This window comes from Mesocricetus auratus, unplaced genomic scaffold (genome assembly GCF_017639785.1).
Source record: "Mesocricetus auratus isolate SY011 unplaced genomic scaffold, BCM_Maur_2.0 Super-Scaffold_100029, whole genome shotgun sequence".
NCBI classification, from domain to species: domain Eukaryota; kingdom Metazoa; phylum Chordata; class Mammalia; order Rodentia; family Cricetidae; genus Mesocricetus; species Mesocricetus auratus.
Genome location: NW_024429210.1, coordinates 17,015,247 through 17,159,425, shown reverse-complemented (window position 1 = coordinate 17,159,425; position 144,179 = coordinate 17,015,247). Strand labels below are relative to the sequence as shown.

General features: G+C 37.2%; 1 protein-coding gene and 2 long non-coding RNA genes across 3 annotated transcripts; 2 read left to right on the top strand and 1 right to left on the bottom strand.

Moving 5' to 3' along the window:
• The first annotated feature begins 7,094 nt into the window (after nt 1–7,094).
• Nucleotides 7,095–8,335, top strand: LOC101826090 (RNA exonuclease 4-like). Its single transcript, XM_040733232.1, is given in 2 exon segments — nt 7,095–7,953; nt 7,956–8,335. Coding segments are annotated over 2 exon segments (1,230 nt in total). The 5' UTR covers nt 7,095–7,103.
• A 49,473-nt stretch (nt 8,336–57,808) lies between these two features.
• Nucleotides 57,809–84,411, top strand: LOC121134654. The gene is made up of 3 exons (XR_005871765.1): nt 57,809–57,945; nt 59,538–59,693; nt 84,328–84,411. It is a non-coding gene; the product is annotated as an uncharacterized LOC121134654 (long non-coding RNA).
• A 2,062-nt stretch (nt 84,412–86,473) lies between these two features.
• LOC121134651 lies at nt 86,474–100,653 on the bottom strand. The gene is made up of 3 exons (XR_005871762.1): nt 100,540–100,653; nt 99,412–99,503; nt 86,474–86,833 (listed from the first exon to the last, which is right to left on the bottom strand). It is a non-coding gene; the product is annotated as an uncharacterized LOC121134651 (long non-coding RNA).
• Nucleotides 100,654–144,179: the final 43,526 nt, after the last annotated feature.

Sequence of the window (144,179 nt, the reverse complement as noted above, 5' to 3'; positions counted from 1 at the left end):
GTCTGCTCAGAGGATAAAATGACACATCCAGTGTCTCCTGTCAGTGCAAACTCACATGCCAGTTCAAAACCTCCTCAAAGTGGGTTCTGTCTTCTGGACTCAGAGAGTTGTGGAAATATTAAAAGATGCTTTTCCAGGTAAAGAGACTAAGATTGATTCAAGGTAATGGAGAAGCCAATCTGTTCAGAAGATCTTGCCTTATTCCTCTTCTCTGGGGTACCATGCATATCTCTTAGGTTCTTTCCTGTTTCCCAGACTCTCTGTCAGTGGAAGTGCAGACTTGCAGTATCCTAATACATGTCTAAAATCCATATATGAGTGAGTACATACCATGTTTGTCTTTTTGTGACTGGGTTACCTCACTCAGGATGGTCTTTTCTAGTGCCATCCATTTACCTGTGAATTTCAAGATTCCATTGTTTTTTTCTGCTGAGTAATACTCCATTGTGTAAATGTACCACATTTTCTCTATCCACTCTTCAGTTGAAGGGCATCTAGGTTGCTTCCAGGTTCTGGCTATTACAAATAATGCTGCTATGAACATAGTGGCAAGATCTTCTGAACAGATGGGGAACACGACAAGGGGTGGGGGGAGAGTGGGAGCTGGGAAGAAGAGAGGGGGAGAAGAAGGAGAGAGAGTAGGTCATGGGGGAACAGGAAGGGTGAGTGGAGGGTAGAATAGAGGGAAGAGGGAATCATAGGTTCGAAGACAGATCAGGCACCCATGTGACCTCTAGTGATCTAATGGGATGACACCAACTGGCAAGCTAAACAATAGTGGAGAGACCACCTCGAATGCCCATGCCTGATAATGAACTTGATGTCTATAACCATCCTGGAGCCTTCATCCAGTGACTGATGGAAGCAGAGGCAAACACCCACAGTTAAACACTGAACTTAACCCAAGGAACCCAGCGACAGAGAGAGAGGAGCAAAGAGCAAATTGGCAAAGAATGGGCTGGAAAAACCAGCAGAGACAGCTGATGCAAACAGGGGAGAGATCTTGGACCACAGACCGACAGCTGGGAGGCCAGCATGGGACTGATCCAGGTCCCCCTGAATGTGAGAGTCAGTGAGAAGGCCTGAGCAAACTACGGGGCCCTTAGCAGTGGATCAGTGTTTATCCCTCGAATACAAACAGACAATGTGTGTCCATAACACAAAGAGGGATGCTCTCTCAGCCTGGACTCTTAGGGGAGTGCCTGGACCCTGCCCTGAGTGAAATGTCAGACTCTAGACATCCCCTATGTGGAAGGAAATGGCGATAGGGTGGGATGTGGAAGGAAATGGCGATAGGGTGGGAGGCTGGGGGGGATGGTGGGGGGGTGCAGGAGGAGGGGAGGGAGAGGGAACTGGGATTGACATGTAAAATAAGCTATTTAAAACTAAAATAATAAAAAAGAAGCCAAACTTTTATGTGCTAAAGTAAAAATAATATATATATATATGTGTGTGTGTGTGTGTGTGTGTCGATGTGTGTGTGTTTCTGTGTGTGTGTGTGTGTCTGTGTGTGTAAGATGAACAGATAGACAGATAGAGAGATAGGTGATAGATATATGATAGTTGATAAATAACCAGCTAGCTAGCTAGACAGGTAGATAGATGGTATAGATGGGCAAAAATATACACCTCAAAATAACTACACAATTTGCAAATGCAAAATAAGTACCTTACTTAACAAAATGTTAAAATTGATGGAATTAAAATTCCAAACTTTACCACCCTCCTGTTGAAATGTCTCAGGATTGATATGGATTTTATTTTTTCTCTTTATCTTTTATCTCCTTGGAATTGCACTGAATACTCTACCAATTTCATTGGAGATTTACGCTCTCCCTGAACACTGTACAAATGCCCACCGGAAGAGAATGTATGAGCAGGTACAATTCCTGGGCTCATACAGATGCTCTGCTCTCACAAGGCATTTCATTTGTAAAATTCATGTTAGACAAAATACTTTGGAATTCCAAGATAATGGCAACAGATAAATATCAATCATTCCCACTTCAGGGCGCTACACTGTTCGTGTATTCAAGAAGTGGGCTCTGCAGCAATGTAAGCTGGAAAACTAGTGTGGTGCGATGCCCACCCTGCCCTTACCTGTAGCGCTAACCACACCCACTTGGACATGGTCACAAGTGAGGACTTGATGGGGAGTGAGTTTAGGTCTGAGGTTTGGACAAGTGGCACTCTCTTGCATCTTAGAGTGGGAACCTTCAGCGGCCATATGCTTCTTGTGTTAATGACTTCTCCCAGAAATAAATTATTTTTAGCCTATATTTAAACCTTGTCCCATGAATCATTATCAGTGCCTCCGCATCTGGTGCCCACCCCTGAACCTGAAAACGGGCAGGGTCACTTGACTAGCCCAGCAAAGTAATGAATATTAGCAAAGGACTTGAAGTAAATTTTTGGGAACAATTAACAATTATCCCCAAAATAAGAGAATTAAATTAAAAAAGAAAACGATTTGGATCTTTCCATGCATTCTAAGAAAAACAATCTCTGGAGTCCCTACATTCTACACTGATGCAAGCAAATCAGGTAAGGCAGAATATAAATCAGGAAATATAAATAAAGTATTCCAAAGCCCTTAAAACTTTTGTATGAAAGGCAGCATTGTATGCAATTTTCATGGTACTTAAGGATTTTACAAAACTTATCAATATAATTATGGACTCTAAATATGCAGAGAGAGTTATCTTACACATTGAGATGGCTGAATTTATTCCTAATGGTACAAAATTAACTTCATTATTTATACATTTACAATAAACAATCAGAAATAGAACTAATCCTATATGTATAGCACACATCAGATCATATACAGGCCTGCCAGGTCCTCTAGCACAAGGTATTGATGAAATTGATTATTAATAGGAAGTGTGCTGGAGGCTTCAGAATTTCATAAAAAAACACCATGTGAACAACAAAGGTTTAAAAAGGATTTTTCTATCACTTGGCAACAATCTATGGAAACAGTGAAGAAATGTACTACTTATTTATTCTAAAACCAAACTCCTTACCAGCAGGTAATAACCTTAAAGGTATACATGGAAATGAAATTTGATGAATGGATGTGTTTCACTTTTGCAGAATTTGGAAAATTAATGTATGTGCACCATACAATAGACACATTTTTAGCGTTTCAATGGGCCACTGTTCTGAGCTCTGAAAAGGCTGATTCTGTTATTGCACAGCTATTAGAGGTAATGGCTATTATGGGTATACCTACAAAAATAAAAACTCACAATGCTCCAGCATATGTCTCCACCAAATTGAAACAGTTTTTTTAATGTTCTGGCATAAAGCATATAACTGGAATACCATATAATCCTACAGGACAAGCAATGGTTGAGAGATCTAATTGCACTTTAAACAGGCAGGGGGAACAAAGACCCCCAAACACAGATTACATAATGTCTTACTAACATTACACTTTCTTAATGCTAATGAGAAAGAAAAATCAGCCCCAGAAAGACACTGAACAACAAAAAAATTCTTCTGGGGTAAATTAGACGGTGTACTTCAAGGATGGATTGACCTCAGTATGGAAACCAAGATATGTGGTAATTTGCCTTTGTTTCTACAGGAGAAGAAAAACTTTGGATACCATCAAAGCTGATTAAGATCCAGTTTAAACAAGAGAAACCTCTGGATGAGGAGAAATAATAGGTCATCCACCAAGGTATACCCCATGAGTTATAAAGATACCTCACAAAGATAGGGGGAGTGCTTTGTTCTTGTCTTTACAGGAAATTACATCTCCAAAAAACAAAAAGACATGAATGTGTAGATGCCTAAAGAAGAGAGGATACCTATCCAGAAAGAACCATCATACAAAAAGAATATGACATATGGTAAAATATTTATACTAAACTCCTGTCTTCTATTTCTCTGCTTCCCAGCCCTATCATAGTCTCTATTCACATAGAAATCTAACATGGCTTTGGAGGTGGACTTGACCCTGCTTCTCCAAATTCAAACATGTTATTTAAATAAAATTCAGAGTTTCTGTATCTTATCAAAAGGCCATTGGTGTAAGACAGAAGAAAACAGAATCTAGGACAACTATTGTCTTAACTTTGTATTCTGTAAAATACTAATTTTCCTCTTTCTTAATTTTATCCTTATTGTTACCTTTCCCTGTGTGTTTACCTGTGGAAGCTAAACTTTCTGTGCTGATATTAATGTTTAAGCTCTCCACAGTGGGGGAAAAACAGTTTCTAACAGCAACCTTTGAACTCTCCGAAAAGAAGATGGGGCCCCACTTCATTGATTTCACTTGATTGAACTTGATGCCTCTGTACTAACAAGCACCATCCTAAAACCAGTTTGGGACTATAAGGCTTGAGACAACTCCAGACTAACTAGGTAAAATGGTGCACTTTCTTATCTGGCCAGAACTTCAGAGAAGAACTTCAGTTAAGCATTTCTTGCCACAGAGACTAGCTAGTCCTCTCAAGACTTTTGTTGCTCTAATTTTTTTCATTACAGGATCCCACTGAGTTATCATCATCCCATTTCAGTAGGAAGTAATCCAAAAAAACAATGCCCCTTTTCCTTACTGTTGGATTTAAGGGAGAGTATTCACCTGTATAGGGTTGGTTTTAGGTGATTAGGGTTGGGTATGGAAGGTGATGCTCAGACTCAGGTATCTCTTTTAGATAAGTTTAAGCGTATGGATGGGAATGATAGACTGGATATAGGTAGATTAACATATTTTCTAGTGAACGAACTTTAGCAGCTGTTAGCTATAGATAACTTACATTGATAGATTATTTTATGTTGACTCTTTAGGGTCTTCTTTCCCTTTACAATGTTACACACAAATATGAAACTATCTTGATGTATATACATTTTGTATATTGGTACAAATTAAATATTTTATCATATTGCACTTCACAATTCCATCTCTAGTCAAGATATTTCAGTTCTATCTCTGTGTTGAGAATTATATATGTGCACATAGTTACATTTTTTGAACTGTCTTCCTGGTTAAATTATTTTGGGAATCTTCAGCCATTGTGAAACAATGTTTCTGAGAAATACAGACTATTACCACACATGTTTCTTATTTATCAGATTATTAAGACATAGATATTTGATATTGAAATACTTCATAGACCTGCAGAATATGGCATTTAAATGTTTTAATATTATCACTCCATTGACATGAGACATAAATGCTCCTGAAAGCACCAAGTGGTTCCTGAGAAAATGTTGGGCAACAATGTCACTCTTTCTGCAATCCATTCTCTCCTCGGCTAATGGCCTCTTGGGCAAAGAATTGCCCAAATCTTGACCACTCACTTTGGAATATTGTCCTACTATGCTTGCAGGAAATAAACTTAGATGGCCATTGTAACTTGACAACTCAGGGTTAGACAGCCTTTTTACCTGCCTACTTCTGTATTGGTCAGTCATATATTCCAGGCCAAAGCTGGTTTCCCTTACACTGCTCTGAGACTTTGGGTGACTGGTCAGGTAGCCTGCTGTTTCTGTCTTCTCTGCATCTTTTGAAGTTGCTCGTCTGCACTTCCTGCCTCCCCTAATATTGTTATCCTCCTTCTCAGGTCTTTGATGAGGTTGAAGATTAGACTCACAATTATTGTTCTCTCTCCCTAGATAGAAATATTAGGTACAAGACTTAAACTTTTCAGCTTAGGACAACTCTATAGTAATCTCTGTTATGCCTTTACCCTAGGACTGAATATGTAGTTCTTGTCTTTTGCTCTAGTTGCTTCAGTAGAATAGGTCTTAATGTGTTTATTTTTACTTTTCCTTCTCCTAGAGCATACTTGATATTTGCTATCTTTGTATATAGTTTTGTATCAAGCCTAAATTTGTTTCTTTATACTAAAAGGGGAATTTCAGTGAGATAGCCACCCCTACCACACCTGTAGTGTCGATTATGCCTGTTTGGGCATGGTCACAGGTGAGGACTTGATGGGGAGTGAGTTTAGGTCTGGGGTCTGCGCAGGTGGCTCTTTTGCATCCAATCAGGTCACTGGGAGCAGCCACATCCTTAGAGCAGGAACCTGTAGCAGCCATCTGCTTCTTGTGTAAGTGACTTCTCCCTGAAATAAATTATACATAACCTATATTTTAACCTAGTCCTGTGAATTATTATCAGTGCCTTTGCAAACTAGTTATTGCTGAATCAAAATATCAGGATAGTGGGAAAATTGGCTAGGGATTAAAATATCTATACAGGATTTGTGGGAAAACTTGGAAAAGAAGAAAATTAACTATAATTTAACACCTTCACACTATCTTTTCTCAAGCAGTCTCCACTTTCCATTCATTAGTGAATTAAAGTTGAATTAGATCTGGAAACTGATACTAGATAATCCTTTTCCTTTGTTGTAGTAATGGAAATATGATTGCAATAGTGTCACCTGCTCTGCTTTTATTTCTTCATGCTTATATCTATGGAGCAGACACAGACTTGGCACATTACAAACCCATTTCAGGATCTGCCACAGATGCTGGTGTGGTAAGCCATCACAAGCCCAAATATAGGTAACATGCTTTCTAGTGGTTATAGACAACTTACCTCTTTGCCATTTCAATATTACATAAAACCATGGATTATGGGGACCACTTTCCTTGTAGCATGTTCAAAATTTGGCCTTAGTCTCCAGACAGTAACTACTCCACTAGATTCCTCAGAATTTTAGCCTCAGCCCACACAAAACCACAACTACCTGCTTGTTTCATAACATGCCCCGTGTAACTTCCAAATAGTTAATTCAGACTTTTTTGTTTAAGCTCAGTAAAACTAGTTATTTTATTACTACTTTCACAAATTGTCTTATTGTCTCGCTCCATTTCAAAGATATTCTCTAACCTCTACTTTTTTACTACTGACTACCTGTTATGAGATATTATTCAAAGGGAGTTGGAATCAAACATAGATTCATTCCAGATAGGAACTGACAATAGACCAAATTAGGGATTCTACTGTCCCACTTGGTAGACCAATAAGTTGTGTTGGGGTTACTTAGAAGAATATGGGTAGGCTTCTGGGGGCGTGCTTCCGCGGTCGCTACTGAGTTCCAGTCGTTTCCCTTCAGGGTCGGGCTGCTGAGAGCGACAGGATGAAGGCGAAGGCCACCGTGCCGGTGTTCCAACCTGAGCCTGCCAAGAAGCTCGCTCAGAAGAAAGCCAGGAAGAGGTCCAAGAAGAGCAAAGCACAGGGAGGAAGTGTGGCCCCGGGAAGCCTCCTGGACGCTGTCTCAGGCCGACTGCCAAAGGCCCCAGAGAACTTTTCTCAAAACTGGAAGACGCTCCTAGAGCTGCTGAAACAGAAGTCACAAGCCCCAGAAAAACTATTTGTCTCTCAGATGGATGGCAACAGGCATCCCCAAATAATCCAGCAGAACAAAAAAGAGACCTCAGATAAATCAAAGGGAGATGGGAAGAGGACAGAAAAAGACCAGACCATCCGGGGTTCTGTTATGGCTCTGCCTAAGAAGGACAGGAAGAGACCTGGACCTCCCACAAATTCCTCTGGAACAGAACAGAAGAATGGTGCCAAGAAGAGGACATACAGTGACATCTCTTCTCATCAGGGGGACATCAAGCATAAGTGGAAAGCTAAGGAGGCAGCTGTTGTCTTGAATCAGTCCTCACCTACTGAGGAAGACATTTGGTTTGATGATGTGGATCCAGATGATATTGAGGCTGCCATAGGCCCAGAGGCAGCCATGCTGGTACGGAAGCGGCAAGGTCAGAAGAGCAAGAAAGCCATCTCCCTGGAGAAGGAACAGGCCTTTAGCGGCCTGACAAAAGCCTTGGCCCTGGATTGTGAGATGGTAGGCGTGGGTCCCAATGGGGAAGAGAGCATCTCAGCCTGTGTGTCCATCGTGAACCAGTATGGGAAATGTATTTATGACAAGTACATCAAGCCAACTGAGCCGGTGACAGACTACAGGACAGCAGTCAGTGGGATGAGAACCTGAAGCAGGGAGAAGAATTTGAAGTGGTGAAGAAGGAAGTGGCAGAAATGTTGAAGGGCAGAATCCTGGTTGGACATGCGCTGCACAATGATTTAAAGGTTCTGTTCCTTGATCATCCAAAGAAGAAAATCAGGGACACCCAGAAATTCAAACCTTTCAGGAGTCAAGTAAGGAGTGGAAGGCCATCTCTGAAACAACTTTCTGAGAAAATTCTGGGGATCAGGGTCCAGCAGGCAGAGCATTGTTCGGTCCAGGATGCCCAGGCAGTGATGAGGCTTTACATCATGGCAAAACCGGAGTGGGAGAGCATTACTGCAGACCAGCGCCCCCAAGCCGCCGCCACCCCAAACTGCTGCAGCCAGTACGCTTAGCTTCAACCTACTGCTGTCACCACCCTTCCATCCTTTAGTGACTCCTCAATCCAGCAGCAGTTGGGATGGCACCACAGAGGCCCATCAGGTCTCTGCACAGCAGGGACTCACTCTGGTGAGCATTTTCAGAGCCATGGCTGCAAGGGTGTGTCATGTGAGCTGCTGGAACTTCTTCCTCCTGAACTCTGCTCCCAGGACCTGGTCCTGCAGCTGTGTGTCGAGGTAAACTAGTCAGATACCAGGACAGAAGTCAGGGGTGTGATGCAGGTTCAGAGGAAGGAGAACATTGGAATGAATGAGTGTGCTGCAGTGTCTGTTTGCTGACCTCCTGTACTTAACAATGAACAATGAACATAGCTGGATTCAGCCAGGGCACTCAGTGTGGGTAAGGGATAAGCACTGCTGCACCTAAGGGTCCAGGCTAAGGGCCTTACATCTGCTGCAAGCCAATCTGTCCAGTACAGCAGCTGCCAATGAGGACTTTCTTAAAGCTGCTGCACTAGGGCTACTTTCTCACTCCTATGACGGTTGGTTGGCCCAGAGTCATCTAAAATGCCAAACATCCAGTACAGTGTTCTCCACACAGTCCTTGGAGTGAGACTTGGGACACAGATACACCTGGAGGTATAAGATCCTATTGCCTGGGGCACTGTGAACAAAAAGGCAGTCTGCCTTCTGTCTGCTAGCAACAAGTGCGGAGTGACCAGTTAACTTCATGGACCTACCTGACAACTCTTATGGAGCTGGGTGTGACTCAGCACTCGTCCATTATGTGTAAGACCCTGGGTCCCATTCCCAGCACTTGTCAAAAATAAATGGATGGATAAATGAAAAAAAAAGAATATGGGTAACAGGTTGCTTACAGATGCAAAAATTACTCAAAGGCAGCCACATAAGCAAAATCCTTCCAAGCCTGAATGATACTTCTAGAAGCTAGAAACACAAAGCACACTATACAACTTGTTGATAACTCAACAAATTGGAGAGTGTGGTTTCTCCTTCAGTCAGTTGGTCTGAACCTCTTAGTTTAGTTTGTCTGAGCTCTGTTTCTTCCATGCACCTGGGCTTCTCTGAGAGTGATTCTCAACAACCCTTACTACTTATTTATGATCAAGGAAGGAGTACCTAGTGAATCTGGTCAGTTTTGGGGGCCTCCTGAAACCTTTGAGTTGTCTACCCCCTGGGCTAATTGAGTTTCCCTGTAGGATGGACTGTTCCACCTCCCCTTATAACATCTAGCCATAAAACATCTTACTTCCTATCACCTTTAATATCCTGTGTCATGAAGACTTCCTTCCAAAATGGATGGTAAAAGGAAAAGTATCTACTCAGAACTCCTGTCCTAAAGGGAAATCATAACACAACAGAACAAGGTCTGAAATTCTTATAAAGTAAAGCCTCCAATGTCAATTGTTTCCTCACTACAGGATTATATGACTTCTTTCACTGCTTTAAGCCATCAACATGAGTAAACCTGGTTATGGTAGGCATACATTTTATGAACCTGCAATCCATTGGAAGGTAGATAATTTCCTTTTCCACAGAAACTTATTACTCTCTATGTCCTTATTTGGCACCACTTGTAGGCATTAAGAACTAAAGGATGTGTCCAGATGAGAACATCATGAAGTAAAGGCATCTACTGTAATGAAATCATTACCTCATTTCCAAGCAACAGGAAGTTGTCAAGACAAATGGAGATGTGTAAGACTCTAAGGTGAGTTTTCCAGCCAGGCAGGTCCCACTACACGTTTCAGTCCTAAAGAAACACACGGGCGCTCTATTAGTTATAAAATGTTGGCCAGTGACTAGTCTTTCTTATTGTCTAGCTCTGTCTTAGTTGTGAGGCCATCTCTATTAATCTAAGTATTTCTAAATGGCCTTATCTTACCAGAGGAAGAGTCCAGACCTGTTACTCCTTTCAGATCCTACATGATGATTGACTCTCTGCCTATACTTCCCATAATCCTTCTTGTCTCCTATTTCCACCTATCATGCTGTCATAGTGACCACAGTGTTTTATTCATCAATCAATAAGATAAACATATACAGAAGACAATTCCCCATCAAATGCTTGACAGGATGAGCATTCTCAATATTTTCCATTCAAACATGCTCATTCTCACATTTAGAAAACTCCACAGTTTTACTTAGAGATCCACCAAAGATGTGTACTTGTGTTCTTGGTAATAATGCCACCTTTCCCTTTATCTTACCAGTGTTTTTCAGAGCAATCTTATGAGAACTTCCAGGAGTTCTAGATATTCTAAAGTATGCTAAGAGGATTGTGCCCTAGAACTCCTCTTTTTGCAAGTCCTTATGCCTGAAATTAGTACACAAGAAAGTAGTTCATCAAAGAATCAACTAGAGCAGCTGCTTAAGGAGTGAGAGTAGACAAGGTTCAACAATCAGACTATTTTTATTCTCTCTTGACTATATAAAATGGCAACTGTAAAGTATTTTTTCCTTCAGGTGTGAATACTATTGATTCTAAAATTCCCTTGATTATTTTTTTTGATCCTTGTAATTAGTGATGGCTAGTTCCTGCATTTTGTGGTCTCTCCTTTGCTCATATTTTATCAGATTTATTGGTGGGCATACCATGTAACTGAACTCCTCAGTTCAGTGGGCATACTTCTCTAAGGAAGCCCTGTACTCATTTGTACTCAGAGTTAAGGTGAGTTTCCTCATAGCCAAAATTGAAGTTTGTGTGTAAGTAATTATTTACATTGTTTTTATTAACTCCATCCAAAGTGTTCCCATATTGCAACTATCTCTGCACAAACATAATCTTCAGTTGTTTTTTAATATTTACAATTTGGCTAGAAAAGTCTAATTATTTTCTAACTATAGGACATTTTATTTGTTTTAACTATTATAAATAACTTCCTTGCACACACTTTAATTCAAAGTGCTTTAGTTTAAAGGAACTTATCCATGTTAGATGTAAATTGCCAAAGCAGAGACAGCTAAACACTTTAAAGCTTTTGATTGTCAAATTGTTATTCAAAACTCTTTGTGATTATTAATCTCCTAACCCTGGAGTAAAGTACCCATTTCAGCTGCCTCTAACTCACAGCTATTAATGCATGGGTGGGAGAGGGCATGCCCATGTCATGGACTTCTGAATTAGATTCTGTTGCTCTGATGTTTTTTTTTTAATCTAATAGTATTGAATAGTCTCCACATAGGAAATCCCTTATATATTCCTTTACTAAATAATTCTTGTAAAATGCTTATCTCAGTGTACTTTTGTTTATCTTGTGTTAACCTGTTGTTTTCTCACATCTTGTGGAAAGATTAAACAAAATAAGTTTAACAATTTAAAACCTTGGAACTTCTGGATATATGTAATGAGATATTCAGATCTTTGTTTTAATGTTTCTGATTCATATCACATTTAGTTCTATATAGGTCAGAGATTATGTGTTTAAACAAAATACCTGTTGATGAAATGTGGAATAATTTTTGGAAAAATTATTTATTTTTGACTATAATTGCACCATTGCCCCTTCCTTTTAATCCCTTCCAGTTTCCCATACAACCCTGCTTGCTCTCAAATTCAAGACCTCTTTTGTCATTAAGTCTTTTCATATACATATAGACACACACACACACAAACACACACGTTCCAAAACACAACCTACTCTGCTGGTATAAGGCTACCTGTTTGTTTGCAGAACTGATTATTTGGTGTTGCATAAAAAATTGGTGTGATCTTCCCTGGGAAAGGATATTTATCTCATTCTGAGAATTCTTTAGTTACCTGTAGTTCTTTGAATAGGGTTGAGCCTTGTGGTATTTTGGGACAGGTTTATTTTCCCCCTCAATGAAATACGTTACAACACAAACAAAGCATTTGGCTCAATTTTATGATAAATATACTCAAGGGTTTTACCTGATATATTTTCTTAGTCTGTCAATGTGATGTTCTACAATTAGCATTGTATGTTGTACTAATCAGCTTATGTGCAAAGAATTACTTGGCTTATATGCAAGGAAAGGAAATTATAAAAAAACCTTTTTATTTTTGTTCCCATTCTGAAAGTTTTCAATAGAGGAGTCTAAAATGGCTGAGAGGCACTTGAGAAAGTGCTCAACATCCTTAGCCATCCAGGAAATCCAAATCAAAACAACTCTGAGATACCATCTCACTCCTGTCAGAATGGCTAAAATCAAAAGCACCAATGACAATTTATGCTGGAGAGGATGTGGTGAAAGGGGGACACTCCTCCATTGCTGGTGGGAGTGCCAACTGGTTCAGCCACTTTGGAAATCAGTATGGAGATTCCTCAGAAAAATGGGAATAAACCTACCACAAGACCCAGCAACTCCACTCTTAGGCATATATCCAAAAGATGCCCATTCATACAACAAAGAAGTCTGTTCCACTATGTTCATAGCAGCTTTATTTGTAATAGCCAGAACTTGGAAGCAACCTAGATGTCCCTCACCCGAAGAGTGGATAGAGAAAATGTGGTACATCTACACAATGGAGTACTATTCAGCAGAAAAAAATAACGGAATCATGAGATTCGCAGGCAAATGGATGACACTCGAAGAAACCACCTGAGTGAGGTAACCCAGTCACAAAAAGAGAAACATGGCATGTACTCTCTCATATATGGATTTTAGACATAGATCTGGGGAGTGCCAGCCTACAATCCTATGGCCAGAGAGTCTGGGAAACAGAAACTTCATTTAGTGGCTGATCGAATAAGAGGCAGACTCCCTTGGTTAAGTACTGAGCTGAACTCAAGAAAGCCAGTAACAGAGAGGGAGGACTGATGATCAAAGGGATTAAGACTGGGCTGGTTTAACCCCCCAGAAACAGCTGACCAGACAAAGGTTAACTCTTGAATCCTAGGCATCAGCCTGGGAATCCAGCATGGGACTGATCAAGACCTCCTGAATCTGGGTGTCAGTGAGGAGGCCTAGGGAATCTATTGAGCCTTGGGCAGCAGATCAGTACCCATCCCAAGTATACACACGGACTTTGGACTCCCATAGAACAATGTGAGGTGCACTCTCACCCTGAACTCTTGGGGAAGGGTCTAGGCCCTGCCCTATATGAAATGACAGACTATGGACACCCCCGTGGAGGGCCTCACCCTCCCTGGGGGAATGAGGAGTTAATAGAGGGGGGAGTTGGGGGGAGGGCACGGGAGGAGGGGAGGGAATGGGAGAGGGACCTGGAACTGACTTTTGAAGCAACCTTGTTTCTTATCGAAATTTAAACTGGAAAATAAAATATTAAAAAAAAAGCAAGCTGAGGAGGAAAGAATTTATTTGACTTACACTTCCTTAACAGTGTCAAAGGAAGTCAGGACAAAAACTCACACAGGGCAGGAATTTGAAGCAGGAGCTGATGCAGAGGCTGTGGGAAAGTGTTGCTTATTCATATGCTTCTCATGGCTTGCTTAGTCTGCTTTCTTTTATTTCAGGAGAATTATTCTTTTTATTTTAAAAATTATTTTTCATTTTACATACCAACCTGAATCCGAGTTCCTCCTCCCCCATTATCCTGCCTCCACCTCCTCCACCCTTGCCACTCCCAATTCACTTCTCTGGGTGGGTAAGGCCTTCCTTGGGAGACCAAGTTGGGGAAGGGCTGAAGGGATTGGGAGAGCAATGAAAGAGATGTCTTCTATGAATTTGAAAATTGTGATATTTATTCTTATGATTTATCCCATCTAGAATTTGTTTTCATTTATGGAGTCAGATGCAGAAAAATTAAAATTGTCAGTGCCTGCATTAAAAAAAAATTTAGTTAAGTGTATAAAGGGCCTGGGCAAGTGAGTACATGTGCTCTCAGAGAATAGAGGCTTAAAATTCCCTTAGAGCTGGAATTCCAAGCGGCTGTGTTGTGAATCAACCAGCATTGGTGCTGGAAGAGAAATAGAGTCCTTTGTGAAAGTAGTGAGAGCTCTTAACTGAGGCACCTCTCTGTCCCCTTTTAGAGGTATTTTTCTTATTCGTAGCCATAGTCCCTAAGGTATGGAGCCACATCCCTAGACAAATTCCTTCCTATCACATTTTATAATTCAAGGTCCATACACCATGCTCTATTCTGCTCAGCCTTTCACACTCAAACCGCACCATACACGCTTTGCTGCTTGAGATTTCCTCCAACAGAGCAGCTGTTCTTCACTCTTAAGTTTGGCCTCCCATAGAGACCAGCAAATAGACAAACTGGAGCAAATTGATTTTACCATTGGTTGGAAAAAGTCCTCTATTCTAATTCCCAATGGAAGTTTCATTTCCACCAGAAAACTCATCATTCGGGTCGTAATACCCCATATTCATTTCTCTAAGCATTCTAGTCTCCTAAGTCCATACTAGAACTGAAAGTTATTTTGGGATTGGGGACTTGGCTCAGTGGATAAAGTGCTTGCCATGCAATTGTTATGTCTAGATTTACGTAACCCCAGAACATAGAAAACTAGGCAGGTGTCATGTCTGGCAGGAATCACAACCCTAAGGAGGCATAGACAGGGGATTCCTGAAGCCAATTAGCTAAACTAGTTGTAATATACATACTTCAGGCTCAGTGAGAGACTATGCCTCAATAAATAAAATGAAAACTTACTGAGGGAAACACTAAGGCCAATTTTGGGCCTCCACATACATTCAGACACATGGGCTTGTGTACTCACAAATGTACACGGCTCCCCACACTATAACATTCATACACACACACATATATCACACACAAACACATTTATAAACTCTGGATGTTTTAGATCAGCTGACTCCATAATGACATGTGTTTCTGGCTAGGGTGACACTTTATGTCAACTGCATGGTAGAATTAACACATTACATCATGAGCCAAGGATTCTGTTACACAATCCTCTTTGAGGACACCTCTACTCTGACCTAAGAACCTCCTATAAGGCTCCATCTCCTGAATGTTTTATTGTCTATCAACAAGGTAACCCTGTAATTTGAGCCCTTAAAGTATGACCTTGGAGGAAATATTCATCTAAACCAGTTTGTCCTTATAAGTAACCCTTATGTATGCATTATACATAAATCTTCTATTATGTACACCAAATCACAGCAATATAACATATTTATAGTGATAATATCTATATAATGCTCAATAAATAGTTTTAATAGCTTGTGAAAACACTAATGTATTAGCAAAAGTATCAAATACTATTCATGTATCAACACTGTGTATATGCAAACCTGTGAATCAATTATATGCATACATAAACATATTGTCTATGTATCTATCTAATAAAGGCATTTATATTTCTATGTGTCACATTTATTTGTGTATGTTTATCAAAGCTTTCAATGTAAAACTACAAATTGCATCTTGTCTCCGAATTTTACAGAATTTCATTCAAAATTGGATTTTGGTTGTTGAATTGCATGGTTGATCATGTTGAAAAGTACAATAAATAGTGCTGAAGTATATTATCAACATTTCATCTTTTGAGGAGTTCCACTGTTGTTGAAGTGGATCATCAGAAGCTCAATTGGGCTCATGGTTTCATAAGGAGAGTCCACAATGGCATCGGAGGATGGCAGCAAGTGGTCATAGAACAAAGCTTAGATTCAACTATTCACACAAAGCAGCAAAAAACAACCAAAAGTGAAGCCATGCTGTAAGTGATTAAAGATCATCCCAACTTGGTTTTTTCTTCATCAAAGATTTACATTCTAAAAGTTCTATAATCTTCTCAATAACAAAACCAGCTGGGAACCAAATGAGTATATCCTTCGGGGATGTACTCATTCAAGCAACTACAAGTTATAACGGTAATATTAGTATGATTGTCTTCTATGAAGTAAATAAAAACTAACTACATTGCATAATTATAAAAGAAATTGAGTTAAAAAACAGAGTCACAGCTTTTAAGATAGGTTTATGGGAAGCTTAGAAAATTTCAATAATAGCAGATATTGTTGAATCCAAAATACAATTTTACATGTGCTTTAATAATGAGATTACAATTTGGTCAAGTATCCCGCTGAGCAGACAAACTGATATTTCCTTTCTAGACAACAGTTTGTGGTAACCATATGAAATGTTTCCAGATTCTATAATATAGGAGCTACTCAAATCTGTCTTCCTTTCTATTTGTGACTTGGGCTGACAAACCCTATCAACCATCATATAAGTAATTTAATAGGTCCTTGTTTGATATTAACACTCAAGCTATGAATGCTACAGCAGAGGCCTCGGACATTGTGAAGCAAACATAATTTCATCTTCAATTCTCTGTGTGAATTCTTGAACATCAAAAACTTACATCACAAAGCTTTAATGTTCTGAAAGTTATCACTGGTAACAAGTCACTGAATATAAAAATTAATGAATAGAATTAATATATATCATATAAAATAAATAAATAATATGCAAATATTTTAAATATTATTATAAAATGTTTACAAGGAATCTTTATCTAGATTAAAGTCCACCTAAGGGTTTCGAATTAATACAAAAGACTTTGGCAATGTACTTATATTTGGCTGAAACTATGTGGTATTATCTAAACTTAAGTTATTGTCTCAAAATGTGTTTTACATAGTTGGTGAAAATGCTGTTTAATAACTCTTACTACATAATTTAATAGTGACATATATGAAAATTAATTTCCCTTTAATTTTCCAGTGATGACAATATAGTATTTCTTACAATTTCACTTGTTTGGTTACAGTTATCCCAAAATATTTTATGTTGTTTGTGGCTATTGTGAAGAGTGGTGCTTCTCTGATTTCTTCCTCAGCCTATTTATTGTCTATAGATAGGAGGGCCACTGATTTTTTGAGTTAATCTTATATTCTGACACTTTGATTAATCTGTTTAACAGTTCTACGAGTACCCTGGTAGAATTTTTCGATCACTTATGCTGATTTTTTTCCTCATTAACAGAAGCTCTGGCCTGGGATATGATATTTGAAACCTATTTACTTCATTAGTAATTCACATTAATAACATATGAATTCCTTCTTAAGAATTCTTTTTTTTTTTTTTTTTGGTTTTTCGAGACAGGGTTTCTCTGTATTGTTTTGGAGGCTGTCCTGGAACTCACTCTGTAGACCAGGCTGGCCTCCAACTCACAGAGATCCGTCTGCCTCTGCCTCCTGAGTGCTGGAATTAAAGGCATGCGTCACCAAAGCCCGGCTTAAGAATTCTTGTAAAACAATAAGTTACATGATGTCTCATGGTTAGAATAAAGAAAAGAAAAATGTTTGAATTTCTAATGTGTAAATTAGAATTAAAAAAAAAAACAGTGGTCATAGAAACAATTTCTGACATTCTTATGTCTTTAGGCTGTAACTGAAGGGGAAACTATTGCTTCCTGTTCTAAAAGTTACACCAGTTCATTGGGGATTCCATAACCCTATTGTTAGACACTTTCTAAGTTTTGTGTCACCAATCAATGGTAGGGCAGAGGATGCAGGTTAAACAGTGTAGTGATTTGACTAGGGTGCTCAAAACCTGGTTAAACTCCTAAAGCCTAAAGCAAAACACCAAAGACAAAGAAACAAGCAATCCCTGGCCATATTCAAGTAAGCCATATATTTGAAAAGTGCGTTCCCTATGTTTTCATCTACTTAAACACATCATTTAAAGACTAAGTAGAAAATATGCAGAACTACACATATATTTAAGACTTAATAAAACTAAGAAATACTCTATTTGCATTGTTGGAAAATTGCAAGGGAAGTTAATTTTTATATGATATATCACTGGCTTGTTTTCTTCAACAAACACATGCATGACTTTTTAAGTAAATTGTTCTATTTTTGTTTTCTACCAAACCTTATGCAGAAGAAGTCTAATAGTCTGCTGTTAAAATATGGTGCTAAGTAAAGTTGTTTTCTCAGTTCTCTTACAGCTATGCACATTAAGGATTGAATCAAGCTCATACTGTTTCTTAAGTTGAAAATGAATGAGAAACCTTGAACAAAAGAAAATTTAAGGGTAATGGATTTTAGTAGTATTCATGTTTTAATAATAAGTGAAAAATGTATCTATGGTTCACATATTATTTGTCCATATTTAAATAAAATTTAGCACATGAAAACATTTCCACACATATCATTTAAAATAAATGTTCATAATACATATTTTCACATTGTTTTCAAATAATTTATATGTACAAGACAGTTAATAAGCTAAATAAATGACAGGACACTAAATTTCGTCCTTGAGTCTCATTAGTATCTGTATTTCAAGTTATCTGTAGTATAAAATTTAGTTTAGTCCTTTGTCATAGATGTGATTGACTATAATCATAAGGAAGTAGTGAATATTCTTAGAACAGTTCCTGAAAAATTAAAGGGAATTCTAGTAAAAGTATTTTGAATCTTCTAATTATTATAGAAAATAAATATGCAATCAGTTTATCTATGAGAAAAAAGGAGGGGTTTAACAAATATTACATTTATTTTTCCATTGAACTTATGACACTGTTGTTATTTGCAATTGGTAGGAACTTTATTTTAATATTTACTTTTAAAATGAGCCAGTGTGTTGTGTAAAATAATATACATGCTTTAAAGATCTTCAGTTTGACAGATATATGAGACTAAGATGACATGACTAAGTAGTTTATCCATGTTCTTTCTCCCTGCTGATAGACTCAATGCTCAAGCCTCTTATTTCAGAGTTGTGCATTCTCTTATGGGTCTTGAAGTAAATAAAACAGTATATGTCATGTTAATAAAGTTAGAGAAATTATCATACTTGTTCCCTGTAATTTTATTCATTTTTACCTTGCTTTGTCCACTGTTTTGCTAGTCACTGGTGTACTTTATATTTTAATTTTCTCCAGTGGCAAAAGAGAAATTAGAAATTAGACATTAAGTACTCTATATACCTTACCACATGTGCATCAGTCTTATAAATGTACCCTTTCAATACTCGTTTTAATTAAAGATATAACCTGTGTGTGATGAATTAGAATTTTATAAATATTCTAGATCATGTGATAGGCTGATTAAAGTGAATTACACCTAGCAAAAAACACAACACCCATGAGGAAAATATGCCCCCACTATAACAGCAGGTCTTAACATTCCAATATAGTTGAAGCACAAGAAAAAGTACTTAAAATAGTCTTCATGAATGTGATAGAGGTCCTTAATGAAGAAATTAATAAATCCCTTAAAGAAATCAATGAAAACACAAAGAAAACTGGAAAGAAATGAATAAAAACATCCAAGACTTGAAAATGGAAATAAAAGCAATAAAGAAAACTACAAGTGAGAAAAATTTGGAAATGAAACACTTAGAAACTAGAATAGGAACCACATAGGAAAGCTTCAACAACTGTATAAGTACAACATCTTAAGAATAAAAAGATATACACAGTATAACAAACAAAATCTTAAATTTGTATCAATATACAAAAATTCATATCTATACAAAATATTTAAGACTGAAAATGGTTGTTTAAAAGTAGACTCATCATTTCTATACTATAATCTCCCTTTTTTCCATTCAACATTTTTCCTGACCATGACAAATAACAACTTGTAACCAATACCCCCAAATAAGGACAACATCCATAGGCCATCAAGTGACCAAAAATCATCCTCCACTACTCTTGGGAAAGTATATGCCATGTTCTGTAGACTGCTTCAGGTTGTCTTGGGTGATGACATCTTTGGAGAACCCTGAGGAAAATACTATAATGGTCAAGCCTTATAAAAATGAGTCATAATATTTGTTGTTAAGTTTCTGCACAATGGGAAAGTAAAAGGCGTATTTGCAGTCCTTGATAAATAGTCTGAGTGGTGGTCCATCTCAGCCAGCAGCCTTGAAGTTGTTCTAGGTGCAGAACTCTGAGGAAGCTACAACTGAGGCACTATGAGAACCTGGACTCCCTGTTACAACCATTTTCATTGATTTCTGATCCCATTTCTCTGAAAACTCACAGACTTTCAAAGGTAACATACATATCTGCAGTAACAAAAGTATGATTTTTTGTTTTACATTTGAGCAGATAAAATATACATTACCTGTTTTGTTATTACTATATGTTTGATTCAGGGGGATCTCCCTGAATCAAACCTGATAGTCTTTAGCCTTGAACAAATCCATAGCCTTTCATTTTCTGTGGAAACAAAAGCATAACTTCTCCCCCAATGCAAAACATTTTTCATCCTGAAATTTTATTCTGAAGCCAAGACACTTCTAAAGTATAGAGGATTGTTTAATTCAGTAGTCCCTTCCACAAACCAGTCTTAGCAGCTTTTGTTCTCTGCTTATTAGTATTTAAAAATTTCAAATTAACCGACCAGCACATAATGTTCAAACTTCCTGTGTTACAGTGTTTTCTATCCTTACATGGCTTTGTTTTTATATTACTTTATTGTTTTATTAAAGGGTTTATTATTTTAAAATTATTTTTATGACTGTCCACATTTTTTGTCTTGACCTTGCTTTATTAGGTGCCTAAAACATTCTCTGATAGCATGAGTTAATCCTTAAACCCACCTTGCTGCTTAGCTCATGGTGCTCTGGTGGCTCAAGCCTGTAGGTAGTGGCCAGGAGATCAGTCTCTGCACAACACAGCCCACTTGAGAAGTCCCATCTAGCTCTGTGTTCATGTTTTTAGAACTTTTCTTTTTAAACTTTCTCATGTCTTATGTGGAAACAAGTGCCCTGCATTGGGCACCATATATAGGAAGGTTTTCTTTGGGCCTAGCTATTGGCTAGCATTTAGCTTTTAGTTAACTCAGTCATAGTGACACATCGTCACACAGTATAAATAAATATTCCCCAATAGAATATTACTCAACCATGAAAACAATGTCATGTTACCAAAAGAGAAACAATACCAACCCAGCCACAAACCTTTTCATCTACAGTGTTGTCCTGCTTGCATGGTATGCTGCAATTGTGACACAAAGTTTGTGGAAATAATCAGTATCTGATTCTACTTAAGGATCTCCCTGTGAGATGAAATTTATTTCTGACTTGTCTTGTGTGACCACGAACCAGAGAGCACATTGCCCAAAAAAGCTAGAGTAAAACCAAAATCTATTGCTATAAAAAGTGTAATCATAAAATGACTCCAAATGGTATTCTGTTAGACTCATAGATCAGCACTTTGTTCCTCCATCATCAGAGATTACTTTTTCCACAGATGGGAATAAATACAGAGACTCACATCTGGGCATTATATGGAGAATGAGATACCTTGGATCTCTCAGCTCTAAATGGGATGTCTACATCGAATGCCTCCCTTCAGAGTACGAGGAAAACTACAAAGTAATAAATGGTAAGAAGGTAAAACCCTGAAGGGATGGAGGATACCAAAAAGTAGCAAGGCCTGGTAAGCAGCATGAACAAAGTTCGAATGAACTCAGAGACTGAAGCTGCATGCACAGTGCCTACGTGGATCTACACATATATGTTATTGTTTTTACTTTACTGGTTTCTTTTGGATTCCTGAGTGTGGGAAAGAGTGGGTCTCTGATTATTCTCCCTTCTCTTGGACCCATTTTTTTCTGTTGGTTTGTCTTTTTCAAATTTTTGTGATAGTTTTTGTTTTATTTTATGTTTTAATTTGTCATAATCTCCTAGAAGCATGTTCTTTTTAATAAGAGAAAGAAAGGAAGTATATCTGGATATAAGGTGAGGTGAGAAAGAGATAGGATGAGTAAAATGGGAAGGAACTGTAATCAGGATATGTTAGGTTAGAAAGGAATCTATTTTCAAAAAGAAAGAAGAAACAATCTTGTATAAATTTTCAAATGACCAGGAAGAATATTCACTTTACAAATTCCCTTTACTAAAATATACCTTGTTCGGAATTACAGAATCAAATGAAACATTCCCACATTTCCATTGAATGTAAAGTTCTAATTTCATAAAATAGCTTAAACAATTAGGGAAAAATGTTCAATCTTTATAAGTATGGTATGGTACATAAATTACTAATTGAGACTAACAAGAATAATTAAAACAAATAAGAAGAGAAAAAAAACAAACTCAAGTTAATAATACTCCCTGATTTCAAAGCCGAATCAAATCTATTAAAATTAATTACTACATAATGAGCTAAAAGATAAACAAACAGATCAGGCAAAATAGATTAGAGACCTCATTTAAAATTCATTAGCATTAAACATTTTGTGTTAGTGTTTCTATTGCTGTGAAGAGACAGCATGATCATGGCAACTCTTATAAAGGAAACACTGTTTATAGTTCAGAAATTCAAGTCCATTATCTCTGCAATGGGGAGCATGGAGGCATGTGGGTAGACATGGTGCTGGCTACTTCTTGATCAGAAGAAAACAGGAAGTGAATTGTGGCACTGGGAGTAGCTTAAGCATAGGAAACCTCAAAGACCTTCCCTACAGTGACACACTCCTACAAAGAAACCCATACCTCCTCGAACAAAGCAATACTTCCTTATAATGCCAGTCCCTTGGGGGGGTATTTTCTTTCAAACCACCAGATTCCATTCTGTTGTCCCCAAAGGCTTGCAGGCTTATCATAATGCAGAAATGAATTCAGTTCAATTTCAAAAGTGCCCATAATCTATAATAGTCGCAGATTTGGTGAAAATTCCAAAGTCTCTTATGTGAATTCCTGTAAAATTAAAATAAATACATCACATCACATACTTCTGACATATTATGGTACGTGATGTACATTACCCTTCAAAAAAATGGATGAAAGGGAGCATAGTTTGGAAATACTGGACCAAAGAAATAACAAAAACAGCTGGGCAAACTCCAAGCTGGGGATCTCCATGTCTGATGACAAAACGCTCTTCAGATCTCTAACTCTGTCATACTTTGTTGACAGCGGCACATTTCTTTGTCTTGGGCTGGTTCCTCTTCCTGTCAAAAGTTCTGCTCATCAGGTATCCCATGACTCTGACATCTCTAACATCTTGGTTTCTCCACGGCAATCAGTCTTCAACTTCACAGCTTCACACAATGGTCTTTCTAGGCCTCCATTCACATTCTGACACATCCATGGCTTCAGTTGTTTTCCTTAGTATCAGGGGCAAATTACATAATCACTCGCTTTGAGGGCTTTTTTCTTTCAAAAGACCAAAAGTTTTTTAATCACAATAAGAATATTGATCTTTCAGAAAAAAATATTGCATAGGGGGCAATATAGTGACCAACGTCAGTATAAAGATTCAGAAGTATAAACAATAACAATTTGTAAATTACCTATTTGGCAACTAGCAGAATTGAGCTGAGAAAAGTGTGATCATGTGCAGAACTTGGAAAGTTAAAATATGCACACCATACAATAGACACATTTTCTTGGCAGAGTTTCAGATAAGAACTTGAGACAAGCATCACCTGCTACTCAGAGACCAGCTACAAATGTTATAGCTAGTTCTCTTATTTCTCTTGAGATTTAACCATTGCTTTAGTTTTTTAGTTTTTGTTTGTTTGTTTTTATTTAGTTTTTGGTACAGGATTCTATAGAGTCACCTTTGCCCCGATGACAGTTGGAAGTATACCCCCTTTATCTACTGTTGGCTTAGATGGTGTCTTTGATTTTTCCCAAAGGATGTAGATAATTGTTACCTGCTTAGGATTGGTTTTAAGGTGTGTATGGTTGGAAATTGAATATGATGTTCCAACTCAGGAATATCTTTTAGAAAAGTATAAAGAAGATGGATACAACTAGATTAGTATATCTTCTTGTGAAATAGGTTAACAACTATTAGCTATAGACAACTTAGATTGTTATAGGTTCTTGTATATTAATACTTTTGTAAAATTAGTTTTGTGTTCTTATCTTGGATAATTTGTATATTGTTTCAAACTTGAAACTATATTTGTCATACAGTATAGGCTCTTCTTTCTGTTTATAATGTTTTGCTCACAAATGTAAAATTATCTTTATCATATAGTATGTATGTATGTTACTACATATGCTTAAGATATTTCGTATATTGATACAATTTAGGATATTTCTATCATTTTGCACTGTACAGTTCTACATTTGAGCAAGATATTTCAGTTCTACATCTGATTTAGAGATTTACATACATACACAAACACACACATGTCAAACCTCCCGCCAGTTCCCCACCCAATTCCCACTCCACTCTCAAAGGAGGGTGAGGCCTCTCATGGGGGATCTCCAAAGTCTGTCATATCATCCAGGGCAGGACCTAGGCCCTTCCCCATGTGTCCAGACTGAGACAGCATCCCTCAATGTGGAATGGGCTCCCAAAGTCCATCTGGATGCCAGAGATAAATGCAGATCTATTCCCTAAGGCCCCAAAGAATGCTGAGGCCTCCTCACTGACACCCACATTCAGGGGGTCTAGAGCAGCACCATGCTGGCCTCTCAACTATCAGTCTTGCGTCCATGAGCTCCCCCTTGTTCAGGTTTCTGTGGGTTTCACCTGCCAAGTCTTAACTTCTTCACTCATCACTTCTTCCTCTCTGCAACTGGACTCCAGGAGTTCAATTCAGCATTTAGCTGTAGGGGTCTGCCTTTGCTTCCTTCAGCCACTGGATGAATGCTCTAGGACGGCACACAAGGAAGTTGTCAATCACATTATCAGGAAAGGGCATTTAAGGTGGCTTCTCCACTATTTGTTAGATTGCTAGTTAGTGTCCTTGTAGGCCTCTGGACACTAGTGCCAGATCTCTCTTCAAACCTATAATGGCTCCTTCTATTATGGTATCTCTCCTCCTGCCCTACCCTATTCTTTCCCCAACTCGACCTTCTTGCTCTCCCATGTCCTCTTCTCCCCTTGTCTTGCACAAATATTTCCTTTTCTAAGATATGCCTTGGCCATGGTATCTTTTCACAGCAATAGCACAGTAATTATAACAGATGGTCTAACCAGGGAGCACTGTGTTGATGTGACTGGCCTCATCATGCTGTTTCTTGGAGGCTTATTGATGAATCTGGTACTTTGGATCAGAAAAGCAGATAAATGTTTTACGAGGAGATTAAGGAGTCATCCTAGTAGGAGCATGAAAGACAGTGTTAGGTGTGATATGGAATATTCATGCTCAGCTCAAAAGATTTCAGGGGAGACCATTTTTATATTTTGGAAAAGCATGTGGTTGATTTTTGCCCTTGGCTTAAAACCTTTCCAGAAGTTAAATTAAAGAGTTTTGGATTAACGGTCTTGGCAGAGATTTCAAGAGAACTTAGTATTAAGTGTGTCTCATGATTATTTGTGATCACTCTTATGCATATCATCAATAAAACAGAAAGCATGGAAAAATAAATATAAAATGCATAGCACAGTTTGAGGAGAAAAAAGAGAGCCAGGAAATGTGATAGTGGAGCCAAGTCTCATGCTCGCAGAGATAAAAAGTTTAAAATACTGGTTTGAAATGAAACAAAGGGAGTGGCAAGTTTTGTACAAGACCTTACACAGCTAATACTGCAGCCGGAGAAAGGAATGACCTGAAGCTTCTCAGCCTGGAAGCCATGAAATCACAGCTTACAAAAGTGTACTTCGTCCAAGTAATCAGGTTTCAGCCTAAGGAAAAGGCAGAAATTGGCACCTTCACCAAAGTGTATCTGGATACAGAATTTAAAAGGAAGCAGGAAAAGAGTTATGGAATCTTCCTCTATAATTAAGGAAAGCTGCAAAGGCCAGTAGTTTACCAGTTCAGTCCCCATGTGGAGGCCAGTAGAGGCCTTGCAAAAAGCCTAGGTTGTGTTGGAGATCTCAAGATGTTCAAGATGCCAGGGCCATTAGATACCTGCCAAGAAGAGCTGCCGTCCAGATGTGGAACCAGCCTGAGAGGAAGTGGGTTAAAGTCTCAATCCAGTCCCTTGACTATAGGACCCTGATAAAAACAATCATGGCATCAGAAATAAGCAGCAGAAGATACTTTCATCTTACACCAGAGATATACATGTAGAGAGACTGGGTGAGAAATTCAAAAGGACTGATGACCAGTGTGACCTATTTCTTCTGATGGTTCCATCTCCTAAAGGTTGGAGAGCCACCAGAAGGTAAGAGCCAAATGCCCAATAAATAAGTCTGTGGGAGATATTTTGTAATCAAAACAACTTAGAGACATGATTCAATGGTTTCTGAACTCTACTGTCCCTCTCTCTTACCCCCACACAAATGTAAATAATGTATACATACAGATATAATTTGTAAAATCCCCAAATATATTTGACAAACCATGCCTTCAGCCAGAATTTCTTATCTTCTAACACTTTGATCCTCTGCCATGTGTGTTTTCAGGTCTCATAATGAAAGACAGTTAGAAACAGAAATATATGTTCCATTATAATTAACCAATGAACTCCATATATTCCTTAACTAGACTTTCTGAGGTGAGATATTAGGTTCAGAGATGTAAGTCCATTAGAGGGGAAAGTGCTGATTGAAATTCTAATACTGAAACTTCAAACTCAATATTGTGAAACTGAATCATGATACTTCACTAAAAGACAAGGAGAGAGTTTCTCATTAATGAGACATAGTCTTGATATTACTTTTTCTATTTGAGCTGAAAATTATTTCTAGATCATAATGAAATCAATTCTGTGATTTTTTCATGTCACAAAACTATTTGAATACCAAAATCTAAGTTTAACAAAGTCTCATTTAAAAATATGATTTTCTGAGAACCTATAATTTCTGGCATTTAGATTCAAGGTTCATTATGGTTAAATAAAGATATGTAATTTATATCTAACTACAAAATGTATTTATGAAAATAACAAAGAGTAATTTACTTTTCTAATAGCTTTTAGTTTTTCTTCAGATTTATTTTTTGAGTTCTTATATTAGATTTATATTTTACAAGGTAACCAAAGTGCCAAAAATGGATAATATTTTATACATTTCATGGAAACCTGTATGGTTTTAAATTAGTCTAGCCCAGATTTTAATCCTTTCATAAGTAATGCATTACATCTTCACATACTTCTTCGATTTATGTTCTAGTTTCTGTTTAATTAGTAGCCCCTTATTAGAAGGCTTGTTTTTGAACAGTAAATTTCAATTGTACCTGATGCCAAAACTGTCTAAATTTCTCAAAATTATTAGTGATAAAAATAATAAAAATGCTTTCATGTGGATTCCTGCTCAACTATAAAATAACCGAAAATCTTAAGCAAGTGACTTCTTCGACATAGCTTTCTGCTTGTGGAGGCTCCTTTCCTACTTTAGCCTTTCAGAGATTTGGCTGAGTGAGTGTTTGATTGTGGGTCACCTGTGTGGCTGCATGCAATGACTTAATGTCCTTTTTGCTTTGATGTGATGTTCACCTAATCTATATTTTCTGCATGCTCTGTTCAGAATATCTTTGTTCTCTTTGAATTTTATTATCCATTATTACAATGTTTACAGGTATAAAAGAGGTGGAGCATACACTTTATAGTTAAAAATACGCTAGCCTCTTCTTTTAGATAATTTCGAATAGGCAATTGATGGCAATACAATACACTCATTGACTTTTTCCAACTTCATTGGCACTACAGGGTTTCAGACTCTAATTCAGAACATAGAGGTGTGACACAGATAATTCATCTACAGGTGAGCACTCCTAGTCATTTCTTCTTAACGTTTACCATATAGCAGTCTCTGAATTAACGATATATTGCTTCGTCTCCCAGAAATGTGATTATGGATTTAGAATAATTATCTCTGCAATGTTCACCTCCCTGATTAGTAGCTTAGTATGACATTATATTTTATTAGTAGTAAATTTAATAATCTGTACACAGAAATATATAGTTTTTTATAATTTTATCAGGATGTTTCGTTCGTATTCTAGTTCTAGTGCTGTTTTTATAAAAGAAAAGAGAACCACAAAATTCTTTTGAAACACTTTCAAAATTCTTTTTGAACTACAGAGGAAAAAATATCGTCATAATGTGTTAGTATTCTAATCAAATGTGTTAGTAATCTAACCACAAAGCCATTTATGTTACTACTAGCATTACAAATTATAGCATTTTCTATCTTACCTCATATATTTTACCGTGTTCATTAATCATATTGCCCTTGAATATAGAAAGATTTCCTATACCAGTGGGTAGTAGTTGGCTTTACTTCCTTAGGAAGAGAGAGAGGCAGATTATAAGTCTGTCATACTCATGGAGACACCAATGTTTTCATAAAACAAGGGAAGAAATCTATAGTGATAAATATAGATGATGAACAGAGTGTTTGAAAGGAGAAATCTCACAGCACCACAACTGGATTACCTTAAGTGCAACTCTTAAGTTACTCTAGACCTAAATCCAGTCTTCTTTAGCTTAACATCAGGAAGGTGTAATTCAGTGAAGCCTCATTATAGCATCCACCATAACCTTCCTTCTGCAGTGAAAAGCACAGTTTAAAGAGGAAAAATGAACCTTTGTCTCCCAGGGAAAAAGTCCATCTCATTTCTGAATGCATTTAGAAATATAAAACTGTGTGGTATAGTCTTTCTCTGTTACTTCAAAAATGAATATATATATATTGTCTCCTCTCAGCATTATGACTCAGAAATATCTTTGTTAAGAACCCAGAAGTAATTTTTGAAATATAATGATGCAGAAACATAGCATCCCTGGATCTACAATTTATTGATCAGGGAGAACCTCTTCAATGGGTTTCAAGTTGCAAACCATGGAAACAGGAAATTATCAAACAAGTCACTATCATAATTATCAGTTGTATTAAGAATGCTGTAAAGTGCAATCTTCCTGCCAGCCTGGATGGTCCCAGAATCATGTCAGTCCCAAATGAACATGCAAAACGCTATATTAATTATAATGCTGTTGGTTGTGTGCTATGATTGCTCATTGGCTAGCTCTGACTTAATTATTAACCCATAACTGCTAATCTGAGTATTTCCACATAGTCTTCTCTTACCAGATAAGGGGTCCAGATCTCTTAAATCTTCCGTGTCCTACATGGTGACTGATTTTGCCTCCCTTTCCCAAAATCCTCCACCTCTCCTAGTCATAAATATCTTGCTTCCCTATTGGTCAACAGTGCTTTATTTATCATCCAATAAGACAAACATATACATAGAAGAACTTCCCCCATCAGGATGCAGCACAAATGATGTTACCAAGCCCTGTTCCTGAGGAATTGTGATTGTTTATATATAGGAATATGGCTTTCTAGTGCTTGGCTATTCTAGTGAGTAAGATTTCATTGTGCCTCTGAGATCTTCTGAGTGGATTACCTGTGCAGAGCATCACAATTTTGTTTGCTGCTCAGTCAAACTACAGACTGTTTATTTTTCCCTTTATGGCTTTTTCAGAAATTTATGCTATATTACAATGAGTTTTTTAATACTTCTGTTTCTCTAACTAAATCTTACTCTTTCTCTACTGCTCACATCATAACAGTCAATGTTTAACCTACAGAACTATGGTTTGTATGTGTATATTATACACATACAATCACAGAGAGTAACACTATATAAACATTTTCTGTATTTTACAAAGAGATTGAGTTTCAGGAGGTGGAACTCCTGAGATATGGTGAAGAATTCAACATATAAATATAATTATTAATTCTATGCGTAATTTAGGATTTCACAGAAAAAAAGGAAATAGTTAATTTCCATACTCTACTTTTGAAAGTTTTACCAAAAATTATAAACTTTTGAAAATTTACATAGACATTTTAATTAATCTGTAAATGGCATAATTTGTATTGAAATAAATGTATTTGTTTGCCTATATGTCTTATGAATTCTTTAAATGAAACTTAACAGAATCATATAAAATCCATTTTCTTTCTCATGACATTTATACAAAAGCTGTTAAAAATTATACAATAGTAATATTACTTCCCAGAATACAGTAGAAATCTTTATTCTTTGAGATACTTTTAAGAATGATGAAACTTGGTTTGCCAGAGGGATGGTATTAGAAAGGAACTCCAAGGTCATACCCACCCATGACCTCATTCAACAGAAACCAGGAGGTGATAAGAATCTTAAAATCCTAAAATCTTGCACTTTAATAGGAACTTAGAAATCATCTCTTTTAGAGCAGTGGGAAGTATCTCAGTGATTTAGCATTTGGCTTTGGCAGATGAAAAATCATCTCTTTTTGACCAAGAAGCCTGGATCTGAGCATGGTTAAATGTGGGATTAAATCATTGTCTTAAATTGGTTGCAACGTTTTGTGGTCTCATTTTTCCTTTTTCTCTGCACTGTCTTTCAAAAATTTCAAACTTGTAAAATTGAATGATGGTATCTTTATATTAAAGAATATAATTTTGTCTTCGAATGGATAAAAGTCACATAGCAAAGTACCAGTGAAACTGAACTCAGAAAAGTTATATTCATGTTCTTTTCCTGAAAGTTTCTCTGTATAACAGTCCTGGCTGTTCTGGAACTCATTCTGTAGACCAGTCTAGCCTCAAACACAGAGATAATCCTGCCTGTACTTCCCAAGAACAGGGATTAAAATAGTGCACAACCACTGTCAGGCCATCTCCATGTTCTTGCAATGCCAAGAATCATTGTGGCTCTGTACAGGGAAGTCTGCATCACCTGACTTCATTACTTCACATGAAAGCAGAAGCATTGCATCCGTGCTTTCCCCATGTGCTTTTAAAGAATGCCTATGGTGTTACTTTGAATTGATAAAAGATAAAAGAGTGGAGATAACAACTCAACTATATAGAAAAGTAAGCAAAACCTGTAACATGGTGACTGTTTGTTCAAGTACCATTCCTAGCTAATCAGAGGAAGCAGATTTTCTTTACATCTGTTTTTTTTTTGCTTGCTATTCCCACCGATATGAAAGAAGAAAGTAATCACAAAAGTCTCTTTGAAAATGTTACTTTCACATATTTGATCTCATGTTTCTTTGTTTCCTAAAGAGAATGTCACAGAGTTTATAAATTTAGCATGAGTCCATGGGCATTTTCCATTTTCAGTGACCTTTTCATGGTGATTCATTAGAGTCCATTGTCTGTGGCATTCTAAGAGCACAGGAGAGGTATAGTCCACAAATTTCAGAAAAGTTATAGATGTGATTGCCACTTATGCAATAGAGATTTTTACCCTCCTTTGAATTTGCTGCACTAAACTTGATGCTACTAGAAATTTGGTCAATGGGATCATTTAAACAGATTAGATTATTAAAAACACATTATTTAACATTAGAAGTCAACATAATATTAAAATCACTTTGAAAAATTGTATTTCACATCATGTATAATTTCATTAAGGGAAGACATGACTTGGATACCAAAAACTTTAAACTAGTCAACTATACTCTAAGTCAATCTAATATTTTACAATTTTGTCTGCCATGATCCCCAGGCAACAACCAGATTGTACTTTTTCTCGTTGGATTAGTTGCATATCATTTTAAAGACTCAGGATCAAAGAAATATTATCCATGTATTATCTTCCAAGGACTAACGTAGAACACAGATATCAAATATGTAATATCACACATATATGTCTATCCATCTACTCCATGACACAAGTATATTTTAGATGTCAATTTAAAAGCCTCTATACTAGATATAAGATACCTACTCTTGATCTGGTGATCAGAATCATGCCATGAGGTACCCCATCTTATTCCTGTCAGAATGGCTAAAATCAAAAACACCAATGACAGTTTCTGCTGGAGAGGATGTGGAGAAAAGTGAACACTCCTCCACTGCTGGTGGGAGTGCCAACTCATACAACCTCTTTGGAAATCAGTATGGAGATTCCTCCGGAAAATGAGAATTAGTCTACCACAATACCCAGAAATTCCACTCTTAAGCATATACCCAAAAGATACACATTCACACAACAAGGATGTCTGTTCCACTGTATTCATAGAAACATTATTTTTGTAATAGCCAGAACCTGGAAACAACCTAGATGCCCCTCAACTGAAGAGTGGATAGAGAAAATGTGGTACATTTACACAATGGAGTACTACTCAGTGGAAAAAAAAACAATGGGATCTTGAAATTTGCCGGCAAATGGACAGCACTAAAAGAAACCATTCTGAGTGAGGTAACCCAGTCACAAAAAAGACACACATGGTATGTACTCACTCATATATGGATTTTAAACATAGATCAGGGGAGTGCCAGCCTACAATACCACTGTCAGTGAGTCTGGGAAACAGGGAGAACCCTAAGAAAGATGGGAAAAGAGGCAAGATCTCCTGAGCATGATTTACATGTAAATTATGATTTCACAGGCAGGTGTTCCCAGTAACATTTCTTATTCTGTAGAATACGAAATTTCTTGTTAGAAATGTCTTGAAAGAAATTTATTGTCATCTCATTTTGAGTACTTATTAATATTTCCCCTGTGGCTTAATATTGCTGTTAATTTCCATAAACTGTCACAGAAATCACATATGTTTTGGTCAAATTTCATTGCATAAACTCAAAATAGAACTGTTTCTTACTTTGTAAGCATTGATGGAAGTTGACAGATGCCTTTTCAGTTTTCTCTCTGATAAACATGGTGTTACATACACAATAAGTGTGAAAAATCCTGCATATTCTCCATTTATTCCATATATAATTTTACCCATGCATCAAGTAGGAGAGTAAAGGGTACTGTTGTGGGATATTTGATGACACTATGTAAACATGTCTCTGTTTTGCCTCACCTGCCTAAGGAATCTTCTGAGTGGTTTAATAAAGTGCCAAATGGTCAATAGCTAGGCAGGAGAGGATAGATGAACTTCTAGGGTGGAAGAGAAACTCTGGGAAGAATCTAAGAGTTAGGGATTCACCATGGAGACTTGGAGAAAGTTGGAGATAGGGTACTGAAGAGAGGTAACAGGCCACATGGCAGAAGATAGATTAATATGAATGGGTTAATTTAAGTTATAAGAGCAAGTTGGGAACAAGCCTAAGTTAAGGTCAAGTTTTCATAATTAATAAAAAGTCTCCATGTCATTATTCAGGAGCTGGTGGTCCAAAGAAAGACCCATTACATTACACAATCTGCTGTCCATAAAAACTAATCAGAATGTTATTAACAAGTAAGAAAGTAAACATCAAGTTGAATTAGAACAAGCACTTGAGTGCTCAGTAGATTTAGAGTGGCAGAGGAGAGTGGAGAGCCTCTCCCACAAAGAAAGGATGGATGGTGTCCTATTTACACTGTAAATGTGGAGAATGAGTATGAAACATACATCTGATCTATCTTCAGTAGCAACTGGAAAATTTTAGGAAAAAATTATGAAACAGACCAGGAAAATATGGTCTTTTATAGTTGGTAAGTAGCTCTACAGAAAGCAAGTTATATAATTTACTGCGCAACCTCTTTTACCGTTCAGAAGGACCCAAACTCGTTTAAAAAAATGTTAACCTAGTAAGAAGCTAACTGGACACTCAGGTCTCTTTTGAGAAGGCTTGGTATTCAAGACTTCTCCACAGAGCACGAGGAAAAGGGAGTAGAGCTTGTCAGGAAGGAATAAGCAATCTTAGAGAGAAGTCATGTATACATGTACAGAAACCTTACCCTCAAAATTGCTAGTCCTTTCTGTTGTAGATTTCTATCTGCAGTGAATACTGCATACTGCATGTTAGAAAGCTCTAACATACAAACATAATTTTTCCTATTTTATGAACCTAGATTGAGCTTTTTCTTACTGAAGATAAGATAAAATGATCCATGCAAAACATCTCTGAATATGTGTGTGAATGAATTATATTTTAATGACCCCTCTTGACAATGAATATTTAATTCGGGCTCTTGAATGTGCTAGGGAAGTACCCTACTTCTGTGCTATATCTGCAGCAATTTCAATGAAAAAAATTGCAGACAAATTATTAGAGATTTTTTATAGAGCTATTTGAAGAAAAATTAAAAGAGTCACAAATAGAAAGGCACTTTGTTCTCATGGATTGCACAAAGCAATATTGTCAAATGTACATAGATTTACTACATCTTCAAATTCTTCATTTGCTGGCATAATATTGGTAGCATTTTTTAAAACAAACAAACAAGAAAAACAGTATCAAAATCTAAATAGAAGTACAAAGTCCCAGAATAATCCCATCCATCTAGTGAAACATTGCATCTCTGGCCCTGAAATAGAAAAGTATAGAAGGTAGCACAGAATTCACTGGATCTAAAGATGTAAAGACAATGGGAGAAGGATTGAGAGCCTGGGAAATTAACAGACCTACACAGGCCATAGCCTTTTGTAAAGGGTGCCAAAAATAATCAATAAGGAAAGAAATCTCTTCAAGATTGTGGTGTTGGGAAAACTGGGTATCTGTGTAACAATGAAACTGGATCCTTTTTAACACAATGCTCCAAAAGTAATGGAACTACCAAAAATTTAAATATAAGATTTAAAGCTAAAACTCTTAGGTAAATGCCTTGTGGCAGTGCTCTGAGAAAAGTTGATATCCTGTATTCCCACAACAGTGGAGAAATGAGCATGGCTACAAGGCACAATTGGAAACCAACATGCAATTATGATCTCCTAGTAAAATATCATCATAAATGCACACTATACTCTATTAAATAGTATATGTAGACAATTATTTATGATACTTTTAAATATGAAATACTAGAAAAGTATGCCAATTCATAGAAGATTGGGTATAAGAATTATTACTGGTTTAACCTAATAATTATTCAGATACATAAATATATAGAAACATCTGTATGACCTAATATTGGATTATGTCCAGGATTTAGGTTTAAGAAATTAAATGTTATTTTAAAATCTCTAGTGAGTCTCTACATTTGCTTTCAGTGTTTGATGTTGAGCTTTTATTCTCAATTTGATTGGATTAAGAAGGGCCTAGGAAGGTAATAAACTATATCCTGTGTCCTAGATCTGTCATCAGTGTGGATTTTGCAATATATAACCAATGGCAGAGGGGTCATAACTGGGACACCGATACTGTTTTCCAGCCACCATGGTGTGATCTGCGCTGCCCAATATGGTCTCCTTTCCAGAATGGACAGAAATTTCTGAAAGTTCAAGCCAACACTAATGGCCTCCCTGTGATATTATCCCACAGAAAAAAATATATCTAACACATATCAAGACTATTATTAATTTTGAATCAATTTATGTGAAATTTAATACTTGTACTAAAAAGAATATTAAGATACTAAGAAATCCTTAGATATATTTCCTCTCATATGACCCATCCTCCCATATTATATTGAATAAAAAGAGAAATGTAAGAATTTATCTACTCAGTATGACAGCTCCAAAATGACTAAGAACATCCTTAAATGAGACAAGCAATTTTTTTCTTTAATACTGTTTTCCCTTGTGGTCTTTGCTCCTCTACTTAGGCAGTCTATGTCTACCTTGTCAAGTGCCACCATTTGAATGAATTTGAGCTTCCGGTTAGTGAACTGGTCCACACATCTTTCTCTTTCCAGAGAGTGTGTAACTGAGATGCATGAGGAAACAAATAGTTTCCTGAAAAAGAAGTTACCTTTCGGTAACTTTCAAAGGTAAAATATAAAAATGTGTCCTGTGACTACATTAAAGGGTATCACCTTTTCCTGGTTGTTTTGGAAATGCTGTTTGCTATCTTTAAATGCTTGTGGCAGTGACTACTTACACTGACACAGGTCTCCGACCTACAGGTTGGGGGCAAGGGTCAGACGAAAGAAGTGATTATAAGGACTTATATGTCATTTGTCCTGACCTTTCATTGTCTAATGAGACATTAATGAGCCAGTTCTGCGGTCAGTTCATATCTCTAGGCTAAAAAGCGATTTGTCTTCTATTGCATGCAGTTTGCAAGGAGACACCAAACAGACAGCTCCTGAGGGAACTGGTGCTTCTGGGTGACTGTGCCTTCAGTCAAGGTCATATTTAGGACAGACTTTTCAGTGAATTTAATGTAATTTTCACTCCAATAATTTCATTCTGTGTTTCTTTTATAGCATTTGTATTTATTAAAAGTCATCTGGAGAAAATATGAAGTTATAAATCTGTAGAATAAATTCAGCAAAGTGATGACCCCAGAAGCCAGTGTCTCATGGACATTCTGTCCTCTGCTGTTTACAACTCTAGGCATCCCTAGGAGTTGTGAATTTTGCTTTTCTTGCAGCATGAGTCTGCTAACATAGTCCAAATGCTCTCCAGGGAAACCAAAGACTAGTGTAAGTCAGATCTCAACCCTGGAACTAGTAATGGGAACAGATATGGCTTTCTTGAGACAGCAATATTTTCATGAGTATATGTCATACATGCAGCTTTATATGCATCTTCTTGAAAAGAAGATGACATAACTAGGTACTGAGTAAGAGTGGAGCTATGGGGGTGTGGTAACAGAACAAGACACTGCCATGAAATCAGAAAAGTATTTTGATTCCAGAGCTCAACAATTCCACAGAATCCAAAAAACAACAATGGTTCTCTCTCCAAAACTTCCAGAAAGAAAGATCCTTGCTGATATCAACAGCTCCATGGGAAACAGGTTGCGGGAGGGAACTGGTCAGAAGGACAATGGACTTCTGATGTGCTGAGCAATGAGGAACATGTGAGTTAAGGGAAATCACACACATAGCTTGCTTCACTTTCTTCTTTGTGAGATTTGGGAAGATTGAGGTTATCTCTTTTGCTACATAATCCTCTCTCAGTCGACTGTTATCTCTTGCTAAGGTAAGTTCACTGATAGATACAGCAGTTTTGTTCTGCTCTTTACATTATGGCAAGCAGTTTTTCACTTGTTAAATAAAAGCAGTAGTTGCAAGACACAGATTGTAAACATCAGTATTTCCAGGTACACTGTGAGCAAGAACATGGACACTAGAGAATTAATATATTGTGGCCAGCAGCTATTGGCATATGTGGGCTGTATGTGGAATGACTTTCAAAACAGTAAGTCCTGAATCAGCACCACAATATATGTTGTTCTCTAAGCCTTCTGAAATACACAGCAAATGCAATGATGCCAATATTCTCTTAGCTGAAAAACATGAGTATAGGGAATTTTTCATTTATTTGGAATAACAAAAAAAAATGTCATCAGTCAGAGGCAAAGTATTTAAGAGGTCTTTATGAGAACGCTTTACAAAATGGGAAAGCATTGTTGGCCTGCATCCAACCCTTGCTGAAACAGTGCTTCTAGTAGATATATATGCAAATAAAGTATAAGAAGGGACCCATTTTCTTCAAGGACTCTGAAGTCATGCTCTGATAGGTTGAGGTAAAAATAGATGAACCAATTTTTTTATATCATGGGAACAGTAACACGGCTTGCTAACAAAATGACAAAATAAAGGAAAAGAAATATTAAATGGTCCAAGCCCAAGCAAATAAAGTGTTCTTAAAACTAGAAGAGAAAAAAATGACATAATATTAATGGGGACTTCTAGAGTGACTGATTGCAGCTTCCCTTATGGAAATAAACTGAAAATGAAGCAAAATTTTTTAAATTAAAAAAATGCACAGGGCTTGGACCCAGAGGTAGGATACCCCAGAAACCTAGGATAGAATCAAACGGGACTAGATAAAAAAGTCAATGTAATGATTCCTAATGTTATTCTGCTATTCTTATGGATTGGTACCCAGCCTAAATGTCATGCAGAGTCAATCATTATGTCAAGTTCAGGGAATCTTTCTAAAGAAAAGGAAGAAAGATTGTAGGAGCCAGAAGGGTCAAGGACATTACAAGAAAACCCACAGAACCAATTAACCTAGATTCATGGGGCTCATAAAAACTGAATCAACAGTGAAGAAGCCTGTATGGGACTGACTTAGGCCCTCTGAGTATATGTTACACTTTTATATCTTGGTCTTCTTGTGAGACTACTAGCAGTGGGAGTAGGGGCTGTCTCTGACTATGATGCCTGCTTTTGGGACACATTCCTCCTACCAGTTTGCCTTGGTCAGCATTAATAGAAGAGGAGGATCCCAGCAATTTGATATACCTTTCCTGGTTGATATCCATGGGATGACTGCCTATATCTGAAGAGAATCAGAGGAGGAGGAGTGCGTGTGGGTGAGGATGGGAGGGTTAAGAAACGGGAAGAGGGGAGGGAGTGGAAGCTTTTATTGGAATATAAAAACAAAAAATTAAATTGAACAAAAAAAACAGACAACATAAACCTAAGCAACACAATTCAACAATCTTTCTCTTAAGCATTTGTTAATCTTTTACAATCTTATGAAGGCAAAATATAAGAAAATCTGTCAGAAGAGCGATAACTACAGTAAATATTGAAATAATTTTTAAGTAGAAAATAGTAATAGCAGATAGAACTTAATATTGTACAAATAGAACACAGATTTCACAAATGGTAAACACAAAAAAAAGACTAAAACTTAAAGATCACTTCCTGCATCTGCAAACCCACACACTTTGCTCCAGGCTATGTCCAGCAACCTGTTTTGTAAACTGTCTGTGCCATGTAAGTTGCTTCTTCAACTCTCATCCTCCCTTCACCCCTATTCTGCCTTCAGTCATCTCCAAATTCTCAGGCCTACATCCAGATTGCTGACCTTTGAACCTGTTTTGCTCATTAGTCACCTCTGACTGCTGAGATGTTCATTACTCTGCCATTGGACCCTCCATCCTTTGATGCCTCTATACCCCAAAACCCATCTCCATACCTGTTGTTTAGAAGCCATCTTTGCCTGGTCTCATTAAATGACTCATCCACCAGGTTTACCTCACATTAGTCAAGTCATACTTCTCTTGCCCTGTACAAACATAAACAAAAAGAGGGAGGGAGGGAGAGAGAGAGAGAGAGAGAGAGAGAGAGAGAGAGAGAGAGAGAGAGAGAGAGAGAGAGAGAGAGAGAGAGAGTCAAGTAAAGGAAGGACTCCCAAGTGCCTAGGTCAAAAGCATATCAAAATCAACATGAATGGCTAAGATCATTCCTTACCCATCAAACATGGCAGTGCTGTAAAAGTGTAAAAGTTTTCTCCAGTAAGAACTAACTGGATGAATTCCAAGACATAGACGTTAAAGGGATGATTATAAATCTTATCAAGAAATTCAAATAATTTAAAAGGCATAAACAAACATTGAATATCAAGAGTGCTTGGGTAATATCCAAGGAAATACAAACACATGTCTGAATGAAATGAAGATAATTTGGGATATAAAAACTGAATTCAATAAAGAGAAACATTTAAGAAAACAAACACTGAAATAAAGATGGAATTTAAAAATCTAATATCTCAATTAGAAATTTTAAGGGATACTTACAACTAGAATGAATCAAATGGAAGACAGACTATCAGCACTCAAATATAAAATCCATATCCCTTTTCTACAAGAAATTCACCTTAACTTCAAAGATAGACACAACTTTAAAGTGAAAGGATGAAAAAGAACGATGGTGTGGAAGTTTTTAAGAGAATGGCCCCTATAATCTCATATATTCAAAATTTTAGTCATCAGAGGGAGAAGAAGGAGAAGGAGAAGAAGTATTAGGTGGAAAAGGAGGAGGGAGGAGGAGGAGAAAGAGAACAAGAGCATTCTAAGAAATTCTGCAAGTGAAATATAAAACCATAAGGGACAGTATAAATTGTGGTAAATTAAATGCTACTGAAACATAAGATGATAAAACCTGTGGAATGAGCCAGAAGGAATGGATGAGTTTAGTTAAATAGCACACAATAGGACTGGTAAATATAGGAGCTCACAGAAATTGTGGAAGCATGTGCAGGACACAAATCAGATTCTAGCGAAATGGAGTCTCAGCACTTAGAGGGGAAAGTGACATGTGCTCCTACTCCTAACCAAGTAGATATCTGCAACTGACATCAGCTTGTAAAGAAAAAATTCATTTTCTATAGTAGAATTTCAGGGAGTATGTTAACCATACTTCCGGGTAGGCTCAATATCCAGTAGTAAATGGCAAATACAGAACAAGCTCAGTAGTATTCTTGTAGATTTTTGACAATTTTTGTCATTTCTCTATACAGTACGGTTTCTGAATTTGTGTCTTAATATGTGGGTGGGTATGTATGTGTTTCTTGTGTTTTTTTGTTTGTTTTTTTGCTCTGTTTGTTTGGGGTTTTGGTTTGTCTATTTGTTCTTTGCCTCATTTCTTGCTTTCTAAAAATAGATGCAGAGTTGAGTGGTTGGAGAAGTGGAAAGAATCTGGAAGGAGTCAGGGGAGGGGAAATTATAATCATAATATATGAATAAACTTTTTTCCAATTCAAAAATAAATAAATAAATTACATTAAATGGAAAAAACTTTTGGAAAGAAATTAATACATTGCTTGGAAGGAAATTTACCACATAAAATATTTATATTAATAACTAATGTAAAAATATAGTAAGCAAAACAAATAAACTCAAAGCTTTTATTGAAGATGACATTGATAATCATCTTTAAAAAAACAATAAAAATATATTTATTATTATTATTAAATTAAAGTTGGCACATCATTATAAATTACAAAGGTAGGAAATAATAGAGGGCATGACAGTAATCAACAATTGTAAATCATAAAAATATTTTAGTAAATATCCAATGAAACAAATTGTGGAAGCCAAATATATGTAAACAGAACTCTTATGCAAAGGGAAATAATGTCAGGATAGGATGTTTATACACAACATACCATGGGTTTTATTCCATGAATGTGTGTAATTCATGACACCCTGACAAAATAGAAATTGGAAAATATTTTAAATTCATTTATTACTAAAATATATTCTAGAATATTATAAGTATATAGCCTATAAATATAACAAAGATATTAGTCCACAATTACAACCTTGGCATACAGTCAATCTCAAAACTAGTTCACTTTACCAGGAAAACACTGAACCTTGAAAAATGAACCAATATTATCCATAGAAGAGAAAATATTATCCATAGAATAGAAAAATGTCAGAGAAGAGAAAAAAGTACATTCCCCCTACTTGTTTTACTAGGCTAGAAATTTCCTCATATCAAAATAAGGCAAAAACATAAGAAAAGAAAATTATAAAACAACTTTCTCATGAACACAGATTCAAATATACTAAAAAATTACAGCAAATTGAATCTAATAAAGTGGAATTTATTCTAGCAATGAAAGGTCAGCTTGACAGCAGAAAACCAAATCAATTTAAAATGCTACATTAGCAGAAAACAGCAAAGATGCCTATGATGATTTCAAATGACACAGATGAAACATTTGCCAAAATTATAAACCAATTTTTGTTACAAAATCAAAGAGCTGTAGGAAAAATGGAAAGTGTCTATCATGAAGAACAGCCTACACTCACTAATGACAGAGAAAAGTGTCTTACCCAGAGCACAGCCTTCCATAGCAATTGTGCTACATATTCATTCTAAAACAAAATAATTAATCTTTGGTGTGTACATCTATCTGTATAGTGTGTGTGTGTGTATGTGTGTGTGTGTGTGCGTGCGCATGCTTCTGTACACATGTGTAAATATTCCTGTGTGTGGCATGCATGTGCCATGGCTCATGAGTTGAAGCAACAGATTAGCCTTGGTATCAGTCCTCACCTCCCTCTGAGGCAGAGTCTCCATTTGTCATGGCTGTGTACACTGGGCTGTCTGACTTGTCATCGTCATGGATTCCCCTTTCTGCTTTAATTAGCTCTGAAGAATCTGGTTTAGACCTTCACAAATGTGCAGCAAGCTTCTTAGCCACTGGACCATCACATCAGACTACAAAACTGATATTTAGTTTATGCCAAACTCCCTCCTTTACTTTTCCAGCAACTAAGTTAATAAATTCTGTTAAAATTGAAGCATTGCATCTATAGGCCCTGTACAAAAGCATTCATATAATTTAGACAAATTGATGAGTCAAACATCCACAAAACACAAACCATCATAAGAAAAATATTCAGCATAATACTAAAATCTAAATACTATTGCTTGAATGTCACTATCATGAAAATGTCATGTGTAGCCAATTGTTTTTATAGTAATTAAAAAGAATCATTAGGAAGTTAAAATATGGGGCTACACAATGGCTCAGTTGATAAAAGTATTTCTTATTTATTATGAGAAGCCACATAGTAGCTCATAAGTCTCCATAATTCTGGCCCCAGGGATTTCAATAAACTCTGCTGGCCTCTGTGGTCACTGCATTCACATGGTACACACAACATAGGTAAAACACTCAAACACATAAAATAAAATATCATTAAAACAGATTGAAAGACAAAAATTTATAGTACATATTTTACTGAATGGATGTTACTAAAAATACACAATTTTCTTATATCAAAAGCATGAAAACAACCCTCCCATTAAAATTGTACAGAAACGGCCTCCTGCGATCTGCTTCAGGTGACTGTGGGCTCTTTGAGCTCCAATCCCGCCTTCAGCCCCTCCTTGGATCTTTCTGGGCCTGTTCCTCGAATAGAGTGAACCTTCCCCGACAGAAAAGATTTGAGTCCTGCCACACCCCACTCTTGGCTCCCCCTCTGACCACCAAACTCTGCTTGAGTGAGAATACCAGTAGAAGCCAGACCATCTAGAGTTGCAAACACTGAAGTCTTGGTCCACATATGCCACCAGACCTGAGGAGATGAAGAGACCCTACCTGCACCCACTTGAAGAAGGAGTGGGAACACAAAAGTATAAGAACGCACTCAGCAATACAAAGACCAATATGACACAACCAGAATCTAGAGACCAGCAACACCTGAAAAACCCAATGCACATGAAACAGAAGACATGGAACGTAAAAATTATTTTATGAATATGATAGAGACCATTAAAGAGGAAACAAGAAAATCCCTTAAAGAAATAAACAAGAAAAACAAACAAACATGCATGAAATGGAGGAAAAGACAAACCAAAAAATTCAAGAAAAAAACACATCTCTTAAAGCACCTAAAGAGAGTCAAGGAAAAACAACCAAGCAAGTGAAGGAAACAACTCAAAGCTTGAAAACTGAAATAGAAAAAATAAAGAAATCACAGAATGAGGGGATGCTGTTAGAAAACCTGGGTAAACTACAGGAATTACAGATATAAGTATAGCCAATAGAATACAAGAGATGGCAGAGAGAATCTCAGGTGTTGAAGACTCACTAGAGTATATACAGTCATTGACTAAAGAATATCTCAAGTCTAATGAATCTCTAACACAAAATATCCTGGAAATGCGGGACACCATGAAACCACCAAACCTAAAAACAATAGGTATAGAAGAAGGTAAAGAAATACAACTCAAAGGTATAGAAAACATATTGAAAAAGTCAAAGAATAAGACTTCCCCAATCTAAAAAGAAGGATGTGCCTATGAAAACGCAAGAAGCTTACAGAACATCAAATACACTGGACCACAAAAAGAAGTCTCTTCACAACATAATAATCAAAACACCAAACCTACAGAATAAAAGAATATTCAGATCAGCGAAGGAAAAATGCCGAATAACATATAAAGGCACCTGTAAGTATCACACGTGACTTCTCAATGGAAATTATGAAAGCAAGAAGGTCCTGGAGAGATGTTCTACAAATTCTAAGGGAACATGGATGCCATCACAGACTACTGCACCCAGCAAATCTTTCAATTGGTATAGATGAAGAAAAAAATGATATTTCATGACAAAACTGATTTACGCTATACATATCCACAAATTCAGCCCTACAGAAAATACTGGAAGGAAAACTCCATCCCAACTAAAATAACTATACTCACAAAAACATAGACAATAAATAATCTCACTTTACAAAACAGCAAAAGAAAAAAGGGGGAGAAATGCACACACAATAACACCACCACTAACAAATCCAAAACAAACAAGAATCAACAATTTATGGTCATTAATATCCCTCAATGTCAATGGTCTCAACCTGCCTATTAAAAGACACAGGATAACATAATGGATGTGAAGACAAAATCCATCCTTCTGCTGAATACAAGAAACACAACTCAGTGTCAAAGACAGACATTACCTCAGAGTAAAGGGTTGGGAAAATATTTTCCAATCAAAAGGACCCTAGAAACAAGCTGGTATAGAAAGTCCTAATATCTAACAAATAAGACTTCAAACTAAAATCAATCAATAAAGATGAAGACAGGCATTTCATGTTCATCACAGGAAAATTTCATCAAGATAGTCTCAATTCTGAACATCTATAGCCCAAATACGAAAACACCCATGTTCATAAAAGAAACATTACTAAAAGTCAAACCACATATAAAACCTCACACTCTTATAGTAGGACACATCAACACTCCACATCATTAGACAGAAATTTAACAAAGAAAGGAAAGAACTAACAGAAGTTATGACCCAATTTGGATTAACAGACATTCATAGAACATTTCATCCAAACACAAATCTTCTTCTCAGCTCCACATGGAACCTTCTCTAAAATCAACTACATTCCTGGGTGAACCTCCACAGATACAAAAGTATTGGAATAACCCCCTATATCTTAACAGATCACCATGCTTTAAAGTTAGAAATCAACAACAACACAAATTACAAAAACCAAACAAACTCATGGCAATTGAGCAATGCTCAATTGCAAAATACCTATATCAAGGAAGAAATAAAAAAAGGAATTAAAGACTTCCTTGACTATAATGAGAATGAAGACACAACATGGCCAAACTTATGGAACAAATTGAAAGCATTGCTAAGAGGAAAGTTCATAGCATTAAGTGCCTACATCAAGAAACCAGAGAATAGTCACACTAGAGAATTCACAACACAACTGCAACCTCTAGAACAAAAAGAAGCAAATTCACCTTAGAGGGGTAGATGCCAGGAATCAATCAAATTGAGAGCTGAAATCAATAAAGTAGAAACTAGGAAAAGATTACAAAGAATCAATGAAACAAAGAGTGGGTTCTTTGAAAAAATCAACAAGATAGACAAACCTTTATCCAAACTGACCAAAAGGCAGAGAGAGAGAGAGAGAGCAACATGCTAAGTAACAAAATCAGAAATGAACAGTGGGACATAACAGTGGACACTGAGGAAATCCAGAGTATCTGCAGGTCATACTTTGAAAACCTGTATTCCTCAAAAGTTGAAAATCTAAAGGAAATGGACAGTTTTCTCAATAGATATTACTTACCAAAATTAAATCAAGAACAGATAAGCAATTTAAATAGACCTATAACTCCTAATGAAATAGGAGCATTCATCAAAAGTCTCCCAACCAAAAATAAAGCCCAGGGCCAGATAGTTTCAGTGCAGATTTCTGCCAGAAATTCAAAGAGGAATTAATACCTGTACTCCTCAAATTATTCCACACAATAGAAGCTAAAATTGTACAATGGAAAAAGAAAGCATCTTCAACAAATGGTGCTGGCATGACTGGATGCCAACATGTAGAATATTGCAGATAGATTCATATATATTGCCATGTACAAAACTTAAATCCTAGTGAATCAAAGACATCAACATAAGTCCAGCCACATTGCAACTCTTAGAGAGAAAGTGGGAGTTACCCTTGAACAAATTGCTACAGGCTATAGCTTCCTGAACATAACACAAGTAGCACAAGCTTTGAGATAACAATTAAGAAATGGAATCTCCTAAAACTGAGAAGCTTCTGTAACTTAAAGGACACAGTCAGCAAGAGAAAAAGACATCCCACAGAATGGAAAATATATTCACCAAATGCACGTGACAGAGGGCTGATTTCCAAAATATACCATGAACTCAAGAAACTATCCATCAAAACACCAAAAAACTCCAAATAAAACTTGGGGTACAGAATTAAATAGAGAATTCTCAGTAGAGGAATCTAAAGTGGTTGAAAGACATTTAAGAAAGTGCTCAACATCCTTAGCCATCAGGGAAATACCACTCAAAACATCTCTGAGATACCATCTTATACTGGCCAAAATGGCTAAAATCAAAAACATCAATGACAGTCTACGCTGAAAAGGTTGTGGAGAAAGAGGAACACTACTCCATTGCTGGTGAGCATGCAAACTTGTATGACTGCTTTAGAAATCAGTATGGCAGTTTCTCTGAAAAATGGGAATGAGTCTACCTCAAGATTCAGTACTTTCTCTCCTGGGCATATATCCAAAAAATGTACACTCATACGACAAGGACATATGTTCAACTTTGCTCAAATCAGCATTGTTTGTAATAGCCAAAACCTTGAAGCAACCTAGATGTCCTTCAACTGAAGAATGGATAGAGAAAATGTACATTTACACAATGGATTACTACTCAGCAGGAAAAAAAAACTATGGGATCTTGAAATTCGTATGCAAATGGATGGCACTAGAAGAACCCATCCTGAATGAGATAATCCAGACACAAAAAGACAAACATGGCATGTACTCACTCATATAAGGTTTTCAAACATAGAGCAAAGGATTACCAACCTATAATCCTCACCATCAGGGGAGCTAAGAAACAAGGAGGATCCCTAGAGAAGAATGCATGTTCCTTTGAGAGAGGGGAGGGAGACAAGATCCCATGAGCAAATTGAGACCACAGGGAGATAGAAGAGGGAGATGGAAAGGTGAGAGGGGGAGAAGGGAGGGAGAGAAGGGAGGAGGACAGAGACAAGGGAGGAATAGAGGAAGTCAAAAAAAGAAGATGCCTTGATAAAGGGAACAAGTACAGGTTTGGAGAGAGGTCTGGTACAGAGGAAATGGTAGGGGATCCACAGGGATAACTCCAACTAAGAATACAGTCAGTAGTGGAGAGGCTGCCTTTGATGATCATCCCCTAAATGAGAATAATGACTAACTTGGTTAACATTCCTAGAGATTTGTCCCAGAAGAAACAGGCACCCACAGCTAAACACTGAGCCATACTCCAGGAATCCATGTTTATGCTACCGAAAAGCTAGAATGTGGGTGCCAGCTAAGAGGCCAAGGCAGTCTACGGAACCTCTAACAGTGAAGCCAGTGTTTATTCCTAGATCACAATGAATGTGGGGAACCCATTCCCTATGGAGGGATACTACTGCCGTCCAGATATGGAAAGGAGGGCCTGGTTCCTCCCCCAAATGATGTGATGAATTTTGATGATCCCCCATGGAGGGCTTCACTATCCCTGGGGAGTGGGTGAGAGTTGGGTTGGGGTGTTGGTGGGAAGCATGGGAGAATGGGAGGGTGAGTGAATGGGGGGATGGATATGTATATAAGAGTAAAATAAAAAAAATTATACAGAAACAGTCAAGTTCAACCTCTGCATACCACAAGGTCTATTTTTCAATGTGACTCCTATTCTGTACCCTGACTGTGATATTAGTTGTGAAATTACATGCCTTTTTCAAAACCCCATGCCAAATGGAATAAATTTTTTATATAAAAATATGAGAATCAATAAAAATATTTGAATAGGGTTTCCTTTCAAAAGATATGTATGCCAGTAAGTGTTGAAATAACTCTGTCATTAGGAAGATGGAAATTAAGACAATTACAAAATTATGAACACTAAAAATATGGAGAGTCAAGTTGAATTTTATGGAGAAACAATTTTTATTCACGTTGCATAATGAGTTTCACAAAGCATTGCATATATGATTGATGGAGTAAATCCTTCTGTGTATATGTTTCACTTATTGGTTGATAAATAAAATACTGTTTGGTCAATGAGGCAGGAAGATAGGTGGAACTAAGAGATGAGGAGAACTCTAGAAATGGTAGGTAAAAGCTGGCCAGAGTTGCAATGCTGCCAAAGGAGTAACAACTTACTGGGGTATTACCAGGTGAGCCACAGCCTCATGGAAATACTTAGATTAATATAAATGGGTTAATAATTAAGGCAGAGCTAGCCAACAAGAAGCCCAAGCCACAAGTCAACAGTTTTCTAATTAATGTAGCATCTGTGTGTTTATTTGGGGCTCAAGGGTTAAGGGAGCAGCAAGGACAATAGAAAAAGAACCTCTCGTAACATATGAGTTTCAAATGATAAATTACTTCAACAGTTGGATATTTAGTCAAAAGCAATAGAAATCATTATATGTAGAAATTACTTAATCATATCTATGCTTGAATCCTCCTATAGTAGGTACAATTCAATGTTCAAACTCTGGAATTTCTAACACAATTGCACACATGTACAGAATTGCATCTTTCATCTGCTAAAAATTCATGACAAAAGATGGAAGACAGATACAAGAATCTACATTTGAAAAATGTATTTCTACACCAGACTACAAGTAACCAAGCTAAGAATCTGCCAAGAGGTTAGTGCTTGTGCTAACTAGCCCTATTACAAAAACTGTAATGGTAAAAAGTAGAGTAAACAGGAAGACACCTGGAGGTGAGAGATGTATTTACAGAACTGATCATGTAGTACTTTTACTGGTATAATATTCAGGTTATAAAGTGGTGTGCATTGGATTGTGCACATAATTTAGCATGGAAATCATATCTTCTCGGTGGTTCTGGAAGCACACAGAAGGAAGGAAAATAGGTTTCTGATCACTAGAAAACTGGAGATGGGAAAACTGGGTGTGGAGATTCCCTTGGATGCTGCTTGTTACAAAGTAACATGGGAAGATGCACTCTGGTGATTCCCAGAACAAAATTCTACATTTGATCATAGTTTCATTCAGTTATATATTTAAAATGAACACACATGTGTATCATGCTATTGATAATATTGGTGAATATTTCAGTTTGATTATTTAAAATTAATCAGTATTACTAAGATGTGCAATATAGTCCTCTATATTTAATGGCAGTGACTACTTCTGGGAATGTTCATATATATACACATCACAATGAAATCTGAGGCATTCGTTTCTTTATGTATTGCTTAGTCTCTTCTCTTTTCTTGTCAGTTGAAATTAAAGTGATATTTAGAACAAAGTTTGTTCTCCAGTCATTACAGCAAAAAAGATACCCCATAATAAAGACTGATACAGTATGAGTACCCACAATCTCACTCTGGATATTCTGTCCTGAGAAAGGTTATGTGTGCTGGATAAAATGTGACTTGGTAATGTACTATTTGCCAATACTATTTTCTTGCAAGATCACACAAAAGACTCTAAAGTCGCTAGACAGTATTGATTATGGATAGCCTCCTTTTGAGAAACACATTCTGTCCTCAGTTAATCTGCCGTGGTTAACATGTTCTGTTCCCACTAAGCAGAATCCGCATTGGATCCAGGTATGATACAGAACCTTTGTATAATTTGAAAGAATGAAGACAAAAAAGACTTACCAGTGGAACAGGTATTGGCATTCAGATATTCATGTCAGAGGAGTATTTGAAAAGAAATCTTATAAGATTTTAACTTTATCTAACATCAGTGCCTGTGTGAAAACTGTGGGAAATTACTATTTTTCCCTTTAGAAAAATGTTCAAATATTTGATTAAACATATTTTAGGTTTAATGATTTTAGGGGTAAGAGAGAAATCTGTGCAATTGCTTAACCAAGACAAGAGATGTTCTAAGGGCAAATACATGTGCCCATCCCTAAATGGGCCATCATACTATTGAAAAAATTTGAAACTTTAAAGGAATTCTATATTAGATACTGGGGCAAGGGAAAAGATCAAGCCCTGGTGTTGTAAAAAGTAGAAACTTGACTCAGGAAGAGATTTCACACAGTTCTGACAATGCTCATATTACATTATTAGAGAACCAAGACACCAGACCAAAACTTGTATAGCAATGAATTGAACTACATCTTGACATGATTAGGTACTAATGCATACCTGTTGACATCTATCTAAACTGACACCTTAGTTCATTACCTCCAAAGACATGCTTGGGTCCACTGGACCCCTTTTATTCCTCTTACTTGTGTTCTTATTCTTTCTTTGCTTCTCACTATAACTTGTTTCTTTAATTGCTGCATTTAAAAGAGTTGACCAATTACAGCTTATTAATGCTTCCATGGCCTAGTCTTTCACTCTAAAAGATTATATATTCTGAATAGAACTATCTAGAAGGAAATTTTTGTTTCAAGATTTCTTTTTATAAATATATTTTTTATAATTTCATACAATGTATTTTAGTTGTATTCATCTTCAATTTCTCTGTAGTAACTCCTCCCAGATCTACCCCCATCTTTTTATCTCCCAACCTTAATACTTTTTTATATAACACACTGAGTCTAACTTGTACTGTTCAGGTACTCCTGGATATGAGGCCATTATCCAATGAAGCATTAAGGTCAACTTACCAGGGACCACAATCTTATCAAAAATGGTGCCTTTCTCCTTCATAGATCCTTGTAGCTACTGAGGTTGTAAGTATAATATAAGCCAGTTGTGGGAGTTTGAATTTAGTAGCCCCCATAAACTCATAAGGAGTGGCACCATAAGGAGGTGTGGAGTAGGTATGGCCTTGTTAGAAGAAATCAGTCACTGTGGGGGTGGATTTTGAGGTTCCATATGCTCAGGATACTGCTTAGTGTTTCTGTCTACTTTCTGTTGCTTACAAGATGTAGGAATCTCAGCTAATTCTCACACACCATGTCTACCTGCATGCTGCCATAACCCTAACCATGATAATGAACTGAATATCTAAAACTGTAAGTGAGGCATCTCAATTAAATGTTTTCCTTTATAAGTGTCAGGAAGTCTCTTCACCAAAATAGAAACCCTAATGAAGACACCAGTCAATATTCTAACATAGAGAAGGAAAGGATTTATGAGCTATGAGGTCATGGATACAGTGGTCCTGTCACGCCTAGAAAACATTGTTTTGCCCCAAGACTCTTTTATTTTGAGACTTGGTTTTTCTGAGTAGACCTGCCTGTCTTGGAACTTACTGTGTAGACCAGAAGGGCTGCAAACTCAGATATCTGCCTATATCTGCCTACTAAGTGAAAGGATTAACGGTGTGCATCATTGCTGCTCAGCTGCTCCAGAACAGTTGATAGCTGAGTATTACAATGTTTCTGCCTCGTTTTTCTGAGGGGAGTTCTACCTTATCCTTTGTTGAGAGGTGATGATATAGGCGTCTTAATTTTGGCTGAACACGCTACAGATACTTATTCTCTTCACTTTGACCACTATCAATTACACAAATAAACTTCTCTGATTACATCAGAGAGCTGCATAGTATTTAGACATAAAGATATTTAGAAGGCAGTTTGATATTATGTCTATTCATTAGAATAATACAAGTAGATTCATTCCTGGTGCCTGTGAACTCCATAATCATGGGTTTGTGATCTGATTTGCAATGGCAGGTTGTCTTCTTCTGTGAAGCAGGTCTTAAATCCAAACAGAAAGCAGCTAGTTATCATCATAGCATTCATGCCTCTATTGCACTCATGAGCAGATCTTGCCTCACTGGTCTTAATTGTGGTTCACAGGGTTCACAGCTGTGTAACATTGTTGATGACTTTATTCTACCAGCAGCCTACATAGCACCTCCCAGTAATATAAAATGCACTCAGTACTATGAAAGCAGGGAGTAGCTTCCTAGTCACTACCATCATGTGCTATCACCAATATGTGTGGTATCTTCAGAAACAGGATCATTAAATAAGTTATGGTGAGAAATCAAGGAGTCATACTGATTTGGGGAGAGATCTTTTGTACACCTCTTGACAAACAACTTGAGCAATGTTGGATTGTTTCTGTAGAATGGGATGAACATACAATCTTACGATTTATGGAAAATACTCCAAAATACAAGGCAGCCTCCTGATAAAAATAGAGGCTATTTTGAACCAAATATTTAGATTTGAAGGAACAATAACCCTAGATGTACAACAGTTTACATAATGGCAAAAGTTGCCATGAATTAATTGAATTAAAGAGTATTGGTGGGTCATAGGAGGCTAGAGCACTGCATTTTCACAAACAGGATGAGAATACCACCTGAAAGTAGGTACTGGTGAACTTTTATCCAACATGAAATTCCCCAGAATAGTTGCTGTCTTGTCAGGAAATTAGCTGAGTGGTAGCTTTGAAGTTGTGTTTCCCTAGGATTATCAATATGACTTCATGGTTGACATTCTAAGGATGACAAATGAGTACCAAACCATAGAACTGCCTTTCTTTGAACAGGCAGTGGCTTTGATGTTGACCTCTGAGACTTTGTGCATCGTATCCATAAGATAATCCCTTGGCTCTCAGTGGCAGGGAAGCAGATAAAATCAAGGTGTGCTGTTAAAAGAACAGGGTGCATCTTCTGCTAGTAAACTGAAAAAAAATCACCCCAAAAGAAAAAAATACTTTTTTCATTATTAAAGTTCTCTGGCATGTAAGCAGACATACCAAGTTGAAAGTCAGGATTTCAAGTATTTAAACTGATTCAGCAAGCCACTCAGAAGCACAAAATACAGATTCATGAAAAGTACAAGAACAGGAATTCAATGTTTTGGCTCTGTTTTAATTATACCTGATTTTACCATCATTATAAACATCAAATATTATTCAAGAAAAAACTATTTAAAATATCTTTATTGAATTACCATAATGTATAGATAATCAGGAAAAATATTAACAAACCTGACTAAAAGCATTTTACAATTTCAAAACATCTGGCTTGTGATGCAAATAGTCTATGTTCCAAGAAGCTGTGAGATCAAACCAGGAATAAGAAGAATACACCTTTCAAGTTAATAGGAGACAAAAACAGGAAAAATAAATATTGTAAGTTAAGGATTCTGTTTGCAGATAAGACTGATAAAACTAAGTTCCTGCTTGTCCTATGCTTGTTTGACCCATCTGAACTACATGTGCTTGATCACATGAGCAGAAGGTCTGTGAGCAAGAAATATGTCAGGATGCACACTTGCCCTAATTGGATATAACTGGGTGGGACACAGACAGGGAGTAAATACATCAGGATATATGCTTGTCCTTGATTGACCCTGATGGGGAATGTGTGGCCCTGTGGGTTTACACTTTTTAAGCCTCTTCAAAACATGAGTTGAGGCCATTTCTTGGGAACCAGGAATAACCTGGCCAGAGTTTATTATCCTGGCCAGTATTTAATTAAACTTGCTTCAAATTTGGCTTAAAATTGTAGAACGAGTCTGTCTCTTGCAAATCTCAGGACTAATATTCTAAGTTCCTATCTTCTATTTTCTTAGAAAATTCGCTCACTCATTTCTGAGATCTGAATCTTTGCTCTATCTCTTGTGAGGCTTAGAATCTGAGAATGTGTATCCTCAAGATGTATGCCTGTGCTTTGAATGCAGTCATCAGAGGAAAATGCTCTTTAATATTTCCCAGTGTCTCTAAGGGTGAGATCCAAACACTGGTAAACCCTAGTTAGAAAAGCTGATATTGGGCCCCTCCATTTAACTTATGATCACTAAGAAGCACAAAAAGAAAAGATGTAGGATATTATCCTTCAACATCTGACTTACAGACTTAATCTGTTGAGTATGAGTATCTCCAATTGCATTGTTTTCCCGACAAATCACAATTCCATTCTTTATGACTAAATACTACTCTATTTTAATCTAAAGAATTTTGACTATCTACCTATCTATTGAAATATAGCTTTAATAATGTCAAAACTTGGCTGTTGAAAACAATGCTAAAATAAAAATAAATTTCAGACATCTTTGTGATATTGTTGCCTTAGAGTCCCTTGGGTACAAACCCATTTACTTATATGGAAGCCCTACATTTGGAACAGATTTTCATAGTGGTTAGACCATCCTGTCAGTGATTAATGAGCATTTCCTCTGCCATACAATCTTCCCAGTATTTACTGCTTCTCTTATTCATGATGGTTATTCTAGCTAGAGAGAAAAATTAAATCTTAATATAGTTCTAATATGTTTTCCTGTTGAATATTTTTTTCATATATTCATTGGTCATCTGTGTTTCATCTTTTAAGAAATGTCTTTTTATTTCATTAGCCCATTTATTAATTGAGCTGTCTGGTTTTATGTTAAATTTAAAAATTTCTTTATATGTTGTGAATTTTAATTATATCAAATGTACATCTAACCAAAGTTCTCTACTCTTCTACGTGATGCCTTTTACTCAGACCCTTGATTCCCTTGCTCCTTACCATTTTTTAAATTTTATCTAATTCCATTTGTCAGTTCTTGGTAATATTTCCGAAGCAACTAGAACATTTGTTTGGAAAAATCTTTACATGTTTCCGTTGTGAGTGTTGGGCTATGAGCTGCACATGACACAAACACACACACCTGCAACAGCCTCTTTCTTTCTTTACCCTTATAGCTGACTCTATAGTTTCCACTGCTTTAGTCCCTTACCAAAACAGTTTTCCTGTAATTCTACAATCCTCTCTTCCACAAAGAAAGTTTACTGAGAACCTGTGGCTACACACTAACAAAAAGATCTTCCTTTATCACCTAGATATCAGAGGCAGGTTGATTTTTTTATTTTTTGTTTTCACGAGACAGGGTTTCTCTGTATTGTTTTGGAGGCTGTCGGTCCAGCCCGGCCTCGAACTCACAGAGATCTGCCTGCCTCTGCCTCCCGAGTGCTGGGATTAAAGGCGTGCGCCACTACCTCTTGGCTCAGAGGCAGCTTGATTACAAATGCGTACTCTGAGCTACTTATCAACTATGTGGCTTGAGACATCTCCATAGTTTTGAAACCTGTATGAGGAGATGCAAATTTACCATTCTAAGCCTGAAGTCTCTTTAGAACTCCTTCTACCTTCGATGTGCCTATAGTACAGTAAGTGACTTGCATAATACCTCTTTCATCTAAAAAATAATCTGCCTTCATATCCCATTGATCCTCAAATTCAACCTTCTCACTTGCCAGGACGTGGATGAGTGTTTCCTTGAGAGAGATTGACCTTTAAGGCCCTTTGAACTTTGCAGTGGTATTTACCCTCGACAGCAGCCTCATTTGAAGAGTTTCTCAGGCTATCAGCCTGCCTGTCATCTCCAGACCAGACAAGAGTTATCACTGAGTCAGGTATCTTACACAGGTTTGTGTTAGACCCTATTGTCCTACAGCAGTTTCAAGGTCATTAATCATGCCCAACTTATGGTTTGTGAAACTTGTTACACATCTAGAAGGAAATCAAGAGACACAAGGTCAACTGCTGCTCTTACTGCTTTCTACATGCTTGATCACCACACCTAATATTTTCACCAAGTTCTTAGGAACTTGGGCAGTTTTACACAAAGAAACACCAAGTGAGTAGAGGGCCCTAAATTAGGGCCACTTTGTATTCTGCCAAGCTTATGTTGTTTTCTAAATCCTATTATAACACAAACAATCTTATTCCTTTCAAAAGCCTCATTTCCCAGCAGCTATAAGCCTGCAGCCTTTCTCTGCATAAAATAACGCAGCCTCTTCCTAGCCAGACACCTTGCTCTGCTAAGCTCACAGCAGTCCCCATTTGCCCAGGATGGTGGCACTTGGCTTATCTTTCTCTTCTGATATGGGGTGGTTTATGGCTACTTTTCTTCCTTCTAAGAGCTTTTATATGATCTGAAGAGAAACCAGAGTATGAACTTTTCTACTAGAATGTCCACATTTCCTACTTCTTTCCCTGGGCTAACACTGGTACCTATCACATAGCAGCTCTCCATCTCTCTGTGTGCAGGCACCCATCTCCAGAGCTTTCCCTTCCCAGAATCCACATTCTCAAAGAAATATCAATAGTGTCTCCACCTGCAATTTCCACTCCTGGCTCAATCAAAGCAAGTATTAAATGTTCGCTCCCTCTGGAACAGTAACACTGATACTTTCTTACTGTTTACATATGTTCGATACTATATAGGGAAAACAATTTACCAGAGAGAGAGAGATAGAGAGAGAGTCACACAGACCAAGAGTTAGAAGCATGGCTGGCTTCCAGGAGAAAAGGGAAGCCCCCTTTTCCTTTCACTTCCTTTTATCTCTACCTTGTCCCTGCCCTGTTGGGCGGATAGCTTTGTGGGGTTCACTACTACAGCCAAAGGGAAAAAATGCCCCTAGGAGTTAGCTCAACCCCAAATGAGGTCTCCCTTTTTTCCTCCTCTCACCCTCTGATCTATTATCAAATTGCATTTTTGGGGGGGTGAGTAGTTTGAGATAGGGTTTCTCTGTATAGCCCTGATTGTCTTGTAATTTGCTTGGTAAACCAGACTGGCCTTGAACTTCCCAAGGGCTTCAATTAAAGGCATGTGCCACCACCACCACTGAAGAAAAACTGACTTTTTTAATCAAACAAGCAACTCCTATTATTTCTGTAGATACATAATGTCTCTGCCACATCTTCTCTTCTACTTGGTATTCCCAGAACTTACATACTTGAGACAGGTTTAATCCTGCCCATGTTCCACCTACAGACAGAACACTTCTCAGTCGTACCAGCAAAAGATAGCATGCCCTTTCAAACAAAGTTAAAACATAATAATGATGCAAAGAAGAAACTACCTAGGCAGTAGAAATTCCCTGTCCTGTATGGTTAAATGCCCCTACACATTCTCCTAAAGAAATTTATATAGAGCATCCAACGACTTCTTACTCTGTTATTTGCCCATCTTAATGGTTAAATGTAATCAAGTTACATATTAAATCATGTGCCAGCAAGTGTCCTGTGTTTTAATGTTTTATGTGATATGTTTATGCCCAGAAAATTAACTGATTATAAGACATGTGGCCATTTTATATTAGATGTTATATGCCTGAATTCAATAATGTATACCTATATACCAACATATATGAGTAGGCATGTCTGGATATGACTCTGTATGTATGGTTGTATAAACATTTAATATGAAAAGTGCTTTCATAAAATATATGAGGGTGCATCTTGGAATTTGCATATACAGATAATCTTAATTTGTCATTTTACCAAAAGCTATTAAAATCACTATGGTCCAGATGCAATGTGCTGAGGTACAGCTAATTAGTCTGTTTCAAACAACAGCACTTTTAAATATGTTTGCTAGATAATCCATTCAAGATTTAATAACTGGACATTCAAACACTAAATATATTTCTAACTTGCCAAAACAGTAGGAAAATGTCTATTTAAAATGAGACAATTTTGTCAACATATGATAAAATGTATTTTTCTAAACAAATGCACAAATACTTAAATCTATTTTAAAATTGGCCCATCATAAACAAATTTCAGTGTGCCTGTGATTTTCAGTCCTCTACATTGATGTGTAAACACACAACTGCCTTTAATAAATTGTCAAAATTATCTGAAGATTTAAGCCTGAGAAAATTCCATCAGTTCTTCTAAATCTAAGATTAACTTGTTTAGAAAAATGTTCATTATCTCCTTACAGGGTAAATACATGCCATCGTATGAAAATTATAGTGAAAACCACACTCTGTTAAAGAGAGATTTGCACCAGCATGAAGAACTTTGAAGATAAAAGAGTGTCTGAGAATCATCCCTGTAGAAACAGCAACATTATGGGGACAGAAATATACAGCCTCAGATGTTATACATTATGCAGAGTTGTTAAATACAGAATTGCTTGTATGGAGTCTAGAACTCTCTCTCCCTTCTCTTTCTCTCTCTCTCTCTCTCTCTCTCTCTCTCCTCTCTTTCTCTCTCTACATATGTATTATTTTTATATATGCATGTATGTATATATATACATATATATAAAGTTTGTATAGGAGAAACCTAAAATTCTTACATATTAGTGGTATTTTTATAAAGAAAAGAAATATAGTTAGAAAACAGGTTGTTTTCTTGAAAGGCATGTGACAATGTTGCTTGTTATAGTATCACAGCCTGTTCTGATGTCTGACTTCTAGATCAATTCCACTGTGATGTCACAGTTGCTCTTCAGAGAGGAGATGGCAGCAGGACCTGAGGAAAGTACTGTGTGAAAGACCAGATTCCTCTGAAAGTGGGTGAATCAAGATGTGATAATGGTCTGATTTTTCTTTTCTGTTAAGAATCAATTCTTGATGCTGAGTTTGATTGAAGAAATAACTATGGGTAAGTATTATCAGTCTTTTTTGAAGTTTTTGTTCCATCCTCCTTTAGGGAGACAGTGCCTAGGCATCCATCTGGTACTAACAGAGACTGACAATTAACTTCTACAATCACTCAACTTCAAATCAGGTCAGGTTGCTCTGTAAAAGAAAACCCCACTGAAGCTGTTTCCCTTATCCTCTTCTTTGTCTAAATCAGGACTCTGAACTTCAAAGCTGGAAATGTAGTCTTTCAGAAGCAATGCAATCAGTGCAGACTAAAGTGACAGTGACAGGCCAGCCTCTTCAAACTTTGAAACTGAGATGAAAAGAACAGTTTAAAATTGTATGGACAGTCAAATGCCCTATTAATCATAAACGTTGATCCTGTGGGAGCAACTGTCTGATGCACCTGTCTCAGGAGAAGAGGGTGAAATCCCAGTCATTAAAACAGGGCAAGTAACTGAATTTGTCTTTTAAAGCCTACATATAGTTCTAGATCCATTCAAAAGTTGCAGTACATCACCAAATTTGTGTTTTAATTGTTCAGTAAAATTTTTCTAAAATCAAGTATAAAAGAAATGTCATGTTCTCAGATGCCATTGTAGACTGCCTATCTTACAAATCAAAAAGACTGACTATTGAGAAATGTTTGGTCTAGTTTTATAGGACTATATGAGTGCTTGTCCAATGGGTCTCGAGATGAGGCAAAAGCCACAGGACAGTTCACTCAGGACTAGTGGACTTTGGGACCTTGCAGAATTGCTGGGACTGTGTGACCTTCATGCTCTCTTCTCTCTCACAATATTGATGATTCTTTTGGAGGTTTTTAGTGTCACTTTGTCAAACATGCATGGGACAGCTGTGATCATTCCTGGAAACCCTGTTTTTTTCTCCAATACTTTCCCCTAAAAGTCTTTAGGAGCTTATGTTTCTCAGGTTTCTGATCTGGAGATGTCAGCTGGCACTCCAGACCCTGGGAGCTGCCCTGATTCAGTGCTGACAGTGTCAAAAGAAGATCACCCCTATTTCTGTAAACATGCTTTGAACAGTATTGTTGTTCCTGAAAATGTGTACCTATGTTTATCCCCTCTAGTTTTGTAAAGAAAGGATGTACCTGGCTCCATATTTGGCCAAACTAGCAAAATGATGTGTTGTTTTTGGTATAAAGATGGGGAAAAATATTTGACCTATTTGTTTTTGCTGGATTTGAACATAGGAGGGTGGAAAAAAACTTGTTTGTTAATAGAGGAAAACAGATTGTTTTGATGTATGAATAAAGATAGCTATGGTGCTATTTGTGTCTGGCCACTCTTGTGAACTCATGTAGTGGTCCAACAATTCTTTTCTTGGAGCTGACACCCCATCCATTTCTCAGGATCTGAGCCAGTGCTGCAGCAGGACCAGAGCAATTGATTATATTCATTTCCATTTAATCACTAGTAAATGAAAAGACAGAAATCTGTCTTTTAACAAGTTCAGCATCTTCTTTAGAATTTTAGGAAAATATAATTTAAATGCACCTCTGTCCGTATGGTTTTTCAAGTCTAGTATGGAAGGAAAAAATCACAGACTCATAGGCCATACTGTGTATATAATAATATTTTACTCCCCTAGAATTTATGGTGCTAAAGCAAAGAAAAACCACTGACTCTTCAAGAGAATTGACTAAAGTTTTTAAGCAGAAGCCAGAACAGTATTCACACATCATGAAAGGATACAGTACATTTGTGGAGTTCCATATCAGTTAGGATCTGGAGCATCACACTGAAGGTAAGCTGTAGTGGACACTCTCAGCATGGCAGAGGCTAAGCTTTGGTCTATAGCACATTCACAAACAACAAACATTATCTCACACCATTTTTCTTTCAGTTTCTTTTTGAATTGTTATATTGGCATTGAAATGGAGACTGACCAATGCAAATATGACATAGGCTGTCCTAATGATGAATGAAACAGTTCAAGTGGCTGTTAAATAGATTGGAAGCAGTATGGCCAGCCTTCATTTATATGGTACAATCAAGAGATTATAGAGTAATAGATGGGAGAGAAATAGTTGAACTTCAAGCTTCTCACTTAGAGAAGACAGTAGTAGAGATACTCAATGTGGAGGCCACTTTAACAGAAACACATTGAGGAGGCTGTATCAGCAGATAGGTTCATGAATAAGGTGAGTGCTTCAAAAACTTCTTAACATTGTGAAAGATATAGGGTAGAAGAATCATTCGTTTTAGTGATACACATGCAGGTTTTGACTTCAAACCATAAACATTTTCGAGACTCATACTTGAAGAACTCATTCAGGAAATCTAAAATGAAATAAAAAAGAAAATCAAATGATGTTCTTGGAAGTAATAGCAATTGAGACCACATGAGAAAAGTAAATGCATAGAGCAATATTAAATGAAAAAAGGATAATGAAAACCTAATAAAATTAGAAATAGTTTCTGGGGCTCTGAAGCCAAAATTTAAGATACCAATCTGGAAAGAAGATTGCCAAAACACAATATCTTCATGTTAACCTACTTTCATGGTTTCTCATTAGGTTTTTATTTTTATTTCTTTTAAACACTCAAATGAAGAATAGGTAATAAGATACAAAAACAAATAGTGTCACATGTTTTTCTTCTTTAGTATGACATGGAGGCACAAAAAGGTAATTGCACTTTTAGCTATTTTTGTTCCTTTATGTCTTTATAATATCTCCCTGTTAGTTGGGGATTGCACTGGACTTAAAGTAATACAATACTAAAATTTCATGTTTTTCACACTAAAGGATGTCATTTCTCATTTGAAACAGAAGTTACTGTGACTGTCTTGTCTGTCATGTTAGATTTGTGCAGTTGTGGATTTAGCACCCTTATCTATCAATGACTAGCAATGTCTCACTGTGGCTTCTACTGAAGTTCGACTCATCAGAACTGATCTTACAGTTTACTATAAAGAAGAAAGGCAAGACCAGAAAAATTATGCTCTTCACATCTGATTTTGATTATTTGAGAGAGACTTCCCAGAATACATGATCAATATTTATGTTCATGAAAGTCTAATTTCATTGAGATAAGAAATACAGTTTTTAATTTCTAGTGGCAATGGGCCAAGATAAAATTTGGAGCATAGAAAACAAGTGAGGTCACACTGGTGACAACCTAGCTTCCCAACCTCCTAATATATAGAATAATTTAGGTAGCTTAAAAAAGACTAGGATTTACATTACTTTTAGTCAGATTTGAGTGGCTTGGAAAATATTAGGATTTAGACTAATTTTAACTTACTACTCACTTCTAAGGTAATTAGTAGTCGAATGGGAAAATATTGTACGTAAAAGTTGAAAATAGACTTTTTGTTTGTTTTCATTAAGAAGGTGTAAAAATATGTCTAAGAAATGTGATCTGTAATGTATTGCAGCAATTTTAGCACCGGGGCAGGGTACAAAGTGGGTGGGAAATTTTGTGAACAAATTTAAAAATTGGAATAAAGCCCAGAAACAAAGCATGGTGAGAATATTGCTCAACTCAAGAACTGTAGACAAATTTAAATCTACATTAAATATGTAAAAGTTTGAGTACAAAGAGAAAGTTGTGAACCTGGGTGCATTGAAACATCTTGGTTTGTACTATCACCTACTAAGGATTTTCAATGAAGTGAACTCTAAAATTTCAAGAAATTTTTATTTAATAAACCTGTGTTTAATTTTTATTTGTTAGTTTTCTAATACTTTTTATATGTTATAGGCAATAATTTGTTATTAGCATTGCTCCAACTAGATAGTAAAAGAACAATCGGTTTTATAAATAAATCTTCAAGAATGCAGTTTAAGCCTTTATGATTGAAAAGGGAGACTACTAAATGCGTTTTGATAATAGATCAAATTTTACACTAAATGGTGATATTAAGGTTACTCTAGAGGAACCTGAAAACTTCTGCTAAAAAATGATTTAACTAGGAAACAGTCTTCATACTAAATTCATTATGGCTTTCCTAATTGTTTTACATATACTCTTACATGCTCGCTATCATTGTTTAAGAATTTTATTAGATTACTGATTTTCTGGTGATGTTTTGTGAGTTTTATATTTGTATTATATAACATAAACAGTGTGTATATATTTACTAAGTCGCTTACCTTTTATTATTGCTTAACTTTATTATAGTGGACCTTGTAATATTAACTAAAATGCTTGCATCTCTGTATACAATAATATGCTAAATATTATTCAGCTTATCCCTTTCTTCAGTGAGCATTCAATTTCTTCATTTTCATGAATACCTTTGCTACAAAAACTGCTAACAAGACAAACAAAAAGCAACATGTGCATGATGAAGTCATGTCTAATTTCATTTTAAACTTTAGTTTTGTGAATCTAATTTCATTTAATGTTTTGAATTAAAGCTTATCTATTCAAATGGAATCATATAACTTCAGCAGTTGTCCCTGTGTCTGTGATAGAAGTTTATCCTGCACTGGTGTCCCACTTTATTGAGGTGGACAGGGACTTGGAGTCTATGCTTTGAAAGTGGCACACGCTGGGATTTGTGTCATTTCATCTGTTCTTGTGATAAACAATCATTACCAGAAGCAACTTATAGAAGAGTTTAGTTAGGCTCACGGTTCAAGGGGAAAGTACATAACGCTGGGGGAGTAGACAGCAGACAGATGGAGGAGGAAACAGAAATTCATCTTCATCTACAAACATAATGCAGCAAGAGTTAACAGAAGTAGCAGACAGCTCTCAAAGTTGCCCCTAGTGATACACTTCCTCCGGCAAGAAACAGAAAACCATTCTGACATTTTTGTAGACTCTAAAACGAAAGTGATGAAATAAAATTCCTTTTCAAGTTCTTAGTAAAATAAAATAAGTCTTCAAATATAGTAGAGGAACTATATTTCTATTATGTCTGCATGTACACTGGCAGCCACACAGACATCTCTATAATGAGACTGAATGATATTTCTAGTAGTTCATCAAATACTATACATCTTTCTTATTTTATAGTCATTTTTCTTACAAAAATTTAGTTTAAAATTTTACTTTTTTTCATTGCAAGTTGGGTTCTAGCCCTTTAGAATTACTAAATCTGCAGTTTATCAGAAGTGAAGGAACTGGCATGTAGATTATGAAGTCATCAGTGTCTATAAATCTGTGGTACTAACAAAGATGTCTTTCCAGGTATATTTAACATTTAGATATCATTAAATTTAATACTAAACACACCAGATAGGTAAGAAATATTTTACTCCATAAATACATTAGAATTGTAACCGAAGAATTTTATGAATGTGCTTCTAAAATCATGTCCCTGGATGATATCAATAATTATTTTTGGGCTTTACAATAGATTATCCTTTACTCAGAACCTTCCCAAGTACACCTAATTTTAATGACAATACCAATGAAATGGATAGTACCTGCAAAATAAGCCCCCGGTGTCCCAGGACCGGATTTTCTTATGCCTAGAGTGAACTTCTGTATTTAGTATCATGCTAAACTCTCCATGAATATCCTCTTTTATTGATACTATGATTCTCCAACAAACAGAAGTGAGCTGATTGGATACAGGTCTGAGGAATGACATCACAGAGAAAAGGTCAGGAGCCATGAAAGAATGTATTAACAAGACTTCCGCCTTTGGGGAAAGATCCTGCTTAGTGCAGGAGGTGGGGAGAATCATATCTGGAGGAAGTTAGCATTAGAAATTCAAGCTAGATGACATTCAGATAGTACCACCAACTCCTCCTTGTTTTTAATTTTCATCCAGGAGGAAATGAAGCCAATGTTCACTGTGGAATTGGCATGTTTTACTGTTTAAAAATGAGAGCAAAAGGACAGAAAAATGACAAGATCACCTAGAAATCCAAATCAAATCCAACAAGGCAGGTCTTGCACCTCCTTCTCATTCATACCCAGAGCCATCAGCTCATTTGAAATCCCCTCAGAGAGACAGTAACAGGGACTGCTTGCTATGCCTTCATTTCTCTCACCAAAATCAATCCAAAGAAACCAAATTCTGCAATAAAAGGACAATGAAACTTGATACATAGTTTACCCAAAATTCTCTTTGGTCTACCTCAAACCTCATATGCATGAGTGACAGAGACCAAAATGGAAAAGAGCACAGCTACAAGTTACAAACTCATGGCATAAACACTCATTACATACTTTAAATGCTGAAGCTATTCCTGGCCTAATCTACAGTCTTTCTTCTGTTTCACGCCACGTCTGTGCTCCTACAGTTTGTTCTCTTCTTTAACCCTCTTCAATACCTTGACATTTAATGTACAATTGCTACATGGAATAGTACATTAATGTTAATTTTATGTGTATAGGTCTTTTGTCCACATGTATGCCTGTGCTTGCCCTCAGAGATCAGAGTAGGGTTTTAGGCCCCTGGAACTGGAGCTACTCAGGGTTATGAGCTGCCAACTTAAAGAGGATTGATTGACTAATTAGTTATAAGGTTTTTGATATTTTGAGGTTTTTTTTATTTTATTGATTAATATGCCCTCTCCATCCTAATTTTTATTAAGATACAGAAAATCAAAGGAGAAAATATTCAAAAACACCATACTAAGCCGACAAGGAAATAGCACCATCTTTGCAAGTCCTCTTGGAAACCAGACACATCAAAGGTCTAGGACATAGCTCAGTGAGGTCTTGGTGTGTGTTAGAATCCCCAGAGCCTGAAAAAAGCTAGAAGCAGCATTGTCTCTATTCCTGTGCTTCTACAGTGAGAAGTGCGGAAGGGACAAAAGAATTCCCAGATACCTATATTCCAGCTAGCTTGGCAAGCATAAAGCAATGGTAAGCAGCAGCAACAAGAAAAGACTATGTCTCAAGCTAGTGTAAAGTGGAGACTAATGCCAAAGGGTGTCTTCTGACTTCAACTCATACCCCTTCCACCTCTCTCTCATCCACACCCACACCCACACCCCCTACACACACACACCATGCACACCTGGCACTTCTAATAACATTAATGTAAACTACCAAATTTCCAACATACAGAAATAATGTATTTCTGGGAAATAAGCTAACTTTGTTTAGGCAATCTAAACAGGAAGATAAAGCTATAAATGGTGTGAGAATTCAGTGTCCTCTGGTAAAGAAAAGTCAAGAGTGGGTTACACCTACAGGGCATCCCAAGCCCTTGCCCCTTACACTTTATCAGGTGGGTATGTACTGATGCTGCCAGACTTAGGTAGACAGCCCATTGATTTGTCTTACCAAAAGATATTGTTTCAACTGTAAAAAAATATTGTTTCCTTTGTGATTGCTTTAAGCAAACTTAGTTATTTAGTTTAACATTAATCCCATACTGGGATTCCCTTAAGATCCCAGCAAGCATCTGCATATTTGTATGGACCTTTACCTTATATATTTTCTTCAAATGTATCTTTCTTTGGGTGATCATGGTTGGCGGCAAGCACATTTGCCCATTAAGACATAGCAGCTCTTCTCTTGTACCAGCAAAGAATACAAATGAACAAGGATAACCATTTGTGAAGTCCCTCTGAGTTATTAACAAAATAATTAGCCTTAGTTTCATGCTAACCTCTGAAATCAGTATTACACTGTCATTATTTCTGGCCAAATCTTCTTGTCTCTGATGTGCTGTTTCAGTATGTCTTACTCAGAACAATCAATGCTGGTTATACTTTTATTGAAGAAAATCTATGCAAATAATCATATTGTAAAGGTTCCATAAAGTATTCTCTCTTACTCAGTGACCCCAAATCTTCAACCAGGAGTTAGCCATCTACATTTCCCTTTATGAAACTATAACATGTTGTGTAATATTCTTCTCTGTTATTCAAAACCAAGCAGAAATGTAGACAATATTAGACTTGTTTTCAGCCTTAGTAGACAAGGAATGTAAAGAATCAAAAAATAAGTCATAATTTTCAAAGCAGTCATTTACTTAGGAATGATTTATCTAAGTGGGAAAAGCACTATCTAATCACACAAGAATGTGCAAGGCATTATCACACGTAAAATATAAATTTTCTTGACCATAATCTTATAATTTATAATGTTTCCTTTTCTAAAAGGAAAAATCACACCTTTAATTTGAAATTAGTAAAGATATCAGAACTTTGTTGGCCAAAAATATTCCTGCTGGTCCTTATGGCCACATAGTACACTGTCTCAGCGAGCCACCAAGTTCTACTCATGGACTGGTAACAGCTATATGGCTTCAGGAAGTTCACCTTTGTTGCTACACTCTATTCAGCTGTGGAAAAATATTGCAAGGATTTCATGTGTTCTCAATCACATTATATATATTAAGTTTTCCTTCCCAAATCTTCCTAAACAGGATCTTTATGATTGTTTTTTGTTTGTTTGTTTGTTTGTTTTGGTTTTGGTGATCTTTATGATTATTAACCAAAGTATCTCTCAGGAGAGATATTGGAAAAGCTATTCTTGATACTCAGCACTTTGGAGCCTCTCAGATATTGGAACACCAAAACAGCAGCAAAACTTCAGGGAGGCAAGCTCTGAATTCACTTTTCATAAATAATGAAGAAACTTTTACATAAGTGGAAAGCTATGCGAGTTAAAGAAGAAAATAAAACTCAGACATACTCTAGACAATCAGTCTTCAAAATCAACCTTACTATTACTATCCACCACTAGTGTGCCATGACAGAAAAAACAACCCCATGGGTAATTTTGAACTCCTCAGGTGTGACAATAATTATATACATAGCTAGTTCATATTTTTTCTACAAAATGATCCAATTATTGTAATATTGATTACATTAATGGTAATTACACATTTGAATTCAACAAATATGATTGTATTATGGGTAATTATACATTTGAATTCAACAAACAGTCTTAGAGAAATGGACAAAGATACTAGTAGAGGACCAAATTCATAACACAGCTATATCAGGCCTTGGTTCTACCTTAAACTGGGAATGACATTTTCTCTTCCATCTTTAGTCACCTCCACTAATTGTTGTTTCCTCTCAGGTTGAAACTCCTGTGTCCTGTTTTCTTCATACTAATTTCACATACATGTTCTGAGGCTTATTTCTACACATATATCCTCCTTTTGTGAATCACTTAAACCTGGAAACTCCAACTCAGCTGCAAGCTGCAAAATGAGGTCACCCTTGACTGCTTAAACAGTGAGCCTTGGGAAATATCTGACTTGCTTTCATGCAGAGAATCAGAGATGTTTTCTCCTCTGCATGATGCACACAGATAGGAAAATGTATAAGAAATACACCACTAACTCTAACTCTGGGTGAAGCGACTAATGAGATCCACTTTGTCTTATCTATAAAAGATTTCAGTCCCAACTCATTGGTACAAATAATGTTATACAATCATGCTTTCTATAGATTGTCTTTATTCTGGATATTCATCGTTGCCATTTTTCATGCCATATTTAAGTTTGTGAAACAGCAAGATAGTACAGACTGGATATCACCTTAGTAAAGAACTACCTGAACCTTTAGGGATTATCCCCTTAGCCTATGTGATTTGCTGTGGTTGGGAAATTAGAGCTACTGATCCTTAGACACCCTATAAAAACTATTAAATATTTATGGTAGTTTCATGCAGTGATGAGGATGACAGGCCAGTGAATTCTGTGTAGAGACTTAAATTATCCACAAAACTGCTTATCCTCAGATGATTTTCAGGAAGCTGCAACAACAAAACAGTTAAGAAATCCCTGCACTAACTGATGAGGTGAATGAGCAGCCAGAGTCTCTTGTCATTAGCCATCAATGCACTGGCTAGGTTGTCTCAAGCTAGAAAGTAACTAGGGAGAAACTTTAATAAGATATCAACATACATGAATAAAGGTAATACCTACTCCATGTGTGAAAACAGAAGCTTGACACAGTATTAGCAGAAACTAATCTAGGCATTGGGCACTCTCGATGGTCATCAGCTAAAATGAGGGAACATTCAAACAAGAACTTCCAATTTCCCTATTTTTGAGTCATATGTTCACTGCAAACATGAAAAGTGGAATGTTCTCTCCATACCACTATGTATTATGTCTTGCTTCTAACATTATGCAGCATCATCAAGCCAAAAATGTCAGTCTGACATTTATTTAATTTACAGAAATTCGCTTTGAAAATTTTTCCTATTGCACATTTCCCCCATTCCACCTTTGAAATTCTGCCTGGTAATGTTGTTAGTGGCTAACTTCTTCATCATTACATCTCTGGGCAAAGAGCCCAAGCTTTTCTTTATCTGGTTGGTCTCATTAAAATTCACATAATATTTTCACCCTTTGAACTGGATACAATTAGTTTCTCAAATTGTCAGTATCATAAAAGAGATAAAATAAAGAAAAAACAAGAATATGATATTTAAATTGATTTTAGGAGAAATTTCTCATGTAAACAAATCTGTTATACATTGTCTATAATTATATAATTATTATTGTATATATTGTATATATAAACGTTATGTTCTGGATTCTCTTTACTAGTATGGTGAGGTTATCTAGAAGATTAGTTAAAATAAATTTTAACTTTTTTATAGCTCAGTTGTCTTTTTTTCTTTTGTCTTTATGCTTATAAATTTTGTTTGTTTTTTAGCCTAGCGGTGGTGGCACACGCCTTTAATTCCAGCACTTGGGAGGCATAGGTAGGTGAATCTCAGTGAGGTTGAGGCCAGACTGGTCTACTAAGAAAGTTTCAAGACAGCCAGGACTGTTACACAGAGAAACCCTGTCTCATAAACAAATACATAAATAAATAAAATAAAGTTTATTTATTTTAATGTATGTATGTATGTTTGTATGTATGCATGCATGCAGTTTACATCCTGACAGCAATTTCCCCTCCCTTCTTTCCTCTCGGTTCTTTCCCACAACTCCACTCTCTTCCCACCCACCCCAATATACTCCTTCTCTATTTCTGTTTAGGAAGGGGCAGTTCTCCTAATAGTATCAACAAAACATGGCCTATGAAGTCGCAGGAAGAATAATCACCGAGCCATGTGTTAAAGCTGGAAAAGGCGATACAGTATGAGGAACAGGATCCCTAAAGCCTGTAAAAGATTAGGAGATAGTCCCCATTCCCTCTGATAGGAGCTCCACGAAAGGACAAAGTTACACAACTGTAACTTGTATGCAGAGTACCTAGTTCAATCCAATACAGGCTCCTTTGTTATCAGTGCAGTCTTTGTGAGCCTCTATGAGCCCCTGTTAGTTGATTCTGTGGGTTTTCTTGTTGTGTCCTTGACTCTGTCATCTACAATTCTCTCACCTCCTCTTCTGAAATATTCCCCAAACTCGGCTAATGTTTGACTGTGGATCTGCATCTGTTTCTACCAGTTGCTTGATGAAGCCTCTATGATGACAATTGGACTAGGCACCAATATAGTCACAGGAGAAGGCCAGTTCACGCTTCTTTTCTGCTATTGTTAGGAGTCTACTCTGGTATCTTCCTTATTTTTATTTATTTATTAGATATGGTCTCACTATGTATAGTATTGGATGGCCTTGTACTTGCAGCAATCCATTTGCCTCTGCCTCTGCGTCTTCCTCTGCCTCTGCCTCTGCCTTGCAGTGCAGGTAGGAAAGGCATGCACCAATGGTAAATACATATATCTTTTTTTATACAACATGTTTTTAAGTTTGCCTGTCTCTGTATTTAAACAGTCATGTATCTGTTTAAAAAATGACAAACAAACAGGCTGAAGAGGTGGTTTAATGGTTAAGAGTGCTTGCCTGTCTTCTAGAGGACCTGAGTTGAATTCCCAACACCCATTTCAGGCAGCTCAAAACTACCTATAATTCCAGTTCAAGGGAATCTGATTCATACTTCAGTCTTCCACAGGGCAACCATTTGTATGAGTAGATATTCACAGATAGACATGTACATATTCACATAATAAAACCAAAAATAAAATCTATGGGCTTTTACTATCAAGACCTATTAGAATTTGTGTTACAGACTGGCACCAATGTAAACATGTGAATTCATGGGGAAAAAAGGCATTGAGGCCACCTACCAAGGCACAGGCCTGAGCTACCTAGGTTCCTGCCTGGAGAGCTTGATTTTCTTTTATTTTTTTCCCAAATCTTTCAGCAAATATGACAATTTTTGTTGTAGTTTTTCTTAACAGATTTCAGTTCCAACCCAAACTCAGTGACTTTGCCCTCAGGGAAGTAAATTCCACACATTTTTCTTCTTAACAATCCCATGTGTGTTTTTCAGACAACCAGCTCTCTCTCTCTCTCTCTTTCTCTCTTTCTCTCTCTCTCTCTCTCTCTCTTCTGTCTCTCTCTCTTTCTCCCTCTCTCCTCTCTCCTCTCTCCCTCTCACTCTCTCTTTCCTCTCTCCCTCTCTCTTTCCTCTCAAGCTGCTACTCTCAGCTCACAGCCATACAATACTTCACTGACATGTTGGTAGATTTTGTAAGTATATAGGGAATTCTTAAAGGAAGGAAATGGTTAAAAAAAGAAATTTACCACACTATAAATGGGAAACATTTACAATGAAGACACTTATGTCTTTGTATGATTATGCAACACAAGATTTAAAAATGGAACAATTAAATAAAGGAATAATCAAGTGGGATAAATATACTGTTAAATGTCACAGATAATTCTTGTATTATGTGCAAAAAGTTGGGTCGCATGAGTGTGAAGGTGCAGGCTTCAGAAAAACTTATTAAAACAGATTATAGAGACATTCAAACACAAAATGAGAAATTAAAGGCTAAATAAGTTCAGCAATGCATTTTCAGGTTAAAAAGGAACACTCTAAGCTCTTATGAAACCAACCTAATATATCCAGTAACTATACAAGAATTGCCAAATGATGGAGCATCTATAAGAGCACTTGGAAGCCTGTGACAATATTAGGTTTAGGGAATTTCAAGAAACTGGCAGTTTCATGTAGCATAAATTCACCTTTTGTGAAGCAGACGATAATCACACAGTCAGTTTATAATATAGTTAGCCCTATAGACTGGATAGACTTGATAAAAGTTGTACTAATGCCTGGTCCACAATCAAAATTTACTTCTTGGTTCAGAGAATAGACTAAGAACATTGAACAAAGGTCTAAAGCAAGAGGTGTGTATATTTCCCTTCTCTAAGATCAAATTCTTAGAAAAGAAAATTATCCTGCTTGAGAAAGACAATGTCTATATGATCATACCTCTTGGGTTTATGCCATGCAGCAGCTTTAAATGCTTAGAACAAAATTGGAGAAGTAGGAAATAAAATTGAGTCATTTATAAAAGTTATACAGGGCCCAAAGAAAGCCTTCACTGATTTCTTACAAAGACTGTCATCAGCAGTAAATATAATGATATCAGATTCAGAAGGTAGAAAAATAATAACTGAAACCATGGTTTTTGAAAATGCTAATGCCCAATGCGTGCCCTGACCTGTGGATCTGCAGAACACCTAGGAGAAAGATGGGGGCCAGGAGCTATGAAGAAGGACAATATTACAGAGTTCTGATCAAGCCAACAAACTTTATTTAATCCCAAAGGGATTTATAGAGGGGAAGGGAGGAGGGGAAGGAATGGGGGGGTGTACTGAAGCTGCAATTAGCCTCGCGGAGCAAGGGCCAGTGGGATGGGTTTCCTGTGATAACCTAACTGCAGATTCTAACTTTATCTTTCACATTCTGCCTTCTATGGTACAAGCCTACACCCTAGTGACTATGCAGATAAGCCGCAAGTCTGTTTTCTCAGAACTTGATTCCTATCGTAAGATGTGGTATTTCAGCAACGTGACCTGGAGTCACGTCTTCTCTGGGAGATGGGCATGATAATGCTATGGCTGAGTTATGGCGGGAGGCACCCTGACACAAAAAGATAATTAAACCTTTAAAGGCAAGGTCAGCAACTTTGGAGGACTGGATCCAAGATACAATTAATATTGAAGCTCATGACCTTGCTAATGATACAATGATAGAAGAGGTGAATTCAATAGATTTAAAATGAAACTAAAATGGCAAATGTTTTGTGAAAAACAGGGTCACTTTAAAAGGGATTGTAAGCAATGTTTATTTTTTAATATAATCTGAATGCTCCTCCCTTGCGGATTATGGAAAATGTATGGCAAAGGCAGGCATTGAACAAGGGAATGTAGGAGAGCAAAAATTATCAAGGTAATACTTTGCCATCAGAAAATTCACTGAGGTGTCTCCACAGGCCCCTATACCAAGTCCCAGTCAATCTTTCAGGTCACTGTGGAAATCCCTTTCCAGAGCAATTAAAGAGCATAATACCGATTGTAAGAAATCATACTTTCTGATAAAAGAACTATAAAATACAGAGCAAAAGGTCAGGAAAAATCACAAACAATTATATTGAAGGACTTCTATAAATGAGCAGAGACCAAAATTAATAGTATGAATAAGTGATATTATCATTGAGGGTCTGATAGATACAGATATGGATGTTATAATTATATCACAAGAATCTTGACATACAAATTGGCCTCTTCAGGAAGTAAATGTTCAACTTTTAGGGATTAGAACTTTATTTCAGGTAAAACAGACCATGAGATGTGTAGAATGTATAGGACCAGAAGGACAGAGAGAAGTATTAAAGCCATAGGTTGCTAATATTGTAAGGAATTTGTATAGATGTGATTTGTTACACCATGGAATACTCAGATAAATATTTCCCTTATCTTAGAAACAAACCATAGATTAAGATGGTTCTGGAAAATTTATAATAAAGTGTTATAAAGAACAATTGCAGACTATTCAGATTTGCAAGAACAGGACACAACACCTAATAATATTCCAAAGACACCAAAACCCCTACGTTTGAAATGGCTGGAAGACAAATCTAAATGGATTACACAATGGCCTTTAACAGTAGGGAAACTGCAGTGTTTAGAAGAGCTGGTAGAAGAGCAACTAAATGCTAAACATGTAGAGGAATCAATATGTTAAAAAGAAATCAGGAAAAAGTTGTTAATAATGTATTATGGCTAATGGGCTTTCTGCAGTTTGGAATTCCTTTGGTTTTAGTGTAAAGGATGGATTCATACAGTTATTGATTTAAAAGATATTTTATTTGGTATACCATTACAAGAATAGGACAGAGAAAAAATTTGAATTTACAGTGGCTACTTATAATAGTTCTCAGGCTTGTATGAAATGTCAATGGAAGATTCTCCAACAGAATTGTTAAATACCCCCACCATGTGCCAACATTTCATATAGCAATCATTGAAAATAATACATAATCAATTTCCTCCATCTATAGTAAACATTACATGGATGATTTTTTTATCTGACTTAAATATAGAAAAATTAGAAAAATGTTTGAAGAAGTAAATAAAATATTGCCTTGTTGGGAACAACAAATTCCTCCTGAAAAAATACAAAGAGGAGATGCTACTAAGTATTTAAGCTATAAAATATGTTTACAAAAATTAGACCCCAAAACATACAAGTTAGGGGAAATAGATTGTAGACTCTTAATGATTTTTCAAATATTGCTAGGAGACATTTCCCATCTACAGCACATTATTGTGATAAAACCTGATCAACTGATTAATTTAAACAAAACCTTAGATGGTGACAAGTACTTAAACAGTCCTAGGGAATTAACACTTGAAGCTGAAAGAGAATTGACTTTGGTGGAAGAAGAATTACAGACTATAGAAGTGGATCATGTGGATCTAAAGCTTAAGTACATTCTAGTCCTATTACTCTCTAAGCATTCCCCTACAGGAATTTTAATGCAGAGGTAAGAAACTTTCATAGAATGGATTGTTCTACCACATTAACTGAGTAAAACATTAAAAATTTATCTAGAAAGAAGTCTGAGTTGATTCTCAAAGGAAAATTGAGAATTCATCAATTAGCAGGAATAGACCCAGCAGAAATTATAATACCTTTTACTGTGATAAAATTGAGAAAGTATTTGTAGAAAATGCACCCTGGCAAAGAGCTTGTAATAAGTTTTTGGGAGATGGTAACAACAGTTATCCCAAAAGCAAGAAAATTCAACTTAGAAAGAAAACTGATTGGATCCTTACTTGCATTAAATGTGAAATACGAACAACTGGCACCCCTGCATTCTATACTGATGCAAATAAATCATGAAAGGCAAATTATAAATCTGAAAATTTAAGTACAGGGGATCTAAGTCCTTATAATTTTGTACAAAAGTCAGAATTATATGCTGTTTTCATAGTGTTAATGGATCATAAAGAACCTCTAAAAAAGTTACTCATTCACAACTCACAAAGAGATGTTTTGCACATTGACAACACTGAATTTATACCAGATGATACAGAATTTACTTCATTATTTATTCAGTTATAAGACATAATCAGGAACAGGAATCATCCCATATATATAACAGATATCTGGTCCCATATGGGTTTGTCAGGCCCTTTAGCACAAGATAATGATGAAACTGATCAACTACTCTTAGGAAATGTGCTAAAGTTTTCAGGATTTCATAGAAAATACCATGCCAATAGCAAAGATTTGAAAAATATATTTCCATCACTTGGCAACAAGCCAAGGATATTATAAGGAAATGTCCTCTTTGTTCTTTATACAACAAAATTCCACTAATTTCAGGAAGTAATCCTAAGGGTACTCAGGGGAATCAAATGTGGCACATGGATGTGTTCCAGTTGGTAGAATTTGGAAAATTATAATTTGTAAACCACACCATTGATACCTATTCAGGTTTTCAATGGTCAAATGCTTTGAATTTGGAAAAGGCTCATTCAGTAAATACATATTCACTAGAAGTCATGGCCATCATGGGCACACCTGCACAAGTAAAGAGAAACAAAACTCCAGCATATGTTTCTATGAAAATGAAACATTTTTGTGTATTATAATATAAAGCATATTATAGGTATATCGCAAATTCCTACAGGGCAGGGAATTATAGAAAGATCAACTCGAACTCTAAAGGAAATGCTAAATGAACAGAAAGGAATGATAAAGAATCCCAGAAAGAGATTGCATAGTGTTTTGTTAATTTTGAATTTTTTCAATGGTAATAAGAAAGGAACAACAGCTATGAAGAGACATGGGATAAAAACCTATAGTATTAAATCAGCTGGTGTAGGTTAAAGAAGTCTTGACCTCCAATTGTGAACCAGGAAATGTGTTACATTGGGAAAGTGCTTTTGCATTTGTTTCCACGGGTGAATATAATTTAAGGGTAACATCAAAACTGATAAAAGATTAGTAAATAAGAGAACTAAGGACCAATCTGTGTCATGAACATTAATGTGAAAATACTCAATAAAATATTAGGAAATTGAATACAAGAACACATCAGAAAATTCATCCAACATGATCAAGAAGGCTTTATCCCAGGGATACAGGTATAGTTCAACATATAAAAATTTATCAATATAGTTCACTATGTAAACAAACTGGAAAAGAAAAACCATATGATCATCTCACTAGATGCAGAAAAAGCCTTTGAAAAAATCCAACACCCCTTCATGATAAATGCCCTGAAGAGATCAGGGATAACAGGAACATATCTGAACATAATAAAAGCAATATACAGTAAACCAACAGCTAACATCAAGACAAATGGAGAGAAACTCAATGCAATTCCTCTAAAATCAGGAAGAGACAAGGCTGTCCCCTCTCTCCATGCCTCTTCAATATTGTACCTGAAATTCTAGCTGGAGCAGTAAGACAAGAAAAGGGGATACAAATTGTAAAGGAAGAAGTCAAACATTCACTATTTGCAGATGATATGGTACTTTACATAAGTGACCCAAAAGACTCTACATGGAAATTCCTACATCTGATAAACACCTTCAGCAAAATGGCAGGATACAATATTAACTCAAAAAACTCAGTAGCCCTATTATATACAGATGATAAATGGGTTGAGAAAGAAATCAGAGAACCATCTCACTTTACAATAGCCTGAAACAACATAAAATACCTGGGGATAACGTTAAGGAAACAAGTGAAAGATGTGTATAACAATAACTTTGAATCTTTAAAGAAAGAAATTAAAGATTTCAGAAAATGGAATGATCTCCCATGCACTTGGATTGGTAGGATCAACAAAGTAAAAATGGCAAAAAGCTATCTACCAGTTCAGTGTAATCCCCATCAAAATACCAGCACAAGGCCGGGCGGTGGTGGTGCATGCCTTTAATCCCAGCACTCGGGAGGCAGAGGCAGAGGCAGGTGGATTTCTGTGAGTTCGAGGCCAGGCTGGACCGACAGCCTCCAAAACAATACAGAGAAACCCTGTCTCATAAAACCAAAAAAAAAAAATACCGGCACAATTCTTCACAGACCTTGAAAGAAAAATACTTAACTTTATGGAAAAACGAAAGACCCAGGATAGTCAAAACAACCCTGTACAATAAAGGAAGTTCCAGAAGCATCACCATCCCTGACTTCAAGATCTGCTATAGAGCTATAGTCCTGAACACAGCTTGGTTTTGGCAGAAAAATAGACAGATAGACCAATGGAATCGAACTGAAATCCCTGATATTAACCCACACACCTATGAACACTTGATTCTTGACAAAGAAGCTAAAATTATACAATGGAAAAAAAGACAGCATCTTCCACAAATGGTGCTCGCATAACCGGATATTGGCATGTAGAAGACTTCAGATAGAAACATATCTATCACTATGCACAAAACTTAAGTCCAAATGGATCAAAGACCTCAACATAAATCCAGCCACAGTGAACATCTTACAAGAGAAAGTGGGAGATACTCTTGAACGAATTGGTACAGGAGACCACTTCCTGAACATAACACCAATAGCACTGATAATGACAATTAACAAATGGGACTTCCTAAAACTAAGAAGCTTCTGTAAGGCAAAGGATATAGTCAACAAGACAAAAATGCAGCCCACAGAATGGGAAAAGATATTCACTAATCCCACATCTGACAGAGGGCTGATTTCCAAATTTACAAAGAACTCAAGAAGCATGTCTCCAAAACATCAAAGGATCAAATTAAAAAGTGGGGGACTGAACTAAATAGAGAATTCTCAATAGAGGAGTCGAAAATGGCTGAGAGACACTTGAGAAAGTGCTCAACATCTTTAACCATCAGGGAAATGCAAATGAAAACAACTCTGAGATACATCTTTCTCCTGTCAGAATGACTAAAATCAAAAACACCAATGACAATTTATGTTGGAGAGGATACGAAGAGAGGTGACCAGTATGGAGATTCCTTAGGAAAAGAGGAATCAGTCTATCACAAGTTCGAGCATTTCCCCTCTTAGGTATATACCCAAAGGAGGCACAATCATACAACAAGGGCATCTATTCCACTATGTTCATAACAACATTATTTGTAATAGCCTGAACCTGAAAGCAACCTAGATGACCCTCAACTGAAGCGTGAATAGAGAAAATGTGATATATTTACACAATGAAGTAATACTCAGCAGGAAAAAAAAACAATGGAGTCTTGAAATTTGTAGCAAATGGACAGCACTACAAGAAACCATCCTGAGTAAGATATCCCAATCACAAAAAGATAAGCATGGTATGTACTCACTCATATATGGATTTTAGGCATGAAAGAGGGGAGTACCAGCCTACAATCCCACAGAAAGAGAGTCTGGGAAACAGGGAGGACCCTAAGGAAGATATGCATCGTGCCACAGAGAAGGTGAATGGGAGAGAATCTTCTGAGAGGATTGGTAGCACTGTGGGCAGAGGAAGCTGGGAGAAAGAGAGGGGATGAAAAGGAGGGGAGAGAAGGACCTGGGGGAGCAGGAAGTTTGAGTTGGGGGAACAATAGAGGAGATCAGGATGAGAGATACCTTAACAGAAGGAGCCATTATAGGTTTGAAAGGAGATCTGTCACTAGTGCGATGTCCAAAGACCTGCAAGGATGACACCAACTGGAAATCTAACCAATAGTGGAGTGGCTACTTTAAATGCCCTTCCCTGATAATGTGATTGACAACTTTCTTGTATGCCATCCTGGAGCTTTTATTCAGTGGCTGATGGAAGCGGAGGCAGACATAACTAAACACTGAACTGACCTCCTGGAACCCAGTTGCAGAGAGGGAGGAGTGATGAGCAAAGGGGTCAAGACTTGGAGGGTGAAACCCACATAAATGGCTGACCTGAACAAGGGGGAGCTCATGGACAACAGACCAGTAGTTGAGAGGCCAGAATGGGACTGATCCAGACCCCTTGAAGGTGGGTGTCAGTGAGGAGGCTTCAGCATTCTTTGGAGCCTCGGACAACATATCGGCATCCATCCCTGGCATCAAGATGAACTTTGGGAGTCCATTCCACGTGGAGGGATGTTGTCTCAGCCTGGACACATGGGGAGGGCCTATGACAGACTTTGGAGATCCCCCATGAAGTACCCTACCTTCCTTGGAGAGTGGAGTGGGGATTTGGTGGGGGGGTTGAGGGAGGGCTGAAGGGGGGGAAGGGAAGGGAGAGGGAGCTGGGATTGACATGTGAATCAAGCTTGTTTACAATTTAAATTTAAAAAAAGATTCAATTTGAACAACACACCTCTTAATTAGAAGAGATGATAGTTCATCAAAAATCATGTCTGTTTAATTTTATCTAACCAATGATTTTCATTTGATTAGATATAATTTGCCATAAGAGAACCTCATCAAAATTAGGGTTTTGGAAGAATTTTACTTTTGTCTTTTCAGGACACTAAATGTGTCCAACTAAGGAATTGGGAGACCACTGGAAAAAATAGACATCTGAAGGAAAGGAACAAATCATCCAGAAAAAAAAATTGTCCCAATGGAAGCAGTAAGTTAGCTTATTGGTATATCATATATCCAAAAGGATAAAATTTCATAAATCTTCACAAACACCTATTTCTGCTTTTCTCTACAGACATATAATGCAAATGGTATTTTTGAAGTCCTAGTCCAATTATAGGTTAAAACTTTGTTTACAAGACTCAACAAAGAAACTCACTAAAGATATGCTAAGTGTAAAAAGTTTGAAATACATTAAAAGATAATTGGATAATGCAAATTAAAATAGAAAGTAAATTAGAAATTAGACTCCCCAACATAGGATAGATAATGGAATAATTTCTTTGAATTTGCTAAATGCTAATGGATTAGTCATTGTTAGTGTTTATTGCCAGTATACATTACATATAGTTATTATACTTTTTGTATATATTTTCTTATATTAGTTATCTTTTAATTTTGTCAAAAGGGGAGTATGTAGTTACATCTTGTTTTTATAAATAAAACATGTCTAATGATCAGAGGGTGGAACTTTCCATCATCAGACAGACAGGACGGAAGACGACTGGACAGAAACAAGAAGTGGGATGACTGGCTGGAGAAAGGCTTATATGTGGGAAGAAAGAGGAACTCACTCTCTTTAAAAAGGGAAGTTGTCAATGTAAGGTGTTGCTGTGCCTTGCTCCTTCATCTCATCTTTCAGCTTTTACCCCAATATCCAACTCTGGTCTTTTATGATTAAGACCTATCAGAACTCTCATTAAATCTTAGTGTCTGCATTATTGGTGTCCTGTTCAGGAAGTTGTCTCCTGTGCCAATGTGTTCTATGCTGTTTCCCACTTTCTCTTCTGTCAGGTTCAGTGTCTCTGGATTTATGTTGAGGTCTTGAATCCACTTGGACTTGAGTTTTGTTCAGGTGATAGATATGGATCTATTTATATTATTCTATATGCCAAGATCCAAAATGAACCAACATCATTTGTTGAAGATGCTTTCTGTTTTTCATTGTAAAATTTCACCTTCTTAGTTGAAAAGCAGGTTTCATAGTTGAGTGGATTTAAGTCTTTTCCTTTGATTTCATTCCATTGTTCTACCTGTCAATTTCTTCTTTGTTTGGTTTTGGGGGATTTTTGGGGGGGTGGAGGTGACTTGTTTGTTTTGTTTCTTTGCTTTGTTTTGTTTTGCCTTTTTAAGACAAACTTATATGATTTTATTCCAGTGCCATGTGGTTTTCATTACTATAGCCCTTTAATACAGCTTGTAATCTGAGATGGTGATAACTCCAGACATTCTTTCATTGTACAGAACTGTTTTAGCTATACAGTTTTTTTATTTGTTTGTTTGTTTTCCCATAAAAAGCTAAGCATTGTTCTTTAAAGGTCTGTAAAGAATTGTCTTGGGATTTTAGGGGTGATTACATTAAATCTGTAGTTTTTGGTAAGATTGTCATTTTTCTGTGTTAATCCTATGGATCCATTAGCATGGGAGGTTTTTCAATCTTCTGATATCTTCTACAATTTCTTTTTTCAAAAACTTGAAGTTTTTATCATACAAATATTTCACTTGCTTGATAAGAGTTACAGCAAAATATTTTCTATTATTTGATGTTATTGTAAATGTTGTAAATTCCCGGATTTCTTTCTCAGCCTTTTTTACCATTTGTATCTAAGAGATTTACTGACATTTCTTTTTTCAAGTTAATCTTGGATCCAGTCATTTCACTAATGGTGTTTCTCAGCTGTATGATCTGTCTGCTAGAATTTTGGGGTTTGTTATGTACATTATCATATCATCTGTGAGTAAGATACTTTGACTTCTTCCTTTCCAATTTGTATCACCTCAATGTCCTTTCATTGCCTTATTACTCTAGCTAGAACTTAAGGTACTATATTGAATAGATAGGGAAATGGAATGGAAAGCCTTGTTTTGTTCCTGATTTTAGAAGAATTAGTTTGAGTTTCTCTCCACTTAATTTGCTATTTGCTATTGACTTGTCGACATTGCTTTTATAATTATATTTAGGTTTTTCCCTTGTATCCCTGGTATCTCCAAGACTTTTATCATTAAAAGGTGTTGGATTTTGTCAAAGGTTTGTTCAATATCTAATGAGATGACCATTTTTTCATTTTGTTTATAAACTGGATTACCCAGATGAATTTTCATATGTTGAACCATCACTGCATATCTGGGATGAAGCTCACTTTTTTGTGGTAGGTGATCCTCTTGATGTGGTGTTGGATTTGGTTTGCAAGAAACTTACTGAGTATTTTCACATCTATGTCATGAGGGAAATTCATCTTCAATTTTCTTGTTTTGTTGAGTCTTGAAGTGGTTTTGGGTACCAGGATGACTGTAGCTTCACAGAAAGAATTTGGGAATTTTCCTTCTGTTTTTATTCTGTGGGATATTGGTATTAGTTCTTCTTTCAAGATCTGGTAGATTTATGTACTAAGGCCATCTGGCCCTGGGCTTTTTGTTGTTGGGAAAGTTTTAATGACTGCTTCTATTTCCAAGGTGTTATATAGGTCTATTTAAATTGTTTATCTGATTTGGTTTAATTATGGAAAAATGTATCTGTCATGGAAATTGTCCATTTCTTTTAGATTTTCCAATTTTGTGGAGTACAGATTTTTTAATTATAATATAGCAGTCCCCTGGATTTCCTTAGCACTGGTTGTCTCTTTCCCCTTTTGTTTCTGATTTTGGTAATTTGGATATACTCTCTGTGTCTTTTAGTTAGTTTGGATAAAGGTTTATCTATCTTTTTTATTTTCTCAAAGAATCATATCTTTTCTTCGTTGATTCTTGTATTGCTCTCTCTCTTTCCATTTTATTGGTGTCAATCCTCAGTTTGATTATTTACTGCCATGTGCTTCTTTTAGGTGTGTCTGCTTCTTTTTCTTCTAAAGTGTCCCAGTGTGCTAAGTCACTGGTATGAGAATTCTCTTAATTTGTTCATACAAGCACTTAGTGCTATATATTTTCTTCTTAGCAACACTTTTATTGTGCCCCATAAGTCTGAGTAGGTTCATTTTCATTGAATTCTAAGGAGGCTTTATTTCATTATTTCTTTCTTGATCCAGTGGTAACTCATTAGAGAGTTGTTTATTTTCAATGATTTGGTTTGTTTTTATTGCTTGTTTTGTTGTTGAAATGCAGCTTTAATCTCTGGTACTCTGATAGGATACAGAGGGTTATCTCAATTTTCTTGTATCTGTTGAGATTTGCTTTGTGAGTGAGTATATCATCCATTTTGGAGAAGGTTTCATGAGTTGCAGAGAAGAAGGTATATTCTTCTGTTTAGATGAATTGTTCTATAGATATCTGTTAGGTCCTTTTGAATCATACCATCTATTAGTTCCCTTATTTCTTTGTTTAGTTTTTCTCTGGGTGACCTGTCTATTGGTGAGAGTGGGATATTGATGTCTCTCACTATTAATGTGTTGGCTTTGGTGTGTGATTTAAGTTTTAGTGTTATTTCCTTTACAAATAAGGGTGCTGTTGCATTTGGGGCAAGATGTTCAGAGTGGAGACATCATTATGGTAGGTTTTTCCTTTAATGAATATGGAATATCCTTCTCCATCTCTTTTCATTAATTTTGATTTGAAGTCTTCTCAGGTCCATTTGTTTGGAAAATCCAACCCTGCAAATTTAGGTAATATCTACATTTGATGTTTAGGTATGTTTCTTGTATGCGACAAATGGAAGGATCCTGTTTTTTTAATTAATTATGTTAACCTGTATCCTTTAATTGGGGAGTTGTTCATTGATGTTGAGGGGTATTACTGATCACTAATTGCTCCTGTTATTATGCTGGTGATGGTCATATTGTGGGTGTGTATTTTCCTATATGTTTCTCTTCTTTGGGTTTTGCTGTTGTGATATTATCTATTCCTTATATTTATTTGGGTGCAGTTAAATGCCTTGGGTTGGATTATTCCTTCAAGTACCTTCTACAGGACTGAATTTGTAGACAGATATTGGTTAAATTAGACTTTGTCATGACATATCTTGTTTTATCTTTCTATGATTGCATTTGTTCTTTCTGGGTGTGTTAGTCTGGGCTGTCATCCCTGGTACATTAGAGTCTACAAGAAATCTGTCTAGGCCATCCTGAACTTTAGAATTTCCATTGAGAAGTCAGGTGTGATTTTAACTGGTTTGCCTTTGTGTGTTACTTGGCTCTTTTCCCTTGCAACTTTTAATGTTCTTTCTTTGTTCTTTATGTTTAGTGTTTTGATTATTAGATGATTCAGGAACTTTCTTTTTTGATCCAATCTGTTTGGAGTTCTGGCAGCTTCTACATTTTTAAACATATTATTCTTCATGTTTAGGAAATTTTCCTCTATGATTTGGTTAAATATATTTTCTGGGTTTTTGAGGTGGAATTCTTCTCCTTAGTCTAATCCTTTTATTCTCAGTATTGGTGTTTTCATGATGTCTCTGATTTTGTGGATGTTTTGTGTTAGTAGTTTTTTTGTTTGTTTTGTTTTGATCTAAATTTTCCTGACAAATGAATATCTTTCTTCTATTGTATATTCAGTGCCTGAGACTTTTCTCTTTTATCTGGAATTGTGTTGGCAATGCTTGCGTCTATAGTTCCTGTCATTTATCTAGATTTTTTCCATTTCATGAATTCCCTCATTTTGTGTTTTCTTTATTGCTTTTATTTTGATTTTCATGTCTTGAATAATTTCTTTCACCTGTTTGTTTTTTCTTGGCTTTCTTGGCATTCTTTAATGGATTTGTTGATTCCTTCTAAATTTTTTGTTGTCTTTCCCTCCATTTCTTTAAAGAGCTTTTTTTTTCATCTCCTTTTTTTTCCTCAATATATGTTTTCATTTAAATTAGAAACATGAATGCTTCCCATGTCAATCCCAGCTCCCTCTCCCATCCTTCCTCCCTTGTCTCTCCGCCAGCCTCCCCCAGTCCTCCAGCCCATCCCCACATCATTCCCCAGGGAGGGTGAGGCTCCTTGGGAGGTTCTCCAAAGTCTGTCACTTCATCCAGGGCAAGACCTAGGCCCTGCCCCATGTGTCCATGCTGAGAGAGCATCCCTCTATTTGGAATGGGCTCCCAAAGATCATTCATACACTATGGTAAACACAGACCTATTACCCACGGCCCCATGATTTCTGTGGCTTCCTCACTGGTACTACATTCATTTAGTATGGATCAGTCCTCTGTCCCTGTTGGCCTCTTAGCCATCAGTCTGGGATTCAAGAGTGCACCCTTATCCAGTCAGCTGTCTTTGTGGGTTTCACCAACATGGTCTTGCCCCCTTTGCTCATCACTCCTCCATCTCTATTACTAGGTTCCAGAAGTTCAGTTCAGAGTTTAGTTGTGGGTATCTGTCTCTGTTTCCATCAGTCACTGCATGAAAGTTCTAGGATGGCATATAGGGTAGTCATCAAATTTATCATCAAGGAGGGGCTATTAATGTAGTCTCTCCACTATTGCTTAGTTTATCATAATCATAAATTTGGTTTTAGGAAAGATCATTTTCTTGTGTTTCTGCTGAGTTGGAATACTAAGGTCTCGCTGTAATGGGATGGCTGCACTCTGGTGGTAACATATTGTCATGTCTAATGTTGTTTGTCTTTTTAAACTTAAGTTTAGACAACTGGATATATTTTAAGTGACTAGAGGTCTAGGTGGCAATTTCTAAAGTTGTGTTTACTGGATGCATGTTTTCTTCCTTAGTTTCTGTTTCCTCTCTGGTTTTCTAGATCCCATGACCTGTGATTGAGTAGAAGATCAACACCCAAGATAGAAAATGGACTTTTGATAGCCTGAATGGCCTCTGGTCATATATGTGAGTACTGCAGTGTGGGGGCAGTATTACCTTGAGTTCAGGATACTTATCTGGCCTCTGGGGAATGATGAGACTTCCACCAGAAGAATATGCTAGGACATAGTGACAAGCCAGGAGGGATGATTGACGTTAGGTTAGGCAGGCATGAGTGGGGCTTGGGGGCAGCCTTGACTGAGGCTCAGGATGCTGGCCATAACTCTGTGGTGTGAGAGGTTTCTGTGGTGTATGTCACAGGGCCTAGGTTTTAGTTTATATATCTACTAATTTTTAAAAATATTTTCTTTTTAAAAGCTCTGCTTTAAAATGCAAAGTCAATAAAGTCACACTCAGGTCTTGGGGTCTTCCATACTCCAGTGGAGGACATGTATGTAATAAAAGTTAAGTGTATAGAAGGTACACTAATTAACGAGACACATAATTATGTTGTATCTGAGGTATAAAACATGTCCTAACATAGACCTAAGATGATATCAAAACAGGATTGTCACTTGAGTTTCATATTAAAAGGATAAATGGAATATCTTGATAAGGAAGCCACAGGTAATATAACAGATGACTGTATCTTATTATATACATTATAGAAGCAAGAGAAATCCAGGTATGTCAGAAAAAGACCTGTGTATGTTCATGTCAGTGAAGTTGTGGATAACACTGCAGAAAATAGGGAGTGATTAAATACATGGAATCCAAATGAGAAAACCTTCTCAGTTAATACTTTTGAATTAAAGAAAACATCAAATCATTGAAATTTTAGGATTGGGAGTGTATTTAGTGAATAATGAACCACCCATGTTTATTGTTCAAAATCTTTTTGTACCCCAATCAAAAGAGGGGTAGAAGGCAAAAGACTCAGTTACCAAGATACAAAGATAAAGCAAGCTTGATTACCTTCTCAGTACCCAAGACATCAAGAAACCATATCCTGAGTTAAGTATTCTGTTGATTAGGAAGAACATGCCATGTCCACATCCTAGCCCAAACATCCTGTTGCATTCACATCATAGGCCAGACATCCTGTTGTCAAGGTAAGATACACATAGCTACACCATAAGCCAAATATCTGTTATTTCACCTTGAAATAGCAAGGGGAGATAAAAATCTCACTCACTTTAAGTCAAAATGAAGCAGAGCCATTCTTATGGGCCCCAACAATTCCTCCTTCTTAATTTAGTTAATAACATCTGTACTTCTGCTACAGGGCAGATGACTGTGTCTACCGTAGGTTGTATTTCTCACCCTTCCAGACTTACCCTTCATGGGAGTACCCACTTAATCTTAGGTGGACTTGAGGCAAAAAGATCTTACCAACCATTGACTACCAACCTCTGTTTATAGAGAATTAAGCCAGAGTGAGTAATTTAAGGCTGTGCACCTCTGAGTTCAACTCCATCAAAAGTTCACAAGCAACTTGACATTGCCAAGCAATATCCATGCTCCTATGGCTACAATACCTTCTATTAAGATTAAATGGCCTTTTTAAATTGGTCCAGGATGTCTCTGGTAGTTTTAGCTGCAACAAGATCCAAATCTGCCTTTTTAATCACATCTAATCTAAACACTCATTTGTATTAAGCCAAACTTCTCTCCTATTGAGCTCTGACTTTTTTTCCATCTATCAATACTTTCAAATTATAGTAAAGGTTGAATAGTCACAGGTCAATACCATAATGCCAGTATGATTATTAACAGTAGATACACAATTGGCTAGATTACAATTCTCATAATTTTGATTCAATAAATGGATAATAAAAAGTTCTTGTGATGGGTGAAAGATGATTTTTCCTCTTTTTAAAGTTCAATGCATTGTGGCTTCTAACTTTGAAAGATAAGTTTGAAATGTTACAGTCATTGAGAACTGAATACCAGGCAAGCAAAGCATTTGTACTATTCATCCCTATCAATTCAAGTGGGGAGGCCCTTTAGTGTCCTCCAATTTATTTTATTGACCAGTCTAGTACTTAATTCTGGATTCTAGGAATATTGTACTGGAAAGAGGCTTTAGCTACACATCACCTCCACAGTACTGTTTGACTGTCCAAATGTGTTTCTTTCCCAGGGAAGTCTCTGAGGCACCTGTTTTCTAGGATTTTTATTTCAACAGCAAGAATGAATTTTAACTGGCAAAAATTGTGTTCTGTGTCTGAGGATATAGTGTGAATAAACTGCCAAACATTCAGTGCTTGGCCAGATCTAGAGTAGTTGAAACTCACAGAGATCTGGAATATTGGTTTATCAGGTAATCTCCTGCCTTTCTCGGACTGCAGAATGATGATATCAGAGGGTCAGGAATACAGGTTCAGCGTATCTTATTTGAAATTGTCTGTGAATGCCGCAGCAGTCATGATGTCATCAAAGCTATCATTCTTCTGTTTCTCATACCTTACCAAGCATACAAGGAGGCATCGAGCCTCATTTTCTTCCTGTAAAAATACACAAACCCCACATTAAAACAGGGCCAGGTCTTTTCCAACATCCAGTTCATATATTTTTCCATTTGATTTGAGATAAATTTGTTCGAGTTCCATCATGCCAAAATATATCCACAGCATATTGCTCACAGGCATTCACATTTAGAAAATTTAAGAGAAAGGCTGCATGATTTAATGCATTATGTGGAAACTGGACATACAACTCTTCTTTATTTTTTGAAGTTGTGTTTTCAAGGAGCCAAGGGCAAGTTGCACAATTCTCTGTTCTTGAGGATTATAAGGAATACCTGTTTTGTGTTCACTTTTCCACTGGGGAAAAAATTACTGCAATGTTTTACTAATTTACCTGGATATATTATCCATTTTTAAAATTTGAAAAAGTGCCACACAATCAAATTTCTAGGACACAGGAGACTTCAAACATTTCGTAATGATTAAATCTTGATTATAATCTGAGAACTTATGTTTACTGTAAAAAATAATTATTTCAAAAATATGTGTATATTCTAATCACTAGTACCTATGAATATGATTGATTCCTATGGCTGTTAATGAGAAGTATTAGTAGCCAGATGGGTTGATGAAATTTCAAGAGCCTTTAAATATGGAAGCAGATAAGTAAGTGTCAGAGTAATTGTTGGTTTTGGAGACAAAAGAGGGTTACAGTCAAGTATTAAGGTCCTCTAGAAGACTTATGAGACAAGATAATATGTTCTTCTCTAAAATGTGCAGAAACGAACAACCAACATCTTACACTTAATTTCTTGAGATCCACTTTGATCTTATACCTGGATGTATGAGACAATATCCATGCATTGCTTTGATGTGCTGTTTTTGGAGTAATGAGTTTTTTTCAGAGAGAGGAAACTGGTATAGCACATAATCTTCTCAACTCAGTTGTAGACATTGATAACTGACTCAGCTTTCCATTTTCTCTGTCATCATACAGACATATTATATAATTTATCACTTAAGGAATTGAAATGGTGTATATGAAGCATATTGCTGACAGAAAATAAGTCAATAAGAAATGAACATGATAAAAATAATAGTACTTGCTTAATATTGTGAAAGTCAGTTTGCTAAGTTGGCACGACCTAGAATAACCTTTGATTAGCATGTGGTCCCATCCTGGATGGGAGGCAAGATTGTCTTAATATATATGGGCATATCCAGACTACAGTGAGCGGCTCCATATTTTAGGCAAGGAACCTGAACTCTAACGATTGGAGAAATCAAGCAAAATGTAAGAAACAAGCATGTGTGACACATTCATTTTTGCTCTGCTCTTGAAGAAGGATATGACCAGCTTCCTCAGCTTCCTGCCACCTTGACTTTCCCTCATGACAGGTGTAACTTGGAGTTGTGATCTAAAAGTAAACCCTTTTTGGGGCTTAGTTTTGTCAGGATATTGCATCAAACCTGAAATGAAGCCAAAATAATCATCTTCATTTTCATTTGCAGCATTGTGAAATAAATAACATATGGTAAATACAAATCTTGAGTCAGTGTATTCATTAGAGATGGCAGCTTCTAAACAAAGATGGTAGTGTTAGGGATGGAAAAGAGAAGGTGACTTGGAAAATGTTTAAGAGAAGAGTCAGAAAAAGGTTGACTGGTAATGAAAGTAAAACATAAGGAATACATTTGCTCCTCATTTTACATGATAGAATATGTTTCACAAACATCAACTGTGTGTTGATGACCCATGTCAATTCAAACTGATGGCCATTTGAGAGAATGTCTCAAATGCACAGCCTTTCTCCACTTAAAGTGTTAAAATATTGAACATCTCTGTGCTGAGCTACAAGAGAAACAGATTCAGTATCAGACAAGCACATATACCAACTGTCCATGGCCTGTGTGATCTTCATAGCATCTTCAAATCTATGTAATAAAATTTACTGCCTCTTTCTCTCTGGTAGTATGATGTACCACATCTTTAATAAATCCTTGCCCAAAAGGGAGCCACAATGCCCCATTATTGTAGGTGTTTTACTCTGATAATTAGCTTCTGTTTTTAGCCTGTTTCAAACAGGAGAGTTTCTTTGTTGCTATGGATCCTGGACTTACTCTATTTTGTTAATTCTTGGACATAATCCTCTACTTCAACCAACAGTTGCTAAAGTATATATTTTCCTTTTCCTTATTTCATTGTAACAGACAAGCACTTACATAGTGAGAGCATATTTAGGCTGGCAACCTGCTGAAACCAGTCCTTGCACCTCTGCTGATTTTAATCCGCATAAATTATCTAGACAAAGTAAATGACTATGAACCAGTTGGAATTCCTAATCAACCAAAATTGCAGCCAAGTAAAAAAGTAGAGGAAGCAACAACCTTACATAGTTGGATTTAAATGTGCAATGTAGTTGAATGTAATGTGGCAATCAGTATACAATAGGGAGCCTTGTGAAGATCTCTACATGCTGAACATAAATGAAACAAGCAATTCAATCCAATATAAACTAATGTATTTGGGGGCATAATTTTGGATCAGTCAATCCTAAAGAGTATGAATTCTGTGAAAATTCAATTACATCAGAGAAAGGACAAGACCTACTACAATAATTCACATTTATAATATATATATATTTTTTTTCATCCTACCTGCAGTTTCCCTGTCCTCCTCTCCTCCCAGAGCATCCTCATCCGCTCTCTGTTCCCAGCACCCAATCCACTCCTCCTCCATTTCTATTTCACAAAGGACAAATCTCCCATAAATATCATGGGAACATGAGCCATCAGGATGGCGGATCTTAATGGTAGAGCACTGAGACTACTGGAAAGGGGAACATTTTGGGTCAAATAAAAATCTGTCACAAGGAAGTCTCCCAGGAATCTACAAGGATGACCCCAGCTAAAACTCTTAGAAATAGGGGATACATAGCCTGAATCGGGTATCTGTTGTGACCAGATTGGTACTTTTCCCAGTTGTCATCAGAGACAGTTCATCCAGTAACTAATGATTCACTTTTAAGCAAGTTTGCATTTTAATTTATTTTAAATTATAAAAAAGGCACTGACAAAGGAATAGAAATAAGACATCAAGACCGGGTTACAAAAACCCATAAAATAAAGTAGTTTGTTTGGTGTTATTTATGTATATGTATCTAAATTGTGTGGAGATTTATAAAATTTGTTAAACTTTAATCGTATACATACCTATATAATTACCATCTAAGTTAGGTAGAATACCTACTTCCATTAATCAATTAATTGTGCATTAACCACTTGAAAGCAAGCCTCACTGGCAACTATAGTGTTCATCTCTGGTGCCACAGAGAAATATGGCAGGTACTAGAATTTCACACATGTAAACCAGCATTGTATGCATTCTGTGTCACCTCTAAGTAGCGCTGGAAGAGGTACACACATATCTCAGTGTGTTCATCCATTATTCCACTTATGGACGTTTAGGTTGCTTCTAATTTGCCGTACTTACAAAGTTTCACTGAGCTGTCTTACATGTGTCTTTGTTTTTAGAAACAAGCTTTAATGTGTTTTAGGCATTACTGAAAGACTAGGTATATCTTCGATACTATGGAAGATGGTCGAATAGTTTGTCATTACAGGCATTGATATTCCCACCAGCGAACACTGTGATGGCACTATCTTGTCATACCCTTGCCAGATCTTTATGTTTAAATGTACTATTCTGCGTGAAATGGGAAACAGGAAAGAACCTAAAAGATATGCATAGTACCCAAGAGAAGAGAAATGAGGCAAGATCCTCTGAACAGATGGGGAACACGGCAAGGGGTGGGGGGAGTGAGAGCTGGGAAGAAGAAAGGGGGAGAAGAGGAAGAGAGAGTAGGTCATGGGGGAACAGGAAGGTTGAGTGGGGGGGGGGTAGGATAGGGGAAAGAGGGAATCATAGGTTAGAAGACAGATCAGGCACCAGTGTGACCTCTAGTGATCTAAAGGGATAACACCAATTGGCAAGCTAAGCAAGAGTGTAGAGACCACCTCGAATGCCCATTCCTGATAATGAACTTGATGTCTATAACCATCCGGGAGCCTTCATCCAGTGACTGATGGAAGCAGAGGCAAACACACACAGTTAAACACTGAACTGAACCCAAGGAACCCAGTGACAGAGAGAGAGAAGCAATGAGGAAATTGGCAAAGAATGGGCTGGCAAAACCAGCAGAGACAGCTGTTCTGAACAGGGGAGAGCTCTTGGACCCCAGACTGACAGCAGGGAGGCCAGCATGGAACTGATCCGGATCCCTGAATGTGAGTGTCAGTGAGGAGGCCTGGACAACCTATGAGGCCCTGAGCAGTGGATCAGTGTTTTTCCCTGGAATACAAACAGACATCGTGTGTCCATAGCACAAAGAGGGATGCTTTCTCAGCCTGGACTCTTAGGGGAGTGCCTGGACCCTACCCTGAGTGAAATAACAGACTCTAGATATCCTCTATGTGAAAGGAATTGGCAATAGGGTGGGAGGCTGGGGGCGATGGGAGGTGCGGTAGGAGGGGAGGGAGAGGGAACTGGGATTGACATGTAAAACAAGCTACTTAAAAGTTTTTTAAAAACTAGTTTGTGCACAAATGAATGTGTAGAGACAGGAAAGCAACTTTCAGATTTTCTTTTAAAGAACTGGTGAGTTCCGAAGAACATATGTGCTCTCATTTCAGACCATGGTAAAGGAGACTTGGGCTGCGAAAGGGGTGTAGTATGTAAAGTATGTAAAAAAAAAAAAGAGGTAAGTTGCATGATGAATACACAACGAAAAAAGAAAATTATAGACCAATCTACTTGATGAACATAAATTCTAAAAATAATATACTTGTAAAACAATGTTAGACATGTGAAGGGTTATTAGATATCAGAAAAATTAACTCCAGGCAAGGCATAGTGTCACATGCACTTAAAGGCAGAAACACAGGTATCTCTGTAATTTGAAGGCCAGTCTGATCTACATAACAAATAACAGGAAACCCAAGTTTGCAGAGTAAGAGCCTGTTTCAAAAAGAAAGGAAGAAAGGGAGAGAGGGAGAGATGGAGAGAGATAAAATGATGAAACAAAGAGAGAAAGAAGAAAGAAAGGAAAGGAAAGAAACAGAGAAAGATTGAAAGAAAGAAAGAAGAAAAGAAAGTCAAAAGTATTTTGAGATTCAATCTCATTCCTGTGTGAATAACTATCATCAAGAAAACAAGTGTTGAGAAGAATGTAGTGAACAGGGAACCCTTATTCAGTATTGGTGGAAGTATAGGTTGATATGACCACTGTGAAACTCAGTATGAAAGAGTCCAAAAAAGATTAAATAACTTCATATGATCTACATACAGCATTTCTAGAAGGACTCTGTATCCTCAAAGGACTTCATACATCACAATGAAGATAGCTATATACCATATTCATTGCAGTTCTTTTCCTGATAGCTAGGAAATTGAATTATCCTAAATGTTCATAAGCTTACACAAAGACAATAAAAATGTGGTCCATATACTCAATGAATTTTTTTCTCGACAGTAAAAACAAATGGATGGAACTAGAAAAATATTATATTGAGTAAGGAAACCCAGGCCTTGAAAGACAAGTGTCAAATAATTCTGTGTGATATGCAAATAAAAAATTTTAATATAAATTTCTATCTTTAAATTGATCTGAGTATATATAAACACAAGCTCTGAAACACCCCAACGCTTTCTAATCATGAGTACAAATTACCAGTCATACATGCACAGTCTTTAAGACAATCACAGTATTTTTCTGAAACTATCAACTCATGTTGAATCCTTTTTCCTCTTTTTTAAAAAAATTGATTTATTTTTCATTTGCCCTAAGTTCGCTGAGTTTTTATTTTGTCCACCCTAGTCAATTAATTTTAGACACTATATTTTTCATTTTGGCAAGTAACAATTAACTGTCCTGTATAATTTCCCGGTGTTTATCTTTTGACTCTTTTAGGTTTCTTTAAAATTGAAATCTTCTACTTATACTCAAAAATAAGGATTTTATCTCATATTTTCTTTAAAAATATCTTCCTATTCATTTTATAAGTTTGCACTCTCAGGGAATGTGGTCATCTTCTTAGACTGTTAATATTTTCATTCATTCATTCTTTCTGGAACATCATTATGTCTACATGGACTAAGAACTATGCCTATTGGTTCATTATACCCACTGTGCTTAGCATTTCTATTGTTGAATTTTGAACTCCAGTGTTTTTATCTTAGTCTCCCCTTTTGGGTTAATGTGTCCCTATTTAATTTAACTATTATAGTTGCTTTTAGTACTTCAGTTATAGGTTCCCATATATCTACTTTCAGTAATTTTCTCTGCCACTGCAAATTTGTCACTAAAGGAAAATTACATATGTGAAGAGGTAGTTTTGAAGTCAACTATATCAGCCCTAGAAGTTTGTCACAGGATGGAGACATCCATTTTTAAATGTTTACCCTAACCTCATACTGTAGCAAAATTAAAGAAGGTTCTGGGTATGAGCATCCTGCTATAATTAGAAGGGAAGACATGCCCTTCCCCCAACACACAGGAGAATTTGAAGAGTATCCCTACAATTTATTCTTCACACAAGACCCTAAAACACTTGATGCCCTCACCCTGTTCAGTTCAGCAAAGCTTTGACTGCTAGTGGCGAAATAGTTTTTCAATTTACTTATTTGCATCCGTAATTTCTTTAGGATGGAGCTGAGGGGTAAGAAATATCTTCTTCAAATATTTTTCTGACAAATATCATATATCTTTCTTTGCATATTTTTGCACTAAAGTCAACATATTTCCTGGAGTATGGAAGACACGTAATAAGGGCTTCTCAGTCAGTAAATTCAGTAATGTGTCTTTTTTCATTTGGTGATTTCGCTTCCTGAGATTTGTGATGCTTTCTTCACTGGTTTTTCTAATTTTTTTTCTCATGTCAAATCAAGTTTCCTTCAAGCCTAACACATAATTTCTAAGATAGATCCCATAAATTTTGTTCATATTATGTCTGTTGTGCTGCCTTCAACACAAGATTTACTGTGTTTACTCCATGAGTTCATGAGAAGAAACAAAAGCTTTAATAAGGAAGGATGGGTTTTGATCAGTTAAGTTGGTTGATTGCTTATGTTAACATACTTGTCACTAAACTGCTGAAAATAGCATTTAGGACAAAAGGATAAAATATGTTTGCTCTATCTTTATATGTATACTTGTGAGGGAGAAAACTGATAAAAGACACATGGCTAACCTGTCCCTTTCCTTGAAACACAGTTTTCTCAGAATAAATATGGTTAATACAGTATTTCAGAGTGTCATAATTTATCTGTAGTTTCTAAGACATACTATTGATGAGACTGGAAATGCTAATGTATGTAATATTACTGAATAATATGTAACGAAATTAAGGGGTATCAGTAAAAGCATAAAGTAAACTTAATGTCATTTGAAAGTAATTTAATTAATGCATTAAGATACCCTGAAAGACCCTACACATCTCTTAAAACTAAACATTCTCAGCAAAGACATGAAATACAAAATCAGCACACAGAAGTCAGCAGTGTTTTTGAATTCTAATACCAATCAGACTGAGAGACAAGTCAAGAAAATAATCCCATTTACAATAGACTACAATTAATTAATAACTGGTTACTACAAATAATAGATAAATAAATCCTTTGGATCTTAAGTTCAATGCCTTAACCACTTGGCCATTCTGGCATATCAGACTCTGGATATTTCCCCCCCAAGGAGCGTCTCACCCTCCCTGGGGAATGATGTGAGGATTGGGTGGAGGGCTGGGGGAGGGACAAGGGAGTAGGGGTGGGAAAGGGAGCTGGGATTGACATATGAAGCATTCATACATGTTTCTAAGACAATTTATTTTAATAAAAATTAAAAAATAAGAATAGATAAATATGTCCACAGACAGGCTAGAAATTGAAGATATAGCCTGAATTATAGACAAAACGCTAGCTAACCATCTGTAAATGAACTTCTGTCTAGAATACATGAAGACTTCAAAATCTAAAAATCCAAAACACAAACAACCATCTGTAAATGAACTCATGATGTGGCAGGTCCAAAATCATGAATCACAAAAGAACAGTAAACATGTGGTTGAGACTTTATATCCTTACCCATCAATAAAAAGCAAATTAAAATTTTACTTCAATTTCATTTCTTCTCAGTCAGAGGTGCTATAGCAAGAAAGCAAACCACAGGAAAAGTTAGATTGTTAGTTAGTTCACATTCAGTTGGTGAAAATGCAAACTGGCCCAGGCTCTATGAGATTCAGTGTGGACGAAATTCAGTGAACTCAAAGTAACCTTACCCTAGGTAGAAGCCCAAGAATCTCTAAATAAACATATTGCCAAGATACTTGCTGATTTAGTTTATATTGCTGTTTTAGACACCATGACCAAAAGCAACCTGGAGAGGAAAGGCTGTATTTTGCTTACAACCGTCATGTAATACTTCATTGCTGAGGGACATCAAGGAAGGAACTCAGGACAGAACCTGGATGTAGGAACTAAAGTAGAGGCCATGCAAGGATGTTGCTTACTGGACTGCTCACTCTAGCTTTCTCAGTCTTCTACCTTAGAGCATCTAGGACCACAAGCCAAGAGCTGGAACTTCCCACAATGAGCTGAGCCCTATCTGTTCAGTATCTTCATCAAGAAAACATGCCATAGGCTTGCTTAGAGTCAAATTATAGGAGGCACATTTCTTTTTCTCAGTGAAGGTTCTTTCCTTCCAAATGATTCTAGTGTGTTTTCAAACTGGTGTAAAACTAGCCAGCACATTTTTACATGTGCCATTATTGGAATATGGTCTTCACAATCCATGTTATGGGTTCATCTTTAGTGTCCATCAATAGATAGATGCATAAAAGTATGGTACATTGGAATGCATAATGGAATTTTATTTGGCCATAAGGAAGAATATGATGCCATTTTCTGGATATGGTGATGGATACAGCTGGATATAGTCATATTAAACAAGTTCAGAACATAAAAGTAAACTTTACATTTTCCCACCTGTGTCTTCTAGATCAAACATAGATACGATAAAAGACATGTATATGTGAAAGAAGTGAAATGAGAAAGAAGGAACCTAGAGGTAAAGTGTCAAGAGTAATACTGAGGGATAGGGGAAGGGTAGGGAAGCTAGGATCGCAGTACACATAATATGTGAATCCATTACCTTAGCCCATCATTATAGCACAACGAATATACACCAACAATTTTTATGATAAAAATGACTAGAAAATCCAAAACTTAGATACTGTGTATCTTATCACTGGCAAATTCATCTCTTCACTTTCCCTACTGTTTGTATTAATCACTGTCCTAAATTCAATGTCAGTCGATTATTTGCTTTAATTTATGTTTTAATATATATAAAAATATGGGAGTGGGACCTGGGAAGAAGAGAGGGGGTGAAGAGGAAGAGAGTAGGTCATGGGGGAACAGGAAGTTGAGGGGGTGGGGGTAGAATAGGGGGAAGAGGGAATCATAGGATCGAATACAGATCAGCCACCAGAGCGACCTTTAGTGATCTAAAGGGATAACACCAATTGGCAAGCTAAGCAATAGTGGAGAGACCACCTCGAATGCCCATTCCTGATAATGAACTTGATGTCTATAACCATCCGGGAGCCTTCATCCTGTGACTGATGGAAGCAGAGGCAAACACACAATTAATCACTGAACTGAACCCAAGGAACCCAGTGACAGAGAGAGAGGAGTGATGAGCAAATTGGCAAAGAATGGGCTGGCAAAACCAGCAGAGACAGCTGTTCTGAACAGGGGAGAGCTCTTGGACCCCAGACCGACAGTGGGGAGGCTAACATGGGACTGATCTGGACCCCCCAAATGTGAGTGTCAGCGAGAAGGCCTGGGCAACCTATGGGTCCCTGAGCTGTGGATCAGTGTCTATTCCTGGTATACAAACAGTCTTCGGGTGCCTATAGCACAAAGAGGGATGCTTTCTCAGCCTGGACTCTTAGGGGAGTGCCTGGACCCTACCCAAAGTAAAATGACAGACTCTAGATATCCCCTATGTGGAAGGAATTGGCAATAGGGTGGGAGGTTGGGGGGGGAAGGGGAGTGCGGGAGGAGGGGAGGGAGAGGGAACTGGGATTGACATGTAAAACAAGCTATTTAAAATTAAAATAAAAAATGATATAAAAATATATGTGTGTGTTTATGTATGTGTATACTCCTGAATACTACTGAATTTTCTCAATAATAAAAGTATGACTTAGTCTTATTTTAACATTTCAAGTATTCTTAGGTACATTTCATTTCCCTAGGTTAATATTGTAGCTTTATTTTAATTTCCATTAATGCAAGCAGTTCCATATATTCATATTTACTAAAATAATCTGTTACTTTTGTAAGCATGGTATTATTGGTTCTCCATTTGCCATTTTCTTATTCACCTATGGCTAATATGAGCAAAATGACTATAAATATTCATATCTTTTTCTCCTACCAAACAGGAATTTCTATAGTGAGAATGTCTTGATCATAAGTATCCGCATCTTCCACTTTATTAGGAAATACCAACTGTGAAGCAGTTATTTCCTGATTTTTTGTTTCACTTTTTGATTTTCCAAAACTAGATCACCAGTCTTTATAACTGATGTTCTTCATCTTGAATGACACAAATAAACCATCAAAGCAGAACTTACTTAGCACTCTTTATCACTTACACTATCCCCAAATCAAAGTTCTGTAAAATAGAAGTATTACATAATTAGACATGGCAGTATAAATGCCATGGCACCAATTTGATCATTTTGACATTCGCATAGAATCTCACTGCTCAATTTAATCAACCCTGGCAAGTGATTCTGATAATACACACATAAATAAATTAAGCCCCAAAATATGCTGAAATGTTTTTTATGTCATTTTAGCTGGGCGTTGGTGGCACACACCTTTAATCCCAGCACTCGGGATGCAGAGGCAAGCAGATCTCTGTGAGTTAGAAGCCAGCCTGGTCTACAGAGCAAGTTCCAGGACAGCCTCCAAAACAATACAGAGAAACCCTGTCTTGAAAACAACAAAAAACAAAAACAAAAAAAAAACAAAAGAAAAATGTCATTTCTGCAAAGAAGTGTGTAGAGGCTTCTTTAGTTTGTATAAATCCAAGGTGTCTGGTTGGATCCCCAGTGGGCTCGCGCCCCCCCCACACACACACATGCTTGCATGCATGTATGCACGCACACACAGAAAGTTACAGCAGGTTGGTGACTAAGATGTGCTCATCTGTACCCTTCTTGTGGCCTGGCACCCATGAATCAATGAGAGGATGTAGGATTCCACAAGCAGACAACTTGCAGCCAGGCAGAGCCAGATTCCTGGTCATTTTTCTTTTTTGAATTTGTGGTGCTCTTTGATTTTTGTACTTTTAGCTTTTAATTATCCATGCATACTGTGTGTATACATGGTGTGTATATATGGTGTGCACACATGACAGCTTGTGTGGAAGTCAGAGGACAACTTTATGGGGTCAGTTCTCTCCTCCCATTTCCATGTGATCCAGTGATTGAACTCATGTCATTATGACTTCGTGGCAAGTGTCTTTACCCACTGAACCATATTGCTGGCTCTAGCTTTAATTACACCTCTCTCCTATGTTTTCATAGGCATCTGCTTTCTATAAAAAAAGACCAGTAGTCTTTTCTTTTGTATATATATGTCACGCCATACTTTTGTTTATTGCTTTTCACACTGAAGGACGAGCTCTGCTAGCAAAAAAAAAAAAAATTCACTTAGAAATCTATCAGTTCCTGGGTTTCCTGGGGAAAATAGCATTCACATATTCATTAAGAAATCTACAAAATTGTCTTCTTGACTTTTTTTTAAATTACATGCATAAAATGTGCTTTTCTGAATATTATTTGTTTCAAAATATCGACTATTAACATCATACTTGCTTTAGCACTGAAGAGTCTCAATTAGAGTCTTAAGTGAAAACATAGAGGATGATTTTATAGAAAATGTACATACGCATATATGAAAATGTTAGCTAACCTCAAGTTGCATATTTTTATCAGTGTAACTATATATTATTTTTCTATTCTATACTACTGAATGTTTTGGTTTCAACTTTGTTCACTTTCATAGTCTTAGACTATGCTTTCTTTTATTTGGCCATTATTAGACACTTTTTGAAGTATGACTATACACCCAAATATAGTTTCACTACAACAGTGTTTGCTACTTTGCTTCTTCGTTTCTGTGATAAAACATTGACCAAAAAGTGACTTGGGCAGGAAAGGTTCGAAGCTGGAAGCAGGAACTGAAGCAGAGATTGTTGACAAACACCGTTTACTGGATTGATTCGCATGTTTTGCTCAACTTGCTTTCTTTCACAGCCTGAGCCCTCATGCCCAGGGATGGCGTTGCACACAATGGGCACATGCATCATAATCAAGAAAATGTTGGGGGGAAGGGGAGTGCGGGAAGAGGGGAGGGAGAGGGAACTGGGATTGACATGTAAAACAAGCTATTTAAAATTAAAATAAAAAATGATAAAAAAAAGAAAATGTCCCATCGACATGCCCACAGGTCAGTCTGATAGAAGCTATTACTCAACTGATATTACCTTATCCCTCATGACTGCAGTTTTTATCCAGTTGTCAGAAACGTCCACAAAATGTATCAGATAGATGCGTGTGGTTAATAAATGAAGTTTTCCTGGAACACAGCCATGACACCCATTATTAACACATTTCCTATGGCTGAGTTTGTATTCTAAGATAAAGATGAGAACAAAGACACAGGCCATGCAACCCAGACATCTGAAACATTTATAGAAGCTGCTGAGGACTGAATTGCTACATCAGTAACTTTCATATACTTTCCCATAATCCTTTGAGAAAAAGAAAAAAACCCAAAATGCAGCTATTCCAAAATCTTTTTCATTTTTGTTGTAATTTTTAAAGTCTCTTTTCTCTAATTCATTATCGATTTCCTTCCTAAAAGTGAATGGGTGGTTTTCATTGAGGTAGTGCTTATCTGATTGGTAATTATTTTCATGATTATATAAAATTAGGTAGCAATATGAAGGTATTCATCAGGTATTACCATATTTTCCTTTCTGGTTATATGGAAGGAATATACATTTTTATTAATTTTCAATAAAGATATAGAAATGAAGTTTGCCTTCCCCAAGACATCAGAAGCAGAAGTGGCACATTTTTTTCTGGACAGTTCTAGCACCAATGCAAAGTACGCAACTATACCCTTAACTACATTCTGCACTTTGGTCATAAAAACTCTTTTTATCACAAACCCTGTAGGAAATAAACTTTGTTGCTTTAAGTCACTGAGATTTGGCAACAAACTAGTAATACTGGGAGAAAACAACAAATTTATCTTAATTGGCACATAAATTGTTACAAACTTTAGAGACTCTGTCTTTACAAGGAATTGTAGGTGGTGAAAATGGTTTTAAGAATGGGATTGTGGTAGTTTGTAATACTCAGTTACAAAATGTCTTATAAAATCTAAAGTAACCTCCAGTTCTTTTTTGATTTTGTACTACCTAAATCTAAATACATCTAAAATAACTGGAGAGGCAAATGAATAAGCAGAATTTAGCTTTAAGTAAGAATAAAACAGCAGGTAACGAACTAGAACTTAAATGTTAAAACCCTACTGTTGAAATGTTTAACGCTTTGGTAGTAAGACAGAGAGGAATCAGGTTAGAGATAAACTGAAAGCTTCTAACCTGCTACCTAGCTTTCATCGTGCCCAAGGGTGCTAGGAAGGATGCTAAGGAGTCATGAATGGGATCATCCTGCTGACTACAAGAGGCAAAACACATCTCATCCGCCATATTATACCCACTAGCGCAACAGTGGTGTGACCGGAAGTGATGTAACCAACTGCTTTCTGATTAGATTTGAGGCTTGCTCTACAGGAATTCAGATATGAAAGTAGGAGAGACTTGATGAGAAGTGTTCAGTACTAGTGGAAGGAGCTGAAAGAATAGAATCTAAAACATTATGTAGCTGTATGAGATAGTAAAAATTAAAAAACAATAACAAAATATAAGACACCAGTAAATTCATTCTTTAAATTAATTCTCCTATCTCGCCAAGGCCCTCACCACCTCCCCATACCACCCCCTATCCACTCCTCAGGTAGGGTGAGGCCTCCCATGGGGTATGATCATGTCTGTCACATCATTTGGGGCAGAACCTAGGCCCTCCCTGCTGTATATAGACTGATAGAGTATCCCTCCATAGGGAATTGGCTCCCAAAGCTCATTTGTGCACTAGGAATAAATACTGGTTCCAGGGAGCCCATTTGTGCACTAGGAATAAATACTGGTTCCAGTGCCAGTGCCCCATAGACTGCCGAAGCCCCACAACTGACACCCAAATTCTGAGGACCTGATTCTCTCTTATGCAGGTTCCCTAGCTTAAGTCTTAAATCCATGAACACCCATTTTCTCAGGTAGGTTGTTTCTATTGGTTTCTCCAGACTGGTCTTGACCTCTTTGATCATCACTCCTCCCTCTCTGCAACTGGATCCAGGAGTTCAACTCAGTGCTTAGCTGTGAAACTCTGCTTCTGCTTCATCACTTACTGGATGAAGGTTTTATGATGGCATTTCAGGTAGTCATCAATCACATTATAGGGTAAGGACATTTAAGGCAGCATCTCCACTATTGCTTAGCTTCTAGGTAGGGGTTATCCTTGTACTTTTCTTGGACATTTCCTAGTGCCAGGTTTCTTGTTAAGCCCATAACAGCTCCCTATAATAAGGTATAACTTTCCATGTTCTCCTTTCTCTGTTCTTCCCACAACTCATGATTTCCTCCTCGCCCCTCCTCTTCTCCCCTCCTCTTTCTCCTACCCCCTCCCATGCTGCCTATTTACTCAGGAGATCTTGTCCCTTTCCTCTTTTCAGGGTTCCATGTGTGTCTTTTTTTTTCTGGGGGACATGTCACTACCACACTTTAGGAAGCACCATCAGGTTTCATTGTGCAGTATTTTATCAGGAGTGGAGTATCAAACAGGATTTCTCTGAAGTTCTAGGCACCTAGTATAGTCCTTCAAGTCTTTGATCTTTTTATTTTTTATTTAAATTAGAAACAAGCTTGCTTTACATGTCAATCCCAGGTCCCTCTTCCTCCCCTCCTCCCCTGCATCACCACCAGGAACCCCAGCCCCCAACCTAATATCCACTCCATTCCCTCAGGGAGGATAGGGCCCTCCATGGGGATCTCCAGAGTCTGTCATTTCCTTCAGGGCAGGACCTAGCACCTCCCCCAAGAGTCCAGGCAGAGAAAGGATCCCTCATTGTGGGATGGGCACCCAAAGTCCATTTGTATGCCAGGGATAAATACTAATCTACTACCTAAGGCACCCAAAATTGCCTAGGCCTCCTAAGTGACACATATATTCAGGGGGTCTGGATCAGTCCCATGCTGACATCCCAGCCATCATTCTGGGGTCCAAGAACTGCCACTTGTTCAGGTCAGCAGTTTCTGTGGGTTAAACCATCACAGTCTTGACCCCTTTCCTCATTAGTCCTCCCTCTCTGACACTGGATTCCAGGAGATCAGTTCAGTGTTTAGCTGTGGCTGTCTGCCTCTGCTTCCATCAGTCACTGGATGAAAGTTCTGTTTCCCACACATATTTGCAGTAGTATTGTAGGCTAGCATTCCATTGATCTATGTCTAAAATCCATATATGAGTGAGTACATACCATATTTCTGTTTTTGTGACTGGGTTACATTATTCAGGATGGTTTCTTCTAGTGCCATTCATTTGCCTGCAAATTTCAAGATTCCAGTGGGTTTTTTTTTCCGCTGAATAGTACTCAATTGTGTAAGAGCACCACATTTTCTGTATCCACTCTTCAATTGAGGGGCATTTAGGTTGCTTTCAGGTTCTGGCTATTACAAAAAAATGCTGCTATTAATACAGTGTAACAGATATTCTTGGTGTATGAATATTGAATATGCATCTTTAGGGGATATGCTTAAGAGTGGAATTGTTGGATCTTGTGGTAGACTGATTCCCATTTTCCTGAGGAATCTCCATACTGATTTCTAAAGAGGCTACATGAGTTGGTACTCCCACAACCAGTGGAAGAGTGTTTCCCTTTCTCTACATCCTCTCCAGCATAAACTGGCATTAGTGTTTTTGATTTTAGCCATTCTGAAAGGGGTAAGATGGTATCTCAGAGTTGTTTCGATTTGCATTTCCCTAATGGCTATGGATGTTGAGCTTGTTAAGTGTCTCTCAGTCATTTTAGAGTTCTCTATTGAGAATTCTTTATTAACTTCTGTACCCCATTTTTAGTGGGATTCTTTGGTGTTTTGGAGACTTGCTTCTTGAGTTCTTTGTAAATTTGGGCATCAGTCCTCTGTCAAATGTGGGTTTGGTGAATATCTTTTCCCATTCTGTGGGCTGCCTTTTTGTCTTGTTGATTGTGTCCTTTGCCTTACAGAATCTTCTCAGTTTCAAGAGGTCCCATTTATTAATTGTCGATCTCAGTGTCTGTGCTACTGGAATTATGTTCAGGAAGCAGTCTCCTGTACAAATTCGTTCACAGGTACCTCTCCCTTCCTCTTCGAAGAGACTCAGTGTGGCTGGATTTATGTTGAGGTCTTTGATCCATTTGGACTTAAGTTTTGTGCATGGAGATAGACATGGATCTATCTGCAGTCTCCTACATGCCAGCCTCCAGTTATGCCAGCATCACTTACTGAAGATGCTGTCTTTTTTCATTGTATAATTTTAACTTATTTGTCAAAGATCATACGTGTATGGGTTAATATTGGGGTATTCAATTCAATACCATTGGTCTACCTGTCTATTTATGTGCCAACAACAAGATGTTCAAAGGACTATAGCTTTATAATAGAGCTTGCAGTCAGGGATGTTGATACCTCTGGACATTGCTTTGTTGGACAAACTATCCTGGATCTTTTGCTTTTCCATATAAAGTTGAGAATTGTTATTTCAAGGTCTGTGGAGAATTGTGCAGTGATTTAATGGGGATTGCACTGAATCTGCAGATTGTTTTTGTCAAGATTGCCATTTTTACTATGTTGATCTTACCTTTCCAAGAGCATGGGAGATCACTCCATTATCTGGTGTCTTCTTTAATTTTTTCTTTAAAGACTCAAAGTTCTCTCATGGAAGCCTTTACTCTCCCTAGGAAGTGGAGGGGGGATGGAGTGGGGTAGGGGGCTGGGAGGATTGGGGGCCAGGAAGGAGGAAGGGAGAAAGAACTGAGAGCAACATGTGTAAAAAGTTTAAAAACAAAGGAAAAGAAAAGACTCAAAGTTCTTGTGATGCAGTGATAGCTATCCAGAAAATTGTCCATTTCCTTTAAATTTTCAAATTTTGTGGTGTACAGGTTTTCAGAGTATGACCTGATGATTCTCTGGATTTCCTCAGTGTCCGTTATTAAATCCCCCTTTTCATTTCTGATTTTGTTAATTTGCATGTTCATAGTCTGTGGTTTGGTAAGTTTGGATAAAGGTTTGTCTACCTTGTTGATTTTCTCAAAGAACCAACTCATTGATTGTTTGTATTGTTTTAATAGTTTCTACTTTATAGATTTTAGCCCTCAATTTGGTTATTTACTGCCATCTACTCCTCCAGGGTGAGTTTGCTTTTTTATGATCTAAAGCTTTCAGTTGTACTGTTAATTCTCTAGTGTGACTATTCTCCAGTTTCTTCATGTGGGCACTCAGTGCTATGAACTTTCCTTTTAGCACTGCTTTTAAAGTGTCCCATAAGTTTAGGTATGTTGTGTCTTCATTCTTTTTGAATTCGAGGAAGCCTTTCATTTCTTTTTATTTATTACTTCTTTGACCCATAAAAAGCGCAATTGTGCATTACTCAATTTCCATGATTTGTCGTGTTTCTGCAATTTATGTTGCCGTTGAATTCTAACTTTAAAGCATGGTTGTCTGATTAAATACATGGAGTTACTCCATTTTTTTTGTACCTGTTGAGGTTTGATATGTTTCCAAGTATGTGGTCGATTTTTGAGAAGGTTCAATGTGGCACTGAGAAGAAGGTATATACTTTTATGTTTGGATGTTTTATGTTTTATGTTCTGCAGATGTCTGCTAAACCCAATTGGGTCATAACTTCTGTTAGTTCCTTTGCTCCTTTGTTAAGTTTCTGTCTGGTGGTACTCTCTAGTGGTTAGAGAACATCAAAGAGGAAGAATCAGAAAGAATGAGCCCAGTCACAAGGCAAAATTAGACAAAAGTTAGGAATATTACAACCAATGTTGTTTAAAGAAGCCCTACTAGATGAATTTAAATATTTCTTGGTAAATGTTTTATATTTAACTCACTTTTTCAGAGATGAGAGATATTGTACAGATTTGTCATGTAAGCATTAGTAGGTGAGAATGTCATTGCTAGTAGATTTGGGAGAAGCACACATTTCATGATACTCCATTTCCCATAGCTCAGTACCTGAAAGAAGTATGAAGACATATTCATAAGTCAATGTAGAGTCTTGTACTAAGCTACAAAGCTCCTATGGGATAAATGATAAAGATTGTCACTTTAAGCAACTGAGAGTAGGATTTTCTTGAATCCTTAAGTATTATTATCTATTCTGGCTCCATGTATTACCATTACTAACCTTAAAATTTTTATGCAAATTATGTTGTTAACTCTATTGTCTTCAGCAGCATACAAAGGAGAGGAAAGAACGTCCATTAATATCATTACTTTGTTATGTAGTTTTAAAAAGCATTTCAAACAGGTACTTACCAATTCCAGTTATATTTCAACATCAATGTCTACATGCATATTTCCCGCTTTTTGAAATTTTATTTAGTAAATAACAAAAATTTAATCAAAATCATTACAAAATAAATAATAAAGGTAATATTAGATGAGCTTCCAGTGGACAGGGTAGTTCAGTAATTTTCTGGAAAATAGGAACTGTGTTAAAGAAAGGAAATTGGTTTGCCCCAGAGTTCAGACATCAGGTAACTAGATAAATTCAAGAATCATGAAATTCTAGTAACTTAATAACTCCAGTCCTGCTGTTGGAGTTGTGGGTGAATCAATCCCAAAGTTGTGACTGTGGGAGAACTGTCCCCTTTACTTATCTGTTATGCAATGGCATGGCATGTGCATAGGGGTGGGGCGGGAGAGCAGGAAAGAGATGCCCCTTCTTGGTGCATGAGGCAGGTGGGAGAGCTTGCACTGCCTAATGCCAGCTGCAGCACTCATGAGAAAAGGCCCTGTACCTCATGTGGGCAAACAATAGAGCCAACTCTATTAGCAGAGCTTCTGTATAGCCAGCACTTTTACTATGAACATGGAAAAGCTGTCCCCATTGCAAACCTGTCATGTAGCAGCATGGGTGACAGAATGATGGCCCCCACCCATCAATGCCTTAAGCAGGTTGGAAAGCAGACCCTAAAATTATAAGAGAGGGAAAGCTGGCCATGACCTCATCTGCTGTTTCTCTTGGGAGAGTGGCCCCTGCTCCATGCCTGTACAACACAGTAAAACTGTCCCAGAAGGTGTAAGTTTTGGAGATCTGGCCCTGAGTGCATGAGGGCAGGTGGCCTGACCATGGTCCCTGTTCATTTTACCAGGGGTGAACGGGCCAGGGAGAGCTCGCCCTGGGAGTGAGGACAAGGAAGAGCGGGTGGACTGACCAACCCTGCAACTGCCGAGAACCATGGTTGGCCCACCCCAGTGTCCACCTCATCTATTATCTTCTGGAGCATGTGAAGGGATGCACCCTTCATGCAGACACAAAGCTACAGAATCTCCATAACACAGGACAGCAACAGGATAATCAAGAGGCATTCCATTGATGGCCCATCATCAGTAGTGAAGCAGAAACCAGAAGCCTCGACCAGATCAATGACTTTCTGCAATGAAAACAAAAGGGTTTACTGCGTGACTGAATGTGTCATGCTACAGCTTCCATGATGAAAATTTTTTCACTTTTTTTTCTTGAAAGTAATTCATAGTTCTTTATTTCTAAATGCTTCCAATCACTCTGTAGTAACATACACCCTCTTACACAAACAGGACTAAGCAGAGCAAATGTTTTAAGCTCCTTAGGTGAGCAACTACAAAGTATGTTCAATATTTTTTCAACACTAATAAAAGTCACAATGAAACACACTATGTACAAGTATCAAATAAGTATTTAAATATCTTGATAAAAATCTTTTAAAGTTTGAATATGTTAGTTAGAGGACTGCATAACTTAAGTAAATAAACCACAGAAGTAGATAAATACAATAGGAAATAGTACAGAGACAATTTTATAGATACACTGAAAACTTATCCAAAAAGGTTATCCTAGGACATATCAGTCTAGAATCCACAGGGTACTGAGAACTCTGCAAAAAATGTCTTCTAGCAAGAATAGCATTCTGTAGACTTGTCAGCATAATAGAGAATGTAGAAGTAGGTTAAGGATGTACTAAAATTTATTTGAGGAAGGTACAATAATTAAGTTACTTAAACTTGACACCTGTTTCATTTTAAACAAATTTAAAAGATGTGAATGAATGTAACCTGAGCAGAGTGGTTGTGTAGCAACAAAATATTTTATAATATTAACAAGACTTGACATTATTTCTTTAGTAAGTTTCATAATCAGGCATTAATAAATCAGAGTAGAATGAATTATATCTGCATCTGTAAAATAAAATAGAATTCCTTATATTATCAGCTTCTGTGTAAAGAGAATGATAACATGAGCTAAATGTAAACAAAAGCACTAGGAAACACATAATCAAAAACAGCGCTAGGAAGCATTGATTCCTTTGAGTGATTCGGGGAAGAGATGTGAAAGATGTGGAAAGAAGTGTGTTAATCCTGCTTCAACAACATCCTAACTGTCTTTAATACTTGACCTCATGTATTTAGGTCCAGCAGCTTCAAAAGAAGACTCTTATCGACACTAACCAAAATGAATTTTAAAAACTGATGGAGCATGAAAGTACAGAAGGAATTTACTTATTTTGCTTATTGGATGGTGAAAGCATATGGTAAAAGCTACTCTAAATCTTATTTTGCTCTTCCTATCAATTAAATATTTTGATTCTGATTTTCTAGGTCCTAAAACTAAGGTCATAAGAAAAATTCTTAAGCCAAGATTATATAGTTACAAAAGACTAAGATAAAGATAAGAACCACCAGAGAACTGAGGTCTGTTCACAGTGGATCTGGATCCCAGCCAGACAGGATTCAGCATGCCCAGAGAGTGCTCCCAAGCCCCATTCTCCGTGCACGGGACAAGTGAAGCAAGCCTAACTTCCAGTGCCCTGAGAAGAACCGCTGGAGACCTGAGGTGGATCCGGATCCCAGCCCGACAGGACTCAGCCTGCCAAGAGACTGCCAGTTTCCAAGTCCCATTTTTCACCCATAGGACAGACGAGGAAAGCTTATGTCTTTTTCCAGCCTGCTTTCCTGAGCAGAACCACCGGAAACAAGTGGACTGCGCAGCAGATCCAAGTCCAGCAGGATTCAGCCCGCCAAGAGAATGCCAGGATCATAGTCCCTTTCTCTACCCATAGGGATAGATAGGCCTGGGCCTGGTTCCAGCTTTCTTTCTGATGATCTGCACACAGCTAGCCGAGGACAGAGTATTGCACACTGCAGCCCCCATCGCGGCAGTCCACCCAGAGACTATCAGAGTCTAAGTCCCATTCTCCACCCACGGGACAGGAGAGGATCCAACCTACCCAGAGATTGCCAAGGTCCTTTTACTAGGATGGCATCCATCCACACAAGAGGAAAGCCACCAGGGTATTGTACCTGCTCCCACCAAATGGAAAGGAACCTGGGTCACACACGCACGAGGAGAGGAAGAGATTCCTTCTGCACCCAGAGGAATTAATGATGGGAAGGAGACTAAAACACACACACACACACACACACACACACACACACACACACACACACACACACACACACACGCTGCCTGTGCTTGGGGTCCTCCACTGCGGCTTCGATCCTGCCAGCAGCAAGAACCAAGGTATTTTAGTTTTGTTTGGTAAACCAGGGTCCATTCCCAGACCCCCTGCCTGTGGTTAGTATTTGCCACTGCAGCTTCCATCCCAGCAGCTGGAGCCAACATACTCGAGCATCCTAGTCTCCTGCTATACCCATATGACTAAGTCTACCAGGACCTGTCTCCAGGTCACACTCATGTGCCTGGGGTCTACCACTGAGGTTCCCATCCACCCCAGAAGGATACAAACACCCCAGCATCCTACTCCATTTCTCCACCCACGAGATCAGGAAGTGGAGAGTTACAAGAGCATTGGACTTGCCTACACCCACCAGAAGGGAGGCCTGGACCCACATCCATCAGGAGAGGAATAGTCACCGTCTGGAAACCAATGCAAAAACGGGTGGGAAGGAGACAATATAAAAACACAAGGAGAAACAGAAAAACAATATGACACCGCCAGAGTCCAGAGACCTTACACTGGCAAAACCGGAATACACCAACACAAATGAAACAGAAGATAATGACATTAAAAACAACTTCATGAAAATGATAGAGGCCCTCAAAGAGGATATGAGAAAATCCCTTAAAGAGATAGAAAAAAAAACAATCCAAAATGGAAGAAATTAAAGAATTCCTAGAATTCAATAAGATTGAAGATACAACATACCCAAACTTTTGGGACACTTTGAAAGCAGTGCTGAGAGGGAAGTTCATAGCACTAAGTGCCCACATGAAGAAACTGGAGATTAGTCACACTAGAGAATTAACAGCACAACTGAAAGATCTAGAACAAAAGGAAACAAACTCACCCCAGAGAAGCAGACACCAGGAAATAATGAAATTAAGGGCTGAAATCAATAAAGTAGAAACTAGGAAACTGATACAAGGAATCAATGTAACAAATATTGGCTCTTTGAGAAAATAAATAAGGTAGACAAACTTTTATCCAAGTTTACCAAACATGAACTTATGACAATGCAAATTAACAAAATCAGAAATGAAAAGGGAGACATAACAATGGACAATGAGGAAATCCAGAAAATCATCAGGTCATTTTTTGAAAATCTGTACTCCACAAAATTTGAAAATTTAAAGGAAATGGACAATTTTCGATATCACTTACCAAAATTAAATCAAGAACAGATAAGCAATTTAAATAGTCCTATAAAAACTAAGGAAAAAGAAGCAGCCATCAAAAGGCTCCCAACCAAAAATAAATCCAGGGCCAAATGGCTTCAGTGCAGAATTTAACCAGAAATTCAAAGAAAAGGTTATACCAATTCTCCTCAAAGTATTCCATGCAATAGAAGCAGAAGGGTATTTTCCAAACTCTTTTTACGAGTTTTCAATAACATTGGTACACAAGACACACAAAGACACAACTAAGAAAGAAACTTCAGACCAATATTTCTCATGAACATTGATGCAAAAATACTCAATAAAATACTAGCAAGTCAGATCCAAGAACACATCAGAAAACTCATCCTCTATAATCAAGTAGGCTTCATTCCAGGGATGCAGGGATGGTTCAACATATGAAAAGCCATCAATGTAATCCACCATATAAACAATCTGAGAAACAAATATCACATGATCATTTCACTAGATGCTGAAAACCCCTTGGACAAAATCCAACACCCATGCATGATAAAGGTCTTAGAGAGATCTGGGATAACAGGAACATACCTAAAAATAATAAAACCTATACACAGCAAACCAACAGCCAACATCAAACTGAATGGAGAAAAACTCAAGGCAATTCCTCTAAACTCAGGTACAAGACAAGGCTGTCCCCTCTCCCCATACCTCTTCAATATTTTACTCGAAGTTCTAGCTAGAGTAGTAAGACAACCAAAGGAGATCAAGGGGATACAATTTGGAAAGGAAGAGGTCAAACTTTCATTATTTGCAGATGATATGATAGTTTCCATAACTGACACAAGAAAATCTACCTGGGAATAGCTGATAAACACCTTCAGCAAAGTGGCAGGGTAAGAAGATCAACTCAAGGAAATCAGTAGCCCTACGATATACAGAAGATATAAGGACTGAGAAAGAAATCAGAGAAACATCACCCTTTGCCACAAACAATATAAAATACCTTGGGGTAATGCTAACCAAACACGTGAAAGACCTGAATCTCAAGAACTTTGAGTCTTTAAAGAAAGAAATTGAAGAAGACACCAAAAAAATGGAAAGATCTCCCATGCTCTTGCATAAATAGAATCAATATAGTAAAAATGGCAATCCTGCCAAAGGAATCTATATACTCAATGCAATCCCCATCACAATCCCAGCACAATTCTTAACAGAATTTGAAAGACAAATTCTCAAACTTACATGGAAAAGCAAAAGACCCAGGATATCCAAGTCAACCCTGCTCAACAAAGCAACATCTGGAGGCATCACCATCCCTGACTTCAAGCTCTATTATAGAGCCATAGTCCTGAAAACAGCTTGATATTGACATAAAAATAGGCACGTAGACCAATGCAATTGAACTGATTACCCTGCCATTAATCCACAAACATATGAAAACCTGATTTTCAACAAAGAAGCTAAAATTATACAATGGAAAAAAGATACCACCTTCAACAAATGGTGCTGGCATAACTGGATATTGGCATGTAGAAGACTGCAAATAGATGCATGTCTATCACCATGCACAAAGTCCAAATAAACCAAAGACCTCAACATATTAATCCAGCCACACTGAACCTCTTAGAAGAGAAAGTAAGAGGTATGTTGAAAGAATTGGTACAGGAGACTGTTTCCTGAACATAACACAAGTAGCACAAACACTGATATCAACAATTAATAAATGGGACCTCCTGAAACTGAGAAGCTTCTGTAAGGTAAAGGACACAGTCAGCAAAACAAAAAGGTAGCCTGCAGATTTGGAAAAAGACGCTGACTCCACATCTGACAAAGGGTTGATCTCCAAAATTTACAAAGAACTCAATTAGCAAGTCTCCAAAACACCAAAGGATCCAATTAAAAAGTGGGGAACTGAACTAACTAGAGAATTCTCAATAGAGGAGTCTAAAGTGGCTGAGAGACACTTAAGAATGTGCTCAACATCCTTAGCCATTAGGTAAATGCAAATCAAAACAACTCTGAGATATCATCTTACTCCTGTCAGAATGGCTGAAATAAAAAAAAAAAAAACACCAATGACAGTTTATGCTGGAGAAGATGTGGAGAAAGGAGAACACTCGACCATTGTTGGTGGGAGTACAAACCTGTACAGCCAGTTTAGAATTCAGTATGGAGATTCCTCAGGAAAATAGGACCAGTCTACCACAAGACCAAGCAATTTCATTCTTAGGCATATATGCAAAAGATGCCCATTCACAAAATAAGGATGTCTGTTCTACTATGTTCATAGCAGCATTATATGTAATAGCTGGATCCTGGAAGCAACCTAGATGCTCCTCAACTGACGAGTGGATAGAGAAAATGTGGTACATTTACACGATGGAGAAAAAAATGGAATCTTGAAATCTGTAGGCAAATTGATGGCACTGGAAGAAACCATCCTGAGTGAGGTAACCCAGTCACAAAAAGACAAACATGGTAACTACTCACTCATATATAGATTTTAGACATGGATTGGGGGAGCACTGCCAGAGAGTCTGGGAAACAGGGAGATACCCAAGAGAAATGCATGATACCCTAGAGAAGTGGAATGAGGCAAGATCTCTTGAGCAAATTGAGAACATCAGAGGAGGGAGAGGGAACCAGAAAAAAGAGATAGGGATGGGAGGAGGGGAGAAGAAGGCATGGGGGAGCAGGAAGGTTGATTCAAGGTAAGAATAAAGGAGAGAAGGATGAGAGATAACATAATGGATGGAGTCATTATAGCTTTGAGGAGAGAGCTGACACTAGTGATATTTCCAGAGATCTACAAGGATAACACCAACTGGCAAACTAAGCAATAGCAGAGAGACTACATTAATAACCGCTCCCTGATGATAAGGTTGATGACTACCTTTTATGCCATCTTAGAACCTTCATCCAGTGACTGATGGAAGCAGAGACAGATACCCACAGCAAAACACTGACGTGAACTCCTGGAATCCAGTGACTGAGATGGAGGAGTGATGAGCAAAGGGGTCAAGACTTTGCTGGTAAAACCCATAAAAACAGCTGACCGGACAACGGGGAGCTCTTGAACCCCAGACTGATGGCTGAGAAGGCAACAGGGACCTGTTCCAGACTCCATGAATGTAGTATCAGTGAGGAGGCCTCAGAAATCTGTGGGGCCTTGGGTAGTAGATCAGTGTTTACCATGGCATACAAATGAACTTTGGGAGCCCATTCCACATTGAGGGATACTCTCTCTGCCTAGACACATGGGGAAGGGCATAGGTCCTTCCCTGGATGAAATGACAGATTCTGGAGATCCCCCAATGAGGGCCTCTCCCTCCCTGGGAAATGATGTGGGGATTGGGTGGGTGGCTGGGGGGGGTAAGGGAGGAAGCATGGGAGAGGGAGCTGGGATTGACATGTGAAGCATGCATGTTTCTAATTTAAATAAAAACATATTTTGAGAAAAAACTAAAAAAAAACACATCCACCAACAGAAAAACCAATATGACACAACCAGAAAATAGAGAATCTACACCTGCAAGACCTGAACAGCCCATTGCAGATGAAGCAGAGGACAAAGACCTTAAAAGCAACTTCATGAAAATGATAGAGGCCCTCAAAGAGGATATGAGAAAATCCCTTAAAGAAATGAAAGAAAAATCAAACCAAAATTGCAAGAAATGGAGGACAAAACAATCCAAAAATGCAAGAAATAGAAGAAAAGACAAACCAAAAAATCCTACAAATGCAAGAAAGAGAGGAAAAGACAAAACAAAAATTGCAAGAAACAATTCAGACATTGCAAGGGTTGAAAGCCAAAATAGAGACAATAAAAAAAAACACAGTCTGAAGGAATGCTGGAAATAGAAAAGCTGGGCAAAGGGTCAGGTACTACAGATGCAAGTATTATCAACAGAATACAAGAGATGGAAGAGAAAATCTCAGGTGTTGAAGATACACTAGGGGAAATAGATTCATTGACCAAAAGAAATCTTAAGTCCAACAAATTCCTAATACAAAATAACCAGGAAATATGGGACACCGTGAAAAGACCAAACCTGAGAATAATAGGTGTAGAAGAAGGTGAAGAAAACCACATCAAAGGGGCACTCCACTCTACCTGCGGATCAGAGTGGAAATTGGATGAGGGACAGGGAGGCCTGGTGGGGAAGAATGGGGAGGAGGGGAGGGAGAGGGAATTGGGATTGGCATGTAAAACAAGCTTGTTTCTAACTTAAATTTAAAAAAGGAAATAATAAATCAAAAAAGACTAAGATACAAACTCATACTTGAGTGATACCCCAAACTCTGAGTATACAAATGAAAGGAATGCATTGTGGATGATAATAAAAGTTAACTCCATAACATCTTTTGTAGCCAGATTTTAGATTGCAGATCAACAGCTTTGCAGTAGTCATCAGGATGGCCAAAGCTTAGTCATTGATTGCCATCCTCCTGTTTTGCTCTTCTCTTTCATGTGTCTAAAGTAAAATCCACTTGAGAAAGTAGGGTGTGCTCATTTAAACTAACCATGTAGGATCATTTTGTTTTACTTCACACACCTCTGATGTATTTATTCCAACAATTCCCAATCACATCATAGCTGAAATCTTTTTTTCTCCATTTCTTTTGCTAGTTGTTTTTTTCCACCTGTGAATTTTTGCCAAATAGAAATGAAGGAGCTGACTCTTCCTTACTGAAAAACATCCTGACTATGGGCTGATTTCACTTATTTACACACAACAAATTTTGTGCTTGCATACATGTACAAATTATATGCTGTTAATCAAAAGTAAGGTTTCAATTTCCACAACAATTAATTGGCGCTTTTTCTTAAATGTGTTTTGGAAGGCAACAATATGCAAGAAAAATAATTAAGAAAAATATTTTTAGCTGTTTCTGTTGCTTTGGCTTTCAGGGGAGAAAGGGGGGGTAATACAACAAATAGATATTTGTAATCCTTAAGTTATCTTCTGTTCTACACTCATAGATGAAGAAAAAGATGCAGAGACAATGACTTGCTTGCAACTTGTTCCTTGGTTCATTTCCACATCTGGTGTTGCAGGTACATCAAAAGCACCAGCAGTACCCAGATGCAGCTGGAGCTTGTGGTAAGTGCAGTCTTTCTAAGTCTCCATTAGATTCTTGTCTGCAAGTGGAATAAACCATTACAAGAGACAGAGCAGACACACAAATATTGCCAATAGAGTTAAATTATATTCTGGATAAACAGTAAAGGGAAAAGGTGCAATGTGTTAACTCTGTGTAAACAGTGATTAACACCAGCAAGGGCAAATTCCATTTCTTCCAATCTTTCTTGAAATTTGTCTTTGGAGTCAAACAGGCCACTCAGTATTTCATCTGTATCTAAACTTAGAAAACCAGTTTCTAAAGAGACAAGACTTACCCTAAGGACAGAATCTAATGCCTTCTTATATGCAATGTGAACAATGCATTATACAAATTTATGCACACCTACAAACATGCCCCACACTGCTTCTATGAACCTTCATACACAGGATTATATAACTTGATTATATTTTAAAAGATCACAGTTCATTTCATGATGTTATCTCTTTAAAACAAGAAAATAGAGCCAACTCAAAGCACTAAATACACTTTTATGATTCCATTGCAAAGATGATGCATGGAATACCAAATCTGATAGACGACAATGAACTCCAGTTTTCAGCTTTGAACAAGATGGAATTGTTTATAGCTAATCTTGACTCAACAAAACATCTTTAATCCCAGCAACCATATTTTTTCCCTTCATAGTTCCTTCACATTGGGATGGTGTCAGTACAAATACAAATACTACAAGTACTGAGGTCTTTGCTTATCACTGTATTAAAGTTAGAATCTGTCTTCAAAATCTGGTTTATTGCATTTCAAACTTAGTGATAGGATTAAAAATATGAGGAACACTTAAGAATACAGATTTAGATACTGCGGTACAAAAACTGTAACTCTCTTAACATATTATAAGCTATATTTGTACACATTTGTCCTTTAAAGATATTCTTCTTTGAAAGGTAATCCATATTAACTTGTTTTTTGTGTAGACAGACAGACTAATAAACTATGTATGATGGGGGAAATCATTGTTTCTGAAGCTGCTTCATCAGGTTTTGTTGGCAGGTTCAATGACTAATTAATCAGAGTAGTTCATATCAGCAGTGAAAAACCTCCTTTCATGTCAATGTAGATAATTATGATTCTAAAAGCTTGCAACAGAAATACCAAGTCTCAGTAAGACCACCTAGTTGTACAGACTTATCATGGCAATAAAACAGATGCCAATGTGGTATTCTCAAAATCTTCTCAAGCTTAGGAAGACTGCTTACAGGAGCAAGAAGACCAGTAATCAACTTTTTGTTGTATCAAGAATATCACATGTAAGGTATTCCCTGCAAGCTTAGAAAGAAATTATGTCTTCATTAGCATTAATGTTGACAACTATGTCTGTTTCATTTAACAAAGTTTCATCAATACAATGCAGTGTTTGTATTCCTCTCTCTAAAGCTTCAAATTGTTATAGTAAAGCCATACTCTCAGTGTGCGCATTTTTTTCAAGATTCAGATTGGTTAAGAAACTTCCTCAGAGGCAGGGAGTCCAGGGAAGCAACTGTTCCTGCAGCAGCATCAGGGGCAGTATCAGGTAAATAGGCCGGCTTCCCTGCCTGTGTTCCAGTGCCTGCAGATTGCCTGGGAACTGCACAGAGCTCCCAATCCTGGCAGGAGCCAAGCACAACAGACTCCAGGACTTCTCTCCCACCGAGACCAGGAAACCAGAGGAGGTGGGAGTCCAGGGAAGCAGTTGTTCCTGAGGCAGCATCAGGTAAACAGGCCAGCTTCCTGGCCTGTGTTCCAGTGCCTGGGGATAGCCTGGAAACTGCACAGAGTTTCCAATCCCGATGGGAGCCAAGCACAACAGACTCCAGGTCTTCTCTCCCACCAACGAGACCAGGAAACCAGAGGAGCCAGGGAGACCAGGGGAATAGCTGTTCCAGATCAGGTACAACAGGACCCAGCAGAGGGTCCAGGGGAAGAGGTAGGAGGCTAAGTGCCCCAGATTCTTGTTCTTCTTCTCCACCCACAGGACCAGAATGAGGACAAGGAATAGAAGAAACACCAGATTATTAGACTTGCTAGCACCCATCAAAAGGGAACTCTGGTCCCCAGACCAGTAAGGGGCTCTTTCTGCACTCACTAGAAGAAGACATGGGAAAGAAAAAATACAAAAACACACTCAGCAACAAAGAAAAACAAATATGACACTGCCAGATTCTAGAGACCCACATCAGCAAGACTCAAACATTCCAATGTGAACGAAGCTGAAGAGAATGACCTTAAAACCAATTTCATGAAGAGGATACAGGCCCTAAAAGAGGATATAGGAAAATCCCTCAAAGAAGTGGAAGAAAAAACAAACCAAAAAATGCAAGAATTGGAAGAAAAAACAAACCAAAAAAGGCAGGAAATGGAAGAAAAAACAAAGCAAAAAATGCAAGAAATGGAAGACAAAACAAAGCAAAAAATGCAAGAATTGGAAGAAGAAACATACAAAAAAAGGCAAGAAACGGAAGAAGAAACAGAGCAAAAAATGCAAGAAATGGTAGAAAAAAACAAATCAAAAAATGGAAGAAAAAGCAAACCAAAAAATGCAAGAAATGGAAGAAAGAACAAACCAAAAAAACTCATAAAAGGCAACAAATGGACGAAAAGATAAACCAAAATTGCAAGAAGCAATGCAAACACTGCAAGGGTTGAAAAATGAAATAGAGACAATAAAAAAACACAATCTGTTGAAAGTCAGAAAATAAAAAAGCTGGGCAAACAGTCAGGTATTACCGATACAAGCATTACCAACAGAATAGGAGAGATGGAAGAGAAAATCTCAAGTGTTTAAGATACACTAGGAGAAATGGATTCATCAACCAAAGAAAACTTTAAACTAACAAATCCTTAACAAAAAACATCCAGGAAATATGGGGCACCATGAAAAGACCAAACCTAAGAATAATAGGTATAGAAGAAGGAGAAGAAATCCACCTCAAAGGGGCAGAAGACATATTCAACAAAATCATAGAAGAAAACTTTCCAAACCTTAAGAAAGACATGCCAATGAAGGTAAAAGAAGCCTACAGAACACCAAATAGAGTGGACCACGAAAAAAATCCCCTTGCCACATAATAATCAAGACCCCAAACATACAGAATAAAGAAAGACTATTAAGAGCAGCTAAGGAAAAAGGTCAAGTAACATACAAAGGCAGACCTATCAGAATTACACCTGACTTCTTCATGGAAGCTCTGAAAGCCAGAAGGTCCTGGATAGATATTTTACCTACACAAAGAGACCATTGATGCCAGCCCAGACTACTATATCCGACAAAGCTTTCAATCACTATAGATGGAGAAAACAAGATATTCCATGACAAAACTAGATTCAAGCAATACGTATCCACTAACCCAGCCCTACAGAAAATATTGGAAGGAAAACTGCAACCCAAGGAAGCTAACTACAACCAGAAAAACATAGGCATTAGAGAATCCCACTCTACCAATAGCCAAAAGAACAAAGGGTTGAAATTCCACACATAATTCCACCACCAACAAAAACTGCAAATCGAAGAAGGATGGGCAATCAATGGTCATTAATATCCCTCAATATTAATGGCCTTAACTCACCCATAAAAAGACACAGACTAGCAGAATGGATTCGAAGACAGAACCCTTCCTTCTGCTGCATAAAAGAAACACACATCACCCTCAAAGACAGACATTACCTGAGAGTTAAAGGTTGGGAAAAATTTTTCAATCAATGGACCCAAGAAACAAGCAGGGGTAGCAATCCTAATGTCTAACAAAATAGACTTTAAAATAAAATCAATCAAAAGAGATGAAGAAGGTCATTACATACTCATCACAGGTGAAACCCACCAAGATGAAGTGTCTATCCTGAATACCTATGCCCCAAATACAAAGGTATCCACATTCGTAAAAGAAACATTATTAGAACTTAAATCTCATCTAAAGCCCCACTCAGTTATAGTGGGAGATTTCAACACACCACTCTCACCACTAGGCAGGAATACCAGACAGAAAATCAACAAAGAAGCAAAGGGTCTAATAGAAGTAATGACCCAACTGGGATTAACAGACATCTACAGAACATTTCATCCACATAAAAAAGAATATACCTTCTTCTCAGCACCACATGGAACCTTCTCAAAAATCGACCACATACTTGGCAACATATCAAACCTCAGCAGCTACAAAAAATTGGAATAACTCCATGCATCTTATCAGACCACCATGCTTTAAAATTATAATTCAACAACAACACAAATTACAGAAAGCCTACAAACTCATGGAAATTGAATAATGCTCAACTGCACCATCCCTGGGTCAAAGAGGTAATAAAAAAGAAATTAAAGACTTCCTCTAATTCAAAGAAAATGAAGACACAACATACCCAAACCTATGGGACACTTTGAAAGCAGTGCTGTGGGGGAAGTTCATAGCACTAAGTGCCCACATGAAGAAACTGGAGAACAGTTATACTAGAGAATTAACAGCACAGCTCTAGAACAAAAAGAAGCAAACTCCCCCAGGAGGAGTAGACTCCAGGAAATAGTCAAATTGAGGGCTGAAATCAATAAAGTAGAAAATAGGAAAACAATACAAAGAATCAATGCAACGAAGAGTTGGTTCTTTGAGAAAAACAACAAGATAGACAAACCCTTGTCCAAACTTACCAAACAGCAGAGAGTGAACATGCAAATTAACAAAATCAGAAATGAAAAGGGGGACATAACAACAGACTCTGAGGAAATCCAGAGAATCATTAGGTCATACTTTGAAAACTGTACTCCACAAAATTCGAAAATTTAATGGAAATGGACAACTTCCTGGATAGCTATCACTTGCCAAAACTAAATCAAGAACAGATAAGCAATTTAAATAGACCTATAACCCCTATAGAAATAGAAGCAGTCATCAAAAGTCTCCCAACCAAAAAGTCCAGGTCCAGATGGCCTCAGTGCAGAATTCTACCAGAAATTCAAAGAACAGCTTATACTAATTCTTCTCAAAGTATTCCACAAAATAGAAGCAGAAGGGTCTTTGCCAAACTCTTTCTATGAGGCTTCAATAACCTTGATCCCCAAGCCACACAAAAACACAACTAAGAAAGAGAACTGCAGACCAATATCCCTCATGAACATTGATGCAAAAATCCTCAATAAAATACTGGAAAATCGGATCCAAGAACACATCAAAACAATCATTCACCATGATCAAGTAGGTTTCATCCAAGGGATGCAGGGATGGTTCAACATATGAAAATCCATCAACGTAATCCACCATATATACAAGCTGAAAAACAAAAATCACATGATCATCTCACTAAATGCTGAAAAAGCCTTTGACAAAACCCAACACCCCTTCATGATAAAGGTCTTGGAGAGATCTGGGATAACAGGGACATACTTAAACATAATAAAAGCTATATACAGTAAACCAATAGCCAACATCAAACTAAATGGACAGAAACTCAACGCAATTCCTCTAAAATCAAGAACAAAACAAGGCTGTCAACTCTCTCCATACTGTTTCAACATGTTACTTGAAGTTCTAGCTATTGCCATATGACAACAAAGGGGGATCAAGGAATTGGGAAGGAAGAGGTCAAACTTTCACTGTTTGCAGATGATATGATAGTTTACATCAGTGACCCAAAGAACTCTACCAGGGAACTCTTACAGCTGATTAACACCTTCAGCAAAGTGGCAGGCTACAAGATCAACTCAAGAAAATCAGTAGCCCTAATATATACAGATGATAAAAGGGCTGAGAAAGAAATCAGAGAAATATCACCGTTTACAATTGCCACAAACAATATTAAATGCCTTGGGGTAACGCTAACCAAACAAGCGAAAGACCTGTATCGCAAGAACTTTGAATCTTTAAAGAAAGAAATTAAAGAAGCCCTCAGAAAATGGAAAGATATCCCATGCTCTTGGATAGGAAGGATCAATGTAGTAAAAATGGCAATCCTGCCAAAAGCAATCTACAGATTCAATGCAATCCCCATTAAAATCCCAGCACAATTCTTCACAGAACTTGAAAGAACAATAATCAATTTTGTATGGAAAAATGAAAGACCCAGGATAGCCAAAACAACCCTGTTCAACAAGGCAACGTCCAGAGGCATCACCATCCCTGACCTCAAGCTCTATTATAGAGGTATAGTACTGAAAACAGCTTGGTATTGGCACAAAAATAGACAGGTAGACCAATGGAATCGAATTGAAAACCCGGATATTAACCCACACACATACGTACATCTGATCTTTGACAAAGAAGCTAAAAATATACAATGGAATAAAGAAAGCATCTTCAACAAATGGTGCTGGCATAACTGGAGGCTGGCATGTAGAAGAATGCGGATGGATCCATGTTTATCGCCATGCACAAAACTTAAGTCCAAATGGATCAAGACCTCAACATAAATCCAGCCACACTGAACTTCTTAGAAGAGCAAGTGGGTGGTACCCTTGAATGAATTGGTACAGGAGACAGCTTCCTGAACATAATACCAGTAGAACAGACAGTGAGATCAACAATTAATAAATGGGACCTCCTGAAACTGGGAAGCTTCTGTAAGGCAAAGGACACCTTCAGCAAGACAAAAAGGCAGCCCACAGAATGGGAAAAAATATTCACTAATCCCACATTTGACAGAGGGTTGATCTCCAAAATTTACAAAGAACTCAAGAAGCAAGTCTCCAAACCATCAAAGGACCCAATTAAAAAGTGGGCTGTAGAACTAAATAGAGAGTTTTCAATAGAGGAGTCTAAAATGGCTGACAGGCACTTGAGAAAGTGCTCAACATCCTTAGCCATCCGGGAAATGCAAATCAAAACAACTCTGAGATACCATCACACCTGTCAGAATGGCTAAAATCAAAAACACCAATGACAACTTATGCTGGAGAGGATGTGGGGAAAGGGGGACACTCCTCCATTGCTGGTGGGAGTGCCAACTGGTTCAGCCACTTTGGAAATCAGTATGAGGATTCCTCAGAAAAATGGAAATAAACCTACCACAAGACCCAGCATCTCCACTCTTAGGCATATATCCAAAAGATGCCCATTCATACAACAAGGATACAAGGATGTCTGCTCCACTATGTTCATAGCAGCATTATTTGTAATAGCCAGAACTTGGAAGCAACCTAGATGTCCCTCAACCGAAGAGTGGATAGAGAAAATGTGGTACATTTACACAATGGAGTACTATTCAGCAGAAAAAAAAAAACAATGGAATCCTGAGATTCGCAGGCAAATGGATGACACTAGAAGAAACCATCCTGAGTGAGGTAACCTAGTCACAAAAAGAGAAACATAGCATGCACTCTCTCATATATGGATTTTAGACATAGATCTGGGGAGTGCCAGCCTACAATTCCATGGCCAGCGAGTCTGGGAAACAGAAGCTTCATTTAGTGGCTGATCGAAGAAGAGGCAGAATCCCTCGGTTAAGTACTGAGCTGAACTCAAGAAAGCCAGTAACAGACAGGGAGGACTGATGACCAAAGGGATTAAGACAGGGCTGGTTTAACCCACAGAAACAGCTGACCTGACAAAGGTTAACTCTTGAATCCAGCATGGGACTGATCAAGACCCCCTGAATGTGGGTGTCAGTGAGGAGGCCTAGGTAATCTATTGAGCCTTGGGCAGCAGATCAGTACCCATCCCGAGTATACACATGGACTTTGGACTCCCATCCAACAATGTGGGGTACACTCTCACCCTGAACGCTTGGGGAAGGGTCTAGGCCCTGCCCTATATGAAATGACAGACTATGGACACCCCCATGGAGGGCCTCACCCTCCCTGGGGAAATGAGGGGATAATGGAGGGGGTGGGGGGAGGGCACGGTAGGAGGGGAGGGAAAGGGAGAGGGACCTGGAACTTACTTGTGAAGCAACCTTGTTTCTTATCTAAATTTAAACTGAAAAAAAGCCCATAAAATATCACATAAAACAAAGAAATAATTTTGTATATATAAAAAAATAAACTTCCTCAGGCTGAGAAAGAATTTAACACATACTGCATGACAACCATTCCAAAGGTCAAGATTTGATGTGCAGAATGAGTCTTAATTATCTCTATCCCTGGGAACACCTCTAACTTATTCTCTTACCTGAAATTCACATGTTCAGAGTTTTAAGAATGTTTATATTGGTTTATATTCTTCCCTATATCTACTTTTGCCATTTGGGTTTCTTCAACCTCTTTAATATTTGCTATTTTTTTTCTAGAACTTTAGGATAAAATTTTCTGTAGGATAGCATTTTTATAGCTCTGACTTTAGAAATATAACAATGAAAATTCTGGACAACCTTCCTTCAGATTCTATTTAGAACACATATACACCTCATGCTATCTCTCATCCTCCCATGAACACTTTAGAAAGAAGTCCTATAAGTCTGTGTACTCAAGTTTCTTATAATGCAGTGTTTATGTCCAGGTGTCTTCATCCTGGTCATTCCTTTCTCTCCCTGAAAGTCAAGAGAAGTGCTCCTAAAAACTGCATTGCCATGTTATTACTGCTAATTCTCATGAACATTGGGAATAGACAGGTAGCCAAATAAGGCTTCATTTGCATGTGTAAAACATAGTAGAGTATTTTCATATTTATTGATCCTTTTTTCTTTAGTGTCTTATTATTAAAAGACAACAAAATGTCACTTAACTTATGTTTGCTAGAACTTTTTGCTTTTCAGATAGTTTAGCCTATTGCTAGGTTCTTAAAAAGTAAGAAAGGGAACATCTGTAGTGGTGGCATGAGTTTGCTTCTATGGTAATATCTACTCCTTAAAACTGTTTAGAAGATAGGTGTTATGTGCAAATATTTTATGAACTATAAAATACGTAAAACACAGATTGCACTATTATCTTTGACAAATATAGTGGATTGTAAGTAATCATGTTTTGCAAAACTACATTCGTTGTGACCTGCATTTATCACTGCATAAAAAATTCTTGAAATCTATTTTCAGAGTAAAAATGTGAATGACAACCCTGTCAAGGAAGATGCAGTCAAACTATGCAGAATGAGGCAAGAGAGCATAAAACAATAGTTCTATGAATTTCTGTAGCACAATCTTGAGTACTGAAGTAGATTGTTGAAACTTGAAATTTTTCCAGAAGGGAAATGGAAACAGCAAAGAATATTCTTCAAAAACACTCTAAAACCCTAAGTTTCAAATTCCCAGGTTAACTCTTCCTTCTCCAAGCAAACAGGCACAGTTTTCAAAATCCTGATTACTGGAGCATCAGACCAGGCAGCAGTGGGATGTCACAGAGTAGATAAGTCTGCCCAGATCTTATACAGCAATTTCCTCACATCTTTAGGGTAACCTGATTAAAAGTAGGGGCATTCAAAAGAAACAGTGGTGATAAAGAGTCCATCCACACCCCTACTGCTGCCATAAACCATTAATTGTTTCTTGTATTCAGCAGAGGGTCAGCTCCTGTTTTTGTACCCATTCTGTTAGCCTATGTCTTTTTACCAGAAAATTGAGTCCATTGATATTAAAAGATATTAATGACCAGGGATTGTTATTTTCTGTTATTATTGGTTTGTAAGTTATGATGGTAGTGTGTGTGTGTGTGTGTGTGTGTGTGTGTGTGTGTGTGTTTTCCTGATTTGGGATTTGCTGGTGTAAGGTTATCTATGGCCTACATTTTTGTGGGTGCAGCTAACTTCCATGGGTTCGAGTTTTCCTCCTAGTACTTCCTGTAGGGATGGATTTATGGATAGATATTGTTTAGATCTAGTTTCATCATGGGATATCTTGCTTTCTCCATCTATGGTGATTGAAAACCTTTCGGGGTATAGTAGTGTGGACTGGCATCCATGGTCTATTAATGTATGCAGAAAGTTTCCATTGAGAAGTCTGCTGCAATTCTGATAGGTCTGCCTTTATATGCTACTTGGCCTTTTATCTTTGGAGCTCATAAAATTCTTTCTTTATTCTGTATGTTTAGTGTCTTGTTTAGTGTTTTGGTGAGGTTTTTTGGTCTATTTGGTATTCTTTAAGCTTCTTGTACCTTCATAGGCATATCCTCTTTAGGTTGGGAAAGTTTCCTGTAAATTTTGTTGAATATATTTTATGTGCCTTTGATCTGGAATTCTCCTTTTTCTATACATATTATTCTTAGGTTTGGTCTTTTCATGGTATCCCAAATTTGCTCAAAGTTTTGTGCCAAGAATTTGTTGATTTTAACATTTTTTGACCAATGAGTCTATTTTTTCTATCATAGTTTCTATGCCTAAGATTTTCTTTTCCATATCTTCTGTTGGTTATACTTGCATCTTTATTTCCTGGTCATTTACCCAGATTTTCCATTTCCAGAATTCCCCTGTTTCTGTGTTCTTTATTGCCTCTGTTTTAATTTTTGAATCTCGAGCTTTCCCTTCATCTGTTTGGTTATTTTTTCATGATATTCTTTACGGTATTATTGACTTCTTTCAATGTTTTGTTTGTCTTTTTCTCCATTTATTTAAGAGAACTTTTCATTTCCTCTTTAAGGGCCTCAATCATGCTCATAAAGTTATTTTTAAGGTCTTTTTGTCTGTTTCTTCTGCATTGGGATGTTCCAGTCTTGCTGCTGTAGAACCATTAAGTTCTGGCAATGCCACATTGCTCCTTATACTGTTGAGTGTATTCTTGCACTGGCATGTACCCATCTCTTCCTGAAATTGATACAGGTGGTGCCTGTGGCTCCAGGTGCAGCTGAATCCTCAGGAGTCATTGGGGTTGGAAGGTGGAGTGAAACTTGCATATTACAGGGTCCATTGAGGGTTATTTGTGGCCCATAGGCACCTTGCCTGTGGCTGGCTATTGGGGCTGCAGTACATGGGGGATGGGCCCATGGCCTAGAGTTGGGCTGTTCAGGTGGGAGACAAGTCACTTACCCAGCTATCAACTGTGAAGAGCTATATTTCATCATTTCTATTACAATCCTTAAGGGTTTTCTTCAATAGACTCCTTTCTTTCTTAGTGGAGGGGGAAGGAGAGTAGGAGAAGAGGTTATCACAGAAGAGTTCTATATCTCTCATTCTCAACTGTGAGTCTGCAGTCATCAATATTACTGAAAAAGAAGCTTCCTTGCCCTTTACAACCATCAACAACATGGATCATGGACTTCCACATGGTTCCTGGTGACAGAATGGACCACTGAAATTCACATGACCTCCATCAGCAGCACAGCCTATGGACATCAACATGGCACAGAGCCTGAATATCCACGTAGCATTCAGAGATGAAACACATCATGAACTTCAGCATGGCCTCCTGTGAGAGCAGACAATGGATATCAACAGGGCCCATTGGACTCGAACTGAAAAGTGAGTGTGATCCAGATGCATCATGTGAAATTCCCAAATAATCAATAAAATATTATTTAAAAATGTAGAGACAGTGTTGAAATATTTTTTCCTTCATGGAAAGTTCTTGAAACTCCATGAAGTCTAAAAGGAGTCTAACACTCATGAAGTAAACTTCACAAAAGTTTCAGGAAGTTCATAAGATGCATCAGATAAAGTAAACTCATTTCACTTTGAGCTTCTATAAACAGTAAAGATTGCTGGTTAACATGGGCAGACCACCAGAGATGCCTGAAAGAGGCAGAGACTAATTGATCAGCCTAGCTATATGGACACTGAAGTGCCTAGAGAGGCAGAGTTCAGCCTAACAGGCAAAGTAAAAGATACTGGGTTTTCTGTGGGCTCTGAAACCTCAAAGTCCATTCCCAGTGGCACTCCTCCTCCAACAAGGTCACACCTATTCACTAACTGCAGACTAAGCACTGACATAGATGACCCTATGGGATCCACTCTCAGTTAACCCACCTCAGCTGTGGTGAGCCTTTGTTGATATAGCAGCCATTGGGTTATTCCTGTTTCTGTAAGTGACCCCTTATATATACTTCTGTAAGAAACCACAGTAAACTCATTGGAGCATCAGCTGTACTTTTGTGTAAGCCTTACTTTTGTTCCTACTGGGGTAAGTAGACATTTGTTCACATCTCCTCAGGAACAGTGCCATATGACACCTGACTATCACATTCCATACTAATTAATTTATTCTATAAGCTAGCCTTGGTAATAATAAAGATGTCTATTGATCTTAGCTTCTAAATAATATCTAAAAAATTTCAAGTGGGGAATGATAATGTTTATTACTATTAAATTTTGAATGTGATTATCATGTTATACTCTGAGAAAATATTTAATAATTTCATTAAATAACTCACAGGCCTGAAATGATATTCATTTACTGAATTTCACATTAGTCAGTAAAATTTAAAAAATAATTAACAAAAATCAAGGAGGATCACAAGTTCAAGGTCAGCCAGGGCTACACATTTTAGAACTCCACTTTTCTGTGTTGACATAAAGGAAAGACATATTAGTACACACACATGCAGGAATATACAACATATACATATGTATGCATAAGCTTAACTATTCACCATATGATAAAATATGTAATATGTATCTTTTTGTCTCATTTGAAAACTTATCACAAATCACTCCAGTTTTGCCAAATTTTTAACAAATGTTATAATTTTATTCCTCTTTATAATGGAATAATATTTTACTGTATATATATAATATTTTATCCATTAATCTCATAATGAACACCAAAGCCTAATTGTCAGTATGTCTTTCTTTTAGTTTTTCTACCCTTTCCTTTGGCATTCTAATGTAAGGATGTTATGTCCTTTCTTTGTCACTAATTGTTTAATGTATTTGTTTACATGAGTGAGTATATTCAAAATTATTGTGTTCTATTCTAACACTATCAATAGTTATGCTGTTAAATAATTTGCTCTGGCCCTGCTCACTCAGAATCCATTCACACTGCTACTTCTTGTGTCTTCCTCATTTCTTCCCCTCTCCTTTTCTAAACATTTTCTTACTGGAACTGAAAGATATTTTTGACTTCTCTTGTACTTTCAAATCTCAGCTCTGGAATAAAAGAGTTATATTAGGAGCCCCAAGTTCTTTAGGTAGACAACAGTGTTAATAATGCAAAATCTGAGACCAGGAAAAGCTAGTCATACTCAATGATACCAGGGTATCCACTTTTAGAGCCTGACAGAAGTAGAAAGTATACATATATGCAGTAACCACACATTGCTTTTCTTTTTTTCTTTATCTCTCTTCCCTCATCTTTTCTTACCATATTTACCTACTGTCCTCATATCAATCAATACCACTGTTAAAGATACAGCAATGAGCCGGGCGTTGGTGGCACATGCCTTTAATCCCAGCACTCAGGAGGCAGAGGCAGGTGGATCTCTGTGAGTTCGAGGCCAGCCTGGTCTACAAAGCTAGTTCCAGGACAGCTTCCAAGACAATACAGAGAAACCCTGTCTCGAAAAAACCAAAAAAAAAAGATACAGCAATGAAGGGCTTAATTTGGCCTTTAATTTCATCAAAACTTACATACTAATATGGAAATTTTTACTTTATTACATTTGATTACACTTGGTTTTAGACTACACAGTTTCAAAAATTGTTGAATTAGCCCTGAGTCAAGTTCATCTATGTCTGTCTTTGGATTATCTTTGCAAGATTGTCTTTACAAGACCTCTTGGTCCTTTCTTTCCCTCCAGTCAACACTGAAAAGTTATACATTTGTATTAGAGTTAAATTTGTTATGTAACATTTTTGGTTCCTGTTGTACACTAGTTGATTTAAAAGGCATATCTGCTTTGAGGGGCATATGAAAAGAATTAAGCAATAGATAGAAGCAGCTGCAGAGACCCACAGTCAAACATTAGGTAGAGTTCAGGGTATCTCCCAAAGAGGGGGAGGAGTGTAGTATAGGGCCAGAGGGGTCAAGGACACCACAATAACATTACCCACAGAACTCACTGAGCAGTGGTTATAGGGGATCAAAGAGATGATCAGGGAACCTGGGTGGGTCTTACCTAGGTTCATTGCACATATGTTATGGTTTTGTGTTCTTGTGGGAGTAGGGGCTGCCTCTTACTCTTTTGCCAGCTTTGGGAACATTTTTCTTCCTGATGTGCTGTTTCACCAGTCTTGATATGAGGGTGTGTATCTAGCCTTATTGTAAACTGCTATGCCATGTTTGGTTGATATCCCTGAGAGGCCTGATCTTTTCTGAAAGGAAATGGAGGAGGTGTCGATCTAGGGGAGAGGGATGGTGAGGAAAGGGACTGGGATGAATGGAGAGGGAAGAAACTGTGATCAAGATGTATAATATATGAGCAGATGTTCTGGTGGTGGGATCAGGTACAACAGGCCCTGCTTCTGGGCCTGGGTTCCAGTGCCTGGGGATCGCCTTGGAACTGCACAGAGCTTCCAATCCCGGCACGAGCCAAGCACCCCAGACTCCAGGACTTCTCTTCCACCAACGAGACCAGGAAACCAGAGGAGCCAGGGAGACCAGGGAAGCAGCTATTCTGACAGCAGGATCAGGTAAAACAGGCCCTGCTTCTGGGCCTGTGGTCCAGTGCCTGGGGATCGCCTGGGAACTGCACAGAGCTTCCAATTCTGGCGGGAGCCAAACACCTCAGACTGCAGGACTTCTCTCCCACCAATGAGACCAGGAAACCAGAGGAGACAGGAAACCAGGGGAGCAGCTGTTCCAGCGGGATCAAGTACAACAGGATCCAGCAAAGGGTCCAGGGGACCAGGTGGGAGGCTAAGCGCCCCAGATTCCTGTTCTTCTTCTTCTCCACCCACAGGACCAGAATGAGGAAAAGAATATAAGAACTACCAGATTATTGGACTTGCTAGCACCCACCAAAAGGGAACTCTGGTCCTCTAACCACCAGACCAGTAAGGGGCTCTTTCTGCGCCCACTAGAAGAAGAGATGGGAAAGAGACAATACAAAAACACACTCAGCAACAGAAAAACAAATATGACACCACCAGATTCTAGAGACTCCACACCAGCAAGACTCCAACATTCCAATGCAAACAAAGCAGAAGAGAATGACCTTAAAACCACTTTTATGAAAATGATAGAGGCCCTAAAAGAGGATATAGGAAAATCCCTCAAAGAAATTGAAGAAAAAACAAACCAAAAAACACAAGAAATGAAAGAAAAAACAAACCAAAAAATGCAAGAAATGGAAGAAAACACAACCCAAAAAAGGCAGTAAATGGAAGAAAAAATGAACCAAAAAAAGCAAGAAATGAGAGAAAAAAACAAAGCAAAAAATGGAAGAAGAAACATACCAAAAAAGGCAGGAAATAGAAGAAGAAACAAAGCAAAAAATTCAAGAAAGGGAAGAAAAAACAAAGCAAAAAAGAATGAAATGGAAGAAGAAACAAACCAAGAAAGGCAGGAAATGGAAGAAGAAACAAAGCAAAAAATGCAAGAAATGGAAGAAAAAGCAAATCAAAAAATGCAAAAAATGGAAGAAAGAACAAACCAAAAAATTCATAAAAGGCAACAAATGGATGAAAAGATAAACCAAAATTGCAAGAAACAATACAAACAATGCAAGAGTTGAAAACGGAAATAGAGACAATTAAAAAAAACACAATCTGAAGAAAGGCAGGAAATAGAAAATCTGGGCAAAAGATCAGGTACTACTGATACAAGCATTATCAACAGAATAGAAGAGATGGTAGAGAGAATCTCAACTGTTGAAGATACACTAGGAGAAATGGATTCATCAACCAAAGAAAATGTTAAGTCCAAATATCCTTAACACAAAACATCCAGGAAATATGGGACACCATGAAAGACCAAAACTAAGAATAATAGGTATAGAAGAAGGAGAAGAAAACCACCTCAAAGAGGCAGAAAACATATTCAACAAAATCATAGAAGAAAACTTTCCAAACCTTAAGAAAGACATGCCAATGAAGGTACAAGAAGCTTACAGAACACCAAATAGAGAGGACCACAAAAAAAAAATCCCCTTGCCACATAATAATCAAGACCCCAAATATACAGAATAAAGAAAGAATATTAAAAGCAGCTAAGGAAATATACCAAGTAACACATAAAGGCAGACCTATCAGAATTACACCTGAATTCTCCATGGAAACACTGAAAGCCAGAAGGTCCTGGATAGATATTCTACCAACACTAAGAGACCATGTGTGCCAGCCCAGACTACTATACCTGGCAAAGTTCTCAATCACTAAAGATGGAGAAAACAAGATATTCCATGACAAAACTAGATTCAAGCAATACATATACACTAACCCAGCCCTACAGAAAGTTTGGAAGGAAACTCCAACCCAAGGAAGTTAACTACAACCAGAAAAACATAGGCATTAGAGAATCCCTCTCTACCAACAGCCAAAAGAACAAAAGGGTGAAATTCCACACATAATTCCACCAACAACAACCATTGCAAATCGAAGAAGAATGAGCAATCAATCGTCATTAATATCCCTTAACATTAATGGCCTTAACTCACCCATAAAAAGACACAGGCTAGCAGAGTGGATTCGAAGACAGAACCCTTCCTTCTGCTGCATACAAGAAACACACATCACCCTCAAAGAGAGACATTACCTGAGAGTTAAAGGTTGGGAAAAAATTTTCCAATCAAATGGACACAAGAAACAAGCAGGGGTAGCAATCTTAATATCTAACAAATTAGACTTTAAAATATAATCAATCAAAAGAGATGAAGGAGGTCATTACATACTCATCACAGGAGAAATCCACCAAGATGAAGTATCTATCCTGAACATCTATGCCCCAAATACAACGGCATCCAATTTCATAAAAGAAACTTTGCTAAAACTTAAATCACATATGAAGCCTCACACAGTTATAGTGGGAGATTTCAACACACCACTCTCACCACTAGACAGGAATACCAGACAGAAAATCAACAAAGAAGCAAAGGGTCTAATAGAAATAATGATCCAACTGGAATTAATCGACATCTATAGAACATTTCATCCACATAAAAAAGAATATACCTTCTTCTCAGCACCACATGGAACCTTCTCAAAAATCGACCACATACTTGGCAACATATCAAACCTCAGCAGCTACAAAAAATCGGAATAACTCCATGCATCTTTTCAGACCACCATGCTTTAAAAATAGAATTCAACAACAACACAAATTGCAGAAAACCTACAAACTAATGGAAATTGAATAATGCACACCTGTACCATTCGTGGGTCAAAGAAGAAGTAAAAAAAGAAATTAAAGACTTCCTATAATTCAATGAGAATGAAGACACAACATACCCAAACTTATGAGACACTTTGAAAGCAGTGCTGTGGGGGAAGATCATAGCACTAAGTGCCCACATGAAGAAACTCGAGAATAGTTATACTAGAGAATTAACAGCACAGCTCTAGAACACAAAGAAGCAAACTCCCCCAGGAGGAGTGGACTCCAGGAAATAGTCAAATTGAGGACTGAAATCAATAAAGTAGAAAATAGGAAATCAACATGAAGAATCAATGCAACGAAGAGTTGGTTCTTTGAGAAAAACAACAAGATAGACAAACCTTTGTCCAAACTTACCAAACAGCAGAGAGTGAACATGCAAATTAACAAAATCAGAAATGAAAAGGGGGACATAACAACAGACTCTGAGGAAACCCAGAGAATCATTAGGTCATACTTTGAAAAATGTCCTCCACAAAATTCAAAAATTTAAAGGAAATGGACGACTTGCTGGATAGCTATAACTTGTCAAAATAAAATCAAGAACACATAAGCAATTTAAATAGACCTATAACCCCTATAGAAATAGAAGCAGTCATCAAAAGTCTCCCAACCAAAAAAAGTCCAGGTCCAGATGGCCTCAGTGCAGAATTCTACCAGAAATTCAAAGAACAGCTTATACTAATTCTTCTCAAAGTATTCCACAAAATAGAAGCAGAAGGGTCTTTGCCAAACTTTCTATGAGGCTTCAATAACCTTGATCCCCAAGCCACACAAAGACACAACTAAGAAAGAGAACTTCAGACCAATATCCCTCATGAACATTGATGCAAAAATCTTCAATAAAATACTGGAAAATCGGGTCCAAGAACACATTGAAACAATCATTCACCACGATCAAGTAGGTTTCATCCCAGGGATGCAGGGATGGTTCAACATACGAAAATCCGTCAACGTAATCCACCATATAAACAAGCTGAAATACAAAAATCACATGACTATCTCACTAGATGTTGAAAAAAACTTTGACAAAACCCAACACCCCTTCATGATAAAGGTCTTGGAGAGATCTGGGATAACAGGGACATACTTAAACATAATAAAAGCTATATACAGTAAACCAATAGCCAACATCAAACTAAATGGACAGAAACTCAACGCAACTCCTCTAAAATCAGGAACAAAACAAGGCTGTTCACTCTCTGCATACTGTTTTAACATGGTGCTTGAAATTCTAGCCATTGCAATATGACAACAAAGGGGGATCAAGGAATTGGGAAGGAAGAGGTCAAACTTTCACTGTTTGCAGATGATATGATAGTTTACATCAATGACCCAAAGAACTCTACCAGGGAACTCTTACAGCTGATTAACACCTTCAGCAAAGTGACAGGCTACAATATCAACTCAAGAACATCAGTAGCCCTACTATATACAGATGATAAAAGGGCTGAGAAAGAAATCAGAGAAACATCACCTTTTACAATTGCCACAATCAACATAAAATACCTTGGGGTAACACTAACCAAACAAGTGAAAGATCTGTATTCCAAGAATTTTGAATCTTTAAAGAAAGAAATTTAAGAAGCCCTCAGAAAATGGAAAGATCTCCCATGCTCTTGGATAGGTAGGATCAATGTAGTAAAAATGGCAATCCTCCCAAAAGCAATCTACAGATTCAATGCAATCCCCATTAAAATCTCAGTACAATTCTTCACAGACCTTAAAAGAACAATAATCAATTTTGTATGGAAAAACAAAAGACCCAGGATAGCCAGAACAACCCTGTTCAACAAGGCATCACCATCCCTGACCTCAAGCCCTACTATAGAGCTATAGTCCTGAAAACATCTTGGTATTGGCACAAAAATAGACAGGTAGACCAATGGAATCGAATTGAAAACCTGGATATTAACCCACACACGTATGTCTATCTGATCTTTGACAGAGAAGCTAAAAATATACAATGGAATAAAGAAAGCATCTTCAACAAATGGTGCTGGCATAACTGGAGGCTGGCATGTAGAAGAATGCAGATCGATCCAGTATGGAGAGAGGGACCTGAAACTGACTTGTGAAGCAACCTTGTGTCTAATCTAAATTTAAACTTAAAAATAAATAATAATAAAAAATAAATTAAAATATAAACAAAAAAAGATATAATATATGAGAGAATGATGAACATTAGACAAAATAACTTAGGTCACATCCCTAAAGAATTCATAATGTAAACTTCTTGGCCAGTAAAAAAATTGCATTTATTAACTGGTAATTTTCTACCTCCTTGGTCTTTTTCTGTTAAAATTGTAGACAATTACAAAAACAAATTACCATTGTTCTCAGTGAGTTGATGGAAATTCTGACTAAAGTGAAGAGAAAAAATGACATACCTGCTGTCTCATAAAATATTATGATAAATTTTAAAATAATTACAACTAATTCACTACTTTCATGAGCATTGATGAAATATTTGATTAAAATATTTCATAGAAATATATCCTGTTTAAGTCAATCCTGAACTACCATGTTTGAGAAATTCAGTAGAAAAGTTCCATTTACTTGACTGTGAAAAAGTGGCAAAGTCTCTCCCCAAGAAAGAAACCAGGTAGGTGGAGAAAGGTTTGTGACTAGATGACTTGGTGTAGGTACGTGGTAGGATCAAAGCTCCTATCTTTCAAAGATCAAAGTTGTATTGACTATGCCAGATGCTCCACTTCTTTCCCCTTTCAATCTGTGATAATAAGTTGCAACAATGACTTGTTATGTAATTCTACAGTGTACAAACAATTGTTTAAATTTAAAACTTTTGATGTTCACCATCTTGCAGTGGTTTCAGAATATAACTGTTTAACTGAGTGAAATATTACCTGAGACCATTATCCTTAGTGAAATCATCAAGCTACAGAATGACAAGTATCATATATCTTAAACACACAGCACATGAAAGGATTGATTCTACAGAAAGAAGGAGTAAAATGGTGGCCACTGAAAACTGGAAAGTCAATAGAGAGGAAGAGACAGAATAGAGTTAATTATAGAGTTTTAGACACTCTGGTGTGCCATCATATAGAATAATAGAGTGTTATATACTTCTTAAACCTAGATGAAATGTTCTTAATGATTCTATCTTAGATAAATGATAAATGTGTTAGGAGAAAAATTTACTTAATCTGATATTTTCATAGGAAGTTCGATATATAGAAACATCATATGGTAAACATAAGTGCCTTTAAACCTTATTTATGTATCAGTTGAATAAATTTAAACTGAAAAGAAGTACAAAACTGTCTTTAAAAGTATGTGTCATTGTGATTTTATTAAAATCCTTCTGAGTAATATCATTGTAGCCTCAATCTTTATAATACTTGATGCTTTTATCTTCTATTCTTATTTGAATTTTATATCTTAATATCTTTTGTTAGTGGGAAATTATTATACAATGAATTATAATAATCAAGTTTAAATAATTGGGTATTGTCAATGCTCACCCTTCGTTTGATTTGGCTACCCAAGTGCCCTGGCTCACAATTTGAAATGTGGATGATTGGTGTCTTAATTAATAGTGAGCAATGGTGTCTTTCTATTAACTTTGTGATTTGGCCAATTAAAGCTAAGCTTCAGTGCTCAGTGCAAGCCCTGGCATTTCAGATGTCAGGGACCCTTCAGAGGTCCTCGTGGACCTAGCAGTGACATTTTAGAGGGCAGTGAATACACAAGGGCAGCATGGTATGACAATTGTCTGTTAAGATGTCAGCATATTCTAAAAACACTGATGCTAGCTAGATATACTTCTAGGAATGAAACAGCTACTGTCTGAGCACTGTGATTTAAGAAAATAGAATTCATATTAAGAGCAACTAAATGGGGGGATATTTACATCAAAACTTTAAGTTTCACACTGCTTCTTGTCTGTTTCGTGTATATGTGACCTAGTTTCACTTCTGCTATAGAGATAAAACGCAGTGCCCAAAGACAAATTGTGGGAGGAAGGGATATATTTGGCTTACAATTCTAGGTTGCAATTCATCACTGTAGGAAAATCATAGAGATACAAGCTTGAGACAATCACACTACATCCAAAGTTGAGAACACTGAGAAAAAAGTGAAACCATGCTACCCGATTGCTTGCTTATCTACCATTCCTGTCTCCTTTATAGATCCATGGCTTAGGGAACAGTGCCACCCAGAATGGACTGGTTCTTCCTATCAATTTGTAATTATGACAGTTTTGCACAGAAATGCCCCAAAACTAACCGTTTCTCAATCAAAACTCCCTTGTCAAGAGACTACAGCTTGTGTCAAATTGACTTTAAAACTTATCAGCACAATAGGTATTCTGATTTTCACAAGTATACTAAAACAAAGTAAATATTTTACATAGTTTTGTTCAAAGACAGAGTAAGAAACTTAAATAGTAAATTGATAACTTCTGAAACATTTTATTACTATAATATAATTTCTCAACATGATTAAAATATGTTGCATAAAATTTTTAATTAAAATATATAACTTATTTGACAAGCAGTGGTGGCACATGACTTTAATCCCAGCACTTGGGAGGCAGAGGCAGATGGATCTCTGTGAGTTCAAGACAAGCCTGGTATATAAGAGCTAGTTCTAGGACAGGATCCAAAGTGACACAGAGAAATCCTGTCTCAAAACACACACATGCATGCACACACACACACACACACACACACACACACACACACAAATCTTGACTGGGTTGCAATTTTTCTTTCTTATTATTTATGTAAAAGTACAGAACACTGGATCATAACATTAGGAACAAGGCAGAAATGTGCTATCTTCTTTTCCATCATACAGCCCTCAAAGTTTTAATTTAGGAATGTTTTCATCTGATCATCAGTCATATGCAGACACATGTGCCTGATTTTAAACCAAAGTCCACTTGTCCCGGTTCTTGCCTTCTTAATGCTATTCTCTAGTATACAGAATTTGGTCCAATGTCAGAACTGAGAGGAAAAAATGTATAACAAGATAAAGGAACATCTTTTTTAAAAAATACTGTTTTTTCAATGGAAAAATATAAATTTTATAGAGTGGAATTATAATTACTTAGAAAATAACTTTTCACCATAACCTTTGCCATGTGAAAAAAGTTCATGTAACCACACAATGCAACATTTGTATCTCAAAGACTTATTCATGTGATATATTGAGGACATCTCCGTGATGCAGCAATTGTGTGAAAAATGAGTAACAACAAACTAGACATGAAAAAAGCATCTCACAAAAAATTAGGGGTATCCTCCCCCAGCTAAACACAGAACTGTACTCCTGGAGCCTAGTGACAGAGATGGAGGAGTGATGAGCAAAGGGGTCAAGACCATGATGGTGAAACCCATAAAGACAGCTGACAGGATAAGGGGGAGCGCTTGAATCCCAGACTGATGCTTGAGAGTCCAACAAGAGACTGATCCAGACTCCATGAATGTAGTCTCAGTGAGAAGGGCACAGAAATCTCTGGGGCCTTGGGTAGTAGATCAGTGTTTATCATGGTTTATGAATGATCTTTGGGAGTCCATTCCAAATAGAGGGATGCTCTCTCAGCCTGGACACATGGGGAAGGGCCTAGGTCCTGCCCTGGATGAAATGACAGACTTTAGAGATCCCCCAAGGAGGGCCTCACCTTCCCTGGGGAATGATGTGGAGATTGGGAAGGGGGCTAGGGGACTGGTGGAGCGACAAGGCAGGAGGGATGGGAGAGAGTATTGGGATTGGCATGTGAAGCATTCATGTTTCTAATTTAACTAAAAAAGTTTTTAAAAAATCAGGGGTATCCTAACAATATGTAGCCTAGGAACCTGGGGACTGCTAATGTCCCAAAAAACTATGACACTCTGAAGAATAAGAAACCTACTCTTATAGCAGTGCATGCAGGAAGCATGACAGCAACTTGGTTAGAAGAGCAGAGATAGGATTCAAGTTCACCAAATGACCCTACTGGAAAAACTAGCAAATTTCAAATATGGTTACTTAATTACTTAGTAGTGACATATCAATATTAATTTATATCTCTTGATAGGGTTCCTAAGGCATCATAAGATATTAATATTAAGACAATCTTGATGAAGAATATAGCAGAGCTAGAGAGTGTTTCCAAATGCAGGTCATATGAGGAGAACCCTGTAAATGAGAAAGAGAATCTGCAGGCTTATGAACCGAGGTTTGCATGCTCTCTCTTTTAATTATTTTATTTTTGAGATTACAATGTAACCATTCTACCTCCGTCTCCCATTTCCTCTAAGCCCTTCTATATATTTCTTCCTAGTCTCTTTCAAGTACACACACACACACACACACACACACACACGAAATGCTACATCCATATAATGTTTCCTGTGTTTGTGTTTTCAGGGCTGACCATTTGGTGTTGGATAACCAATTGGTGTGTTCATCCCTAGGTAAGACTATTTCTGCCACTCAGTACTCTGTTTTCAAAATCATGTATCAAGGGTTTTCAGCATGGTCTTGAGAATTCCATCATGAGTTTCTTCTCTATGCCCTTAATTTCTGAATCATTTTGCAAACTCAGTGACTCTCCCTTAGTCAAGATATTTTTGTACCTTCTAGAGAAGACCTTGTAGAAAATATCCACCTCTCTGTGTGAGTCTCTTCATTTCGTTCCTGTAGTGTCTTTTCATTTAGAAAATTCTCTAAAGGAAAGATGAAAACAAAGCTGTGGCTACATTCCCATATGCCATCAGTTTTGAACATCACCTTTTCAATTCCCCAACACAGGTGTATGGATTCCACACACATAGTCTCCTAAGTTAATATACATAGTAAATATTTCATTAGCTTTGCTAATGAATGTCTCATGGAATCATTCATCTAACGCACTACATTTTTTTTCTTTTCCGAGCTTCAACACACCCACTTCTTAAAAACACAGTGTTACATCTTTTCTCATGAGTCTGCACTCTGCAATAAACTACTTCAGAAAACACAAGTCTTTAGATACATGCTGTTCACGCATTGTCAGATGCTTATGTGCATATTGTAGATATTTAGCTGCACAATTTAGGAAAACATTTTTATTTGGTGTTGGAGAACGAATCCAATATCTTTACACATGCTTGAAAAGGCTTTACCACTGACCTTTGCTCCTGGTCTTGAAATATTTACCCTATTCTCATGTAAGAGAAATATTTGGCAAATATTTATATTAAGACAAATATATAATTATTACATAATTGTATTAATATAGATATATACACACATAATATTTAAAATGTACTTTGGTGAACATTTTGCAACCTGCTACTTTAAATCAGTTAAATATTATCATAAAATACAATAAAAGCCTGAATATACATTAAATGTACTTGCAATTACAAAAAAGAACAAAATGCTTCGAAGCTCCTTGCTTTTGCACAAGATAAAATTCAAAGTATTTTCAGTTTTGCACTTATATTATTGCCTTGACCTTCTCTCTTATCTTGTCTATTATGAAGCAATTGCATAAAAAGTTTTTAATCATCTGCATTCATATCATCCATTGTTCCCATTTCCGGATTTCCACTGCTTTTCATTCCTTTTCCTGTGAAGGACAGGCAGCTTTGGTAGTGCGAACTCAGGAAACTGTGATGACTTTAATGTATTGGAATCCAGTTCTCCCCCTTCACACTAGTTTGTCGAGTGCTTCACCCTCTAATAGAAGTTTAATGAGATTTGCTACCTGGAAGAATTTTGGGGGGTGCAATGCAGCTCTGCTACATCTCTAAGTATCAGTTCTCTCAACTTTCTTGTGACATTGCTGAAATTACACATCCTCTGAACTGCAACACTGTAGTTCCTTACTAAGTGTGTAAGTACCTGCATGATCTTTTCTTCTGAGAATGACAACTACGAAGTATTTCCTCCAAAAGTCAAACAGTATTTTCCTGTCTTCAGCTGGCATATTTCACGGGGTATAATTGCCAACCAATGATGCTGTAGACCACAAATTGAATGTTTTAGTTGCAAAATTGCCTTTTATGCATCAGCATACTTTTATTTGTTCAACCGTTTGTTGACTGACAGCTTGATATATCTCTGTCTGCTGGTAATAATGCTTCTGTGAACTTGGCAGTGCACATGCTTCTTTGAGGCCCTGACATCATTGAATATGGCTACATAGGAGTGGATTAATAAATCTTGTGACATTTAGTAAAGCTGAGTATGTCTTGTGTACTTGGTCATCCCTTGTCTTGACTAATATTTATTCAAGTTTTCTTCCATGTTGGGTATCTATTGTTTTTGTGCTACTATTGAGTTTAGGTGATATTCACACTTTGGATATCAATCACTGTGCGTTCATGATCACCAAATGCTTCTCATTATCCCATTAGGCTGTAAAGAACCTCCCATACCCGGTCTTACTTGTATTTCCTTGTCCTCCCTTTAGGTTTCTAGTCATGTTTCTGACAGGCAACAAATATCCTCACTAAGAAGTGAGAATGGAAAATTTGTGAGCCAGTGAAACTACTGTTGTGATAATTAATAGAATTTATCCAATATACAGAGTATACTGAAGATGCATTTAGAATATATCATAAAATGGTTTTGCTTGTTGATAAATTTTAGTCAGGATGGTTGGATTGTAAAGAAAATAACCCATGACACATATATTCCTCCCACCCTTTTTGTGTTAATCCAGTCACCATTTAACTACAAACATGGAGACAGATACCTTAAAATATGCTATAAAGCAGCGAATATGTCTGTACTATCTGCCTAAGTGATGATGTTGAGCTGAAAACATACACGCTGAGAAACATGTATTAAGGTCAAAAGAAAATTCTATTTTTACTAAGGTGCCTGGTTCTTTCTGAGATTTTAGAAGAATCTCTAATTTGAACATATTTTCTTTGCAAAGAAGTTCCAAAATCAACTGAAAAATTATACATCTATCTTAGTTTGGGTTTCTATCACTGTGAGGAGACACCATGACCACAGCAGCTCTTATAAAGAAAACATTTAATTGATAGTTTTTTGCTTACATTTTCAGAGACAAAGTCCATTATAATCATGAGGGGGAGCATGGCATCATACATGCAGGCATGGTGCTAGAGTTGAGAGTGCCCCATCTTGACTCAGAGGCAACAGGAAGTTCACTGACTCCCAGGCTGTATCCTGAGTATGTGAAACCTCAAAGTTCACCCAACAGTTACACACTTCCTATAGAAGATGTGGCCAAGATTAAATTTGTGTCCTTCAGTTTCAAGGTCTGGAATAAAGGAGTGTGTTATCCAGTCTCCTCCAACAAGACCACACTTCCTCCACCAAGGCCAAACCTCCTAATAATGCCACTCTGTATGACTTTATAAAAACAAAATACATTCAAACTACCACACTATCTTAGAGCACAATTAATTGTAAATAAACTACTCAGTGGTTTCTGAATATCAATTATATATTTATGGATAATCATTTATCCTCAAATAAGATCAGTTCCAAATAAATATTAAAATATATAATTTCTGGAAGACAAATTAAAAATCCAATCATCTGGATTGTGAAATTTAGTTTTTATTTTATTTTTTTCAGACAGGGTTTCTCCATATTGTTTTGGAGGCTGTCGGTCTAGCCCAGCCTCGAACTCACAGAGATCTGCGTGCCTCTGCCTCCCGAGTGCTGGGATTAAAGGCGTGTGCCACCACCGCCCGGCAAAATTTAGTTTTTATTAAAATAATGTAATAGACAACATTTCATCTTTTAAAACTATTATCATGAAGCTCAGAATAAAAAAGGATTATGCTGATTAAAACTAGAATACATGGGAAAAGTATTCTCTTAAATGTAGTTATATATTTGCAGTTTTTGTTACTTTCCAGTTTTAATAAAATATATTTTTCTTGAACAAGTATAGCAATATGGTCTGCAATATCATTAAATTCTATGAAAAATTCCAAAGGTTGATACTTTCATACAGCGTGACCTGGGAAAGTCCTGCACCATAAATCAGTGGGGCTTTGAAGAGTCTATTAGTAGGGGTGATTCCCAGGAACACCCTATCCACAAGGAATAAGAATTTCCTCAGATAGAGCCCTAGAGATTCTTAGATTACATTTCCCAGATAAACTCAAGGCAATTTAATTTGAGAACAAATTATTTAAAGGCAATCACTTCTTTTCAGAATCTTTAAAGAAAGATCAAGCAGACATGGTTATCTCTTCTGAAGTGAATGATGACATCTGATCTTCAGGCTAGAGACAATGACTTACTGAAAGACCCCTACCCAGGACCCCCTAGGAAAAGAAAAGCAAGGCCAGGCCTTTGCCTAATGAGAAAACCCAGACCAGGTGCCTCGCCCAGCCGGCAGGATATCAAGCAGGATCTGTGGTCACCAGAGCAGTCATGCGACCCGGATAATAATTGCTGAAGCATGCCAGGGTCTTTTATGTGGCAATACACCTAGTCCTTGGCAACTACCCCTGTCCCCAGCTGTGTCTATGATCACCAAAGTAGTCATGGGACCTGGATAATAATTGCTGAAGCATGCCGGGGTCTTTCATGAGGTAATACCAGGAAACTTAGTCAGTGGGAACTACCCGTGCCCCCAAGATGAGCCAATGAAATGCCTGTTGCTATGCTGATACTTATGTAACCATTAAAACTCTATAAATATTGTGCTCCCTGCAAGCCCAGTATGCTCTGCACCAGAGTTGCAGTAGCATCCACATGTGCCTGTGTACTCAATAAATCACCTCTTGCATTTGCAGCCAGTGGTCTGGCCCTGGTTCTTGGGAAGAGGGTTCAGTTCAGTGCCCGGCTCTTTGATGCCGAGGTCTTTCATTACAAACTAGGTGTGCATGGAATAATCCAGTCCAACCATATTATCTCTTTAGAGACCCAAAGGGTTTGACCTCTGTAATGTCATTTGTCTTAAATGTTCTATAGAGGCTATTTAAGACTTAACCACAGAATTCAGAAATATATAGGCTCCAGGGTTTATTTATCACATTTTGCAAAGACTTAATTTTTGTTCTATTATTCTTGATCCTTCTTTTTCTTGATCCTTCTAGCCCCTCCTGTCCTTTCTCCTCTCTCTCTATTGGCTGCTTAGCTCTTTATTATGCCACTGAGTGTTTTAAAGAGGCAAAGGATCACAGCTTCCAAGAGTTAAACAAATGCATCCTAAACAAAACCAACACATTTTTACATCTTTAAACAAATGTTCCAGTGTATGAACAAATGTAACATAACTTAAAATAATATTCTAAAACAATTCTTCAAAGTTATCATGCCAATTTAACACAAATGTATCAAGGGTCTGTTGCTCATTATCTGTTCACATTCTCTATTATTTACGACTTGTTAAAATTTGCCTGAGGGTACAGAAAGCACAGCTAGCCACAGGCTATAGAGACAGGCAATGAAGATACACACCATTAATCCCATCAGTCATACTAGCTAGCTATAGAGCCAGGCAGTGTTGGCACACACCTTTAATCCCAACACTCAAGGCTACCCTGAGCTACATGAAATTGATCCAGTCCTTAAGAGAAACAGCTCACACAAAGGTGATGTCAGCACTCAAACTCACATGTCTTTAATCCCAGGATTTGAGAGCTATGAAAGAACGAGCACAGTCAGTCTACAGGATTTTATTCTTCACCCACACTGACAACAGGGCAGCCCTTTCAGCTTGAGGTAGAGGTAAGAGCTAGTAGCTGGCTGCTTTCCTTCTCTGATCTTCAGCTTGAAGCTCGAATCCAGTATCTGTTTCTGGATTATATTATTCATGTTACAATTCTTATGTTTGTCTTTTATCTTTTGGAATGAAAGAATGACTAGGTTTTGTTCTGATTTGTATTTTACTGATGACTTATGAAGTTAAGAAATTTATTATGACTGCTAGCCTCAACATTTTTTAACGTATCATTTTCTCATGCATTTAGTTAGAAACAATTCTGTTAAAAATCTTTTTCAAATAAACCTGAACTTGAAGTCTGTGCTATTTATGGTAGTGTTTGTACACTGATTTATTACCATTCTCAAAATCATAGTTTACTTTACCTGTATTTTTTAGGGTTAGATTTAATGTGTCATAGAGTACTATCATATCCAA